At 40.1% G+C, this 136,988-nt stretch overlaps 6 protein-coding genes across 13 annotated transcripts in view; 3 read left to right on the top strand and 3 right to left on the bottom strand.

Moving 5' to 3' along the window:
- Nucleotides 1-17,793: 17,793 nt before the first annotated feature.
- dctn4 (dynactin 4) lies at nucleotides 17,794-36,028 on the bottom strand. 3 transcript variants are annotated; one of them, XM_088343477.1, is made up of 15 exons: nucleotides 35,861-36,028; nucleotides 35,184-35,254; nucleotides 34,876-35,054; nucleotides 34,753-34,796; nucleotides 33,380-33,487; nucleotides 32,149-32,169; nucleotides 31,631-31,704; nucleotides 31,213-31,325; nucleotides 28,557-28,666; nucleotides 28,389-28,462; nucleotides 28,248-28,302; nucleotides 26,771-26,878; nucleotides 19,412-19,509; nucleotides 19,105-19,339; nucleotides 17,794-18,287 (listed from the first exon to the last, which is right to left on the bottom strand). In XM_088343477.1, the coding sequence occupies exons 1-14, from the start codon at nucleotides 35,993-35,995 to the stop codon at nucleotides 19,120-19,122; spliced, it is 1,410 nt and encodes a 469-aa protein (XP_088199603.1). In that variant the 5' UTR covers nucleotides 35,996-36,028; the 3' UTR covers nucleotides 17,794-18,287; nucleotides 19,105-19,119. The 3 variants fall into 3 exon arrangements, with proteins under 3 accessions (XP_088199603.1, XP_088199602.1, XP_088199604.1); XM_088343476.1 differs by having other exon boundaries at nucleotides 17,794-19,339; XM_088343478.1 differs by lacking the exon at nucleotides 32,149-32,169 and having other exon boundaries at nucleotides 17,794-19,339.
- Nucleotides 36,029-41,409: 5,381 nt separating this feature from the next.
- On the top strand, nucleotides 41,410-47,110 carry gpx3 (glutathione peroxidase 3). Its single transcript, XM_088344116.1, has 5 exons — nucleotides 41,410-41,590; nucleotides 44,791-44,941; nucleotides 45,017-45,134; nucleotides 46,470-46,569; nucleotides 46,645-47,110. Exons 1-5 carry the CDS (start codon nucleotides 41,504-41,506, stop codon nucleotides 46,864-46,866), a joined length of 678 nt encoding a protein of 225 aa, XP_088200242.1. The 5' UTR covers nucleotides 41,410-41,503; the 3' UTR covers nucleotides 46,867-47,110.
- Nucleotides 47,111-49,827: 2,717 nt separating this feature from the next.
- tnip1 (TNFAIP3 interacting protein 1) lies at nucleotides 49,828-79,212 on the bottom strand. 4 transcript variants are annotated; one of them, XM_088343464.1, is made up of 18 exons: nucleotides 77,562-79,212; nucleotides 67,823-68,003; nucleotides 66,203-66,346; nucleotides 66,022-66,107; nucleotides 65,888-65,947; nucleotides 63,685-63,894; nucleotides 62,404-62,498; nucleotides 60,023-60,221; nucleotides 59,297-59,389; nucleotides 59,138-59,203; nucleotides 56,761-56,892; nucleotides 56,555-56,683; nucleotides 55,495-55,617; nucleotides 55,309-55,434; nucleotides 55,149-55,232; nucleotides 53,900-54,100; nucleotides 53,607-53,694; nucleotides 49,828-51,112 (listed from the first exon to the last, which is right to left on the bottom strand). In XM_088343464.1, exons 1-18 carry the CDS (start codon nucleotides 77,589-77,591, stop codon nucleotides 50,958-50,960), a joined length of 2,202 nt encoding a protein of 733 aa, XP_088199590.1. In that variant the 5' UTR covers nucleotides 77,592-79,212; the 3' UTR covers nucleotides 49,828-50,957. The 4 variants fall into 4 exon arrangements, with proteins under 4 accessions (XP_088199590.1, XP_088199592.1, XP_088199591.1 ...); XM_088343466.1 differs by having other exon boundaries at nucleotides 53,900-54,010; XM_088343465.1 differs by lacking the exon at nucleotides 77,562-79,212 and adding an exon at nucleotides 70,130-70,249.
- Nucleotides 79,213-79,375: 163 nt separating this feature from the next.
- anxa6 (annexin A6) lies at nucleotides 79,376-106,455 on the bottom strand. Of its 2 annotated transcripts, none has more exons than XM_088343468.1 (25): nucleotides 106,293-106,455; nucleotides 105,685-105,740; nucleotides 101,619-101,703; nucleotides 101,448-101,542; nucleotides 101,170-101,283; nucleotides 101,008-101,098; nucleotides 100,841-100,920; nucleotides 99,417-99,473; nucleotides 99,234-99,327; nucleotides 96,760-96,855; nucleotides 95,574-95,632; nucleotides 95,386-95,508; nucleotides 95,256-95,314; nucleotides 95,088-95,166; nucleotides 94,897-94,978; nucleotides 94,713-94,807; nucleotides 94,527-94,640; nucleotides 92,298-92,388; nucleotides 92,150-92,229; nucleotides 90,131-90,184; nucleotides 89,962-90,055; nucleotides 89,789-89,884; nucleotides 87,550-87,608; nucleotides 82,275-82,412; nucleotides 79,376-79,528 (listed from the first exon to the last, which is right to left on the bottom strand). In XM_088343468.1, the coding sequence occupies exons 2-25, from the start codon at nucleotides 105,685-105,687 to the stop codon at nucleotides 79,469-79,471; spliced, it is 1,998 nt and encodes a 665-aa protein (XP_088199594.1). In that variant the 5' UTR covers nucleotides 105,688-105,740; nucleotides 106,293-106,455; the 3' UTR covers nucleotides 79,376-79,468. The 2 variants fall into 2 exon arrangements, with proteins under 2 accessions (XP_088199594.1, XP_088199595.1); XM_088343469.1 differs by having other exon boundaries at nucleotides 82,290-82,412.
- Nucleotides 106,456-111,610: 5,155 nt separating this feature from the next.
- LOC148360015 (cationic amino acid transporter 2-like) lies at nucleotides 111,611-128,118 on the top strand. Its single transcript, XM_088343473.1, has 12 exons — nucleotides 111,611-111,724; nucleotides 115,190-115,615; nucleotides 117,021-117,176; nucleotides 118,522-118,687; nucleotides 118,778-118,914; nucleotides 120,707-120,929; nucleotides 121,007-121,143; nucleotides 121,230-121,332; nucleotides 122,977-123,110; nucleotides 124,387-124,553; nucleotides 124,631-124,739; nucleotides 126,791-128,118. Exons 2-12 carry the CDS (start codon nucleotides 115,246-115,248, stop codon nucleotides 126,919-126,921), a joined length of 1,833 nt encoding a protein of 610 aa, XP_088199599.1. The 5' UTR covers nucleotides 111,611-111,724; nucleotides 115,190-115,245; the 3' UTR covers nucleotides 126,922-128,118.
- Nucleotides 128,119-131,870: 3,752 nt separating this feature from the next.
- The window catches only part of LOC148360014 (platelet-derived growth factor receptor-like protein), a 14,374-nt gene continuing 9,256 nt past the window's right edge, over nucleotides 131,871-136,988 (top strand). Inside the window, exons 1-3 of one of the 2 annotated variants that reach the window (XM_088343475.1) lie at nucleotides 131,871-132,096; nucleotides 135,788-135,933; nucleotides 136,003-136,145. In XM_088343475.1, coding sequence (XP_088199601.1) covers nucleotides 132,015-132,096; nucleotides 135,788-135,933; nucleotides 136,003-136,145 — 371 coding nt within the window. In that variant the 5' untranslated portion in view covers nucleotides 131,871-132,014. Of the gene's footprint in view, nucleotides 132,097-135,772; nucleotides 135,934-136,002; nucleotides 136,146-136,988 lie in introns of both variants that reach the window. The other variant, XM_088343474.1, reaches the window with a different exon arrangement.

The raw sequence follows: 136,988 nt of genomic DNA, 5'->3' as shown, positions 1-136,988 counted from the left end.
GCCAAAGGCCCCCAGTTTGGTGTGCCTTTCTATAATAACAACTAATTATGTTATTACTATGTTGTTACTATGTTATTACCAAGGTACTTTTTGGAAGTCGGGTTAAAAAACTCAGCCCACCACAGTGATTCAGCACTGGTGATCGATTTGCAGAACAGGTCTGCAGGCACCTCAACTGTCCTTAGGGGACACCCTGGTGCACCACTTTGAGACCCCTGCAAATTGGGAGCTACTTTTTTATACGGATAAGCACAAAGGGCTACCAATTCTATATGCATTCCTAAAATAACTTATGTTATTAGAATGTTGTTAGCATGTTAGTATAATGTTATTAAGAGGCTGTAATTATTAGAAGTATAGTTAAAATAGGCTCAGTCAGCCACTAAAACATGATGCCAGTTTGAAGTTAAATTACCTAGAAAATCTCAATAACCCATCACTATTTTCAGAACCAGTCCGAGGACTCAAGTCAAGTCCTGAGATGCTCCGCAAGCACAAAGTTGGTGATCCCTGCACTAGTTACATTTTCTGTCAATATGAGATACGAGAAATAAACTGGCATTTTGATTTTATATTTTGATATTAGATCATTGAAATAGCTCAAAAATGACCCATGCTCAGGTAGTTTCCTATTGAATGCCTCAAATGTTCTTTTTCATGAACAGACAAAATAATCTTGTTTCATCTGCAGACAATTTAACTCATGGATTATTTTCCACTCTACCAGCTCATGTCACGTCACTCAATAGTTAAATTGAATGTAATTTTCCCTTTACATGTACAGAGACCCCTCCTAACGTCGCGCTTCGGTTATCACCAGTTCACTACTTGTTGTCATTGAGATCAAAGTATTGTGCATTGTGTTCTAAGCAGACAGCACACAGCAAATGCTATCACAGGGCTAGCTTGTGTTTATGTGTGTTTTGGGTGGGTGCGACCGTCTGTGGGACTTTGATAGGCTGGTGTATGCTGTCAGTCAAACAGATGGGGTGGGCTGGTGCAAAAGTCAAGGTGTCCACACAAAAACTGTGAAGCACGGCTACAGCTCAAGCTTGTATTTCCACAGCTTGCTCAATTGAAAAGAAATTCAACAACTAAAAAAACTGAGGCCAAGTAAGGAGAGAATGCAATATTGGAGCTGCAAGTCCGGCTTACTGCCGCTAGGCTATATAACAACTCTCACAAGCCACCCCTGCCGAGCCTGTATCGCACTAACGCCAGATCCATTTCCGATGAAGCGGATGACCTGGAGCTACAACTCATGGAAAACTGTTAAAAATACCATAATACCATGTCACCCAGGCAACAGCCAATCAGCGCTGTCTCCCGAAGCACAACGTCCTCCCTCTCTCTCTCACACACACACACACACACACACACACACACACACACACACACACACACACACACACAGTATGTACAGAGTGCAGAGTGTATGTAGTGAATACATCAAACGTGGAAAGACAGGAGATGTTTGACTAAAAATGAAAAATAATTTAGCGATATAATAGTAGCACATGGAGATAGATCGGCGACGGACAAATATATGTTTTTAAAAAAGTTTTGGGGTTTTTTGGAAGGCATTAGGGACTAGTTTATATCCCCCGCTATACCAGTGTCTGAAACAATGTCTGCCCGGACGGCCGGACCGTGCATCTTTTACGTCGGGCGTACAACTTACAAAACGTCTCTGCCCGGGTGGCCGACAACTTTTTATTCTTTTTATTTTTTTCAAATCAAACGTTTGCTTTATTTTGATTTTGAAATCTTCGTTCGGTTTGGAAATTTCGGAATTTCGGTTTGTTTAGCAATTTGCATACTGGGCAGCTAATCAGGAGCCTGCATCGAATAACTTCGCGCTTTCGGACTTTCCCGAGCATATTATTTTCCAAAGTAGACGTGAACAGAACACAAGAAAAATGGATAAGTGTTTAGGAATCAAGCCAAAACCTCAGCCCTAGAAGAAATATTCAAAAGAAGCTAACAAAATTGATGACGCTACAAAATGTAAATGTAAATTAAAAGCATCGTGGAGAGAGGAGTTCACGTGGCTTGTAGCAGACGACGCAACGCAAACATTGCATGAATGAAGATGAGTAAATACAGGTACATACTGATGGCGGATGGCAAACAGCGATGTCATTTACAAGCAATGAATGTTATAAGTAGATTTATGATAAACTTAATTTTAAAGTGTTGTTCTGTTATATATTCTGATTATCAATCCTTAATACTTTGCAACAATGGTTTTTTTGCGATGGGTCATCTTATTGTGTTTCAAGTTGTGAAAAATGGGTCAGGCAACTTTATGGCTGGGCAGGCAACTTTTCAGAGTTGTCTGCCCTGGTGTCCGCTAACTTTTTGTCATGAGTTTTAGACACTGGCCATACGGCAATTTAAGTTTGCGATCCCTATGTCAGAATGGATTAATGTTGTATCCATGTAACGTAAAAAACAACAATAATAATAGTAAAAAGAAAAGGTGGTGTCCAATGAAAAAGCTATGTAAATAATAAATGGGTTCTTAGGCCAGCTCTTAAAACTCAAATAATTGAGGTAATTTATACCCTCCTTTCTAACCCTGAATTGTTCCAGAATAAATGGAAAAACCAAAATGACCCCTACAGAAACCCATAACTAAAAAAAAAAAAAAACTAACCGTCTTGACAGAGGTAATAAAACCGCCGCTGCATCTGAAAATGATGAATGCGGCCGGGCCAAGGTAGCCACGGCGGCCCCTCTTCCGTCATTAGCATAACACTTTGCCTTTGGAACGCGTTTCTCTTTTGCTAGGGGTGGGAAAATGTCAAGTGCTCAGAGGTCAATCTCATCCATCGTCTTTGGGACTGTAGCACTCGTGCTGCTGCGTGCCGGCGGGCTAATTTGGGCCCGCCGCTGAAAATCATTACGTTTTATGCCGACGATTGTTCGCAGGCGCGGTTTGGGCGCCCGCCGCCGTTTATTGAGGAGCTGGCTATGGAAAAATAATGACGGAGAAATTGCTTCCAGCCCCGGGTTGTTCTTCTTTGAAGACGTGTGCTTCTCTTCTTTATTTTTTTTTCTTTGTTAAACTTTTTCACTGACAGCACTCAATTATCATTATATTATTAGTATACTGTGGTGGGCCGTGTATTTCTGTAATGCTACGTCTGAATCAATCCAACCCTCAATAACTATTTTATGGCTATAAAACATTTACTGTCATGATTACCGATGTGAATCACCCTTGCCCGCTCATTTGGCGGCAACCGCTGCGGGTTCTGATTGGCTCGCTGTCCATATTTGAACCCAGTCCTGTCAATCCCCTGTTGTCAGTCCATCTGCGAACCTCTGTTTATACAAGACAAGCCTTTTTCGACCCTGACTCCCGCCTGTCCTGTTTTTGCTCCCGTTTGTCTCCGGTTACGACCTGTTTTGATCCCCACCATGTCTGCTCTCCCGTCCCGGCTTATGACCCATTTTTGATCCCGACTACGTCTGCTCTCCCGTCCTGGCTTACGACTCGTTTCCGGCTCCGACCACGTTTTGCTCTCCCAGTCCCGGCTACCGATCAGTTTTTCCGTCCCTGCTCGCGACGTAAGTTCCACTTCCATGTTCGGATCACAATCCGAATACGAGAGCGACTTGCTTTCCGCGCCCAGCGAACACCGGATCATGGGCGCAGTCCTTCCACCTTCTTTCAATAAAACTTGTGGTGAACGTTACGCAATTGGGTCCTGTTTCCGTTCTGGTCCTGACATTTACTGCAGCTGAAGCTGTGACACCTAAACAAAAGCGTCAATAATATCCCTTACCCTAACCTCATGAAATTGCAATATTATTTAGAAATATAACCACTTTTAACTCACCAAATTTCAGGGGGCAGTTATGGGGGGTTCTAGATTTGACCAAACCCCACAATTTCAACCCCTAATGCTTAACGCCAAGCAAGGAGGCAATGGGTACCAATGTTGTAAGTCTTAAGTATGACTCAGCCATGGCTCGAACCTGTGACCTCCCAGGGGTGGGCAAGCTGTTTCTTTTGAAATGAAAGTGGAATAAGAAAGCTTGATGCGGTTGAGAAAATGGTTGGATCGCTTTTTTTCGTCCTCTTTTTACCACGTAGGAGGAAGTCACCTAACTCTTCCAAAAGTCACTCTTTATAGACAAGTTAAATAATGCTTATTTGTAACGCCCTTTATCACAAGGAGTCTCAAAGGGCTTCACAGACCACAGAATGTCAACGCCTAATGAGTAGCTTTGTTTTTCAGTACTGTGCTTTATCATTCAGCCTGCTTTGTAACGTTATAGAGCATACTACTTTATTAAACATTTATTTTTCAGTTTCAAAACAATACAGGTTGCTTATACAAGCCTTAAACATACTCATATAAACCTTAAACATACAAAACATGGCACTGAAGCAACTTACTAACGAATTCCACTTATTCAAAGTAGACAGATGGATAGATAGATAGATAGATAGATAGATAGATAGATAGATAGATAGATAGATAGATAGATAGATAGATAGATAGATAGATAGATAGATAGATAGATAGATAGATAGATAGATAGATAGATAGATAGATAGATAGATAGATAGATAGATAGATAGATAGATAGATAGATAGATAGATAGATAGATAGATAGATAGATAGATAGATAGATAGATAGATAGATAGATAGATAGATAGATAGATAGATAGATAGATAGATAGATAGATAGATAGATAGATAGGCGTTGTACGTGTCCCACCAAAGATCCACATTCACGCTGGACTGGATGATGAGGTTTTTATTATTACAGTTCTGCAAATGGATGAGTCACAACATTAGCTTTTTCTGCTGGGTCTGATCTCTTTGATCTCTTTGTAGTACTCTGGTTAAACTGACAACAAAGCATATCAAAGAGCTGTCTTTTCACTTTACAGAAAATACATTTTAGAATATCACAATACATTTATAAATCTTTGCATTTTAACAAGATACTTTTAACAAGAGATCGTATAGTGGATTTTTAACGTTTACAATGAATTCAACATGTTTTTCTTTACTCTGAATTTTAACCAACATCATCCTTTTTTTTAATGTATATGAAAAATAGGAATAAAAACAGGAAATTATTATTATTATTATTATTATTATAGATAGATAGATAGATAGATAGATAGATAGATAGATAGATAGATAGATAGATAGATAGATAGATAGATAGATAGATAGATAGATAGATAGATACTTTATTCATCCCAGTAGGGAAATTCACACTTCCAGCAGTATCCTTGTGTTGAAAAATAAAATAACAAAATAAAAGATATAGAATACAAAAATACCTGATATAACGTGTTGATATCGAGTATTTAAATAGTGCTACGGAAAATACACACTGTAATAATGGGATAATATGCAAATGTTGGGGTGGGGTTTAATGTGGGCTTTTTACTCCCCTGGGTGGAGTTAAAGAGCCTCGTGGCATGAGGAAGATAAATATGCTTTCATATTTATTTTAGCATTCTTTTCTTACATGTTCATCCTGGAGTGCCACGTCTAATCGTGTTCTTTACATTTTTGAGAACGTTGTTATCGATGACAATTAAGGACAATTCTAATTCTGTGACCTCTCCCAGAGCGGTGCCGTTCCACCACCCTGCCTTGCGAAATCATCAGACCTAACCCGATTCTATAATCGTATTTTTAACACACAGGATTTAGGAAACGTTCAGTCACTGTATTTGGCACCCAAAACATCATTTCCAACGTAAGCAGGAAAGCAAATCTTGAGCCCCATCAACGGGAAATTAAACGGAACGTCCCTGTTTACAAACTGGAAGGAAGCCACGGCCGATCCGATTCCTTGGGCGGCAAAAATCAACAGTGACACAACCCGCGAGATATTTGAGGTCATCCCGACAACCGAACGCTCATGGCTAGTCGTTTTCGCGGATAAACAAGCCGCGTTTGTTTTAAAGGGGAACGCGGAAGGACGTTTTTAACGATTCTCGTGTCATCGGCTGTCGTCGGATCGTTAACACCTTTCTATTAAAGTTGACTCCTCGTCATTGCCTTCGCAAGGACGGTCGCTTTGTCAAATTCCTTGAAGGTGACTCAACTTTGTCCCACGTGTCGGCATCGCGTTTTGTGCTCATGAATTTTGGTTTTCAATCGTTGCGTCACTCCGTCGGCGGCCGCTGCGGGTTCGAGATGAATCATTATGCAAATAAAAAAGGAAAATGAAACATCCGATTGAGGATGAGACGGACGACGCGCACGGAATCTTAGTCCGGGTGACGTGCGGTGAAAATCAACAGGCTACGATATCATCACTTGGGCAGGCGCTGAAAAGACGACTTCATTATATTTTGACAAGTGGTTGCATGATAAAAAATGATTAAGATACTGTTAGATTTTTTTATATATATGCTTTACTGCCACTTAATATTATTAACATTCTTTGGGGATTCTTTGTGTGTACCTGTACTTGAAAAACTCATGTTGAATAAATTCAACATGAGTTTTTTTCTGTGAAGATGAAATTTTCTGATTCTGCACGGGAAAATTGCCAGTGTTGATTTAAAACTTTGTAGATAGTAAAACATGTTTACTCTTATCATACTCATCTTATCATAGGTATAGGACCAGTGTACAGGGTGTTAAATTGACACTGGTAAATTTAATGTGGGGGGTCAATTTTTTTTAATAGAAATGAAGTCCAAATACAAATTATTTTGTGCATTAATGACCATATACAGAAAAAAGATGTTTCATATTTTTCATTATAATAATTTACTAAGAAAACCAAACTGCATGTGTTTCGCGGGGTTGCAGAAACCCGAATAGCTTTTTCTGAGGTTGATTTAAAATTTGACCAAAACGATCCACTTAATAAGAAACACAATAAAAAACATAATTTTGAAACGGTATAAACAGTTAAATACTATGCTTGCACTAGAATACATTGTCATCTCAGAAGATTTACAGTATAATTTTATGTTGTTTCTTGATAAAACATTGAATAAGCATCCTTAAAATAAGCTATATTATCTTATCAAGCAGATACTGTTGCTCATTTTTAGAAATATGTTGTACAGTCAAGAACCGGAATAGGATCAGGACCCAAATGTGTGATGTTTCTCACACAAGCCTTTTACTTTACGTGAATGGGGAATCATGCACGTTAGGCAGCAGTCTGGCGTGGAATGATAGGAAACCAGAGGCTGACGAGATCGATAACATTTGCCCAAGCAGATATCGGACGGATGGGGTCGATACCGGACAGGACGGGAAAGACAGGATTGATATCAAAACAGGATATCGAAAATAAACAGGACAAACTATAAGGGAAAGAAACTGGAACCCGATATTAAACAGGACAAAATAAATGGGAACAATACCAGACTGGAAATACCAACACGGAACAGGACCAAGTTAAAACCCACGTCTTGCGGGGCAGAGGTTCGTTGACGGACTGACAAAAGATGAGTGAGAGCACTGAGCTCAAATAGACAGAAAGCCAATCTGTCCAATTGGGCGCCATGGCAACTTTGACATTAACAAAAGTTATAAAAAAATACTTAGAATGAGAAAAACAATCTACCATCTGATCTATCATTTTGCTCATTTTGACTGTAAATATTTTTGGTTTTTATTTTCGGAAAAAAAGCAAAAGGGTATGATTATATTTATGATGATATATTGATATATATAATCCTGTGTGGCTTCTGACAAGATACCCTTTGTTCCTGTGAGGTAAACCAAGAAAACTTTTTTACAACAACTATTTTTGGTAGAGGGGTAAATAATATGTCATTTCTGACATGCTCCGAAAGAATTCCCAATCCTCTAAATAAGGTGATTGTTTAACACCGCAGGTTCCTGTGTTTGTCCCCGAACCTTTTTCCTTTGGACTGATCAATCGATATTTTCATGGACTGCAAAATCAATAATTTAATATGTTTTGGAGTTATAGCCTTCCATATTAATGGTAGCAGCCAAAATCAAAAATCCTGTCTTTCTGTCTCACGTTGTTCTCTTTGTTAGAGTGTTGGTAAAAAAACTCCATAAATGTGTCTTGATTATTCAAAAAAACAGTAAAAAGAATTCACTTAAAATTACAATGTAGCCGATCCTTCAAATTATGAGACTGAAAACATTTTTCATTCTGTTTGCGGTGCAACAAAGGCAAGACGGGTTTAAAAATAAATTAATTTGGGTCTTTAATTTAAATGGGTCGATAAAGTTTTGGTTAAAATAATTTATTTTTGCTGGATTATTTATTTGTACTTTTCATTTGCATGTACACTTTACGGTGTAGATTTTGATATTTGTGGCCAGTGCTTTACAGTTTGATATTATTTGAAGTTAAATACATGCTGCTCTGCTATTGGTTTGAGTCATGGCTTCATGAAAATGCTGATATGCTACCGGCTGAACTACCTCCCACAATGCCTTTCTCTTCTTTTAGTTCAGAATCTTGTGTACTTTGGAAAGACTTTGCCAGTTATTGGTGTAATTCTTGTACCGTATTTCTTCACTATAATTCCTAAGGCTTGCAGTGATGCTAAAGGAAGAAGCAAAAACAGAATAACCATGGAAAGAAAGTTTGTGATTATCAAGAAATACAAAGAGGGTTTACGAAGTACAGTAATCCCTGGGTTATCGCAGTTAATGGGGACCAAAACGTGAAAATCCGCGAAGTAGCGACGCCCCTTCAAAAATGCTTAGAAAAAAAAAAACTTTTAATTATTTTATTTTATTATTATTATTTTTTAGACCCGCGAAGCTCTGAACCCGCGAACGTGGAACTGCGGAGTAGCGAGGTCCTACTGTATACAGAAAGCACATGAAATACTACACTCTCTAAATTACATCACTTTAAACAATCGACAATCGAGACTTTTATTAAAAATAAGGAGGCGATTAAAGTAATGTTTTAAAATCTTCTTTTTTTTTTTAATCTGCAGTTTCTTCCCCAACTGCTTCTCAACTTGACCACCTTAAGTTACGTTAAACCAAAGGTAAAAAAATTTCATTTTTTTCTTTGATTGTATATTTATTTAGAATTTGATTTAACCATGTAACGTATAGTACACATGAGTAGTACTTATTTTAATATTTGTATTCTGGGCTACCAGGCGTTCGAAACGCATTAGCTATGCATAACCATAGTTTTCCATCCCCTGCTATACAGCAATCTCATGCGATCCCCAACTTGGAACAGATTAATCTCGTATCCCCTGGGGTCTACGGTAATCTTTCATGGTGAAGGCCAACATGTTCATGCCAACAACTGCCTCCAGTGCTTCATCCCATATTATTACATTGGACGCAAATCAACATTGATATTTTGGTTTTACTTTTCCGTGTGATACCGGCGTTTATTTGGCTCCCCCGCTTTCTTTTGGCTCGTTCTCATATCTGAAAGTCTTCTCCAATTAAAAACATGGTCTGACAACAATTCGAGCCTCTAATTGAAATCCTCTTGTATGTAACTTGTTTTATTGCCGGCCCGCGACGTAGTCTCACGCTCGGCGTGCAATTTAGTAACTTCGGTCAATCAGAAAGGCTGCGCTCAGCACGGATAAATGAACCTCTGTCGGTCCGCGATGGTCGCATGAATGCGCGACTCTCTTTTATAAATGTCACCCGAACTGGAATTTCACTCTACATGCTGATACAAATGAATGCGTGTCATTTGCGTGCCGGCGCCGGATGCCTTGCGACTCAAATGATATGTCAGCCCGCAGACAGCCAAAGCCTTCTGGGAAGACGGAGCTGAGGTGTGAGTGACTTAATACATGCGGCGCATAGTGAGAATTACTTCTAATCACGGGGGCCCAAATAGCTGACAGCACATAAATAAAATATTTGCTTAGAATGACTTGTTTTCGTGTGGAAAACTGTACATATATCAACAGCTCGTCCTCTGGATCAGGAGTCTCTAACGTGGTGCCTGCAGGCCACAGGTTGCCACCTGACCAAGAAGCCCATCCCAGCTATCTTCGGGCAGTGGGCAGGGGACACCCTGAACTGGTTGCCATCCAGTCGCAGGGCGCACAGGGACAGACAACTCACTCGCTCATTCGCAGCCAAGGGACAATTTGGACCGGCCAATTAACCTAACATGCAGGTTTTTGGAATTTGGGAGGAAACCGGAGTGCCCGGAGAAAACTGGAGTGCCCGGAGAACACCCACGCAAGCACGGGGAGAACATGCAAACTCCACACAGGCGGTTTGATCTCATGACCTCAGAACTGTACATATATTAGGGCGGCAGCACAGCGGCGCAGTGGTTAGCGCGTGTGCGGCACAGTTCTAAGGTCTTGGGTGGATTGGCCGGTCCAAATTGTCCCTAGGTGTGAATGAGCGAGCGAGTTGTCTGTCCCTGTGTGCCCTGCGATTGGCTGGCAACCAGTTCAGGGTGTCCCCTGCCCACTGCCCGATGATTGCTGGGATGGGCTCCAGCACCCCTGCGACCCTACTGAGGGTAAGCGGTGCAGGTAATGAGATGAGAGATATACTAGAGCTTAGAATCGAATAAAATAAATAAACAAAATTAGTCTGTTTTTAAATAAATTAATCACGATTAATTTATTAAATCTAGATTTTACAAATGGCGCTAAATATGAAAAAAATATGCATAGAAAATAAGTTTGCATTTATTATGCCAAATGGTATAGGCCTAAATTGGAGAATAAGGCTCATATATTGCAATTCAAAACTGAAAAATAACAGGTGGATGATCTTTTTCACTTTTGTTTTTTTCTTGTTCTTATTTTTGTCTTATCTTCATCCTGAATAATTTGGGGGTAAGGGTGCTGTGCGTTATACTGTTTTCCTAATGATCATTTGAGCTATGTTTCAATCGCTCTGGTACATTTGAACAAAAAAGCTAAATCATACAGTTTGTGACTTAAAGCACACCCCATCATGTGTCAGTTTGGCGGGGTTGCATGCTATGAATATAGGCCAGGCAAAATGAAAGAAAACACTATTTATATTCCGCAATGGCTCAAACCGTCCAATTCAAAATGTAACTAACGCCCCCTTCCCTGATTTCCTTCCTTGTTTGCATCTCAACGAAGGGGACCATTGCACAATTTTCTCCCACCGGTGACTCTAGTTAGGCTCCAATTCAAATTGGCGCCTCACGTAATTGTCCCCGTGATCAATTGAGCGAGAAAAAGAAAGCGCTCCACCGGTGCTCAGCTGGGTCGTGATCTTATTTGTACGTCGCTGAGTCCAAAGTCAACATTGCAAACAAGCCCCCCGACCTCGGGGATGCTCTGCAAGGGCGAAAGTGAGAGAAAATGGAGAAAATGAGCGCCGGGTTGAAGGTGTCGGCCACATACGAGTCTTTCCTCTAGGTGGCCACGTTCGCTAATGATGAACTCTAATGAACTTTAATGAGGCGAATGACGGTCCGCTGAGTAGAAACAGAGACGGTGATTAATCAGCGTTTGCTTATTTCTGAATTCTGATCCCTATGTGCAGACTTTACTAAGAGGATTTAAAGGTATTCACAAATTCTCAAACATGCAAAATGTGAGGAAATAGTAGTTTTTGCATAAGATCTATATACTATATTTTATCAGTATATTCCAATTATGTTTCTGTGGTCCAGTGGTAGGCACATTCGCGTAACACAAGAGAGGTCCCCGGTTCTCGGGTGGAAACGTTTGTTGGCCTGGAGAGGGATGGGAGCCACCAGGCTGTACTAGCCCAAGACACACCACAGGAAATGGTGCCCATACGATCCTAGTGGTTAAGGTATCCACTCATACTTACTATGTTCAAATTATTTTCAGAGATAATGCATTTTGAATACAGAATGTGTTGTTTTTGTCATCGTGAGTTGTGATGTTATCGGAGGAACTCCAGTACCCTAGCAAGCAAGTTGTCATATTGTTAGTTAAAGTGGTTATGAGTGTTTTAAGCCAAGTTTTAGTAGTTTTTGTGGAGGATACCTAAGGGTTCTGCTTCAGATGGATGCAGTAATGGTACAACAAGGGACAACAGCAACAAAGGGGAAAACAGGCAAGAAAACGTGGAGAGAGCTAACCGGGATCAAAGAAGGGCAGCAGCAGCATCTGCGGACAAATGTGAGGCTGGATGACTAAAACATGCAGTGAGCAGTCAGGTTAACCGGGAACTAACAACGAAAAGCGGTAACAGCTATGGCAACAAACACGAAGCCGGCCGGGAATAAACCAAGGCACACGGCTAATGCCAGGCTAGGTAGGCAGCCAACAGGAACAAAACCAAAATAGGAAAGCCTTCACTGGCCCTTAAGCTAATAGGGAGCTAGCCGGACAAAATCATACCAACCGTGACACATGCGTCGAAAAACACTAACAAAAAGCCACAATTGCCTACCTCCAAGCATAAATGAGCGGTATGCTATTGCTGTTCACCAAAATCGCTGTCTGGTTCAAAACTGGCCTCACATTTTGTGTTAATGGGATTTGCCATTTTGAAGGTGTTGTGTTCCTTCATTTACAGCTTAGCTCTACTGCAAACAAGCCAGATGGGTCGACTTTAAGACTTCATTTCTCGAAGTACCCCGGCACGTAGAATATTTTGCAATATATTTGCATAATTGAAGGGAGGAACACTACGCGTTCTGTCTACTAAAAAGAACTGTTTAGAATTACCTTTAATCAGCGCTTGCTTATTTCTGAATTCTGCTCCCTGTGTGAAAACTCAAAGAACTTAAAGGCCTGTCTTAGGTTATGTTTTTCCGCCCTCCCCTTCTTTTTCCAACCGGTGTCACTCTTCTTTTGTGGTTTCCGTCCTGGCAACATGGACCATGATGTCATTGTGGAACAGTCCCGCTTGAGATTCAAGGAGGAATTTTACATCTGGCTGAGGTTCGCGCCTTCTCCATTGCTAAATAAAGTCCAAGGAGCTCAAGGAGAGGTATATAATAAACATATTCCCAAGTAATATTACAGCTGCAATATTTATCTCTAATCCCTGTCAAATGTGTTAGATCGTTTGACTGCGCTGCGCCAACGTAAACAGGGTGAGTGTGAAGTACGTCTAGCGTTAGTGCAGGAATTTTTTATAGAGATTAAAGGATCACCAGATTCTTCTTCCAAACCAATTTTTACATAATGTTTTAGGGAGCTCTTTTCAAAGTTTGCCTGAGGTAGAGAAAAAGCAAATGTTTTCAAAATGGCCAGCACAACACAGGTACACTTAAAACCCGACAAAGAACCAACCACATTCACATATTGGATTCGATCGGCATTATTTAAAGGATACTACAGTAGAGCCCCGGGTTATGGCGGTCTTAGCCGACCCCAACCCTGGTTCCAACCAAAACCCTAATCGGAGCTCTTACAAAAAGCAAAGCTTTAGCTCCAACACTAATGCTAGAAATTCTACTGACTTGACTGGGAATTAAACTCCCAACATTGTGTGTGTAAGGCAAGTGTCTCGGCATTAAAGTACCAGTAATTTGTAATAACCAGACTCAAAAATTGGCTTCTATTGGTGGTCAATATGAAACCCAAAACGGCTTTAAAGCCCTAGTTTAAATCTGAAACCCTAACCCCAACCATAAGCCAAAACTAGGTGCAACCCTAACCCTAAAATTTCTACTTGACTGGAACATGAAGTCACAACAGTGTGTAAGGCAGGCGTCTAACCAGTTGAGTAACCGATAATGTGTATAAAATTAAAACTTGGCTCCAATTGGTGGTCAATCCGATACCCTGAACAGTTTTAAATCCCAGGTTAGAAGTGAAACTCTAACCCCAACCCTATTTCCAACCAAAACCCTAACCCCTGAAACCCTAAACCTAGGTCAAACTCTAATTTCAAACCAAAACCCTACTCAAGTCAAACCTGGCTTCAATTGTTGGGTAATATGACACACTATACATGTTTTAAGGACATCTGGGCCATTTCTCTAGCAGGGATTCGCTCTGTGACGATTTTATGACCTCATTTTGTGGGATGCCGTGTAGCCGTGCTTCTAAGCTGTTAATGTCATCTGAAGATAAAAGAAAATCATTGCTTTATTACCCAGATGGAGAGGGTATGTTTACAGAGCACACCCGCCTCGACTAACCGAACTGCCTTGGAGGCCAGAAGCTGTCCCCCGTGTGAAATTGCGTTTTGCATCTAACCCCGGTCTGGGCGATAATATGTTATCTCCAGATAATGTTCGGTCTTCCTTGGCTTCTTGTTAACATTGCGGGGCAGATGTGTGCTTTTCCTCTTCGGTAGAACATCATGATCACTGTTCAAGCAGATCTGCTTGATGATGAGCAAAGTGTCTGATGACTACCCAACCTGTTTGCCTTGAAATGTGGAGGTGGAAAACATGGCCTGCAGCGTCATCTAGTGGTCTGCCCATGAAAAAATGCATTATAAACCGTCTGAAGAATCCATTACAACATTTTTACCTGAGTAACTGAAATGTGTAGAAGTCAAGCTCAAAATCGTATTCCATCATTTTTTTTTCGTTTTGTTTAGGGATTTTAAAAATGAGTATTAAAATATTTACTGAAGAACATATTCCTGTTTAGTCAGCCAGTAGATCCCCTTATAATTGATTGCAATTCCTTGTATTAAGCAATGATAAACCTTAAAAACCCAACGAGGAATATTTGTACTCACAGCAAAAACAAAGATAGTTTGTGTAAACAGATTTATTGTTATTTACCAAGTAAACAACACAATTATTGCACAATTTGTCTATGTTCTTTCCCCACTTTAACTAAATTTAGTGTTTTTATTATACATAGCGGTATTTTTTTCATGCAAAAATTGTTACATGGCGTGCACGGTTTGAAATGATTAAAATTAACATAAAATGCAGGGAAACCATTTACTTTGACAGGTATGAGAACAGCACTTAAACCTAAGGGTGTTAAAAACTCGACTTGTTCCATTGTTGTGACGTTGCATTATTTTTGTCGAATATTCTTACAAGGACTACAAAGCGCTTGTCAAACGCTTTTGTACGAGTCACTTTATGGCTTAAGATACATTCCCTTTTTGGAAGACGTACTTCTAGTTGTGTTTCTGTTTAGCTACAGATTCTGCCTTGTTTCTACTTTTATTTTTCACACCACAAAACAATGGCATGGAAAATGATACAAGATTTGAGAGATTTTGTAAACAATGGTCGAATCCACCACTATCATTTGGTTCACCTTTCAGTGATTTCCATCATGTATATTCTGCATTTACAAAGAAAAAGAAAACAAAAAATTAAAACGCTAAGTTTAGTGAAAATCATATTCATGATCATATTGAAATGTTTCATAAAAGACTCATACAATAAACTTGCATAAGTTAAGAGGATGTACATTATAAGAAAACATAGAAGAATGAGTGTTTTGTGGTTTCTTACTTGTACGAGGTATAAATGAGAGATGTTGGTTTAACATCAGGGGATGGTGTAATTTTAGCCTCTGCAGTCCTTTTAGACATTATGTGATCAAGGGCTATTCAAATAAATGAGACTTGACTAGAAGGCCATAATAATTGAACACATAGATCAAATGTTTTACGATACGAAGTACAAAAGTACAGCCTAGAGATAGAATACAAAGTCTTGAATGACTAATAGATTTATGTGTTTATAATTTAAAAGTCCTAAAAATGTATTGGTAATACAGTGTCATAGAACAGTGCTTTTCAACCAGTGTGCCAGGGCACACAAGTGTGCCGTGAGACCTTGTCTAGTGTGACGCTGGAATTTGCCCAATTTTATATTTCCAAAAGGCGATTATTCAGTATTTTTGCTTTCTTCAGACGAGGAACTGTAATAGTCATCCATATCAGTAGGTGGCAGTAGATTTCTATATACTTTTTATATATTATTTGCTCAAGAGGTAGCACACTACATTTAAAAACTTAATTTGTTTAACAAAGCGGTTTAAGATTACTCTGTAAAAAAATAAAAACATAAAGCACATCATTCTTTTTTATTTCAAGTATTATTGTCTTCTTTTTATATACTAATTATCTGCTTATGAGGTAATACAGTGAAATATATGACATAGCTTCATTTTCAAACATTTTTGACGGACCGTGTGCCTAAGAACTTTTTTATAAATGAGTGTGCCTTGGTTCAAAAAGGGTTGAAAAACACTGTCATAGAATAATAGCATTAGTATGCCCATTTATACTGCCTGAAGTACAAAGTCTCATGTTTTAATTAATAGTAGTAGGTTTATGTTTACAATTTAAGTCCTCAACATTTATAGACAATATAATTCACTATTAGCCTCAGTAAACCTTTATTACTGCCAGAATACAAAGTGAAGTCTCATAAGACTCAAGTTATTATGAATAAGGGTTTTGTTTAATTGCTTAAAATGCATAGCTAATGTCATTAAATATTAAACTTGGCAAATCCATTATTAGTAGTTAAATAACTCCTTAATAGGTGACAGTTTTAAAAGAAAATGCCCATGATTATGTTCAATGAAGCACACTTGTGTAAACACAAAATCTCATTTATGAAGTGTAGTTTGAAACAAATGTGCCACTAAACTCACCTTTTCCACGTTAAAATCAGGGGTGACCATTTTGGCTCCTCGCGTAGAAAATGACATAATTGATGCTTGGAACTACGAACTACAACATGTTTTAACATAGTTGTGTGTAATTATTACAACTTATAACCAGTAGTAATTTGTTTTACCTTATTAACTGGCCATTAAAGAAACGATTTTAGTTATTTTTTGTCGACGGAGAGGTGTTTCTCTTGCTCTACATCATTGTGTTTACCAACAGAGTGGACGCCCTGTAAAGCCTTGCTGTCCCCTTCAGGTCAAACTGGGTACTACGACTCATACTGCGAACGCAGGGATTAAATTGTCTCGTCATTATTAACGTTGTGAAACATTGAATTCAACGAGATTAGACATGGCACTCTGGGGTAAACTTGTCATAAAGACTCTACAGAGAAATATAAAACGAAAGACTGTCGGGATAAATATTCAAAGTACTACAACTAATACAAACGTAGGACTGAATTCGCTTTAGCAAATACAAACTAAAATTTCCTAAATATTTGCGGGATTTTTCAAAATAACCTTCGTACCATAGTTAAGCAAACATTGTATGCACCGTTTGGCTAATTTATACTAGATTACAACCTTGAACTATAAAGGAATAGTCGAAATACAGTAGTACTTTTTTTTATTTACCGGGACAGGAATTCTGCCATCAGTTCATTACAGGATTTAAACACCTTTTTCATGGTCAAATTCAAGAACTTAAGCACTTTAAAATGACATTATCAAATTTTTCCAGGACTGGGCATTTTGGTCTCTTAACCCTTCCTGAGGGCGATGACGCTTCACATGACAACAGAATACAAACTAATGCCAACTGCCGTTAGTTACGAGGGAAGAAGACATGCAATGGCAAAGCGAAACCACCAGAGATGAAGTGTAGGCTTGATTTTTCCGTATTTAATGCCTCGTCTATCCATGGAACCCAGTACAATCCGTTTCATGGGGAGGAGTAAACCCCTACGCAAAACAACGTTCTGAAGAGAGACAGACACCGTTAGGTTGTACTTATCAAAGACACACCACAGAAAGTGGTGCCACTACGACCCTAGTGGTCAATGGATCCGTGAAATATCAAGTAAGACTGCCTGTAAATATTGCAACCATTTCAAGCATTGACAAAACACTTCACCAAAAATCTAAGCATTTTTTTAAATCATAGAAAACACATTGAAAATTTAAGCAACCGTACGAACACTGTAATTGGGACGCACTCATAACGCTTTATTTGCGCAACTTCTAACTCAGTCATGAATCAATACACATAAACAATTGGTTGCAGGATACTTTATTATGCAATACTCGCTTAGTTTCTCACTTCATTTCACCAAGGCTACAAATCGCAAGTGACAGAAGCTTACAAACACTCAGACGGCAAATCAGAGTGCTGAAAATAAAAAGACAAGTTGGACTGTCAAGTGCAGATCTTCTAGTAGTGTCATTGTTTCGCAATTTACCAAAAGAACAAAGCAGCGTGTGATGACAATGTAATACAGTATTTATCATTTGTGCTGGCGGCTATTGTCTGAGGTGTGTGCAGTGTTATGGATTTGTTCAGATTCAATCTTTTCCTGTGAGTAAATTCCTAGCCGCTGTTGATTTATGCATCATAAAGAGCTTCAGAAGAAAAATACATAAAATATAAACTTCTGGGGAAAATAGAGCTGTGGAAAGGGAAATGGTCGACTTAAGTCTCGCTTTTTGACGTTTTATAGCAAGGACTCCTCGTGAAGTCAAGTTGAATACGAGCCGCTCATCTTTTTGGTCTGTAAATGGAACGAAAGATAAAACTGGCAACATAATGCAAAACTGAGCTGACTGTTATTGTTTGCTCACAAAAACGTGTTCATGAGTTATAATAAACACAATCGACTTGAAGCGAATGGAGGTTGTGAGGACAATAGAGCAGCGAAAAGACAAACGGTCGACTTAGGAGTCTCGTTTTTGGACATTTCATCGCAAAGACTACTCGTGAAATCAGCTTGAATATGATGCTCTTGTCTTTTTTTTGTCTGTTAATGGAACAAAAGTGAAAACAGGCGACATAGTGCAAAACTGAGCTGACTTGTTAATGATTTTTCATAATAATTTGTTCATGATAGTTATAAGAAAATTGCGTTTAAAACAAGATAAGCTTGAGGTAATGGAGCTTGTGGAGAAAATAGGGCAGTAAAAAGGGAAACGTTGACTTAAGAGACTCGTTTTTCGACATTTTATGGCAAGGACTGCTTGTGAAGTCAAGTTGAATATGATGCTCTTTTGAATACGATGCAAAACTAAGCTAAACATGCTTTGTTTATAATAACTCGTTCATGATCGAGAATGTCGAAGCGAGGAGGGAAAATGTTCCCTTAAGAGTGTCCTTTTTCCATATTTTATAGCAAGGATATTTCATGAAGTGCTTCTTTTTTTTTTGTCTGTAAATGAAACAAAAGCAAGAACAGGTAACATAATGCAAAACTGAGCAGGCAGTTATTGTTTATAATAACTCGTTCGTAAGAGTTATGATAAAATGACGTTTATAACCCTCAATGTGTTCATAATTAGAAACAGTTTGAAGGTATATAATGTTAAGAAGCTGACCCTATTTTGGAGCATTCAGGGGACAAGCGGCCCGAGCTTCAGCTCCACATGGTGCGTGAGCCAAATGGTTTCAGCGGCGGTGTCCTGTCCATCCTCGCTAGGCCGGACCGGAGCAGTTAGATTCCGGAAATCGTGGCGGATCTTGAAGCAGATGCAGACATCGGCGTCCTCTTCTTTGCGGGGAGTCACTTTAATGAAGAACCCGATCTTGTTGGACTTTCTGAAAGCGACCACACTGGAGGGGAGGAGGTGAAGAGTCGGGCAGACTGAGTTTTCGGTCTGGCGAATGCGGGAGAGGGAAACTTACTCGGGGTCGTCTTGAAAGTCCTGCGGTTCGGCCAATTCGTCATACTCTGCGGCGGCGTCTTTGCCTGCCAAGACCAGCTCCTTGCGGGGAACGATGACCTACGAGGCAAACGGAAGCCAAACGCTCAATCATCGGCTCTCGCGCTAGGTCGTCCGGGCGCCTCGTCTTTGACCTTCCCCCGCTGTTTCCGTTTTGCAAGCAAACGAAAAGATATTTAGGCGTCCCAACTTCAGGAGCGAAATAGAAAAGAGGAGCTTTGTTGTACGTATTTTATAATCGAGACGATTCGCCTCGACGGACCTGGGCTGTATGCCTCACTTTCAGCCAGCATCTGAAGAATAATTTTGCATGTTTCTTCAGAATGTTACATCCGAAGTTAACGGCGAAGGGACTGAAGTCGACTAACTTTGGAAGCATACTTTATCTGCTGTATTGTTTTGGTACTGATAATAATAATAATAATAATAATTTCCTTGTATTGTCATTCTGTGTAACAATGTACACAGAACGAAATGTCGATTGCATCTGACCCGATGCAGCCGCAGCCAAGAGAGGGCGCCGCCGACCACTTTTTAAGTCTTAGGAATGACTCGGCCGGGGCGCGAACCCGAAGATGATCATTTCATGTTTAATTGTAGACTGACGAGCTGTGAGCCGAGTGGACCCAAGTGCAGATCTATTAGTGTTAAATTCGAGAACCACAAATTAATAATAATAAAGTGTAGCGGCCATAAAGAATAAAGATATTGATTTTGTTTTAAACAAGATTATCGTTGGTCGCTCATTAGGTCAAACTAACCAACAAGACGCCGCTAGTATTATTTGAAACACGTTGATTATGCTACAATACATCACATTTGTCGACATGTGTGTCCCATTCATTATCTGCACCGCTTATCCTCAGTAGGGTCGCAGGGGGTGCTGGAGCCCATCCCAGCTATCTACAGGCAGTGGGCAGGGGACACCCTGAACTGGTTGACACAGAGACAGACAACTCACTCGCTTATTCATACCCAGGGACAATTTGGACCGGTCAATTAACCCTGACATGCAAGTATTTGGAATGTGGGAGGAAACCGGAGTGCCTGAAGGAAACCCACGCAAGCACAGGGAAAACATGCAATCTCCACACAGGAAATTTCAATTTCATGATCTCAGAACTGTGCCGCACACGCGCTAACCACTGCACTGCCGTGCTACCAAGTGTGTTCCATTTGTTTTCATTTTGCCTGCTATGAATAATGCCTAAATACATCGGTAATTCTAGTTTGACCAATAAACACTTGCAAAGAATGCTTATAATGCCAAGGTAGTTCTATTTAGTTCGGTAGTTCGGTCACCCCTCGAGGGATATGACCAAGGTAGATAGATAGATAATTCTATTTGGACTAATAGACCCATGCTAAGAATAATGCGTAAAAGTCCAGGGTAGTTCTATTTCGAATATCAAAAATAAGGGGCCGCTTGATAATGCCGTGGTTGGTTTATTTTGACTTTTGAAATCTTGATTTTGACTAGTATTGAGCACTTGCAATAAATTATGCCAGGGTTGTTTGATTTGTGATCACTGTTGACCAATCGTGTTGCTGTTCTTTGAATACCACAATCTGCTATTCGTATCTCAGGAAATGTTATTTCCAAGGTTGTTCTTTTCGTAATCACTGTTTTTGATCATTGAATCCTTGCAATAAAGAAACACTTTGCTGTGATCATTGAAATGCTCGCAATGAAGAAATCCTTCACGTTCTCAGATGGTACTTATAATGCCATGGTTGTTCCATTTGTAATCTCAGCATAAACCTTTGCATATTTTTGTTCCACATTTAAATTTTTCTTAAGGTTGCAATTAACCAATCGTTACTTGAATAGTCACTTAATACAAAATATAATATACATGTATAATATAATATAAATTCATTAATTTGCCTTAGGTACCAGTTTGACTTGTAATGATCTGTAATTTAGCTCAATGATTTAGATTCAAGAATATTTTGGGATAAAAGACACTGGGTAAAAAACAGTTAAAGGATTTTTCATTTTAGTTTGATGACTTATTTCATTGAATTGATCTAACTTCCAAATTTGCTCCCTGTTTTAATTAGGTTTATTATGTGTGGTATTAAGTATATTTAAAGGGGTAGTTGAGTGGAGTAAATAAAATATATTGAGTAGTTATGCAACACTAAACTGCAATAATCATATGTCCTGCTTGTCTTCCCTCTATTGACAAACGTGATTTGAGGTATAAGATTGTTATCAGATTTCCACAGATTTTGTTGGTGAGCTGACCATTTAAATCCAGATTATTGGTATTTAACCCTACCCCCTCACAAATCCGCGGCACCTCTACAAAACCCTAATTCATGAAAAACATCTGTCCCCTGCACAACTGCAGTCGGTCGGCGAGGAGCTGACATGATGACTGATGTTGTCATGTCGCCTCCCAGCACAAATTCGCCAAAATGAACATCTCGCCCGTTGAGTCATGAGCAAACAAGAAGTTGCACGGGTCAACAACACCATGTCGCACCTAAAGGTGAGCCAAGGTCTCCCTGCCTCCTTCCTCTGCTTTATTTGTGGAAAAGCTGGTCCAAGTAGAGATGGCAGCACGAAGCCCTCCAGGTGCTTGAATCTCAAATGAAGCACAAATACGAGTGCACACTCCGTTTGGCCGCAATGCGACGCAAAATGGGTCAAGTTCTTGTTTTGGCCAGGAGCTCTGATTTATCTAGTTACTTCGTCGGTAAAAAAAGGCCAAGAAAAACAGGCGGTCGCGGTAGACTGGGGCCCCGGATCCGCCCCCGGCAACACACGGCTCAGTGGACCGTCCCCGGATGGAATCACAATGCTCAGCTTTTGAGTTTGTGACAGCTGACAAATGGAGCCCAAACGGGATCCGACTCCCTTGTGGAACCATTACTGCCTAGTCCAGATGGGTGAGGGAATTATAGCCGTGAGAGCCTCCTCGCTCAGAATCAATTCAGAATGTTTTTCTGTAAATAAAACATTGGATATGAAATGGACTGCTAAGCCCCGTGCACACCTGACGCCACCCGCGTGGGGAATTCGGTGTTGACGCCTTTGGCTGCAGAATGCCACAGTGCCCCTGCACACCGGACGCTCTTCAGCAGAGCAGTTTTCCTCTGTCCTCCAAAATGTCATGATACGTATTTTCGGATCACGTTACCATTCAAAAAAGCCACTAACATATAGTTGGATACCAGTTAGAAATCAAGTATTGGCTAATTCGCCGAAAGAAACGGCAAATGAATGCGGAATCCCGAAAAATCTAAGACCTACATTTGAAAGTGCTGATGTCAACAGACTGAAGTTGTCCGTGGACAAAATCAGCCGGCTTTTGGAAGTGGATGACAGGAGTCGGCATTCCACCAATCAATAGCCAGTTCCCATCGAAACGCCGTTTTTCTCTTAGGATTGGTCAAAATGATGTTAACTTTAAATGTGTTAAGTATAAACAAAGTCAATATTATTTTGTATTTGTAGATTTATAAATATTTAATAGAGGTTTCCTGCGTTTTTCCGCATTACCGTTAAAGTGTTAATTTTGCTTTATTTTAAGTCGTCAATTATACATAATAAATGGCAATACAGTGGAACCTCGGTTTTCGAACACCTCTCAGTTCGAACAAATCGGAGTCCGACTAAAAATTTCGAGAAATTCTTGCTACGTTGTTCGATCAAACAATCGGAGTTCGATTGCAGGGGTGGATGTTTCACATCACATTTTTTTACTCCTTTTAATTTTCTCAGGTGCAATTGCACCTCTATTACACTAGGGGACGTCCGAGATTAAACAAATGTGTAGCAAATACGCCGAGTTACAAAATTTCACCACACCGATTAAGCTGCAGCCAACAAAGTCATCATGACTTTAATGACACTGTCATGAACCACTTCCGAAAAGTGCTAAAAAGAAAGCAGAAGCAAGTGTCATTGGATAGATATTTTAAGAAAAAAGAACATTCTGTAGCCAGTCATCCGTAGCAAAGAGATTTGAACGTGTGAGCACCCCTCAGACAGAAGAGCTCCCCCAAGTTTTTATGGAAGGGGACTCTCCTTCCAAACAATAATTTTCCTTCCTCCTCCATCCCTCTCACCGTCCATCTGCGCCTTCTGCTGACCACCACAAAGGTAAAAAATCCTATTCATAATTCTTTTCTTTATACTTTTTTTTATTTATTTTTACACGTTCATGTTAGCGTAATCTTTCGTATAGAAGATTACGCTAACGCGAACGTACGATTAGCCTAGGTTACATTTATGTTATTTGTGTCTTAAAGGTAAACAAAGGTAAACATTCAGGGTGTTGGAACGGATTAAAACGATTTACATTATTTGTAAAGGGAAAAATGATTTCTGTGTTCGAACAAATCGCTTTTCGAACAGGGTTCTGGAACGGATTATGGTCGAGAACCGAGGTTCCACTGTATAAGGCTTAAACATCCTGAAGAGCCGTTTGGGAGGCGAAAGAGCCAGCTCTTTTTAGTGAGCTGAGCCGAAAAAGACTGTTTTCTAAAATGAATCAGATTCCCTAAGTCTTTAACAGACTATTCCCTTCGCCAGGGATAAAAGTAAACTCCGGTTTTATTATATTCTAAGTCGCTGTTTTCCCCGGTACCCTGCCCACTTAAAGAATTTGGCGACCGAGCTCCAAAATGATCATTTATGATTGATACTCTGCGCCACAGGCACTGCGGCATTTTCCTCCAAAAAGTGCCCTCGCACATCGACGCCGAAAGCAAAATGACCAAAATGAGGGAAAAAAAAAAGATCATGTGGGCAAACTACAGCTTACAGACCACCTAGCACCCCTCAGACTTTTTCATCCAGCCCACAAAACAAAAATGTTAAAAATATCATGAAAATAAAGTAATTCCTCGGTTATCGCGGCAGAACCCACAGCCCCGCCCCAACTTGTAAAAATGTGCTAAGTAGAAACCTTTATTTATTTCATTATTTGTTAATTACTCAAGAACAAACCCGATTTACAGGCTCAATAATTTGTTTAACAAAAAAAGTTTTATTTATTTTACAAATAACTTCTGTATTGTCAAATTTGAATTTATAATTTTTTAATTAATTTTGCTGAGTTGTTGCTCTTTATATAATAAGGAGCAGATCCACTTCACTTTACATGGTACTTTGCCGCCATCATGCGGCCGTTACAGAAAACTGCATTTGCAATCGGTTCTGTCCTACAAAAATCAAACATTTGTGGAAAAGCGCCAGGGAGCCACTAGGGAGCGCCAAAGACACGCATGTGGCTCCTGAGCAGGTTTAGCGGGTGGAGAGGTAAAACTTTCTTCTTTGAAATCAATTGTTTCAAAATAACTCTCCAGCGCTTGTCTGCTATGAGAGAAGAGAGGTAGGTGAACTGGAGCAGACGTGACACATAGGCCACTTTTCAGTCACAATGCCCCTCAAAAAAAAAAAAGAAATGAAAATCACTACTGTAATTCCATGTTTCTTTTTGCTGTCGTCTTGTTTGTTGTATCCTGTTTTTCCAGCAAAATAAAGTGGTAAAAAGCTTTTTGTTGACACTGAACCTCTTATGGCCCTGATATGCAGGTAGGTGCCTTGCATGGCTGCCTCTGGTGTGTGAGTATGTGAATGAATGGGTAAGTGTGAAGCAAACTGTAACGCACTTTGGGAAGTCTTCCATGACTTGAAAAGCGCAATATAAGTGCAGACCATTTACCAAACAAAGTAAATTCCTCTCTTTAGCCAATCAGAGACTATGCACGATGAAAATGGTAAATGGTCTGCATTTATATAGTGCTTTTCAAGTCAATGAAGACTCCCAAAGCGCTTTACAATGTGCTTCACACTTACCCATTCACACACACACACCCACCATCTGCGAAGCAGTGAACCAGCGATGACCGAAGCGCGTAGAAGCGAGGTATCTATGTATGTATAAAATGGTAAAAAGAAAACACAAGTAGCGTATGTATTCGCGTTGTACACGAGGTTTTACATTGCCCCCGCTAATGAATGTGGCTATTACCAATTGACGGTCGGAACTATGATTAAAACTAACGCGGCGATCAAAGCAAGGAAATCTTCTAAGGACATGATAATCCACCCAAGTGAAAGTTTTCCTTTTGATCTCATTACCTCTCTGCATCCACACATTACTCTGTACCAGCTCAAGTCACGGTACACTAAAGGTAAATAAGATTTAATTTCTCCTTTGCATGTATTGTTTATTATGTTTTTTTAATTATATTCTGAAAGGCAGCATGGTATTTTTCAATGATTTATTTTCTTTGTTACATAAAGAAAAACCATTCCGACTGGTACAGCACTTTAGTAAGAGTTACATATTTTTCCTGGACATCTTATGAATATTTAGCTGTTTGTAACTTCGACCAAAAGACCTTGTAAATAAATAAAATAGTCATTTTTTATTGATAACCGTTTTGGAGTATTTATCCTAAAGACATTTTCCAATAGTTTATTTTTTATATATATTGATCGCTTATCTCCGAAAATGAGTTTCCTTTGTTCATTATTCAAATCTTTCCTCGTTTTTATTAAAGCGTTGAAAGAGTAATCGTTTTCTAAATCTTTCTATATTAAATGTATTGTTCCCTTTATGTAAGAAAGAAGAAAATAAACCATTTTGGGATACATTTCTTTATCCTCCTGGGGAAAAAAAAAACGGGATTTTTTTTTTACATAACAAAGACTATTTCCTAAAAAAAAAAAAAAAAAAAAAAAAACAGTTCAACAGCAGTCACCTTTTTCCATTATTGCAGCAGAGTATTTCCTGCCCTGCACTGGGGACAAATTCCAACAGAAGCCATTGCACCACTATTACAGAAAGCTAGGTGTATATTTTCTACAGCAATGCCGAAGGGAGCAGAAACTGCTGTTATATTTAATCTCAATGGCACCGCTGGTCTGTTTGCCGAAGACAACACGCATGTCTCATAAACAAAGTTAGCAGTCGAGATCAGAAATCTCCCAGCACAAAGAAATGCCTGGATTAGTCCTGCAAATACGATCCCAAAGCGTCAATAGAAGCCAGATAACAATTTTTCTTCCCCACATTTGCCGGCGTGGCCAAGTCTCTCCATTGCGGTGTTTTCCAAAAGCATTGCTGGCTGTTGCTGTAAGTAATTCCCTTCAGCCTCAGGATAAATGAGGTATATTAACCGCAAAAACAAGTCGGTAATCACTCCTGGCTGTTGTATTTTTAGGCTTTATTCTTGCCTTAAGTAAGAATTCATGCTGACTCATGGTCTGCATAGTAGTCCTTTTACATTTTGGTGCGGTAACTGACGATACGTAAACTAGCAAGTTAATGCATGAAGGAAGAAGTTGTCATAATACCTCAGCAGTGCTGTTGAAGTTATCAGGGTCTTCCTCATCGCAAGCAACCAGCGTGACATGGGTGACATTCTCCACAGGGTTCGTCAAAGTCAGCAGCACTTGGCTCTCCTAGCCATAAGAAAGCCCAAAAAAAGTCATTAATCAAATGTATTATTATGTAAGAAGACATCATATTTCAATTGCTGTATTTTAGACTATAAATAACACTTTTGCATAGGTTGGCTGATCCTGTGTCAAATACATACAAAAATATGTACGTTTACCGATACATGTTCATGTGGGAAGCTATGGTGTTGCTTTCTTCACCATTGAAATAAAAAGTAATTGTCTTCAAAAAACTAGCATTGTGTTTTTCCATTTAAACAATTGTGGCCATTTTCTAAGCTGACAATTAGCATCGTCTTTAGCGCGGGAAGTCAGTTTCCTCTTCGCCACTGATAATCTGCACGGTCTTCTTTACGGAAAGCTGGTGTGATTTTCAACGCTAACACTTAGCGTTGTTTTTTTTTTTCAGAGTATGCTAGCATCGTTTTCTAAGCTGAAATGTGTGAGATCTCCTGCCTGCAAGGCTAGCACGGTGTCTTTCACTGAAAATTTAAAAAAAATTCATTTGCGGAAAGTTAGCATTGTTTTCTTAAGTGGTAAGTACAATTGTATTCTTTACAGGATGCTTGCAGCTTTTTCTGCACTGAAAATTAGTACAGTCTTCTACATTGAAATTTCTGTCTTCTTCTCCTGTAAATAAAAGGTAGCATTGTCCTGTATGCAGAAAATTTGCATTTTCTTCCTACCGGAAAGCTCGCATTCTTTTCTAGGGTGAAAATAAGTCAAGTCATGTTCATTTGCATAACCCTTAATCACAAGGAGTCTCAAAGGGATGCACAGTCACAGATTATTGCAAACCACAGACTATTATTACACCATCCCCTGATCTAAACCCTACATGAGCATCTTCTTATTTACTGAGTTCTAGCATGTGGTCTTTTCCTGAATGGAACGCTAGCATTGTATTTTAAACTGAAAATTTGCATTTTCGTCATTTATACTTGAAATATGCATCATCTTCTTTTAATGGTGAAAATTAGCGTCATTTATTATTTTCCTCCTCTGCCTTGAAAATAAGGGCCACTATCTTCTTTCACGCCAATAAATAGCATCGTCTTTTTTTAATAATTTAGCTGCATTGTTAGATGAGCTCCAAAAATGTGAGTTCTACGTCAGTGCCACATAATGGTGTTTTTTTTTAGGGGTTTACCAATGTATGTATTTTTGGCCTGGTGTGGTTTATCTCAAAATGAAGGGAACGTTTGTGCTTGTTTGAGAAATGTAAATATCAAGTTGAGATGGTTTGGTCCATTTCAATAAGTATATTTTGTCAACTGATCACGGCCTTTAAGAGCCTTTTTCGGAAACTTTTTGGCAGGGGGACTCCAACTGCTTTTGAAATAACAATAATGAAAAAACAAGATAGACTGACCTTCATGTAGCGTAGATTTGGAATTGACATAATTCTAACTTCAGGGATGTAACTCCTACAAGAAAAAGGCAATACTGCATTGCAAATATGTTCCGTGTGCAAAATTGGGGGGAAAAAAACTGAAAAAAACAATACACTCACACAGCCACGAGTTGAATTTTAAACTTGATCGAAGTCGGATTGAATTCTGGCTTGCTCAGGTTGTGCTCACATTTCTAAGAGGAAGAAAGACAAAGAAAAAAAAAACATTTGCGTCAAAGTCAAATATTCCTGAACGCATCGACGAGAAATGAGGTGTCACTGGCTGACCCTGCAGCGCAGCGATCGCTTCATGAGGAGGTGTTTATGGCGCGGGTGCAGCTGCGAAGCTCCCGCGGGTTGGAAGTCCGGCTGCAGAAGGCGCTGGCGCAGGCGGGTCACTGCAACAAGAAAATAAATCCGGCATCAACCAAATATTTGGGACACTATTATCACTTCTGCTTTCATTTTTTTTAAATAGTATGATAATATGAAGTACTGATAATATGAAGTACTGATGTTAGGATGGTATTGATATCAGTTAAAAATGTTGAAGGCTGAACATAATATAAATATTCACTACTGATACTTAAAGAGACACTGTGTCATTTTTGACCACTAGATTGTGTAGTGCAAAGGGTCTCCAAACGTTTTCAAGCGGAGAGATCCTTTGTTACCAATTACAGGGATGTGATTTGACCAAAGTGAAATTATCTGAAAATTAGCCGGGGGTCTGGGGGCCGCAAGCACCCAGCTAAGTCCAGGGCAGTGCCCTGGTGGGGGGACAAGTGGGGCGAAGCCCCCCGGAGCTCATGGGTTTTCCGTGTTTTTAAGTACTTTCAATGCACTCAGATGCCAAAGAAATAGACAAAACAACAGCATAAATTTTCAATGTATATTGAACTATCCCATATAAAATTACAGTTTAAGTCAACTCAAAATCAGTCACATTAAAAAACATTGGACTGCCTTTGCTTTTAAAAACTATCACTGAGAATATCATCATATCTAACTCATGTGATTACTAAGTTAACACATAAATCATGTTGAAGAGTTCAAATTTCATGAACAAATAATTGTATCATGACCAAATGAAAAGTAACTCATATTAGAACATACCACAAATGTCTTTGTTATAGCAGAAAATGTTATCTATAAATGAAAATACAATAATTATAGGCCCTACAGTAAAGTGTTGGTGTAATGTACACATGAAAATCTATTATTGTAATTGTTAAATATTTATGGCCATTTTTATTACGTTATAATATTTTCGAAAAAAAGGGGAAAACTGTCAAATAAATTTGAAAAGTTTACCACCTACCTCAAAATTCACGACTCTATCAGCAACTGGTACAGGTTGTTGGGGTGGATCACGTCTCTCTATTACCGCTTCCGATTGTGATGTCAATAAGGGATGGACGCCGTAAAGTTTTGGAGTTTTCGTTTGGGCACCGAAACTTCCAGCGATGGAATAATTTGTTGTTCTTGACTGGAGTTCTTTCACGTGTTTTTTGCTCTTTGCGTGACTTTCAAGAGCTTTGAAACCTCTCCCACCATAGTCAATGGTATCATGGCACCAAAGCAAAGCGCTTTCCCGGCACGATCGATCTTCCGAATAAAGTCACTGAACAAATTCGTCACAGTCGTCTTTCCAACATTTGTAGATAATTCCTTCTCTAACAAGTCCCATCAAAACTTGTTTTTTACGATCTTATCAATTTCTTTAACTCGCGGAGCATCTTTGCGTTCGATCACGGACATCTTTCTTTAAACACCCGGCAAAAACGTGTGAGAAATGAACAATGGCATACTCCTATGCCTTTATAACAAGCGCGTTTATTGGTCAACACGGAGACTTCAACCAATCGCAAGTACGTTTCATTTCAGTTACGGAAACACTAAAATGGAATGCTGTAGAGACGAAATCGGATTTTTTACCACTTAAAAAATCGGAAATTTTAAAATTTTATTTTTGGAGATAAAAAAAGCGGAATTCCGCGAATTAGCGGAAAAATCACATCCCTGCAATTACCATAAGGGGCAGGAGTGCGGGTAGCTTAGCAGCAGGATGATCCCCTTTAGGTGAGCCTAATGTTATGTAAAATAATAACAAATGTCTTGACTTACGAGTGTCGAGAAAAAAAAAAAGAAAAATCACTTTATATGACAGTGCATGTATTTTGCTTATTATTCATATTTGTTTACAGAGTGAAGTTTTTAATTTACAACTAGGAAGTGCTAAATAATACACACGCTCCCTTTACGGCAAAAATAATGTGAAATATTCATTAAATCAATATTTGTTTATAGTGAAAAAGTTCCTGGTACAATCACAGATAACTTTTCTCATTTTAATTTTTTTTTTTTTTTCCAGATTTTACAAACTCATATTTTCTGGTGCACTACTTCAGTGTACTGTATGTTTGTCATTCATTATCTTGCCATATCAAAAAATAAGCAAAATTATCTGATACAATGTACAAGTTTCATAAAAAATATTTAAAAAATATTTCATGAACAAATTTACCTGATTTTCTAACTGAATTTACCAAATTTATACAGCAAATAATCTTACTCAATTATTGTTTGAATAAATCATAACCATAAAGAAAAGAAAACCAGAGGGGAATCTAAAATCAGCACGTCATTTGCATGTAGAACCAAAAAAAGTCATGACATTTTTGTTGGGTAGGTCCGTTAAATGTGGGTAAAAATCCAGTATATCGTGTTGAATTTAATAGTTTGAATATACTGTACTTAGGATTTGCATAATATACTGGTTAAGTATTAATATGCAAAAGCTTAAAACTTATTTTCTTTATCGGTTAAATATCCAATTCCTTTGCAACGTAACGTCAAATGATTGTTTTTTTCAAAGATTTGTGAAACTATTCTTTGGCAAAGGACAAGTTTCAATTCAACTAATCGTAGTGGAAATCTTTACCTTCTGGCAAGCAGATGGGCCTTGTGTAGCAATCTTCAGGCAACGGCTCTACCTCGTCCAGTGCTTGGGCGGGCTCGATGGTGATCTCCCGCTGGTCCTCCCCCTCTTTAAGACTGCCGAACAAACGCATTTAGACATTCATATTACCATGAATCCATGTTTTCAAATACCTGACAGCGTCGTCCTAGAGCATTATAAGACTTAGTAAAAATAAATGTTTCTCAGCGATAATTATTCATGTTTAAAAGAACATAAATTGCTTTATACGACTGTATAAGATGGGCTGCAAAAATTCAACTCATCACAACTATCATTCGGTAAGTATATATTTGATGTAACAATGTCAACATCAGAGTCAGAGATTGCTCATTTTACATCACAACATGTAGTGAAGTGTATTAGGAAAAAAGCAACTCACGAAAGAGCCGCCAGAGCGGACATGGGCGCTCCGGCCCTCTGTCGTTGAAGGCGTGTTCCGAGGCCGTACTTTTCCTAGACGATTGAGGAAGAACAGAATCTTATATTTGCTAAATCCAACTCAACTAAGGCTACTTTATTTCTATCTACAATCTACAAGGTACTTTTAACTCAAGATGTGTATCAGAAGAGACACAGAGCAAGCTAAAAGGAAGATGTTACCATGCATTTAGATAGTGGACTTTTGTGGCAAGTACAGCAGGAGAGAAAAAAAGAGATAAAATCATTACCAACATCTTACTTCTTATCCGATTGTTTAATTTTGTCTTTTGAAGAATTTGTCGGTATTTTTTTTAAAACACCATTCAAGCAAATGTATTTCTCCTCCCCTGCTGTCCTGTATTGCCATCATTTCACCACAAGGGCATTCATGTGGTCTGTGATGTCAGACACCAACAAAAAAATAGACTACATAACAAATTCAACTGAAAAAATAAACAAAAGTTAAAAACAACTCACCACCACATGAATTGTGTGTTGCTGGAAGGGTTTCAATAGAAAAAAAAGCCGTGATGGATTAGCAAAGGAAAGGGAGGAGAACAAAGACGCATGAAGATCGGGCATACAATAGCTGACGTGCAACGGCAGTTGGAAAACACTCAAGACATCACAACTTTAGCATAAAAGCTCACAGATGTTTTAACATCTCAGCGTAAATCTATACTCTCACAAACAATAATTCAGGCAAATGTGACATCAATCTTGTTATCCAAACTTAAGCATGACAAACGCTTCCCTACTTACGAACGAGTTGGGTTCCAGACAATCGTTCGTAAGTTGCTTGTTTAAGGTTTATATGAGTGTGTTTAAGGCTTGTATAAGTAACCTGTATCGTTTTGTACTAAAAAATAAACATTTCAAAAAACATGCTCTATTAAAGATAAATAAAGTTACGTTTAACTAACTTATGAAGATGAGCTTCAAGAGTTAGACGACACTTTCCTCCGCGGTAGGGAGTGGATGACAAAAAAGCGATCCCACCACTTTCTCAACCGCATCAAGCTTTCTTATTCCACGTTCAAGAAACGGCTTGCCTCTCCTTTACACTTTATACCAACCATATCGAATGGATGCACGAAATATTAGACAATAAAAATGTCAAACTTCTTAGCGAGCTGGAGCTAGTGTAGGCGTAGAATGTGAGGTGCACATGAATGATGTCAATAGGGCGACGAATGTCGCGAGAGTTGGTGCGAGAGTATAGGGGAGCGCGAGAGTTTAGTTTAGGAGGAAGTTTGGGATGTTTACAATAAGCGGGTGCTGTCGGATGTCGCTCTTTAAAGAGATCGTAAATGTATTTTTTCATAATCTAGGAGCAATTCATTACCCACACAAAACGACATACGACATGCTACATTGGTGGTAGCGCTAGGATTACGAGCAGGTGAAGGAAAGATGTTTACACACAAATTAGGAAGAGGAAGCAGATTTTTTCTCTTTCGGGTGAGCTCTCACAGCGCCACACTCCGGTAGCGGCTGAAAGAAGCACTACAGTAATGTCCTGTACTCAAAAGGTGCAGACAATACAAGATCTAACTCACAGCAATGTTTGGATATTTTTCGACATCCCGAAAAAAATGTTCGTATCAATCGTTTTTCGTAAGCCGAATGGTCGTAAGTAGAGGAGCGTCTTTATTTCCATAAGTTAAATGCAAATGGCTCCATGTCTGTGACCGAGAGAAGGAAGTACCGAGAAAGCCAAAGGCATGCACTGTCGTCTCCGGGCCAGCTTCTTCCGGTCGCGCTCTTGCTTCTCTCTGTACGCCAACTGCTGGTAATACTCCATCAGCTTGTTGATCTGACATGAACACAAAGTTACATCGGGGAGTTTTTTTCCCTCTCAGTGAAAAACATAACGTGATGAAATGCTTTAGACACAGAGTAAAGCAGACTCCGGGTTACGCAACCCTGCCTTACCATGTTCTCGCTTAGTGTGGATGACATGTTTTTTAGAACCTCGTTACGGCATATAAGCCACTATACGACATTGATAACAAGTTATTTCGCCTCCGCAAAAACATTTAACATTTAAATTATGCAGTGTTTGTGTAGTCAGGTCTCCAAAATGCCTGTGTTCTAGTGCTCAAAGTCATATCGAAAGCTGCTCCGCAATTGGTTTGTGTCATGGCATCATTGAATTTGCGGATATGATATGATATTGGCTGAACTACCCACCATAATACCTTTTTTTTCATTCAGTTCAGAATCTTAAATGTTTCGTAAATACTTTCTTGAGTCTGCGACAAAACACTCTATTTCTTGGACTGTATTTGTTCTCTATAGATCCCAAGACTTTTGGAGGAACAAAAGTCAGAAGCAAAAACACAATTGAGAAGCAAAAACAAGATAACCACGAAAACTAAGCTTGCTATTATCAAGGAGTACGAAGAAGGCACATGCATTGTTATCCTCGCCAAGGAATATGACTGTAACCAATTGACAATTGAGACATTTATTGAGCATTAAGACTCTATCAAGGGGATGACAATCATCAGAAGTGGAAGTTTTAAAATCAGTTTTAATGCTAATGTGCCTTTTCTTCCTTCTCTGCATCCACCCGTTACTCGACTATACCATCTCAAGTCACGTCACACCAAAGGTAAATCAAATTTCGTTTTGCTCTTCCAAGTATATTGATTTAAATGGTTATTTAATCTTATTCATGTATATCACACGTGAGTAATATAACAATGTATTGTTATTGTAATGTTTAATCTGGGCTGACAGGGGTTTAGAAAGCATTAGCTGCACATTAACATAGGTTTCTATTCCCACTATAGGGCGGGTTCACTTTCTTTCACTTTGAAACACATAAATATTTTATACGAAGGGCTACTGTAGTACACTTTGATATAATGTGCATTAGTTCAATTTAATTGTTTTTTTCTCCCCAAAATTTCAATAGATCAGTTCAGTTGGTCTTTTGAGAGAGAATTGTGTTCAGTCACACGGTTCGTACAGTACAAAGCTATCGTTTCAGTTTCTATGAGAGACCTCTATTCAGTATATCAAAACATGTGATCAACCCAAGGAATGCAAATAACTACAAATGAGGACTCATACCCTCTGGTTGTGACAGTTCTCAGGTTCTTGCCACCCACCGCTAGCTGCATTGAACAAAAAATAATTTGGATGTTACTGATTTTTTTGAAAACGTGCAGTCACGCCTCAAATATCAGCACCTACCCACGGACTTGTCTGCCATTCCTACATCTCTGGACGTCCAGCGGCAGAAGCCACAGGCCAAGTAGTAGGCCTTTTTCATAGCAGTCTTGGTGGGGTCATCAGGCAGAGGAGCAGGGATGTTGGTGGCCCGTGTTGACAAAGTGTGCATGCAACATGGGCAGTCAAAACAGTTGGCACACCTGCAACAGTAATACAGGATATATCAGATATAAATCAATAAAAATGTAAAGTAATACAAGCACTATCTATTTGAAGTTGAGACTTAGGAGAGTTTTTGCATATGACCGTCAAGTTCAAGTTAACCTCACCTGTTCTTCTTCAGTTTTGCCTCTGCAGATGGCATGTTTTCCAAGCAGCTCGGACAGTAATGGGAGTCCACCTGATTATTGTGGAGTAAAAATTCAAATTAAGTTATGTATTTTGTTTTTTTATAAAAATGACCGTTTTTATGCAGTACATACATAGTACAAGTAATCACTACATAAAACACGTAACTATGTGTATATGACTTTCATCAAGACTGCTAAGAAAATACCCACTTTGATATAAAGGTCTTCATTGATACATATTTGGTTACCAAAAAATGAAATTAGCCTCTTGGGTGTGGTGTTCGTATTTCGAGATTATGTAGACAAGCTTCGTGGGCAATGTAAATAGAACCTCAATGTAAGAATACAGATTTAGAGTTCAATTGAAATTGCTTTTTTATTTTATGATTAAAACTAAATCATCAGTGGTTAATAGTTACTAAGCGCTAAGCTAGTTAGCCAAAACGCCTACTGATGCTATGAAGATAAACGGAAGTTAAAGCGCATGCAAGCCAATGAAATGAAGTGACTCTTTGACGGACAGTGTGCACAGCCAATCCATAAACAAGGAGCTTTCCTTGACCCCGCCTACGTGGCATATCAGTTAGCAGCCAGCTAACATAGTAGGCTAGCCACAAATGAAGGAAAAGCGACAAGCTAGTGCTTTAATATCATACCTCGTGAGAAACACATTCCAGGGATCGTAGCTCGCTGCAGTAACGACAGAAATACAACTGCGACAGAGGAGCACGAATCCTTTTCTCTCCACGAACTAGATAGATGACTTTATCCGGTTGGAGAAGCGACGCCATCTCTGGTGAGCGTGCACAGCTACTGCGGGCTGATGGGCTCTTCTGGGCAGATGTCTAGAAGGGCTCAATGTCGCCCTCCCGCGGTGAACGATGGAAATGAATCCACGTTGACAAGCGCCAAGTTTGATATTACTGTAATTTCAAAAATAGCTAATTATTTCGATGGCCTGCTAAATAGCTAAAATAGCTTGATATTTAGCTATAAAATTAAACAAAAACAACAACAAAAAAGCTAGATAGCTAGCTAAAAGAGTAAAAAACCAACTAAATAGCCAGAAAAGAAGGTGAAAAACTAGATAGCTAGCTAGAAAGGAAGCCAACAGTTAGCTTCAAAACTGGCAAAATGTAAAATGTTAGCAAGATACCATGCAAAAAATTACAAAATCCTAGTTAGGTAACATGCTTAACAGCTAAAAAGGTAGCCAGTTGGCGTGCAAAATTTTTTACACACAAATTGGAAATAAGGATGTCATATTTCCTGTAAAACAAATCAATATAAAGATAAATATACTTTCATTCTATTCTCTTAATTAATTTAACAACAATAATTATCAATACTTGGAAAAAAATTGTCTATGAAGCCCATGAACTGGAATTCATTTATTTGAATTTCTGAAATAACAATGTATCATGTTATTATGATATTTTACAGTGTTCATTATTTAAAAAAAAAACTGTTAAATAGACTCAGTCAACTAATAAAATAATTTTACTGGAAAATCTCAATGACTCAGCACTGGTGAGCTATTTTCAGAACAGTCCTTAGGGCAGGGGTGTCAAACTCATTTTAACCCGGGGGCCACACAAGAGAACAAACATTCTTTCGGGGGCCGAACTAGTAGATTAGAGAGAACGAAAAAAAAAAAAGAAAAGGAAATAAGAAAAAAGAGGGAGAGAAAAGTAGAAAGGGTAGGACAAAGAAGGAGGAAGGGAGAAAGAGAGAGGGAGAGATAAAAGAAAGAGAGAGAGAGAGCATGAGAAAAAAATAGATAAAAAGAGAAATAGTGAGAGAGGGAAAGAGAGAGAATGAAATCCAGAGAGAAATAGAAAGAGAGAAAGAGACAAGGAAAGAAAAGAGAATGAGAGAAAGAGAAAAGGGGAAAGCAATAGAGAGAGAGAGAAAGGGAAGAGAGAGTGAAATAAGGTAAAAATACAGAGAAAAAGAGGAACAAAGAAAGAGAAAAAGAGAGACAGAGAAAGTGAAAGAGAGAGAGATAAAGAGTGGAAAGAAGACAGAGAGAGAGAGAGAGAGAGAGAGAGAGAGAAATACAAGTACAGCGTTTGTGAGAGGCACCTGGCTTTGGCAACATCAAGTGGATATATTTCAACCTGCAGCTCATTTTTCTCTTGTTCTTCTCTGAGCGTTGACTCGCGGGCCGGATTTAATCCCTTAGCGGGCCTGATCTGGCCCGCAGGGCGCCCGTTTGACACCCCTGCCTTAGGGGGTACCCTGTTGCCCGCGGGAACCATGTTGGAGACTTCTGGTTTAGAACTATTTAGAGTCAGGCCCAGGATTGGGTTGAAAAAAATGGCCAATCGGAGACAGATCCAATGTTTTCATCCATCCATTCATCCATTATCTGCACCGCTTATCCTCAGTAGGGTCGCGGGGGTGCTGGAGCCCATCCCAGTTGCAGAGCACACAGCTCATTCACACCTAGGGACAATTTAGACCAGCCAATTAACTTGACATATATTTTTTTGGAATGTGGGGGGAAACCGGAGTGCCCAGAAGAAACCCACGCAAGTACGGGGAAAACATGCAAACTCCACACAAGAGGTTCGATCTCATGACCTCACCGTACACATGCTAACCACTGCGCCGCCGTGCTGCCTCATGAATAAATTCAAATGTAGATATTTAGATGTTATATTTCTTTTGAAATAGACTCGTGTCATCAAATTGTTTTTTAAACAATCACAGTCGAAGCAAAATAACATGTTCGGTTCCTGTTTTAGGCACTTCTTTTAATATTTAGTTTTGACGTATTGCTGTACTTGTGTTTTTGTTTTGTTTTATTAAGCTGCAGCAAAGCTTTTAACTTTGATCACAATACCCCAATTTTAGCTAACCCGCATTGGCTCCCTGTTAGCTAAAGATGTGATTTTAAGGTTCTATTGGTAGTATAGAAAATCATGCATGGACTTGCTCTCTCATATGTTTAAAATGTATTTCCCCCCAATGTTCCTGCTTGGAGACTTCGCTCAGAAAATGCTGGTCTACTAGTGATCCCAAGAGCCAAGAAGAAATCGTCAGGTTCGGGATCCTTCTCCATTCGGGCCCCGGTGCCCTCTGGCCTCTGAAATTTGTCCTGCAACCTCAGTGGAAGTGTTTAGATCTAGGCTTAAAACAAAGTTGTATTCAATAGTTTATGAATGATGTTGACCAGACATTCTGTTATTACTTATATTTAAAGTTGATGATGTCTGTGTACTGTCTGTCCGTGCCCTTGCATCATCCATTGCAGGCTGGTCATCCTGGAAGGGAGATTACCCTTATAAGCGGCCCCCTCTCAAGGTTTCTTCATTTGCCTCATGTTGAGGTTTTTGAGTTTTTCCTTGCCTTCGTGTAGGTTTAATATCAGGGGATGGTGTCATAATAGTTTATACTGTTTCTAACTGTTTCTAATGCCAAACCTAACTACATCTTTAGCTTTTCCTCTCAAATGCATAACGGACGGACAGACAGATAAAAGTTTTTGAACTTTTTATAAACTGAGTATCAATGAAATAATCCCTTATCGAATTTTGTTATTTTTAAAATGTTGGAAACGGTGAATGTAGTTGTATTTCTTTCTTTCTCTCTCTCTCTCTCTCTCTCTCTCTCTCTCTCTCTCTCTCTCTCTCTCTCTCCCTGTCTTCATCCCCTTTTCTCTCACTCTTTATCTCTCTTTTTCTCTTTCTTTGTTCTTCTTTGCGTCTTGCTCTCTGTGTGTCTTTTTACCTTATTTTGCTCTACCTTCCTTTTTAAATTTTCTCTCTCTTTTCTATCTTCCTCTCTCTCTCTTGCTTTCTCCTTCTCTTTTTCTAACCTTCTCTCTTTCTATCCTCTTTTCTCTCCTTCTCTCTTTCAATTTGTCTTTCTTTCCCATCTCTCACTATTTCTCATTTTATCTCTTTTGCTTTTCACGTTTCTTTCTCTCTTTTTTTTCTTTCTCCTCAATCTACTATTTCGGCCCCCGAGTGAATGTTTGTTCTGTCGTGTGGCACCCGAGTTAATATGAGTTTGACAACCCTGATACAAACAAACACATCAACATATCACGCAATACCTACTTATTTGACAGAAATACAACCTATTTATTTATTTTTGCATTTTTCATAATAGTCTGTGGTTTGCAATCATTTGTGGCCTTTGCAGCCCTTTGAGACTCCTTGTGATTAATGGCTATACAAATAAACTTGACTTGACTTAAAGTGATGGATATTTGAGTCGTTTGAAGGTCACGTTAATATTCAAATGTGTCAAAGATATGAGAATTGTACCCATTTAAATTTGTACAAGATATTCAAGTCAAGTCACATTTATTTGTTTAGCCCTTAATCACAAAAGGTTTCAAAGGACTGCACAGGCCACAATTACACCATCCCATGATTTGAAACCGTCATGCGGGCAAGGGAAAATACAAAACTCTCAACATGAGGAAAATGAGAAACCTTCAGAAGGGGCTTCACAATTGGTAATCCCCTTCCAGGATGACCAGGGTGCAATAGATTTAGCATTGGGTAACAATACACGAAACATAAATAACACCAATAAGAAGCTATTTGTGTCTTCATTACCGATGAGATTCACCTGTGCCCGCTCATTTGGCCCCAACCGTTGCGGGCTCTGATTGGCTCCCTGTCACTATTTGAACCCTGTCCTGTCAATCCCCTGTTGTCAGTCCGTCTGCGAACCCCAGTGAATATTAGGCAAGCCTTTTTCGACCCTGACTCCCACCTGTCCCGTTTTTTGCTCCCGTCCGTCTCCATTTTGCTCCTGACCACGTCTGTTCTCTCGTCCCGGCTTACGACCTTTTTTTGTCCCCGGCTACGTCTACTCTCCCGTTCCGGCTCATGACTCGCTTCTGACCACGTTTTTGCTCTCCTGTCCCGGCTATCAACCTTTTTTTCCATCCCTGACACCGCTATCGCTCGCTACAGAAGATTCACTATCGCGTTCGGAGCACAATCCGAGTACGAGAACGACTTGCTTCCCGCATCCAGCGAACACCGGATCGTGGGCGCAGCCCTTCCTCTTCCCTTCAATAAAACTTGTGAGAAACGTAACACGACTGCATACCTGTCAACCTCCACGGCTCTATGCCCGTACAAACTGTTATATTTACCTGTACAAAATACAAAATAATCGTACACCATATTTTTTTTTTTCGGAATGATGCATGATGGGAAATCCCCAGGCGTCAGACGCATGCGGTTGACAAAGTTGCGTTTTTCCGTACAGATTTCCTTGTAAGTTGTACTCGTCTTAAAATGCATAAAAAACGTACTTTGTACGGCAAAACCGTACAGGTTGACAGGTATGCAACTGGGTCCTGTTTCCGTTCTGGTCCTGACACATTGGTAATATGTAAGAAATATACAGGGTTGGGTAGGGTTACTTTACCTGGATTACTTTCAATTACTTTCGGATTACTCCAATACCATATATGCTAATAAAAGACAAAAGAAACTAAATATGAATGAAATGATCTGCATTTATATAGCACTTTTCAAGTCAAGACTTCCCAAAGCGCTTTACAATATGCTCCACATTTCCCAATAGCGGCCTTGCAGCCATTTAAGGCGCTAACCTGCTTATTGGGGGTATTAAGGGTTCAGTGTCTTACCCAAGGACACTTCAACATGTAACACGGACGAGCCGGGATTCAAACTGGGATCCCTTGATCCCAGGACGAGCGCTCTACCTCCTGAGCTACTGCTGCCCCTAAAAATGAATAAAATGATGGCTCACAACACGTGGTAAGCTTTCTCTCCTGGCTTTGATCTCCGGCAAAACTCGCATAAAATGCAACAGAAACAAAATGAAAATAAATCCAAACAGCTTGCCGTTCCATGTATTCCGTTACTCCCCAAACCTGCACAAAATTTTGTCATTTTATTCATGTTTAGTTTCTTTTGTCTTTTATTAGCATATTTGGTATTGGAGTAATCCAAAAGTAATTGAAAGTAATCCAGTTAAAGTAACCCTACCCAACCCTGGCAATGTATAATAACCAATCACGATGAAAAAGGATACAAATGTAATATTTTGCCACTAGATAGATAATTACATAATAAAATATTCAAGAAACTTAAACTGAATTACAAAAGAGTATTATTTTTATGAAATAATTGTACTTTTATTTTTAACCCGATACAAACTTGCTCCGCCCTGCGGCCAATGACGTCACGAGTGGGCGTTCCATCCTCATGACAACCTGCTGCAGTATTCAAACGTCCACGCAAAGGAAACACGAACATTTCTTTTCCACGGAGGCAAGAAAGAAAAATTAGGTGGCCGAGATGTGGAAGTGGAAGCCGCTCCCTCCTTTGATTCTTTTTCTTGGCCTGTTGCAGCCTTGCCACGCCGAGGGAATCCCTCTCACGCAGGTAAACAATTGCGAAAATTTGTGAGTTAAGTTTCCGGTAATAAATAAAAAGGCATGTCATTACTATTAGTATATGTGTCCTTTTTTTGCAAAACGTAATCCATTATTTAGAAAAGATGAATTCACCTATTTTTTTTTACAATAATGTCTATGTTCCCGCATTAATCTAAACTCCAAAAGTAGATAAGCCGCAAAATCCACCTGTTTTTATCCATTTCAGGGCGCATCCATTTTCCACTTTCTGACAAGTGAAAATAACATCCCAGTTGCACAAGCTAATGATGAATATCAGTTCAGGTTCAGAAAGAAATTGCGCTGTGATTCCTGAAATCTTGAGTAATTAACCATTGAAACTCAACGTCTTTTATTAAAATATGAAATTAAACTAATTGTTTTTTGCCAAATTGTTGCATGTGCATACCTGTCAATCTCCAGGGCTCCATGCCCTTACAAACTGTCGTATTTTCCCTTACAAAATACAAAAAAGTCTTACACCAAACGTGTTTATTTATGTAGTTTAACATGTTATATTGTACATGTGTTTCGATATATCATGTATATTGTAACATTATATACAAAAAATGCTCGACATGAATGCGGTTTATTATTAAAAAAAGTTCAAAAATGAAGTCGCTCGGACGTTCACTGTAGAGGGAAAAAATACATGCAAATATAATTAAGTAGAATAATTTTTTTATTTAAATTATCAATTCATTTTCTCCATTAAATTATTGTTGGTAATATACTGATTAAAGGGATCACCACAAACCTTTTTTTTTTCATTTTCTCCTTTAATACTTCCTTTTTTTCTTAACTTCTTTATACAACATAATAATTCTTAATATAATGTATCAAAGCAAGTGAGCCGTTTGAGAGCCGGCTCTCTTTAATGACGTGAGCCGAAAAAGCCGGTTCGCTAAAAAGAGACGGACTTCCTTTCACTACACAACTACGAAATGAAGTCCGAGGCGGCAGACGCATGCGCGCAGTAGCATCAAACCGCTCGCTTCGTTTGCAACGGGAAAAAAAACGATACCGAGATAGAGGCTACCGCGGCGAACTCGTTTGACTTGATTGATTTGCCGTTTTTGATTGTCGGTTTATACCAGATGGTACTCATAATTGACGAATATGCGCTTTTTCGTACAGATTTTCTTGTACGTCGTACACGTCTTAAAATGCATTATAAACGTACTTTGTACGGCAAAAACGTACAGGTTGACAGGTATGCATATGTTATAACTAACTGGATGCGAACGCCTCCACCACCACCACCTTTTTTTAGCACCCGACCCTTTCACATGAAGCTTTGTCTGACCCAAAGACAGGCAAAAAGGGATTTCACAACAAACTGTTTTGGTGCTGGGTATAAATATATTCCTGACACGCTATGAAAATAATTCTTGATCATTGAAATGAGTAATTATCTTAAAATTGGGTTTATTGTTAAATACTTTTATTATTGCTACTAAATTTTTCCCCACAGCCCCTTCACGAGAGTGTTTGTGTTAACAATGTGCTTATTCTTTCGTTTACATTTTATTTGTCATGTAAATAAAACGTAGTTTGTTAGAACCCACTCAATCATTATCCATATCAATGAACTGAAATATCGATAATTTGGTTAAAAATACTATATGTCTAGAGTATTGTTTCCTTCATGGTATATGCTAGACAATATGAGGTTATTACGAATAAATTCGGGTGGGAAACCGTGACCACTACCTGCCTGCCGGACCGGTAACCACCAAATTAGATTCTGAATTATCCATCCATCGTCTTCTGCTTATCCGGGGTCGGGTCACGGAGGCAGCAGCCTCAGCAAGGAAGCCCAAACCTCCCTATCCCCAGCCACTTCATCCAGCTCATCCGGCGGGATCCCAAGGCTTTCCCAAGCCAGCCGAGAGACATAGTCTCTCCAGTGTGTCCTGGGTCGCCCACGGGGCCTCCTGCCAGTGGGACCAGTGTTCCCTCTAAGCTGCGCGCGTGCGCAATTGCGCACTGCTCGCACATTCTCGGCGCACAAGAAAATCTAGCCAGCGCACAAAAATGAGGGCTCAAAATGACTAATTAAGAAGCGACTTAAGTCAAAGTTACAGTGCATGAAGGAAAAGATACGCGGGTTCCCCTGACGTTGTGTCCTAAATGCCGTATTTTGAAGTCGAGTCGAAGGAGAACGAAGTTGAGTAAAGTTAGTAGAGTTTGTCAGGGAACCGGCTTCTTCGGCTCGGCTCACTAAAAGGAACCGGCTCTTCCGGGTCCTAAACGGCTCTTCGGGTTGTTTTTGCCTCTTTAATCCCAACGTGACCAAATATTACGCAAAACTATGCACAAATTGACTTAAAGGAAGGGTGGAATAGAACAAAAAAAAAAAAAATGAAAAAGTAGTGAAAAGCTGAGAAAAAAAAGAAACAAAAGGAAGAGAAAAAAGAAGGAAAAATTGAGAAAAAAGACAGAAAAAAAGAAAAGAAAGAAATGTAGAAAAAAATTAAATAGAGAACAAAACGAAAAAAGTAACAGCTCGGAAAAATAAACACAATGAGATTTTTTTTAAAGGAATTTTTAAAAAAAGTAGAAAAAAACCACGGAAAAAAGAAAAAAAGGTTTGTGTTGCATTCAAATAATTACCAATTATATCGAGTGAATCTTGTTGCCAACATTGTACTTCCACTAAAAATGTGATTAAGGACAGTTCTGTATCTTACAACCGACTAAATAAGCCCCCAAAAATGTTAATATTATGCAACAAAATATGTCAGGAAATAAAAAGAAATGGATATCTTGTGAAAGAGTTGTAAGAACAAACGGCGTTTGTAGGCCGTACAACCTTTGCAATAGTACATGAGTCAATTCATTCAAAAGAGAAAAATAATTTTGCAAAATGTTACTTGATGTCAAGTTTTGGACATGTTTGATAATGGATTAGTTGCCACACTTGGGATTATGGTTGCTCACTGTTGTTTCAAGCGCTGCTCACCGACTTTGTGTGAATGCTCAGACCCGTGGAAAATTACAGGGAACATTGAGTGGGACATGCCCAGAACACCTCCCGAGGGAGGCGTGCAGGAGGCATCCTTATCAGATGCCCCAGCCACCTCAACTGGCTTCTCTCAATGCGGATTCCGAATTAAACAAATATAAATGAAAGCAGTTTCCTCTCCATATGAAACCTATAAAATGACACCGCTCCAAATTTTGCAGTGGTGCAACCCACCCCCTGATGCAAACATCTACAAGTATCAGGCCAAGCCCCTTAATGGCAGCGGCGCAGTTAGCTTGAGGCAATTTGCCGGGAGGACCGTCCTCTTCGTCAACGTGGCCACGTACTGAGGTCTCACCTTCCAGTACGTGGGTAAGTGAATGCACCGAACATAAAATGGACCTCAGATTTTCTCCGGTCATAACATAATTCTGCTTATCTGTGTAGAACTGAATGCACTTCAGGAGGAGTTGGAGGTTCTCGGGCTCACCGTTCTTGGCTTCCCTTCTAATCAGTTCGGGAAACAGGAACCAGGGCGGAACAGTGAGATCTTGCCAGGTTTAAAGTAAGGAAATGGTTAAATGGTTTACTGTAATCCCTTGCTACTTAGCGCTTCAAATTTCGCAAAAAAATATTCCACGGTCCATTATCCTCGATTACAAATCGCTGAAGATGGGCGGATCTATGTGAGGCTTGGCGACTATCTGTCCACCAAAAACTGAACCGCACTCGTTCATCCAAGATCCATTATCTCCTTTGGCATTTTGCAGCGAGCAGGGACTGACAGAGGGCAAATTTGTCGGCCCTGGCAGCTCTTTTTGCTGTTCTGTTCACCAAAAAGGGAATTGTCCTGGTACGGCCGCAACACATTATCCCTCATTGCATATTGCTGCTAGTGGGAATGACAGACTACATTTTTTGCCGGGCTCGGCAGCTATATTTTTGCTATTCTTTCCATAAAAAACTGAACTATATGCAGCCACGGTCCATTATCCCCGATTGCCTATAACAGGACAGGCAGAGTGCTCTTTTGTCGGGCCTGGCAGCTCTTTTTTGCTGTTCTGTTTACCGAAAACTAAACAACACTCATATATACATTAGCCCCGATTGCATATAGTTGTTAGTTTGGGTAGGCAGAGTGCATTTTTGTCTTACTTAGTGACTCTTTTTTGCTGTTCTGTCCACCAAAAAGTGAACTGCACTCACCCATTATCCTCGATTGCTGTAAGTGGGGATTGGCAGAGCATATTTATGTCAGGCTTGGCGGCTCTTTTTTGTCGTTCATTCCACAAAAACAGAATTTAATTCGTGAGTTCACCATCTATTATCCCTAATCACATATTTCTGCAAGGGGGGACCGACAAAACGCATTATTGTCTGGCCTCGCAGCTTTTTGTAGTTTTTGTGTCCACCAAAAACTGGACAGCACTGGTGCGTCCGTGATCTATTATGCCTGATCGCATATTGCTGTGAGCAGCAGCTGGTAGAGCTTATTTTCGTCAGGCCCGGCAGCTCTTTGTGCCGTTCTATGCACATAAAAAGTGGACAGCACTAGATCCATTATCCCCAGTTGCATATAGTAGCTGATGGTTATTATGCCCTTGATGACTTTAGACATGAAAATCTACTTTTACTGGACTGCAATTGAAGGTTATGGACGTCAATAATTCATTTTTCTAGCCATGCAAGAATGAATTACTATGTTTTTCTGAGGAGTAATTTGATAGATGTGAAGAGGAGTTTTCTGTGTTTATTCGACTTTGTACAATCAGTCCTTGTTTTAGTCCCCATCTCAGGTTCCCTCCTCCGATCCGGACTGTATCGAGAATGGAATTCAGACCAACCTCAAGGTCGAAGCTCCCTAAGTGTTGAAAGGTTCTGATAAGCTTTTGAATTCCAGGCACGTCAGACCCGGCAACGACTTTGTTCCTAACTTCTTGCTGTTCGAGAAAGGGGACGTGAACGGGAAGGATGAGCAAGAGCTTTTTACCTTCCTCAAAGTGAGTTTTTTTCCCATCGTCACTCATCAGAGACAAATTTCCTTGACGTCACCCGTCCACCTTTCGTCCCACCAGAATTCCTGTCCCCCGGTCGGAGACAGTTTCGGCGACCGCACCGACAGGCTATTCTGGGATCCATTAAAAACAAGCGACATCAAGTGGAATTTTGAAAAGTTCCTGGTGGGACCCGACGGAAAAGCCGTGATGCGGTGGCACCCGTCCGTCCTAGTTTCCGAAGTGCGGGCCGATATCCGAAGATATCTTCTTCAGCGCTACACGCGGGAAGTTTTCAAATGAGGTTGTAGTCAAGTGGCTGTGAATTGAGCAGTTTCTTCAACAAGGTAGCACGGTGAATGAAGGAGAGGTTCCAAAACGGAAACATCCGTCGAGCCTCTCCGGAATCTTAGATCAGAGGTCGGCTTTTTCAGTGCATTCGAGCCGTCTTGCTATCCCACGGAGTCGTGTTATTTTGGCAAATAAGGAGCCGCTGGTATTTACAGCCTCCATTTCAACGACCTTTAATAAAGCAATGTCAACACTCGTCTGCTGTTTCTTATTGGAATGGAGATGATGTGAGGTGGGTGTGACGCCTCAAAATTAATAGTGCTCAAACAAGAGTCATGGCTCAGTTCAGGGTTGGGTAGGGTTACTTTAACTGGATTACTTTCAATTACTTTTGGATGACTCCAATACCAAATATGCTAATAAAAGACAAAAGAAACTAAATATGAATACAGTGATGACTCACAACACGTGGTAAGCTTTCTCTCCTGGCTTTGATCTCTTTGATCTCCGGCAAAACTAACATTAAATGCAACAGAAACAAAATGAAAATAAATCCAAACAGCTTGCCAACATCATTTTTGCCGTTCCATGTATTCCGTTACTCCCCAAGCCTGCACAAAATTTAGTAATTTATTTTCATATTTAGTTTCTTTTGTCTTTTATTAGCATATTCGGTATTGGAGTAATCTAAAAGTAATTGAAAGTAATCAAGTTAAAGTAACCCTACCCAACCCTGGCTCAGTTTTTCCACGTCATGAGCTTTTACAATCTAGTTACAGCCATATCTTGGTATTCGAATGACTGTAGTCGACCCAAAAGTTTGATTTTTGTTTTGATTAGATAAAAAAAAAAAGGATCGCGAACACGGCCTAGCACAGCAGAGTGAGATGGCCATCTACCTTGGCTACTCTTGCCTGGTCAGGTAGCATCATTTCGAGGGAATCGTAAGTCTGACAACACGTTTTGAGAGTTTATTGTGATTTAGTGTTTTCTTACCTTTTACGACAAAAATAAGTCCCAAGAAATTTAATAAGGGGACGAAAAAGAGGAATAAACGGTAGATATGGCATCAAAACCGTTGCTCAAAGAAACAGTGAGTGGTTTAAAATAATTTTATATTTTTATCTTTATTATGTATAAATTAAAATAATTATTGATGTTCAGGTTAACATTTTATTACTATTTTGTAATGCGTAGAAATGTATACAAATAAATACCAATAGGTTTTATGGGGAAAAGTGTTGGGTATTAGATTTGATTTATTGGTCCTCTTAGGGAAATTCACTCCCACCGACTGTAGCGGGGAAAAACAACAAGCATTACATTATAAACAACAGCGGAATGACAAACATACATGACAGACTGGATGAGTCAGCTGGGCCTGTTTAGAAGGGTGTTGGTAGCAGGGATCAGGCTTTTCCCAAGGCTGGGCCTCCTGAATCTTATTGTCCTGTATCTTTGATACTGTGGACCATATTACCTTACTAGAACGGTTGGAAAAATGATTGGTCTCTCAGGAACCGTCCTCTCGTGGTTCAGATCCTACCTCTCAGATAGGGCGCACTGTATTAAATATGGTGAAATGACATCATCTGAGCCCTTTAGTGCAACCTGTGGTGTTCTGCAGGGTTCAGTACTTGGCCTCCTTCTTTTCAGCATTTACATGCTTTCATTGGGTGATATTATTCGCAAGTATAAAATCAGCTTTCATTGCTACGCAGATGACACTCAACTATATCTTCCGATGGATAAATCTGCCACACTAAACTGCTAATTTGGAGACCTGCCTCACTGAGATAAAAGAATGGATGTTACTTAACTTCTTGCGCCTTAACTCTGAAAAGACCGAAATGTTAGTTATTGGTGCATCTAAATGTCGTGACTTGTTCTAAAAAAACTGCTATGAACATTGACAAATGTAATATCACCCAGAGTGACTGGGTCAAAAATGTAGGTGTCATATTTGACCCCGATCTGTCCCTTCAAACACATGTGAAGAATATTACTAGAACATCTTTCTTCCATCTTCGCAACATAGCTAAAATTTGCCCTGTGCTGTCTCAGTCGGATGCCGAGATTACAATTCATGCGTTTGTTACCTCCCGTCTCAATTACTGTAATGCTTTTAACCAAGACAAGAAAGTTCGATCACATTACCCCGATTTTAGCTAATCTGCATTGGCTCCCTGTTAGTTTAAGATGTGATTTTAAGGTTCTGTTAGTGGTATACGAAATCATGCATGGACTCATAGCTTTCAGATTTAATTTCCCCCTATGTTCTGGTCCGGAGCCTTCGCTCTAAAAATGCTGGTCTACTAGTGATCCCAAGAGCCAAGAAGGGATCCGCAGGTTCGAGAGCGTTCTCAATCCGGGCCCCTGTGCTGTGGAATGCTCTTCCCCCCGAGATTCGATCTGCAACCTCAGTGGAAATGTTTAAATCTAAGCTTAAAACACACTTCTATTCTAGAGCACATGAATAACCTATATTTTGTCAACAATATCTGTGTGTCTGTGTATTATTTGCCCTCATGTGGGTTTTAGATCAGGTGATGGTGTTTTAATAGTCTGTGGTTTGCAATAATCTGTGGTCTGTGCAGCCTTTTGAGACTTCTTGTTATTAAGAGCTATTAAAATAAACATTTATGGACCTGTTTTGTCTGAGAGGTCGGGTTTGGGCAGGCCGATGATTTGGAGTACATAAGGTCTTCCCCCGGTTTATTTTTTTCTCAACGTAGTTTGCCTTTTTCCATGTACGTTTCTTCCTTGTTTAGTACTTTTAGATGTTTTTTTTTCTTTTGCATTTTTTCAGTTGATTTGTAATGAATCCAGTATATATTAGTTTTTATAGCATTAGAGATAATAAAGATCTTGATCCAAATATTGACATTCTCTGAGACATTCCTGTATTAGTCCAAAACTGTCAACCAGGTAATGTTTATCGCTATAGCTGATAAATACAGGGAAAAAAACATGAACATTCAGAATAGATTTATTAAGCCAGTCAAATACAAAAGGTCTCACATGTGCTTTTGCCTACAGCAAAACAGGAAACAGGTTGCAAACCAAATACAAAGAATACCTTTACAAAAGTTCACAACGTCTCTTTTCGCTTCCCACCAATTCGGTTCTCGGTTAAAAACGAAGCTTTTATTTCAGGTGCTGCGTAATTATTCAAGCCCTTCATCAAACTCAACCTCAAAAGACCTGATCCGCAAAAAAAAAAAAAAATCCTAGTGAAAATTTTGGCCTTGGTGTAAATTTGAGACTTCAAGCATAAAGTGTTTGAAATCGGGTATCTTGTGTTGCAAGGCAGGTTCTTTCTAATAACTTAATCGCGATTCAAAGAGGGCAACAAAGGAATATGTCACAAGATTACAAGATAGTGGTCCAAAAAAAAAAAAAAAAAAAAAAAGTCGGCAAAGTGTTTAATGAGATTAGGTCCGTTATCATGGCGTAAAGAAAGGCCTGTGGTGTTAATGCGTTGCGTCCGACAAGAATAGCTACAATTTATCGGGAATACACTTACAACATTGAGCAGCGTTACTAAAAGACGATGATTCACGCGGATCCGATGCGACTATCAAAACAGCGGGTTATGAATAAATAAACAATCACAAATGGTTTTGGGATGATACGTCAAAATCAATATCCCCCCGCCCTCCCTCAAAAAGAGAAAAAACACATTTTTGACCAGGTACACATCAGGGACGTTTCTATCACATCGATGTACTGCAGACGTCTTCTGGAGTCGGTTAACATTTGCTTTGGAGATTGAGCCGTTGACCTCGTGTTGGAATGGACACCGTGTGGCCCGTGTGAATTGCTAAGTCAAGTTCTTGCAGTTTCAAACGTGAACAAATGGCGATCATTGAGAATCCAAAAGGATTAAACCAAAGAGTTTGGAATTATGATATAGATATATAAAAAAAAACAGAAAAGGTTCATGTTTGTATTCAGAATAGCCGAGTGTTGCACAAATAGCTTTATAAAACGCAAGTATAAACAACATTACAATAGGATATCTACAGTTTCAGTAGGAAAATGATAGATCAAAACACACCTTTCCAAATGAAAACAAACTGGTTCCATGCTACGACCCGACTTCAGTGCTTCCCCGGGTCGATATTCTGTCGCTCCCTTTTCCCAAATCCTACTCCTGGTGGTGGCGCTGTTGCTCCCCCTCCTCCTCCTCCTGGTGCTCCTCCACCACCTGCACCACCTCCTGTTGCTCCTCCTCCCGTCGCCGCAGAAGACTGATCTGCGGGTTCACAAAAAGGCCGACTGTAAATTTATGGATATGGCCCAGATGTGAGTTACATTTACTCAGTTCCAATAACTTGAGTAAGGTTTGGGACATTTTGTACTTCTGGGAGTATTTTTGAATCACTATACTTTTAACTTTTATTTAAGTAGATTTGTGAAAAAAAAACTGTACTCTTACTCCGCTACATTAGGCTACATTGAACCAGTTATTTAAATCCCCTCCTCGTAAGTACATGTCTGTCTCTGCTCAGGCGCATTTATTTGGTCAGACACCTCGTTTCTTTTATTTAGATTTGACCAGTGACCCAAACCTCTACCAGGTGACACCTGTGAGGAGGGTTACTTTTTTTTTACTGTACTGTATGTGCCAGTGATTTTCAACCGCTGTGCCGCGACACACTGGTGTGCTGTGAGAAATGAACTAATGTCGCTTTTTAAAATTTTAAATCTTATAAAACATTTATGAATCATTTTCTGCAAATATGTCATTGTCATGTGTCTGTGCTGTAAAAACTGGGGGTCATATAAATTACATTGTAATTAAGCATACTGTTCAGTGTCATTTTATACCTTTTTTGGTTAGTAGTGTGCTGCAAAACTTTTCCAATGTGAAAAACATGCCCTGGCTCAAAAAAGGTTGAAAAACACTGGTATGTACAGTGCATATAGCTGTAGCCTCACACACACATTATATATGCATACTGTGATGTGTGTATATATATATATATATATATATATATATATATATATATATATATATTTATATATATATTGTATATACACACACACACATTTTTTTCCCTTCACTCCACAAAGGGTTCACACAAATAAATTGAGTCCAATGACTTACAAGAGTCCCACAGAAAGCGCAAGTACTCCTTTATAAGGGGTACTATGAAAAAATGCCAAAATCACAGCCTTTGGTGCTCCTGGGCGGGTAACACAAGCAACACTTGACAAGCTGGTGCTGAATTATGTGTGTGAGGCCAACTAACCGTTTTCTGTGGTTGGGGCACCATCTTTGATTGAAACCTTGCAACCTCACCCACTAATGATGAGAAAAACATTGTGCACAAGAATACAGTACTTGAATTTACCTTGATTATTTTAAATTAAGAGTGATTTATGGAAGAACTTTGATGATCTGATTGAATGGTTGTTTAAAAAGAACAACAACCAAAAACAATAAATGAGATGCTGCTACAGTTACTCAGTACTTGAGAAGCTTTTTTCACCTAGTACTCTTTGGCTTAAACTCAAGTAATTACTTGTTTGACTACTTATTACTTCTACTTGAGTCACATTATTCTGAAGTAACAGTACTTTGCTACTCTACTCACCTATGATAAGACCAACTAAGACATCGGCTGGCACCGTCAACAAGGAAGAACCGCTAATGGCCCCGTGACTCATGCAAGCTAATTACACTGCTGAAAGCATTTGAAAAGTATTTTAATGAGCTTCAGAGTGCAGAGGAAGGTCTGCAACGTGCAAGGACCAGACAGAATGCTAATGTGATGAGTCACTTTAAATGTCAAATATTACAGAATCGTCCTGCCTTTAACAATACAAAATAGTGTTTATTGAAATATGTATTGATGAAATAGAAAAGCATGTCTGTGGCATAAGTCATGTTATAAAGTGAGATACAAATAAATGAACAAATGAAAGGATAATTCAAAGTTTACATGCAATATTATGGTATTATAGATTGCTGGGATGGGCTCCAGCACCCTCACGACCCTACTGAGGATAAGCGGTGCAGCTAATGAGGTGAGAGATATTTGTTTTGTTTTTTTCAATATTTTTACCAGGGATAAGGAAAGCGTTATCCACAGACTACCATATGCTTTTTTCCACACAAATATTTTACACGGCTGGATTCACTACACTCACGGATGTAAGGGGACCATGGTTGCGTAGTATCATCAAACGTGATGGCTGCAAGACAATGTCTTTGGTAAGCTACCCCGGCTTTATATTTTTCAGGTATCTTGTTTCAAACTGATCGTGATATTTCTGTGACGAGTACTTTTAAATGGTCAGCATATCTTGAATCCCAAGAGTGGAATGACATATTTCAGTGACTGGTGACATTACATCTGTTTGAGTCTGAGACACGCAGTCGCTTCTCAAGAGTCTGACAGCGGCCTGTCAGATCGTTAAGGGGTTAACCAAATTTGACTGACCTATCTTACTGTTTTGTGTGTTTATCAAGGGGATGGTGTCATTGTATCCTGTGCAGGACATTGTGATTAAGAACGATACAAGCCAATGTGACATGACATTTCTACTGTAGCACCTTATAATCTGGTGCGCCTTATGTATGGAAAACATATGACAAAAGACTATTTTTGGGTGTGCGCCTTACAGTAAATGATTATTGAAATGAAGGTTGGGAGGTAATGCATCAAAGTGATGGTTGTCAACCGCCGCTAAACTAAAGAAAAAGAAATGAAGGTTCTTGTCAAACTTATTCCCCAGCCTACCTGAATTATCTGGTGCCGGTCGTGAACTTTCCCCCACTGCTCGACCTCCTCTGGGCTGTAGAAATGACGATGACTGCCATGGAAAACCCTGAGAACAGACGACAAACTTCATCAGTCTAAGTAATATTCAAATGTAATTCAAAGCCATCAAAAAGCACCTCAGCCCCAATCTAGCCTTTTCACTAAGTATAGATTAGACCTCATTCACCGTTTCCTCCAAAGAATTAAAAAGGCAGGAAAGAGAGCCTAGTTCTGTCACGGAGACAACCATAGGGACCTTTGAGGACCCTTACCGGGTTAACAGGCTGGAAGTCTCGTAGAGGGGGCGGAGCTGCGGCGCCTGCTGCATTGGGCATCCTGGGGTGGAAGTGCACGGGCCAGCCCTCCAGGCCCGGCGGTCCCACCTGCACAAAGGGACCACAGTAGGGGGGGCTCAGCGGGCCGTTCACTGAGCCTGATGTGGGGTCTGAGGGACGTCTTTCCCGATGCCGCCCCTACGAGGGATCGCAAGATCAAATGATATCCCTAGCCTAAAATCGGAGGGATTTCTTCCCCGATGCTGCCCTTGCGAGGGATCGCAAGCTCACATGTCATCCCTGGCCTATACAGGCTCGCAGCTGAACCCCAAATGCCCTGGCAAGCATGGCAAGTAAACTCAGGCTCTATTGACTGCACGCAATACACCCCATTGGTCACAAGAGGGCGCTATTCGTGAGCTTTGAATCATGCACTTGGGGCTTTGGCACATGAAATGGGCTATTATGGGAGAACACGCCTGTCAAAGTTTTCCCTATATTCTATACATTTTTTGATCATTTATAGACGTGTACGCCATACAACAATTTCATATATGATAATGATATAAATGAAGAAAACAATATATTTTTTTGTTAGACCGATCTCGTCTTGCCCATTTTGGCTCATAGACAAGTTAAAGGATGAATGGGAAGATTACCAGCTGCCACCTGATGCTCTCATCCCTCAGAAAAGCCAAGATAGAAGACAAAAGAGTATTTTTGGCCACACATATTTAAATGACAATTTTTTAATCAAGATCTCTTTCCATTTCCATGAATTCCTTACTCTTACGCCAACATTGAGTTTTCGGCGATGTGAAGAAAGTACATACAGAGTTATAGGAAGACAATGGGTACTGATACTCTGACATCTTTGTTGCAAATTTGACTAAATTGTGACAATTTCTGTTACAGAGTAAAAACATCTAGACTGGATGAAGGCTGTGAAATCCTGCACTGCTACATACAAAATGCAACCCTAAATATACTGAAAGTGTAGAAAGATGCTGAAAGAACTGTTTTGTTTATTTGAAAAATAAACTTGAGTGCACTAATCATCTTTATTTTAATTTTACATAGCTTGTCTAGCTGTGAGTAAATAGGTGTCGTGTTGTGTTTGTCAGGTTGAATATTGCTTAATAACAGGGAATAGTAATCATTAATGAAGGGAGTAATTGGCAGAAGTTGACAGGTATGTGAGAACCTTTATCCCACTAGGTTTTGTCAGTGATTTTTACACACTCACCTGCTTGTGATGCTGCATCTGCAGTCTTTCTAGTTTGCAGCGCTCGGTGTGTTCCCGCTGACATTCGCTCTGCGCCTGATGCAGCTGCAGGACAACACACATTGAGTAAACTTAATTATTTAAGTACGTAAGATTATATTCAATTTTTTAGCCTGCTCACTTGATTAGTTAAATTGGTAATCTGAATCTGCAGTCGCTCGACCTGCCGCCTGAGGTCTTCTTTTTCTTCGTTCATGCGTTCCCTGTCGCTGCGTTCTTTCCGGAAATCTTCTTCGAAGATCTTTACCTGGTTTGCACCGAAATATTAAAAAAAGGATTCCGGATAGATGTTTTATTTCATCCTTACCTGCTCTTTTAGGACAGCAATTTGGGTGAGCAGTTCTTGCTTTTTCAAGTTACTGACAGCATCCTGGCCAGGTTGTTGTTGAGAGGATGAAGGGGCGTGCAAGTTTAAGGCATCTTCTAAAGCCTGGAAAAAGAGAAAAACGTGCAGTTTTTTTTTTTAGCCGAGAGAAATTATTTTATTTTTTGAATGGCAGGGGTCATCTTATTTTATGTAGTATAGTTAGCCCCTTGATACTGATTCAAGTAAATGGCGATTCATTCTATCTGCACATCTGAGAATACATTTGCAGCAATTATTGAATTTAATGACATTATGAGAAGGTAAAATGTTTCTAAACCTTTAAAATAAAAACGTTCACTTCAAATAGTTGTTAAAAGAACTGGCCTGCAGCATAGTCGCTAACTAAATATATTCCACGTGTCTCACTATAACCTTCACTGCGTGGGCATGAATTAACCGCATCATTGCATGAGCCACAGGGTTTAACTTTATGGTAGTAAAAGTAATATTTTTTATTGAATTCACCTTGACTTTCATGCAAGACTCACATTAAAACAAAAACATTTGAAATATGATTCATATATTAAATTTTAATGGTCGCGAGGCCGTTTGTGGCTACCCAACTATTTTCAGCGGCCCATTGCTTGAACTAAAAGTAATACTTGTTCCTAGAAATTTTACCTTACACATTACAATTTTTCTTTACTAACAAACAAATAAAACTATTATTGCAGCACGTAACACTTAATTATTTAAATATTCAATAGTTCAATACAGTTTTGCAATATAATGTTTTGTTTTATCATTAATCATATTTTTTAAATTGCAAACTAGTCTTTTTGAAAGCTAGACTGGTCTCTTTAAAAACAAAGCACAATGATTTGGTTGTTCTTGATAAATTCAAGTTAAATGAATAAAATGAAAGGTGTCGTTATATCCTTCCATTTTTCGTGTGTGGCTATCAAAAGTAAAATGTTTGGACACCAATGGTGTTAAGGAATGATTTGCTTTTTTTCCCGAAATAAAAGTTTAGAATCTTATGGTTTTTCTTTCCACTGACCCTGTTGAGGCGTTGGATTTCCTTCTCCTGGTACTCTCGCTGTTTGCTAAGAGGCAACAGCTGGTCTTGCAGGTAGAGGACTTTCTGCTTCAGTTCATTCGTCTCCGTGTTCAGACACTCCTTTTCGCCCTGATAAGCACACCCGGCGTTTTTAAAAACAGGCATTGCCATCAATCTCGCTTTTTGTTTGGATCTGATCTGCTCACTTGCACATTTTCAATCTTGGACTTTGCCAGTAGCAGCTTCTTGTCGTAGTCTCGTTGCCTTTGCTCTCGCTCGGCCTCCAGTTCGAGAACCGTTTTCTGAGAATCTGCCAGCCTTTGTCGAAGATCTGTGATCTGTGTCGCACAATTAAAAACGTTGATTTAAATACTGTAATGTATAAGAGGTATTACAAATTATATTCTTAGTTCTTGATGCCCCCAGCGTGTAATATTTGACCATAAAATGGCAACTTATTGTCTAATGCGAACGAAAACCAGTACAGCAAAGGTTAGCGTAGAAGCAAGTTGCAGATAAACATGGTGGTGATCTAAGGACGGATTCCTCTATGAAAAAGGAAAAACAAATTTCTTGACCTTTGACTTTTTATAAAAATTAACATTGGAATGACAGTTCAGGTTTTTTGCCTAGTATTCAGATCAATGATAGATTTTTTTTACTGAATGAAAGTTTTGTTGTACTACTAGGATGAAAAATTAACTTTCACATCTGCATTTCTATTTAGGCATGATTCGTGGTGGAAATAACACTGTTATAAATAACGCCGTTACGTAACGAAATTACTGACTTAAAATTACAAAGCAAATTAACTCATTCGCTATTTATCTCTCGGTTACCCCGTTACCGTAACAGCTGGTGTTCTCAGAGATGCCTTTTTTCGTTTATGTTTGGGTCAAAATGCATTTTGGGGGGATTCTGAGTTATTGACTTGAATTTGTTGAGCATAAAAAATGTTGAGATTGTTTTCTATAGGTATAGATATTTCACTTTTATTTCCTGTGTTTTTCATTGAGAATGTGTTCATATAAAAATGTAAACTTTATTTTGTTTTAATCTCTTTTTCTTTTGTCATTATACATCTATTTTTATAATTTTTCCATTTAGCTTATTAAACGAAATTTAAAAACATTATTTTTCCAAAGTTTTTGGACCTAAGCGGGGTTTTCTTTGCAGGAAATTATACCAGATTTTTAAAAAATAAAAATCTTCCAAAAGGCAACGATTCAGATTCAGATTCAGATCTACTTTATTGTCATTCTAGTACACGTGTATACAGAACGAAATGTCGATGCATCTGACCCCCACAGTTTCCTTGAATGTACAGATATAAATAATGTTGTATTGTATTTTGGCTACGTATAGTATTTTACCATAGTGCCGATAGTGCAAGAAGAGTAGCTAACCAGATGCGCAAAATGGGCAGTCAGGTTAACAAGTCAGGTACACAGTAACATTAACACTGTAACAATAACGCTGTAATTACAATAGTGCAGAGAGCAATGTGCAAGGAGTGGCAAGCAGGGGTGGCACATGTGTGAGACAGCAAGTTTGTAAAGAATTGGAAGTGCATATTTCTGTGATTCCCAGTACTGAAGGGGACTTAAATGCCCTCTATAAGCTGGTAGGCGCCTTCCATGGCTGACGCCGCTAACCGTGTGTGTGAGTGTGTGTGTCAATGGGTAAATGTGAATTACATTGTAAAGTGCTTCGGGAGGTCTGCACTGACTTGAAAAGAACTATATAAATGCAGTACCATTAACTGTTGATTTGTTTTACTGCCGATTATATAGTGTACAGTTATATTTTTTGCACTTCAAGTGTAGGAAAAATCTGTTGCTGGTGAGGTGCAATAAATATTACAGGGTTCTATAACACAACCACCTGTCTGTTTAACTGACTCAGATAATGCAAAAAAAAAAAAAAAAAAAAAAAAAAAATCAAATTTTTTAAAATGCAATAGCTTCTTTTTAAAGTACCGAAATGTTTACTCTCCCTGGTAACTAGTTACTTTTACTATAGACCATTTTAGTTACCAACTCGGTTACTGTTTTGAACACCTCGTGCGTAACTTATTACTTTTTAAAGTAACGTGCCAAACACTGTGCAATAAAATAGCAGCAAGCGCACTGACGCAAGTGGCAATAGACAGGCGGATAAGATTTAGCCAAATTTAACACAGTGTGCCCCGCTTTTTTTGATAGAGGGTGTAATCACGTTTTTTCCGTCTCTGCTTCCCTCCTCGAATCCACCACAGCAGAAGGTCAGCAGATACAACAGCGGTTAAGGGGAGTTCTCACTGACAGCGCGTGTGGTTAAGTCTCGGATATCTTAACTGTTGCAAGAGTGTCGGCGCAAACATCCGCTTCTGTCACATAGATTCTATCATTGAATTGCGATTATTACGTAAACATGAACACTTTAAATCATTGTAAAAGTATTAGATCTACTTCTAGACAGCTTAATGTAACTGTCAAAATAAAAAAGTTCAAAAATGAACATCAGCGTCACTTAGTTACTATTTTGTGATGTATCAGGCTAACAACACAACAGTGTGTCCTTTCACCGTAGCCATGACTGTACCTTCTGTTCAAACTGTGACTTCATTGAATTCCACTGAACGTCCCACTGCTTGTTTACCTCCAGCACCTGCACAGCACATTACGCAAAACAAACACAAAGTAAATGCAGTCAGACAAATGAATTCATATTAGGACCAAAGCCGAAAAGTAAGAGACTTACATCTTTTCTTTGCTTCTCTAAGAGCTTGATCTTCTTTTCGTAAGCCTCGACGTCAAAAGGTTTGTTTGGGCTTTTTTCGGAAGCTTTACCTCCCTGGGGAAACAGAACATTCTTAAATTTTGTATGGATAACCATGGCATGTTAATGACAATTTAATCTCAGAGTTTGGAGAATTGTCAAGTATTAAACCATGGAAAGGTCATTTGTCGGGCCACCACAAGGTTCTAGTTTTTCCATTATGTTACAAATCATTTGGACTTTGTAAAAAGTAAAAACAGTATAGGTCAGTTCATACAAAAGGATTTCATTGGATTCAAGCTCGATATTAATACATTGATCAGCGGAAAATAAATGAGAATGACAAATATTAGAAGCTCCGTTTTTCACATTGAAAACAGCTGGACCATTCATTTCTCCCCGATTGAGACAATAGTGTATTAGGAATCAAGATAACAATAGGACCAGACTTTACTTCACTTTCCTGTAACAGTTTTTAATAATTTGTCCTCACTGCTACATCCTTTTTTAGGGATCAACTATAACAACGTAGATGGATACCATCTTTATCTAGGTTAGACGTAAAGTTATGAATATATATATACTAGACCTTCTGAGGATTAGTTGGTAAATTATGGCATATTGAAGTGACAAAGCTACTAGAGTATAACATTCTTGCACCTCTTTTGATGAAATTATCTGGTATTGTTATGCTGTCATCCTAATTACCTTCTGAGGAGTGGATGCTTCCACCTTCGGTCTCCCCGTGGCGCATTCCTCTTTAGACGGTTCATCTTTGGTGTCGAGAGCTTCGGCGTCAGACGCTCCCGTGGATGATGATGAGGAAGATGATGCTGCGGCTGCTGCTGATGTTGAGGCCACTGCTGATCCACCTGTCACGAGTTCCTTCAGTTTCTGATTTTCCTGCCTGAAAACACAAGTTTATCGGACTAAAATTTTAAAACACGTTTTATTTGGTCCAGATTTTGGGATGTATTTTGAGCCAACAATAACCAATTGGCCTTACAACACATGCAAAAGGTGCCCGGACTAAAGTGATAGGATGCAAAACACGCACACAGCACACTATAAGGGCTGCAACTCAGATGTATAACCTTATTTGAGAATTGTGGCTTTGTTTATTTAACAGGGATGTGATTTGACCAAAGTGAAATTATCTGAAAATTAGCGGGGGGGGGGGGGGGGGGGGGTGTGATTGCTAGCTGGGGGGGGGGGGGGGAAACCAGGTAGGACCAGGGCAGTGCCCTGGTGGGGGGAAAAGTGGGGCGAAGCCCCCCCCCCGGAGCTCATGGGTTTTTTTAAGTACTTTCAATGCACTCAGATGACAAAGAAATAGACAAGACAACAGCATAAATTTTCAATGTATATTGAACTATCCCATATAAAATTACAGTTTAAGTCAACTCAAAATCAGTCACATTAAAAAACATTTCCCCAACGCCACTATCTTAATTGTAAAGAAGATGGTTCCAGTGGCAAGGGAGACCCTAAACCTAAAAAGTGCAAACATGCAGCATTCATTTGAGTTTGTGTCAATGATTAACCATGTTATTAATATTAAGTAAATTATGTACCATAATAATATCGTGGCCATTAAGAAAATCAATGGTAGAATATCATACAAGTACTTAATTTAAAAAATATAAATACTGACAATAGTTTTGATTACTATTAGGCTTAATAATATTTTTAAATTTCCTAAATCATATTTTAAATGTAATAATTTATTTCTTTAATAGCAGCGTATCCAAGTATTTGATAAATGAAAGTACAATAAGTATAGGCCCTACAGTAAAGTGTTGGTGTAATGTACACATGAAAATCTATTATTGTAATTGTTAAATATTTATGGCCATTTTTATTACGTTATAATATTTTCGAAAAAAATGGGAAAACTGTCAAATAAATTTGAAAAGTTTACCACCTACCTCAAAATTCACGACTCTATCAGCAACTGGTACAGGTTGTTGGGGTGGATCACGTCTCTTTATTACCGCTTCCGATTGTGATGTCAATAAGGGATGGAGGCCGTAAAGTTTTGGAGTTTTCGTTTGGGCACCGAAACTTCCAGCGATGGAATAATTTGTCGTTCTTGACTGGAGTTCTTTCACGTGTTTTTTGCTCTTTGCGTGACTTTCAAGAGCTTTGAAACCTCTCCCACCATAGTCGATGGTATCATGACACCAAATGCAAAGTGCTTTCCCGGCACGATCGATCTTCCGAATAAAGTCATTGAACAAATTCGTCACAGTCTTCTTTCCAACATTCGTAGATAATTCCTTCTCCAACCAGTCCCATCGAAACTTGTTTTTTACAATCTTATCAATTTCTTTAGCTCGCGGAGCATCTTTGCGTTCGATCACGGACATCTTTCTTTAAACACCCGGCAAAAACGTGTGAGAAATGAACAATGGCACACTCCTATAACAAGCGCGTTTATTGGTCAACACGAGACTTCAACCAATCGCAAGTACGTTTCATTTCAGTTACGGAAACACTCAAATGGCATGCTGTCGAGACGAAATCGTTTTTTTTTACCAATTAAAACACCGGAAATTTTAAAATTTTATTTTTGGAGATAAAAAAAGCGGAATTCCGCGAATTAGCGGAAAAATCACATCCCTGATTTAACTACGATTCAAAGTGTAATATTTGTTCAAGAAGCCCAGGAAAGTAAAATTGTTATGAAGGCCTGTACTGTAGATCTTTTGTTATTGTCAATTACCACTGGAACAAAACGCAATTGGAAAGTAATTTTCAAAATTCCCAAGACCTGTTACCCACATCCTTCTTATTAATCATGATCAAGTCTTTAAACGCGAGACGTTCTGTGTATCTAACCCATTGCAGAGTAACAGATAGTGTTCATGTTTTAACTCTTTCATTAAAAGGTCCAAAGCTGATAAAAGCTGCAAAAAAACAAACAAAGAAAAAAAAAGTCCTAGAGAATAATTATTTAAAAAAAAAAAATGCTGTATAATAAACATTGTACAATTCCACAGGAAGAGGAGTTGTCAAACTGCCCACACGTCACCAAGTGTGGCCTGTGTAAAAGACACAAGGGTAAAAATATTTAATAAAAAATTCACCTCAGCTGTTCCAAGTCTCGATTCCTTATGTGATGATCCTCTTCCATTTTCTTACGGAGCTCATTGTTCTCTTCTCTGAGCTGTTCGCAAAGAGTCTGCCAAAAAAAAGAAAAATAACGCTACGGTTCATTGCGCCATGTTCTGCATACTTGACCTGCCAACATGTAAAGAGATTGTTAAGTAAAGGAATGAATAAAGATAAATGTCAGCTACAGTTATGAAATACACACAACTCACGTGTGCACAAGGCTTCCTATATGACGTTTAACTTTTTTTGCATACATAAACCTTGTACAAAGAACAAGAAAATAAGTTATTTTATCACCTGTTACTTTTCAGCACTTTTGAAATTCTGTGTTACAGTACAAGCATAAAATCTGCAGTATGGATTTGACACAACATGGACCAAAAAGTGAAAAAAATCAACCTCAAGAAATTAAAATTAACGGATATCACAATGTGGCAGGGAAATTTTCTAGTCCTGGGTGCTGATATGTGAATAATTCTATACTATTTTATAAAGTACTTATTTTTATTAAGTAAAAATTCATGGTAAACTTTATTGAATATTAATTCATAGGGTATTTAGATTATTTTTAGGACAAAAGTGTACAAGTATTAAAATGTAAAATAGTCATAATAGTCTGTAATAATAGTTTGCAAAAGTCTTTGATCTGTGCAGCCCTTTGAGACTCTTTGTGATTAAGGGCGTCACAAATAAACATGACTTGACTTAAAATTACAAAACAAATTAACTCATTCGCTATTTACATACAAGGATATTTGAAGTATTTGCCGTGGCAATAGGAAAATCTCATTTTGAATTCGAATGGTCTTTACTGTTATCGTTTATTGCGTGGGTAACGTTTCAAAAAAACGTGTAATAGGCAAAATCTGTTAAGTAGAAACCAATTATTGTAAAATGAAATGCTCTATTACACACTAAAACCATAAGAAAAAAATAACGTTTTACAGGCTCAAACATTGGTTTAACAAATAAAAGTACGGTATGAATATTTATTTTTATAACTACTGTACCTTTAAATAAGTAGGGAGACTATAGAGCCATTAAAAATGCAGAACACAATGGCAGTACAAATTGTTGAAGATGAATAGGCAAAAATATTTGCAAAGTAGTGCCTGGAGACTAAGTTGCAAGTGCATCAAGGAAAACGGGTAAAAAAAAAACATGTAGCAGCAACAAAATTCCAAAATATAAGCGATATTAACAGCTTATTTGGCTCTCCGGAGTTCAAAAGTTTTTCTGAACGTCACTCATACCTGTAGGAGGGACGTCCTCATTTCATTCTTTTGAACTTTGGAGGAAAGATGGTGAAACTCCACCGCCATGCGCCCCAGGTGAGCCAACAGCTGGTTGGGATTCGATTCCTCTGCGAATATGCTGAAGGAGCTCTCCAACTTCTTCAGCTGGCTTGCCAGCTCCACGTTCTCCTGCGGCAGGAGGGGGATGACTCCGACTGCAGACCGGGCCTAGAGTTAAACATCTACGCGTTAAAAGTTCATCATTTTTTCCTTTCAAGATGAATCAGTACACACCATATACATTTCAAGACTGGCTAAGTCAAAGTGCTACTACTTTTGTCAAACCAGCTGAGCTGGTAGGAAAAACAACATGATGATGGAAGCGCAGAGCATGACTAATCAAATTACATTGGTCACATGTGTTACAGGGAGTCATTTTAAAATATGACTACTTTCACATTTTATATGATACATGACTAAGGCATTACAGTGGAGTATCCGATGACCAAATTCCTTTAGATACAACATGTGACTGAATCATGTGCGTTTCCAGTCAGTAATGATTGTGGAGTTTCCCCTGGTTGACTAAGGTTGGAAATGACAGTATTGAATGAGTTACTGGGTTACTTCATCGGGATAAGTTTTCTATTAGCGAGAACATGGTTACTTAAGTTTAGAGGTAAGACAGGGCCTAAAAAAAGCCAGCCTGACCCACTGGTATAAAAGCCCGAACCAGCATGAACCTGCCCGACTAATTTGATTTGAGTGACCGGGCCCCGAAGTTAACCCGAATTTTCACATTTTACTTGTGAAAAAGAACGGTGATTTTTGCTAGCTCTGAAAAAACTCCCCACCCTCTTCCTCGTCGCACCGATTTGTCTGTGTGAGGGGAAGGGTTTTGGCCATCTCTGACAGGAACCCCACCACCAGTTCCCTGCCGCGCGCATGTCTAACGTGTCCCACAGTGCTGTTGAACATGGGCGGCACTGATCGGCCGTCGTGGAACACGCGCAGAGCAGTGTGCTGCCCTGATCTTCCACAAAAAACGAACAAGATACTGTAATACACATGACAAGCTGATAATTAAAAAAATATATTCAAAAGACAAGTGCAAGAGGAGTCAGCATTGAAATTTTATGTTATGTTTATGGCCATAGCCCAAGATCTTACTTCTACTTGAGACAGGGACAGACACACACCTACAGACACACCCACGCACACATACACCCACACAGCCGAGTAGACAAAATATGTTTCCAGGCATGTCAAGCATATGGCCTGCAGGCTGGATCCCGCCACAAATGTCTGAGTATGTCAAAAAAAGAAGTGATTCTCGAGGTAATTTCTAACTAAATTTATGATTTTATTTTTTAGATAAATTAAAACCAAATGCTCTCTCTGGCCACTAAAGGCCAGGAAAGGATATACTCGTAGGTTTAATAAGCCCAGCCCAGTTTCATCCATCCATCCATTATCTGCACCGCTTATCCTCAGTAGGGTCGCGGGGGTACTGGAGCCCATCCCAGCTGTCTTCGGGCAGGGGACACCCTGAATTGGTTGCCAGCCAGTCGCAGGGCACACAAAGACGTACAACTCGTTATTCACACCTAGGGACAATTTGGACCGGCCAATTAACCTGACATGAATGTTTTTGGAATGTGGAAGGAAACTGGAGTGCCTGGAGAAAACCCACGCAAGCATGGGGAGAACATGCAAACTCCACACCGGAGGTTCGTTCTAATGACCTCAGAACTGTGCCGCACACGCGCTTACCACTGCGCCGCCGTGCTCCCAGCCCAGTTTGATCTGATGTATTATTATCTCGTTCCCCAAGCAGGAAAAATGTTAAGGCAAAAATTATGTTTTTTCATAGCGCTCACTTGAGTTTTTAGAGCGTGGTGAGTTGGTTCAGATGTACAACTGCATTCACTCAACTGTTAAATAAACTATTTAATGCATTTCACGCCCATTGTTTGTGAATAAATGTGTAATGCCTAGAAAACCTTCTTTGTGACCCAAGATTAATATATGTAGGGTAGGCTACTTGAGTAGTACGAATGCTGATAAAGCATAGAACTGCACTTATCCTTTCTCCCGAGAAGTCTGGGTCTGGCCCCACAGCCAAACTGACATAAACCATTGCCACGCTTGTGTTGTTCTTTTAAAGTTTAAGAAAAAGTAAAAAATGTGAGTGCCCCAAAAAAGACAAATTTATACATACTGTCAAGACATCAGAGGTTCTCATGTCCATATTGACCACTTCAAACTCAGATAAGGCCTCCTAAAAAGATCTTAAAGTTAGAATAGGCGGATAAAAGTTGAACATTTGCAATCCTTCCAAAAGTTAACACTCACATGGAGTCTGTTGGCCTGTATGGCCCTTGCTGGACAGCTTGGATCTGCTTCTTTTGGCTCAATGGCAGGATGCAAACAAGATTTACCTTATGGTGAAGTGTGGAGAAAGACCATCAGAATAACAAGTGTGTAAAAATAGTATTTCGCAATCCACAAATGCAAAAAAATGAAGCAGGCGTACCTTGGGTTTCGATCTGAGCGTGTCCACCTACGCACAGACTGGCAGCGAAGCTAGAGGACTTGAGCGCCTCGTTGTCTCTCACGAGCTCCTCTACACGCTGGCGGAGCCTCGATGCTTCTAATTGAGACTCCTCCAGCAAGTCACCTGCACGAGGATTGCATTTTAGATACACTAAACGCCGTTTCAATTTCTGGGTGTCACCTAGAACTGGAATTGAACAGGATACTTTGAAGAGCAAGCAACACTCCTTATATGAGTCACAGGTATCCAAAAACTACCTATGCGCAGGTTGTGCTACATTTTTGTTTCTATTTGCTGCATGCTTGTCACTCCTATTTGGAGTTGAGAAAAGCTTTATTGGCAGAAGACAAAAAAAAAGGAAGAGTGTCTTATTTGGTGGATATGAGAGCATGGGATTCCTCACTTTAGTTGGAATTCCATTGGTTATGAATGTAGTTTGTTTATTCTTACAGTGAAAGATTTGGTACTACTTTGACAATTGAAAATATGCAAAGAAGATTGCTTATATTGCTATGGTTGGGTTATTTTGACTAGTATTGCACACTGTTGTTCTTTTTTTTTTATTGCGCACTGTATTATTAGCACCATTTGCTAAACATGTGGCCTTTATTTTATTTCCACACCCTTTAGGGTTAATCTGTTTTTGTAACCTAGAAAATTCAATGAAAGAGGGCTCAGGGGATTATAAAATGTGGAGGATTTTGTCTGGTCTTCTTCTGTTCTCCTTACGAGCTCAAAATGCATTGATCGCCCTCCCTCCTCTTTTTTGATTGTCTATTAAACTATAACCTTATTAATGAGTATAATACGTCAAATGACAATTCACAAAAGAACTAGCATGCCTTTTTTAGTCTTGATACACATTGAAACATGATAAAATATTTTGTGAAAACATGTTAACAACGAGGGAAAAAACTGTTGGTTATTACTTTAAATGTGTGTAAATGTGTTGTCAGCCTCTCATTTTATGGTGTAATTCTTTTTCAACTGTAACATCCTTGTTGCCTAACAAAGCCTTTAATAAAAAAAACAAAAAACAAAGTTAATTTACATCCCATGTGTCAAAATCACGGCCCAAGGGCCAAATTTGGCCCGCTACATTATTTTATGTGGCCCGCAAGAGCTTAAATTTCAGCCTCTACAAATAAATGGGTTGAAAGAGTGCTTGGGCCAAAAACAACATTTCCCACAATGCCCTTCAACTTTTATACATGCAAAGTGACTACCCGGTGTCTTTACAAGGCAGTGTTTCCAAATCAATGCCAAGGAGTACGATAGAGAAATACATTTTCCCAAAAATATCAAACTAACCCAACAATTGTGGTCAAAATAAATTCAGTAAACACATTGCTAAGGAAAGGCAAAAGCGGTTCAAGGTAAATTAGAATACAGCGAAGACGGGCTTTTAAACAAACGAGAAAAAAAACTTTAAATTGTTTCTGAGAAGGCTCTTATTAACCTAATTATACACCTTAAATCACTGACTGTCAACTGACGTGACATTTGCCAGTTGCAATGTCAAGTCTGTGATGAATGTGAACACCCAATTGTAGAATCAAAGACATGCATACACGACAGTACACGTTCATAGATGCTCACCGAGGCTCTTGAGACCTTTCATCCTTTCTCTTAGCATGCTGTTCTCCTCCAGGAGCTGTCGGTAGGTGCTTCCTCCTGTAGCTTCATCCCGGGGTTTGCCATCGCTCCCACCCGGGTCGTAGATGCGATACGGTCCTTTACCTTCCATCTTTTGCTCACTTGCTAAGCATGATGCTTGGAACTGAGAAGAGCAGATTCAAATTTGTTGTTGTTGTAAACAAATTCATAACAAAACAAACTCAGTCGTTTGGATCACTTTGGTGTTCTCACCGATTGACAAGGTTATTTTCAAAAGCATTATTCTTATTTATTTTGCTCTGATTAGAATTATACCACAGTTTAAATACTGTATTTCCGCCCCAAAAAGTCTTGTCATATATAAAGGTGCAATGGACTATAAAGAATATGGAATTAAAACCACAGTAAGAGCTATGAATTTGAATCAGAGGTGCGCTAGTGAGCATGAAAATCGAACCAATAAAGATACATTGGGCATTTAAAAAGGCATTAGATCTTATATCATTATAACAATAGTTTTTACTCACAGTTAGAAAATGGAAAAAAAAAAAGTCGTCCACAGAGAAATAAATAAACGCCCAAAAAAAAAAAAAAAAAAAAAAAAAAAAAACAAGACGAGAGAATTAACTCTTTGGTTTATCAAATGATGAATCGGACTTCCGGTCCAAATTGTATCTAGGAGTGATTGAGCGAGTGAGTTGTCCGTCTCTGTTTGGCCTGTGACTGGCTGGCAACCAGTTAAGGGTGTCCCCTGCCCAAAGATAAATGGGATGGGCTCCAGCACCACCGCGACCCTACTCAGGATAAGCGGTGCAGATAATGAATGGATGAATCAGACTTTCATCTTTCAGGATGACTTTCGGTTTTCTCAATTCTCTAACATTTGTATCTGGCACCATAGATATAATTTAATCAAGAGATCAAATCTGATGCTTGTTTCACAAGTCGCGTGTATCAATAGTGGTCTGGGGGTTAAGTCTCAGCACTCTTACTGCCCTTCCCGAGTTCAATTCCCGTTGCAAACAATGATTTACGATTTTGGTCAGGGATGTTTTAAACAAGTGTTGCACAAACACAGTAGTATACCGTTAGAGTTTGAGTTTTTCCTTGCCCTCATGTTGGTTTCAGATCAGGGGATGGTGTTATAATAGTCTCTGCTAGCCTCTGGGAAGAGGTACTGCAGTGTGCGGTGCAGGACCACCAGGTTCCACAATAGTCTTGTCCCCCTGGCCATTAGACTGTTAAATGGTCAATCAAACACAAAGTAAATCTAAACTGCTGCTAATCTGTACATCTGTTGGTTTTGTTGGACTTTTTTGCACTACTGGCAGTTCTTTATAGCTAGCCACTCCTTGCACATCTGTTTATCTGCACTATTGTACTTACAGTGTTATTGTTACAATGTTATTGTTTACCTGACTTGTTTACCTGACTGCCCATTTTGCACATCTGGTTAGCTGCCCCTCTTGCACTATTGTAAAATACTATACATAGCCATAATTATTTAGTATATTATTAGTACTCAATACTCCAACTCAATACAACATTTTATTTATATCTGTACATTCAAAGAAACTGTGCGGGTCCGATGTATCGACATTTCGTTCTGTATACACGTGTACTAGAATGACAATAAAGTAGATCTGAATCAGAAATAATAGTCTGTGCAATAACCTTTGCAGCCCTTTGAGACTCTTGGTGATAAAGGGCTATACAAATAAAAATGACTTGACTTAAACGTCGGGTAGTGATACTGTATGTATTTACAATTGTATCCACTGCATTTAGAGTATAAACTGTGCACCAGGTTATAAGACGCGCTATCAATTTATGGCCAATTTTAGTTAGCAAATATACCTTTAATAAGATAAGTAGCATCGTGTCCTCTATGCATTTGTGTATTTTCTTCCTTAACACAAAGGACCACTATAGCATTCACTTGAAAGCATCTCGAGCACAAAAAGCGCAACATAGAATCACACAAATGCTCGAAAATACAATACCTAAGAATTACGTCATAAACCGGAAAACTCATTTCTCTACCCTGACAGTTGTAGCATGCTGTCATTAGTTGAAAGCTGTTGTCATGCAAATGACTAGTAGCATTTAGCTAGCAGCTAGCTAATGCTAGTAGATAACAATGGAAGCCAGGAAGCAGCTAGCTTCGCTTTTCTTTTTCAACGCTTTACGGAAACACTTTTTGAAAGAGTTCTTTTCTCCAAAAAGCGTAGACGCATCTAAATAAGGCAAAAAGACAAAGAAGCGTCCTTTGACAAGGCTAGGAAATACCTTCCCGCTAGCGGCGGCCTCTCGTCTCTTTGCCCAGACATTTACTGCGGAAGTAGTCTTGCTGCCGTAACATGGGAAATTCCACCTTGCAACGTTTGATGTAAACAGCGATGACTGGCAGTCAAAGTGGCCAATCAGCGCTTAGAAGGGAGGAGTCAAAAAGTCTCCTTCAGTTCTCAACCCTATGCATTTAGATCGGGGGCAATGTTCCCTGTAATTTTCCACGGGTCTGAGCGTTCACACAAAGTCGGTGAGCAACGCTTGAAACAACAGTGAGCCACCATAATCCCAAGTGTGGCAAGATAATTAATTAACAAACAGGCAAAATGATTTTTCTCTTTTGAATGAATTGACTCATGTACTATTGCAAAGGTTGTACGGCCGACAAACGTCGTTTGTTCTTACAATTCTTTCACAAGATATCCATTTCTTTTTATTTCCTGATATATTTTGTCGCATAATATTAACATTTTTGGGGGCTTATTTGGTCGTTTGTAAGATACAGAACTGTACTTAATCACATTTTTTAGTGGAAATAAAATGTTGTCAACAAGATTCACTTGATAGACAGTAATTGGAAATGATTTGAATGCAACACAAACTTTTTTTTCTTTTTTCGGTGTTTTTTTTCTAGTTTTTTTTTTTTTTAATTCCTTTAAAAAAAAAAATCTCATTGTGTTTATTTTTTCCGAGCTGTTACTTTTTTGTTTTTGTTCTCTATTTACGTTTTTCCTACATTTCTTTCTTTTCTTTTTTTCTGGCTTTTTTCTACATTTTTCCTTCTTTTTTTCTCAGCTTTTCGCTGCTTTTTCATTTTGGTATTTTTTTCTTTTTTGTTCTATTCCCCCCTTCCTTTAAGTCAATTTGTGCATAATTTTACTTAATATTTGGTCATGTTGGGATTAAAGAAGCAAAAACAACCTGAAGAGCCGTTTAGGACCTGAAAGAGCCGGTTCCTTTTTAGTGAGCCGAGCCGAAGAAGCCGGTTTTCGACATACTCTACTAACTTTACTCAACTTCGTTCTCCTTCGACTCGACTTCAAAATACCGCTTTTAGGACACAACGTCAGGGTAACCCGTGTATTTTTATCTTCATGCACTGTAACTTTGACTTAAGTCGCTTCTTAATAAGTAATTTTGAGCCCTCATTTTTGTGCGCTGGCTAGATTTTCTTGTGCGTTGAGAATGTGCGAGCAGTGCGCAATTGCGCACGCGCGCAGCTTAGAGGAAACACTAATCGGGGGTCTCAAAATTGCGGCCCGGAGGTTGAATTCGGCCTCCACGATGATAGTTTGAGGCTCCTGCCTTAAAATGAGAGACTCATACCTGTAAACCTGTACGGTTTTGCTGTACAAAGTACGTTTTTTATGCATTTTAAGACGAGTACGACATACAAGGAAATCTGTACGGAAAAACGCAAATTTGTCAATCGCATGCGTCTTCCCATCATGCATCATTCAGGAAAAAAAAAGGAAATAGTGTGCGATTATTTTGTATTTTGTACGGGAACATCCTACATGCTGACATTTCTTGTGTAAATATTGTGTAAATTATAACTATAACCGTATCCTCCTTGTTTTATAACCTTATCTTCTCTGTTCCTTTATCTTCTTGTTTTTTTTTACCTCACAGTGAATGTGTGAAACTGGAGTGTCATGCCCAATTTCATTGTCACAATATGTTAACCCATTTTGTAACAATGACAATAAAGGTATATTCTATTCTATTCTATTCTAAAATATGACAGTTTGTACGGGCATGGAGCCCTGGAGCTTGACAGGTATGGAGAATGGGTAAAGTGTGTGTGGTTTGCCCACTAGATGTCGCTGAATTGTGTCTTGCTACCCAGAATGAGCGCTCAAAGTGACTAAAATGCACCTTGGTACTTCTGAAAAGAGGAGAAATAAGAATATACAAAAAGAAAAGAAAAATAAATTTAAAAAATTAAGAAACGAGGAAAAAAGGATTTCTTTTTAAGAGAGAAAATTAAAAGAAAATAAGACAGGAGATACAACTCAATTAAAAAGGAAAATAAAAAGAAAAAATGAAAAAGAAAAAAAGAGAAAATATGTTCTTTTTTTGTTTTTTCCCCTTTTCTCTCTTTCATTTTTTTCTCCATATTCCGTTGTTTTTACTTTCTTTTTCTCTACTTTTATTTCTATTGCCGTTTTCCATTTTTTGCCTTTTTTTCATATTTCTTCGTCCTTATTTCTTCTTCATTTTAGAAAAAAAAAACACTTTTCCCCTTCTTTTTGTCTTTCTTTAGTAAGGCCAGGGGAAAACCCAAAGAAAAAGGCTGCTTTTTGATCACTATCAGTTCCTACAGTTTGTAATCTTCCTTGGACCTGTTTTGGTTGCACTACACATTACAGCGACATCTAGTGGACAAATGTAAAACACTGTCCCCCTAAGAACAGCAGAACGTTTTTTATCAGCGCTGTTTTAGTGGAAATTTAGGAGGCCATTTGGTCCAACCTAACCCAGACCCTTGCTTCAGCAGCCCCCGACTCAATTGAGTTTGGGACCCCTGATTTAGATGTTTTGTAATCAAGATATAATGACAGTATAATAGTAAAGTAAGTACTACTAATGAAAAACATATTTTTTGAGTGGTTACTTTGTCCCCGTTGTCCCTTTGTGTGTCTACAACAAAAATACTACAACAAAAATACTACAAGATGACTACAAAACTAAATATAAAATTAAGTGTTTAAAAACAGGGACCTTGTATATTATTTTGCCTTTATTCTGAAAAGAAAAAATACTATAGAAATACTGTAAAAATACTACTACACCAATATTAGAATACAAAGAAAATGCTGTGACAGAAACATTTCAACAGACATACCATACAAATTCAAACTACAGTAATATTACAAAAATAATAAAGATGTACAAACACAACACAACAAAAATACTATGATGGAAAAACTACAAAAATACTACAGAAATACAACATTGAAAATACTTCTACAGAAATACTAAAAATGCACTATTACAGAAATAATACGACAAATACTAAAAAATAAATATAACGACGGGAATACTACAAAAATACAACTGCAGTAATACTACCAAAAAAATCGAAATAAGTGCAACAAAAATTCAACGGAAATACTAAAAAAATATGACACATATACTAAAAAGACTTTACTATAGAAACACTAGAAAAATACTAAAGAAATGCTACAAAAATACCACAGTAGTCATGCTACAAAAATACTATAGCAGAAATACTACAAAAATAAAACTACAGTAAAATTACAAAAATACTGCACAAATACTACAGAAACACTACAAAAATCTGACAGCAGAAATACAAATACATATATATACTATTACAGAAATACTATGATAAACACTAAAAAAAAAAATACTACCACAGAAATATAATGACAGTAATACTACAAAAATACAACTGCAGTAATGCTACAAAAAATTTAAACAAGTACAACAAAAAGTCTATGGAAATACTACAAAATATTACGGATATACTTCAAAAATTCAACGATAGAAACATTACAAAAATATGAAAGAAATGCTACAAAAATACTATAATAGCAATAAACTCAATTGAGTTGGGGGCTGCTGAAGCTAATATCAGGGTGGGGTCGGGTTTAATGAGGGTTTCCACAAACACAGAGCTGTTCTTAAAGGGACAGTGTTATATATTTGTCCACGAGATGTCACTATAATGTGTAGTGCAGCCCAAAATGAGTCAGAGGAAGACTACAAACTATGGAGACTGAAAGTGAGCAAAAAAAAACCTTTTTCTTCCATTTTTTTACCCAGCCTTTTTAGAGAAAGACAAAAAGAAGGGGAAATGAGTTTTTTAAGGAATAAAAAATAGGGAAGAAATAAAAAAAGACTAAAAAAAATGGGAGCGTGAATATTTGTTTTAAATGAATAAAAATTAGGGACGAAGAAATGAGGCAAAGCGGCATATAAAAAAAGAAAATGAGAATGAAAGAAAAGTAGGGAAAAGAAAGCAAAAAAAGGAAAATGGAGATGAAGAAGAAACATGGGAAAGAAAAGAAAGGAATTAAAAAGACAGAAGTGGGAAAAAAATTTTTTTTTCAATTTCTTTAGTTTCACTTTCCGTCTTATTCGTTTTTAAATATTTATCATTTTGTATTTTTTTTTCCTTTTCTTTTTCTCCTTTTAATTTTTCCTTTCCTTTCCTTTTTATTTTCTATTTCTTTTTCCTTTCCTTATTTCTCTCCTTTCAAACGTAATGAAGTACGTTTTAGTCACTTTGAGTCTCCATATTTTGTCTCCTTCCATTGTGCTCTTAAAACCCGTTTTCGGTGGCACGACAGAACACAGTGACATCTAGTGGGAATTAATACACTCTGTCCCTTTAACTTTCATATTAAGGCTGGGACCTCAAACTATCATCCTGGGGACAACAATTGCCCCTCGAACCGTGACTTTGACTTTGGTTTATTTCCAACTCCATATTATGTAATATCGTAAACCCCTAATTAAATCGCATTTCAAAATTATTACAATTTTATTTGCGTGTGGGTAGGTGGATGGGTTGTTTCCCCATTAGGATCGTGGGGGTACCATTTCCTGTGTTGTCTCTTGAGCACGTACAGCCTGGTGGCGCCCATCCCTCTCTAGGCCAACAAATGTTGCCACTCGGTCTCGAACCGGGGATCTTTCGCGTGTTGGGCGAATGTGCTTATTGTCAAGTATACTACTACTCCCCACTTTAATGTAACAGTGACATCTTGTGGGAATTAGCAATACTGTATATCTCATCTCATTCTCATAATAATAATAATAATAATAATTTCCTTGTATTGTCATTCTGTGTAACAATGTACACAGAACGAAATGTCGATTGCACCTGACCCGTTGTAGCGAGCCGATGCAGCCGCAGCCAACAGAGGGCGCCGCCGACCACTTTTTAAGTCTTAGGAATGACTCGGCCGGGGCGCGAACCACCGACCTCCCAGTCTCAAAGCGGGCGCCTTACCATCTAGGCTACTGAGCTGGTCATCTCATTAGCCGTACCGCTTATCCTCATTAGGGTCGCGGGGGGCTGGAGCCCATCCCAGCCATCTCCGGGCAGTGGGCAGGGGACACCCTGAACTGGTTGCCAGCCAATCGCAGGGCACACAGGGACAGACAACTCATGCGCTCATTCACACCTAGGGACAATTTGGACCGCCCAATTCACCTGAAATGCATGTTTTTGGAATGTGGGAGGAAACCGGAGTGCCCGGAGAAAACCCACGCAAGCATGGGGAGAACATACAAACTCCGCACAGTAAGTCCGGAGCTGGATTTGAACCCACGACAGGTTCCCATGACATGAACTGTGCCGCACAAGCGCTAACCACTGCCCCGCCGTGCTGCCCCAATACTGTATATCTCATCTCATCTCATCAGCCGTACCGCTTATCCTCATTAGGGTCGCGGGGGGGCTGGAGCCCATCCCAGCCATCTCCGGGCAGTGGGCAGGGGACACCCTGAACTGGTTGCCAGCCAATCGCAGGGCACACGGGGACAGACAACTCACTCGCTCATTCACACCTAGGGACAATTTGGACCGACCAATTCACCTGAAATGCATGTTTTTGGAACGTGGGAGGAATACTGTATATCGATATCAATAAATCATGATAATAATAATCGGAAATGTAGTCATTCAGTACTGGATATCTGGAACGTTATATACTACTTAAAAACCCCTTAGAAATTAATAACAGATACATTAATATGACACTAACAATAAATTATACAAACCTAAATTGAAATGGAGTAATCTTTGTGACGCAAAAAAATTCTAAGAAAACAACAACTGATACTGTTGATTCCTCTTTAAAAAGGAAACAGATAAAATGAAGACCATTTTTACTATTTGTTACCCATTTCATTGCATTTTTAATCTGTAAACTAATTCGTTGTATTTTAAAAAGTGACAGTATCGCGTGTCAAAAAATCGACAAGGTAAAAATTTGTGCCACTTACAAAATTAAGACACAAGTGAATGAAAGAATACATCAATTCAAATGACTATTTTTCCAATATTAGACACATTTGTAATTGTCCTGATTACCGATGTGAATCACCTGTGCCCGCTCCTTGGGCGCCAACTGCCTCGGACTCTTTTTGGTTCCCTGTTCCTATTCAAACCCACTCCTATCTGTCCCCTGTTGTCAGTCCATCTGCGAACCTCAGTTAACACTAGGCAAGCCTTTTTCGACCCTGACTCCCACCTGTTTTTTGCTTCGACCCGTTTTTGATCCTGACCCTGTCTACTCTCCCGTCCCGGCTTTCGACCTCTTTTGTCCCCGGCCACGTCTACTCTCCTTTTCTGGCTTACAATTCGCTTCCGACCCCGACCACGTTTTTGCTCTCCTGTCCCAGCTACTGACCCGTTTTTCCGTTCCAGACACCGCCGTTGCTCGCCACGGAAGGTCCACTTCCGCGTTCAGAGCGACCTGCTTCCCGCGTCCAGCAATCATCGGATCGTAGGCGCAACCCTTTCTCTTTCTTCCAATAAAACTTGGGAGAAACACAACGCAAGTGGGTCCTATTTCCGTTCTGGTCCTGACAGTAATTTAATATATACAATTCTTGGTTTGAAATAATCAATATATATTCAAGTTCTAAAAATACTGTGTAAACTCTTATTTATTTATATTTCAAATATGAAATAGTCAAACAAATAATATAGGCAAAAGCATATTCGGTAAGAACATTCTTGTACTATTCTACCTCAAGTAGAAAAGTATAGTTCTTATGGTAACACTCTTATTATAATTATTAGATAGTAACTATGGAAGGTTATTGGATTAACTTGTAAAAATAAAGCTGGAATTTTAAAGCAAATACTTCAAAATGTTTACAAAAAATACCTAGAAACAAGTCAACAAAATAAAAAAGCGTAAAATTTAATTTTGTTACCAAGAGTAGTTTTTCTTTTCTATTTTTTCCCTTAAATGGTTGCAAATACACTTCTGTCACAAATTTTTTTTTAAAAGAAATATTTAGTGATGTAAAACTGGCGAATTGTTGATAAGTGAAGCAGTAAAAACATTACCTTTTTTTTTCTTTTCAAAATAAAAGAAACGTCTGTTAAACAATAACAAAAAAGGCTTGCCTTTTGGTTGCCTGCATCTGTTTTATCAGAACATCTCCTTTTAACAAATCCTCAAAAATACATCACTTTAGTTCCTGACTTTAAATTTTCACCGAATGTGATTTCAAATGTTTAATTTCACATACCCGATTGAAACTGCGTTCTTAACCTTAAAAAGCATAAACCTGAGTACAAACTACGTCAGGGAATAGAGCAAATTCAAAGCGAACTTCCCGTCGACCTTCGGAAATCACAGCAAAGTTCTCCGACACGAACCGAAGAAAATATTTCAATATCACATCCCAAAACGTTATAATAGTGTAAATAAGAACTCACCCACTCATTTGGCTTGTGACTGAGAGGCATGCACTTTTGAAGGAAACTGGTGAATAGAGGGGGGAAGCAATTTCACTGCGAGAAAGGGGGAATTCCCATAAGTGAGAAAAATGGCCTCAGCTCTGTGTGAACACAACCTGCTGCCTCGTCCAACTTTGTGTTCTTCCTTTAGGGAATAACTCAACACTGACCGGAATAATCAACAAATACGTTTGAAAGGATGAAAAACAGGTAGTCGGGAGTAAAGACTACTTTATGTTTAGGTCTAGCATGATTAAAGGCCGGATTTCGCCCGATGGGACTTCATTACAGCAACTCATTCTTTGTTTACGAAATGTGTCAATGCATCTTCTGCAGCCTTTCTTTGTGCGAAACAGAAAAAAGGGAAAGAAATCAAAGACATAGCGAGGAAACCCCCAGCAGAAAGCCAAAATCCATAAATTAAAAAAAAAAATCTGCAGCTAGCTGCAAGTCCTAGCCTGTTTGATCGGCAACCTCAGTGGAACTGTTTACATCTAGGCTTAAAACACACATCTTTTTTTTTATAGCTTACGAATGACCTATATTTCCTGTTGACGATATCTGTGTATTTTTTGTTATCGCAACATCTGGTGCAGCCTGGTCATCCTGGAAGGGGGATGACCTCCTGTGCAGTCCCTTCTCAATGTCACGGTTGCCATGGCGCTCAATTGGACCCGCCCATGTGGCGCCAGCTGCAACTTGTTGACAGATTGGCTCCCTGTCAGTATTTAAACTCTGTCTTGTCAGTTACCTTTTGTCAGGCCGTCTGCGAATATCTGTTTTTACACGGCAAGCCCTTTTTTGCCTGTCCTGTTTTTGCTCTTGTTTGTCTCCCGCTGCGATCTGTTTTGATCTCGACCACGTCTGTTCTCCCGCCCCGAATAACGATCCGTATTTGATCTCGACCACGTCTACTTTCCTCTCCTTAGCTTTCGACTTTTTTCAGATCCCAGACCATGTTTTTGCTCTTTTACTGACCTGTTTTTTTGTTCTCGACACTGCCATCGCTCGCCACAGATGTCCCACTTCCGCGTTCAGAGCGACCTGCTTCCTGCGTCCAGCAATCCCCGGATCGTGGGCGCAACCCTTTCCCTTTCTTCTGATAAAACTTGTGAGAAACGCTACGCGAGTGGGTCCTGTTTCCGTTCTGGTCCTGACACTCAAGGTTTCTTAATTTTCCTCATGTTGAGGTTTTTGAGTTTTTTCATGCCCTCATGTAGGTTTTAGATCAGGGGATGGTGTACTAATAGTCTGTCGTTTGCAATAGTCTGTGCAGCCCTTTGAGACTCTTTTTGATTGAGGGCTAGACAAATAGACATGTCTTGAGTTAACTTGACTTATGGGTGGTCCCTTGTCAAGGTTTTTTCATTTTCCTCATGATGAGGTTTTTGGGTTTTTCCTTTCCCTCGTGTAGGTTTTAGATCAGGGGATGCTGTCATAATAATCTGTAGTTTGCAATAGTGTGTGGTCTGTAATTAAGGACAATACAAATAAACATGACCCTGCTAAATTCTGATAGGATTACAAAAGATTTCCTCCAAATGTTTGTGAACCTGCGTAATTTTTCATCACAGCCTTTTCCGTCTGTGCGCTTTGAAGCATTGTCTTCATACTTCCAAACAAACATTTGGCAGAACGGCGCGAACAACTCGAGGGAGTTTCCTGTCGGTCGAAATAGTTCCCATTTTGTTTGTGCCAGTATTGATTTAATGAAGTTCCAGCTAACATGCAAATGAGCTTGTTCAAAGAGGATGTGGTGGGAAAGAAACGCTTCGACCTGGTTTGTCCATCGATCATGTAAGACACCGTGTAACAGGGTTTTTATTTTGCGTTTTATGGTGACCTGTGAAACGGGTGGTTGAAAATGGGGTGCTGTGCTCCATTTTTTAATCTTCTCCTCCACACAACACCAGTAGGGTTTTGCGATAATCTCCTGAAGTGTCACCCTGAGCACACAAGGACAAAATATTACAAAATGTGATACACTGTGCAGGTTTTCATGAACCCATGCACAGAGACACAAACACAATTGCATGCAGAGTAAAGGTGAAATATAGAACAGAAGACACATAGTTGCAACGAAGATTTAGGGGGAAAAATATTTCAAAAATTTCATCGGTTTTCTGCGACACTTATCCTCAATAGTGTCACGGTTGCCATGGCGCCCAATTGGCCCTGCCCGTGTGGCACCAGCTGCGGCTCGTTGACGGATTGGCTCTCTGTGTATTTAAGCTCAGTGGTCTCACTCTTCCATTGGCATTCCGTCAACGAACCTCTGCCCCGCAAGACATGGGTTTCGACTCAGTCCTGTTTCCTGTTGGTATTTCCTGTCCGGTATTGTTCCCGTTTATTTTGTCCTGTTTAATATCGGTTTCCAGTTTTGTTCCCGTCTAGTTGGTTCTGTTTTATTTCGATATCCTGTTTTGAAAGTAATCCTTTCTGTGCCGTCCTGTCCGATATCTGATCAGGCAATTGGTATCGATCCTGTCAGCCTCTGGCTTCTTATGATTCCACACCAGACTGCTGCCTAACATGCATGACTCCCCATTTCCCGTAAAAGAAAAGGCTTGTGTGAGAAACGTCACGCATTTGGGTCCTGATCCTGTTCCTGACAAAAAGTCCTGTTATGCATTGTAAACATTTTTCCGCCATGAGAAAAACTGAATGTAAAAAATCTATACATGTCTACCATGAAGAAAATAAATATTTGAACACCCCGCTATTTTGCTATTTCTCCTATATAGAAATCATGAAGGGATCTGAAATTTTCATCATAGGTGCACGTCCACTGCGAGAGAGATAAACCAAAAAGAAAAATCCAGGAATCACAATGCACGATTTTTTAACAAATTATTTCTAATGGGCAAACTAACAGGTCAGAATTCTAGATTATATACATGTGTTCTAATACTTTTTTTGCAGCTATATCACACCAATAGATCGTTAAAAAATCATGCATTTTGATTTCTGGATTTTTCTTTATAGTTCATCTCTCTCACAGTGGACATGCACCTTCGATGAAAATTTCAGACCTCCCATGATTTCTAAGTGGGAGAATTAACAAAATAGCAGGGTGTTCAAATACTTATTTTCTTCACTGTAATTGAAATTGTCGCTGCTAACCCAAAATACTTTTTTTCCTATATTTGTCTTTTTTTGCATGAAATGAATATTTACAGTAGAAAAAGTGCAGACACGTATATAATTTTAAAAAATCCCCAAAAAGGGATCCGTTATTTGGGGGGAAAACGACAGTGACGATATATAGAAAATTATTACATCTTTGATAAAATCTTAGTATTTTAAATAAAAAAATCGTTGCTGCCATGCTAAAAAATATTCCACTATTTTTGTCATGTGTTTCTTTATTTTTGCCTTTATAGAATATTAACAATATAAATTGGGTCGTGTTATAAAAAGCAATCCCCAAAACTGTTTTGTTTTACTAGATAAAATACATTTTTGGGAATTCGAATACTATACTATACTATACAATTCTATACTCCAAAGCCATATCCACCTAGTGGGGGGTGGCTACTCTACTCTACTCTACTCTACTCTACTCTACTCTACTCTACTATAAACTCCGAAGCAATATCCTTCAGTGGGAGCTGGCTAGTATACTATTCTATACTATGAAACCATATCCCCCTAGTGGGAGGTGGCTACTATACTATACTATACTATACTATACTATACTATACTATACTATACTCCAAAGCCATATACCCCTAGTGGGGGGTGGCTACTATACTATACTCCAAAGCCATATCCCCCAAGTGGGAGGTGGCTAATATACTGAACTATAGTATAGTATAGTATAGTATAGTATAGTCCAAAGCCATATTCCCCCTTGTGGGGGGTGGCTACTATACTGTACTATACTATAATATACTATAATATACTATATTATACTCTGAAGCCAAATCCCCCAAGTGGGAGGTGTTTAATATACAATACTTACTTTACTGTGAATAAAACATTTTACCCACATCTGCCCTTTTGTTTTAATCACATCGAAAACTAAAACATTAAAGAGTCAAATTAAAAAATCAAAAACATTTTATTTAGGGTTGGAATGTTCACACCCTCTAATGACTGGGAACAGGGCTGTGTTGTGTCACCTACAATTCTATTTTCCAGTACTTATGATTAACCCTAATACTCTTTTAGGTTTTATAAACAGGAGAGGATTACTCAATAGAGCTAAAATAACTTTCATACTTCGAGTAACATAAATAATAATAGTCATACACTAGCCAAAATAATATGCGTCTATATAACCCATCATACAAGAACCTTTATACGTAACAGAATCTGCACATGCCATAGTCTTTAGAATGTATTTTTTCATAGACGATATGAAGAAAGGTGTTTTATTTATTTGTATTAATGTCACGGTTATTCAATGTGGAAGTTATTATATCAATGTTCCTGAGTACTTCCTATCTACATAGTCGTCAGCCAATCACGCGACAGAAATAGAAAGGAAGTTAAGCAATGAGCATACAAGGGAAATTCCTTGACAGAAGCCACAGACTCGCAAAGCACTGCAAAGAAGCTGCTATGAGTTACCGCGGTTCCATCGCCTGAGCACTCAAACTCTCAATGCGATGCATCGGAACCAAAGAAGGCAAAGGCGACAACAAAAAAAGCAGGGGAAGGGGTTAGTGGACATGGAGGCAGACTTACGATCATGGTTTCTACCTTGATGAATTCGTGCAACGAGGTGTCGTGCGTTTCTTTAAACTCTTTGCGAATGTTGAAAAGATCCACCTCGCTACGTGAAACCATGATGCGGATCAGCGCCCGGTCGTCTGTGCCGAGACCCTGCGAGCACAATGTTACAATAACAAAACATAGCGACTGATCTTTAAGTTGTAAAAAAGCAGAAAGAAAAAAGAAATTCCCTTATTTTTGGATTAAAGTGAACCCTCCCTGGATTGTTTTTGTCATGAAACGGAACGGGACTGTCTTGAAACGGGTCGGGAAGCGGGAAGTTGGAACTCATTTGCGTAGACGATCTGTCACTTTAATTGAGAAAGAAAAGTTGTCCAACACACGAACGGACCAAAAACAAAACAAAGCAGGCTCAAATGCAGGCAAAACTACAGACTAGGCATATAACGGGATTAAACAGAACTTGCAGGAATCTCTCAGAATGTTACACCGAAGTGCAACAAAGTCCAACAAGCACGACAAGAATAAACAGGTATCAAACAGGCATGAACAGGTTTTCAACAAGGGTAAACAATGATCTGGCAAAGGGCAGTTCCAAAGGTCACGTTTAAGTACCCATAGGAGTAATCAGGAAAATGCAGGTCAGGCGGTGTCAAGGGGCGGGGCCAGCTTGCCACCATGACAACCACGCAGGACATGACAGTTTTAACGTTTAACTTCTTGCGAATTTTGAAATAAATTGAATTGTCTTTATTGCCATTGATATCGACGTATCATGCATTGTGTTCTGCAGCAGACAGCACACAGGAAATGCTATCACTGGGGCAGTGTGGGCATGATTGTCTGTGTGTACGACTGTGATAAGCTAGTGTATTATTTGGGCGGGTGCACGAGTTAATGTCTCTACCAAAGCAAACTGCGAGGCACGCCAACAGCTAGCACTTTAGCGGCTTGAAACATTAAAAATAAATTCATCAATTAAATTTGACTCTGATGAAAGTCAGAAGAGCGCATAGGAACGGTGATCCTTAGCAGGTGCTCTGTTGATTTTGTTCCGGTCCGGGAAGGGACTGAGGTGACATTGGGAGAGAACGCAATAGTGTGCTGCAAGTCTAGCCTATTGCTACAGCTACATAACAGTCCACCTCTGCTGAGCCTGTATCTCACCAACACCAGCTCCATTACCCATAAAACGAATGACCTTATGGGGTATTTACCGTACTCAAGCAACGATAAATCATTTGATAAATACCACCTACCATATTTATGACTCATATCACTCAGAAATGGATGCAACAGGAATCAAATTCGGATTGCAGTGGGGAGAGCAGCTAATTTGACCCAATACAGTCGACTCTTATGGATGAAGAGAACATAAGAAAAGGCATTATGTTTTATCTCATCATCATTTTTACCAACAGCCTCACGTTGTACAACGTTGTAATGTCATGATTGCTAATTCAGGGCACCTGTGATGGCCCAATTGGCGCCAACAGCCCTGAGCGCTGATTGGTTCAAAGACTCTTTTTAAACCCCCGGCTTCCAAGAGGAAGCCGTCAGACCGTTTACAAACCTATGCTCCCAGCTAAGCAAGCTCCATACCTTCCGACATTTTTCTGCCCTGTTTTCTCCTGCCTGATACCTGTTGCCGATCTGTTTCTGGACTCGTTTCTGCTCTGCTCTTCCATCCCGACCATTGACCTGTTTTGCCCTGTTTCCTGCCTGATATCTGTTGCCGACCTCTTTTCTGGACTCGATACCGCCCTTGCTCTCCCGTCCCAGCTAGTGACCAGTATACCTGCTGCTTACGATTATCCTCACTCGACACGGAAGTGCCACTTCCGCGTTCCAGCCACCTGCTACCTGTGTCCGTCGATCATCGGATCATGGAAGCAAGCACCACTCTCTCTCTTTATCAATAAAACTGAGTAAACGAACGCTACTGGGTCCTGTCTCCGTTTCTGGCTTGCGACATGTAATGGATCATTATGGGAAATAATTCAGCCAAAACGATGTTGTACAACTTGGTACTGTGAGTAAAAATAGAGTGATGATGAGATAAAATTGAATGCTTTTTTTTGGTGTCATCTATATCCATAGTAGCCCAGTGATGGTTGGGCTGGTTTTTCCTAAAGTCGACAATGATCTCTTTAGTCTTGTCAACATTCAGGACCAGGCTGTTGTCCTTGCACCAGCCCACCAACTGCTCCACTTCCTCTCTGTAGGCCAGGTCGTTGTCATCCCTGATGAGGCCCACCACCGTTGTGTCGTCAGCATACTTCACGATGTGGTTTGTGGCGGACCTAGGGACGCAGTCGTGTGTCATCAAGGTGAACAGCAAGGGGCTTAGGACGCAGCCTTGGGGGGAGCCCGTGCTGAGGTAGATGACATCTGAACTGTTCTGACCTATCCGCACAGATTGGGGTCTGTCACAGAGGAAGTCCAGCAGCCAGTTCCGCAGGGGGGTGTTGAAACCCAGAAGCCCCATTTTGTCTACCAGATGTTGTGGGATGATGGTGTTGAATGCTGAACTGAAGTCCAGGAACAGCATCCGCACATGGGTGTTCTTCTCCTCTAGGTGTGTCAGGCTCAGGTGAAGCGCAGAGGAGATGGCATCCCTGGTGGAGCGGTTTGTCCTGTAGGCAAACTGAAAGGGGTCGAATGAAGAGGGGAGACTGGAGGTGATGTGCTCTTTAACCAGTCTCTCGAAGCACTTCATTATGATAGGAGTCAGTGCAACGGGCCGGTAATCGTTGAGTGATAAGATCTGGGTTTTCTTTGGCACTGGGATGATGTTGGCAAATTTGAAGCATGATGGTACTTTGGCTTGGTCTAGCGAGGTGTTGAAAATGTCTGTTAGTACACAAGCCAGCTGATCGGCGCACTCCCTAAGTACCCGCCCCGGAATGTTGTCCGGGCCTGGAGCCTTCCTTGTGTTGACCCTTCTCAGGGTCTTCCTCACGTCAGATGAGTCCAGGTGGAGTGCTCTTTCGTCCTGATTTGGAGCCGCTTTCACTGCAGGGGTGCTGTTTTGTGCCTCGAACCTACCAAAGAAATTGTTGAGGTCATTCAGAAAGTCCATGCTAGTGTTCTGCACTGGGGTGGTGTTTGGCTTGTAACTGGTGATGGCCTGGATGCCTTTCCACATATCCCTGGTGTTGGTTGTGCTGAGGAAACGTTCCTGAATCTTTTGACTGTACGTTCGCTTTGCTAGTCTGATGGCACGGTTCAGGTTAGCCCTCGCTGATAACAGCGCCTCCTTGTCACCAGATCTAAAGGCAAGGTTACGTACTTTTAGTTGATTGCGTATTTCAGCAGTCATCCAGGGCTTCTGATTGGCACGGGTGCATATAGTTTTGTTATTGCTGACGTCTTCTGCGCATTTACTGATGTAGGCTGACACAGAAATGGCGTACTCATCTATATTTATTTTGTTGTTGTAAGTGGCAGCCGATTTAAACATGTCCCAATCAGTGCACTCAAAGCAGTCCTGTAGTGCCTCCATAACATGGCGGCGCCCTGCTCGGCGGCGGCCGGATTTGCTCCCGACAGTTTCTCACATTTTGGTCAAAAACCCCAATCTTCGACTCAGTCTATGAGGGCGAACAAAGACAACTCTAACTGCAGATTAATATACGATCGCAGTTTTTTGCGCCCCACTTTGCATCAACAACAAGGCTGTGGAGGTTGTCAGCAGTATCAAGTTCCTAGGGGTGCACATCACAAACAAACTCACCTGGTCCGTGAACACTGCATCTCTGGTTAAGAGGGCACAGCAGCGCCTGTACTTCCTGCGGAGGATGAGGAGAGCCCACCTGCCCCCACCATCCCTCATCACATTCTACAGAGGCACCATAGAGAGTATCCTGACCAGCTGTATCTCTGTGTGGTGTGGAGGCTGCAGCGCTACCGACTGGGGTAGTGTGAGGAGGGTAACGAGGACAGCGGAGAAAATAATCGGGACTACACTTCCCTCCATTCAGGACATTGGCCAGAAGCGCTGCTTATCCCATGCTAAGAACATTACCGGGGACCCCTCTCACCCCCATCATGGACTATTCACTCTGCTAGCCTCTGGGAAGAGGTACTGCAGTGTGCGGTGCAGGACCACCAGGCTCCGCAATAGTCTAGTCCCCCTGGCCATTAGACTGTTAAATGGTCAATCTAACATATAGTTAACTTAAATCTAAACGGCTGCTAATTTGACTTTTGCACTAGTGGCAGTTTTTTTTTATAGCTTGCCACTCCTTGCACATCTGATCTCTGCACTATTGTTACTTACAGTGTTATTACTTACAGTGTTATTGTTTACAATATAATGGTACTGTGTACCTGACTTGTTAACCTGACTGCCCATCTTGCACATCTGGTTAGCGTCTCTTCTTGCACTATCGGCACTATGGTAAATAACACAATACAGCTTTATTTATATCTGTACACTGAAGGACACTGAGGGAAACTGTGGGAGTCAGATCCATCGACATTTCGTTCTGTATACACGTGTACTAGAATGACAATAAAGTAGATCTGAATCTGAATCTGAATCTGAATCTGATTACAAGGTGGATTGAGGCTTATTATTATTGCTAATATTATTCAAATTGTTACTAATGTTCTTAGTCCGCCGGGCCACAAGATTATTGTTAGACATTGAACCGTGGTACAGAAAAGATTGCGGACTGACACGGTTGCAATGGTGCCCAATTGGCCCCGCCTGTATGGCGCCAGCTGCGGCTCGTTGACCGATTGGCTTTCTGTCTATTTTAAGCTCAGGGCTCTCACACTTTCTTTGTTAGCCCGTCAACGAACTTCTGCCCCGCAAGATGTGGATTTTGACTCAGTCCTGTTACTGTAGGTATTTTCCTGTCCGGTATTGTTCCCGTTTAATTTCGGTTTCCAGTTTTCGTTCCCGTCTAGTTTCTCCTGTTTATTTTCAATATCCTGATTCATTAACTATCCTGTCTGTCCCGTCCTGTCTGGTATCGACCCCATCTGTCCGATATCAACCCGCGCAACTGGAATCGATTTAGTCGGTCTCTGGCTTCCAGTCTTTCCACGCCAGACCGCTGCCTAACGTGCATGACTCCCCGTTTCCCGTAAAATAAGGGTCTTGATCCTGTTCTGGTTCCTGACACGGACGACTGGTGTAATGGATATTCTTCGATTCTGGTTTTCAATCACGACATTGGTCTGGATTTGTAGTACTTTTGCTCATGCCTGACTAACATCAAACACGCACGGGACTTAGTTCATCGTAATTTCCTTATAATATTTGCAAGGTGCTTACCTTCATGGCTTTGTACAAGCGATCTGCGAAATAAGAAGGCTGGTTCTTCACGCTGCGGACTGCAACAGAAAAATAGATGGTTGAGTTGAAATATTGAAAAATAATCATCAGTTTTGCCATTTTTCAAAAGTCATAGATTACCTATGGCAGCGGTTGTTAACCCCTTTTAGTGAAGTGCCCTGAGGAAATATTTTTCTACCCAGGTTGATCCACCCAGCATGAAATTGTCAGCAAATAAGACAAAACAATTTTTAGGATTGTAATCACAATTAAAACTAATGTTCTGATACATCAAATGTTTAAGCTTCATATGTTAGGTCAGCCTTTCTTAATTATTAAATAAAAGGTGTGGCGCCAGCTGCGGCTTGTTGACAATTGGCTTTCCTTCTATTTAGGTTCTGTGTTCTCACTCTCCGTTTGTCAGTCCGTCAACGAACCTCTGCCCCGCAAGACGTAGGTTCTAACTCGGTCTTGTTGCCTGTTGGTATTTCCTGTCCGGTATTGTTCCCTTTTATTTTCTCCTGTTTAATATCGGTTTCCAGTTTTGGTTCCCGTCTATTTTTGCCCTGTTTATTATTCTCTCCAGTTTTTCTTCCCGTCCAGTTTGTCCTATTTAATTTCGATATCCTGTTCCTATATCAATCCTGTCCGTCCCGTCCTGTCCGGTATCGACCCCATCTGTCCGATATCTGCTCAAGTAATTGGTGTCGATCTCGTCAGTCTCTGGCCTCCTGTCTTTCCACGCCAGGCCGCGGCCTAACGTGCATGACTTCCCATTACCCGTAAAATAAAATAAAAGCTTGTGTGAGAAACGTTACGCATTTGGGTCCTGATCTTTCTCCAGTTTAAGACAAAAACGAATACACTGCAATATGTCCAGATATAACAGAGAAAAAAGAACCGGTAGTAAATAAGGAAACCATCATATTTTTATTAAAATTGTTGGTTGGCAGATAATACAGTATTGCTAATTTTAATGCTATTTTCTAATAATATAAAAAATACTGTTTATATAATTAAAAAGATATGGCATTCTGAATATGTATGTATTATTTATAATTATATATAATTATATATATTTAATTATAATTATATATATATATATATATATATATATATATATATATATATATATATATATATATATATATATATATATATATATATATATATATATATATATATATATATATATTCTCGTTTTACATACCTATTTAGAACAAAACAATGAAAACAAGGCCAAAACGTTACAGTTTACATATAGAGTAATCCCTCGCTATAATGCGGTTTACCTATCACTGTTTTGCTACTTTACTGATTTGCATCATGCATTGTGTTATGAATTCTGATTGGCTAAACAGTCTCCCCACTTATTATTATTTGAAATACAGTAGTTATTTGTAAGAAATAAAACAAAAAATAAAGATGTCTATACTACTTTATCTCTCGAGCAAATACTTGAGCCTATAAAAAAGGATTTGTTCTTGGTTTTCAGTGTTTCATAGAGTATTTATTTGAATAGTAATCGTAAAAAATAAATAAAGGTTTCTAATTCAGACTTCACCTATCATAGGTTGTTTTTGGAATGTAACCCAATAACAATGGAATACTGTACATAAACATCTCGAAAAATATATTGGAGAAAAATGTTATCTGCAATGTGAACCAGAAATCATAGTGAATCTCAAATCTCAAATTTTCTGCACCGCTTATCCTCAGTAGGGTCACGGGGGTGCTGGAGCCCATCCCAGCCTTCCTAGCCAGTCGCAGGGCACACAGGGACAGACAACTCACTCGCTCATTCACACCTAGGGACAATTTGAACCAGGCAATTAACCTGACATGCATGTTTTTGGAATGTGGGAGGAAACCGAAGTGCCTGTAGAAAATCCACGCATGCACTGGGAGAACATGCAAACTCCGCACAGGAGGATTCGATCCCATGACCCCAGAACTGTGCCGCACACGCGCTCGCCACTGCGTTGCCGTGCTGGTCTGTTCAAAATATATCAAATGTATTTAAACATGACTCGCAATATAAATAAGTTTTATACTATACATAACATTAATTTTAGTACTTACGGGTAATTTATTCTTTTTGTTATTAAGGGCTATACAAATAAATATGACTTGACTAGTCCTAAAACTTGAAATTTGGCGTCATTTAATAAATACTTTTTGATGATTTTAATGATCTTTTTTATACGTTTTTTCAAAATCACACAAGTGCACCACTGACCTATGGCATAAAAGGCATTTTTCACATCCCCTGACATTTCTTTCTTGATGATCTGTTCAATGTCCTTATTGGAGAACCGGACGAACTCTTGGAAAACTAAAAAAAGGAACAGGAAGGGATGATAATCAGGTTTGGTTTTCATTGAAAATGTAAACAAGGCGCTTGAAGTGTACCTTTCCTGAGATGAGGAAAGCTCCTGGTGCACAAAATACTCATAAACTTCATTACCCTGTCATCCGAATCGGCATTACAAGCATCAGCAAGTTCCTGTTGATTGGAAACAGATACAAATAATCATATTTTATCCTTTCTAGATGTAACTTGTATTATATTTGTATTCACCTGTGCATCTGCATTAGCTCTTTCTGAATCTGCGGGGCCATCTTCTCTTGCTCCCTAAGCAAGGTCAAAACAAATACATGTCACGGTTGCCATGGCGCCCATTTGGCCCCGCCTGTGTGGTGCCAGGTGCAGCTTGTTGACAGATTGGCTTTCCGTCTATTTAAGCTCAGTGCTCTCACTCACCCTTTGTCGGCCCGTCAACGAACCTCTGCCTCGCAAGACGTGGGTTTTGACTCTATCCGGTTCCCTGCCTGTGTTTCCTGTCCGGTATTGTTCCCGTCTATTTTGTCCTGTTTAATATCTATCTCCAGTTTCGTTTCCGACTAGTTTTTCCTCTTTAATTTCGATATCCAGTTTTGATATCAATCCTGTCTGTCCCGTCCTGTCCGGTATCGATCCATCTGTCCGATATCTGCTCGAGCAATTAGTATCGATCTCGTCGGCCTCTAGCTTCCTGTCATTCCACGCCAGACTGCTGTCTTACGTCTTCCACCCAACGATCGCCGAATCACTTGCGTTTGGGTTAACGTGCATGACTGCCCCATTTCCCGTAAAATAAAGGCTTGTGTGAGAAACGTCACGCATTTGGGTTCTCCTCCTGTTCCGGTTCATGACAGTCTGATATCATTGGATACAATGTTTCACTATCTTTTTATCAATTACAATCACGACAATTCATATTTAAATCAGTTTTTATACAGAAGAGATTGTTCCCGTCATTCAGGATGGGTGACCTTTTATTCCTAATTTTTTTTTTCAACGTTTGAAAAATGTAGGTAAAATGAAAATGTCACGGTTGCCATGGCGCCCAATTGGCCCCACCTGTGCGGCGCCAGCTGTGGCTCATTGACAGATTGGCTTTCCGTCTATTTAAGCTCAGTACTCTTACTCTTCCTTTGTCAGTCCGTCAATGAACCTCTGCCCCGCAAGATGTGGGTTTTGACTTGGTCCTGTTTCCTGTCTGGTATTGTTCCCGTTTATTTTGTCCTGTTTAATATCGGTTTCCAGTTTCTTTCCCGTCTAGTATGTCCTGTTTATTTTCGATCTCGTCGGCTTCTGGCTTCCTGTCATTCCACCCCAGACTGCTGCCTAACGTGCATGACTCCCCATTTCCCGTAAAATAAAAGGCTTGTGTGAGAAACATTACGCGATTGGGTCCTGATCCTCTTCCGGTTCGTGACAGAAAATCATGGAAATAATGCCATGAGAACAATTAGACTGTGGTTGTGTTTTTCCGAGATTTCTCGCACGCTCAATTTGCTCCGTGCCACTGTTATCGGGTATCTTGGACTTTTTAATACTGTATAGTGAAATCCCATTTTTGAATGAGGATATCCATAGCAAACCTGATAGTTTACCGATAAGTACGCTTATTTCAAACCAATGTTCGGAAAAGGACATTTTTAGTTACTTCTGTCATGATTACCGATTGGAATCACCTGCGCCCGCTCATTTGGCGCCAGCTGCTGCGGGCTATCTGGTTCCCTGTCCCTATTTAAACCCTGTCCTGTCGCTCTGCTGTTGTCAGTCCGTCTGCGAACCTCTGTTGATACAAGGCAAGCCTTTTTGACACTGACTCCTGCCTGTCCCTTTTTTTGGTCCAGTTTTTCCACCTGTCCGTTCCTGATCCCCCTGTTTTTATCTGTCTACCACCTGTTTTTTGATTCCGACCACGTCTGCTCTCCTGTAACGGTTTACGACCTGTTTCTGACCCCGACCACGTTTTTGCTCTCCTGTCCTGGCTATTGACCTGTTTTTTCGTCCCTGACACCGCCATTGCTCGCGACGGAAGTTCCACTTCCGTGTTCGGATTACAATCCGATTGCGAGAGCGACTTGCTTCCCGCATCCAGCGTGCACCGGATCGTGGGCGCAGCCCTTCCTCTTTCTTTCAATAAAACTTGTTGTAAACGGTACGCAATTGGGTCCTGATTCTGTTCTGCTCGTGACAACTTCAAATCTGAAATTTAACTTGCGAGTGTCTCGTGATTATAACGTGTCTCCGATCCAGATAACGTACCTGCACAAGGGAAACCAAAATGCGGCAGAAGTGACCTGATGTGTCGGATTGAATATCCGCCTCTAAAGATTGCTTGTACGCTGTGAAAGTTCACGTGATTAGATTAATGTGAGATAAAAGAAAATCCTTGTCACTCTTGCACGCTCACCTTCCTGATATGCAACCTTCATAGCTTGTATTTCCTCATTGTTCCTGGTGACCAGGATCTCAATCAGCGCGTGTTCATCCGTGCCAGCGCCCTGTGGAAAAGCCCAGAGACACGCTCACAATAGAGAATGTGTATTTTGTAACTTGTAAGGTATGACAACATTCTGGCTGAGTTTCACGTTAACAATCTTCGGTTCTTGTGTAACGAAACACACGGTTGTGGCATGTCACTGTGACTACTGTGAAAGGTAATCTATTTATTCTAACTATGTAGTTTTTCATTGCCCGTCAAGGCCTGCAAGGCCTTCTCTACTGGCCTAAAAATATCTGTATCATGTGATTTTAATTATAGTTTGTCCATGAATACTGATTACCGTAAATTCCGGACTATAAGCCGCTACTTTTTTCCCAAATGTTCAGCCCTGCGGCTTATTTAGTGAAGCGGGCAATTTATGGAATTTTTCTAACGGCCACCAGCGGCGCTGGAGTATAAAAGGTAAGATTAAGACCAGTAAAATATGTGCGCCTACAAAAGACAGCAACCTCTAAGTTTAAGCATACATTTTCTTGTAAATTTAAGGTACGTTCCGATGATAAGGAAAACTCCCTTGATGGCGATAGTTATGAGGAGGAAGTTGAGGACGATCTTCCGTGAATTTCAAAATTACGGGGTGCTTTTTTTTTTAACAGGTACGTTTGATACATTGCGAGAGTGATCCTACTAGCGTGTTGGTACCTTTCAATGGCATGGTTTGGGATGAAAGTTATATTATTATTATTAAAGCTTTGAAAACTCTCTCGGTGTACCGTCTTTCTTCGTGAATATGTGCAACCATGTATAATATGTATTTGCAACTGTATATTTTTGTAATGTATTTATTTTAGAGATTTATTCCGTTATGTGTTCTACGGACGAATCAAAAAGAAGGGGGGAGCAAACGCGGGCTGATGGGAATTGGGGTAAAGCTGAGTTACCGATAGATCTGTCTGTTGTCGCAGCGGACAATAGTGGATATATATTTTTTCCACCCTTAACTTTGGAAATATACATTTTGTTTCCTTGAATTACTTTCAACGGGACCCGAACTTTACAAGTCTGCGTCATACGTTAATTATGGGTATCATTTTCCATTTACCATGCCAACTGTGGTTCTAAAATTGTGTACTATCTATGCAGTTATAGTTGTGAAACTTACTGCCTAGTTAGGGCTAAACTTGTGATTGTGTCACACATTTTAATGCGGGCGCACGCGTCTTATACATGGATGCAGCTTGTGTAAGAGCAAAGTGGCAAATCACCTAAAACGTGGTGGGTGCGGCTAATAATCAGGTGCGCTCTATACTCCGTAATTTACGGTAAATTATTCCAAATGAACTTTCAGCTTTCTTTCATTGCTTCTCCCTGTTTGTGTCATGATTGGAATCTGCTGTGCCCGCTCATTTGGCGCCAACCGCCACGGGTTCTGATTGGCTCCCTGTCACTATTTGAACCCAGTCCTGTCTATCCCCTGTTGTCAGTCCGTCTGCGAACCTCAGTTAACACTAGGCAAGCCTTTTCGACCATGACTCCCACCTGTTTTTGCTCCTATCTGTCCCCCGGCTTCGACCTGTTTTTTGATACTGACCACTTCTACTCTCCCGTCCCGGTTTTCGACCTCTTTTGTCCCCGACCACGTCTACTCTCCATTCCTGGCTTATGACTCGCTTCCGACCACGTTTTTGCTCGCCTGTCCCTGCTACTGACCCGTTTTTCCGTTCCCGACACCGCCATTGCTCCCACTTCCGCCTTCAGAGCGACCTGCTTCCCGTGTCCAGCAATCCCCGGATTGTGGGCGCATCTCTTTCCCTTTCTTCCAATAAAACTTGTGAGAAACGCAACGCAAGTGGGTCCTGTCTCTGTTCCGGTCTTGACAGTTTGTGCTGCTTTTAGATGTGTGGTTTCATATTTAATCAATCAATCACATTTCAGCCATTACTTGTTGCCAGGTTCAGAAATCTACCTGAAGGTGTTCACAATCAGTTCTACAGACCCTGAAGCATAGAATAAGTGTCAATAAAACTGTTGCTTTTACCGATCAGATTTTGAGTTGACAGAACCTGGGCCTGGATGTGTTAAGTATTATTAAGTTTTGTGTTAAAACAGCAATCATAGAACAACTTCAATTTAAATATAAGAATGATTTCTATACAAAAATAAGCTATTGAGCTGTCGATAGAAATTCAAAATTACCTCTATGGCTTTCTTCATCATTTTAGCATCAAACTCAGCTGGTGTTAACATAAGAGCAATGATCAGTCTCTCCAAGTTCTTAGACAATTCAGACTTGAGGTCCTTCATTAGATCCTGCAACCAGTGAAGAGACATTTGGTCTTTGTACACATTTATTAATACAAATCATGATCAATTATCTCTTACCCTCCCCAGTAACGATTTGAAGGTCTGTCTTATCTCCTGTCTCTGTGCATTGCTTCTATGTGCAACTATATTGATAATTGCGTCTTCATCAGTTCCTGTAGCAAACAATGACGTCACAGTTATGTTATTTTTTTCGACAAGAATATTTCAAAAAATGTTTTGCTGAAGAAACTAGGTTGCATACCAAACCCTTTCATGGCCTTCCTTAGAGCTTGTGCGTCAGCAGCAGGGTCAAAGCTGGATACTGGCACTATTGTTGGCCTTAGCTATTATTGGAATTGTAAAAAACACAAATAATACTTGGATTGATGAAAAAATTCTTCATTTTGACCAAACTGTAAAAAGACAACCATTGTCTCACAATATGTAACCAACCTTGACATTGGTCATGGAACTAATTTCCCACATCTTGTAAGCTATCTGGGCAGCTTCAGGGAAGAACTCTCCAGCTAAACTGCAACAATCAGTTTGTCATAACACACTGAGCAAATCTGGGAAATTATTGAAAACCACACCACCTTCTGGTTGTTAATCATGACTTACTCATCGTCGCCTCCACACAAATTGAGCAGAGTTCTCTTGTAATCTCCGGATGTGTCGTCCTGTTTCAAACAAACACATTCGTTTAGTCCTCATCCACGATCCACGAGAGGCTCTTTTGTTTTTGAATGACCTTGATCATATTGTAAAGTGACTTTTCGTAAAGGAGCCTGAAACACTCCCGGATATCCAACATGTCTATTTGAGAGCGGCAAATCATGATTCGTATCAGCGTGTTGTCATCCGTGCCGAGACCCTGAAAATAAAGCACAACGGTTGATGTGAAATTTAAGATTAAGGAAATCCTGCATTTGTATTTACCTTCATTGACTTGTAAAGGCGTTTGGCAAAGAACATGGGAACACTGCGGATGCACTGGACTGCAAGACAGGAAGAGATTTTGTTCCTGAAAGTAATAATGTATGTAACATATTGCATATACATTTTGTCATGATTACCGATGTGATTCACCTGTGCCCGCTCCTTTGGCGCCAACTGCCTCGGACTTTAAACCGACTCCTATCTGTCCCCTTTTGTCAGTCCGCCTGTGATCCTCAGTTAACACTAGGCAAGCCTTTTTCGACCCTGACTCCCACCTGTTTTTGCTCCTGTCTGTCCCCCGGCTTCGGCCCGTTTTTGATCCTGACCACGTCTACTCTCCCGTTCCGGCTTTCGACCTCTTTTTGTCCCCGACCACTCTCCTTTCTTGACTTACGACTCGCTTCTGACCCCGACCAAGTTTCTGCTCTCCTGTCCCGACTACTGACCTGTTTTTCCGTTCCCGACACCGCCATTGCTCACCACGGAAGATCCACTTCCGCGTTCAGAGCGACCTGCTTCCCGCGTCCAGCAATCACTGGATCGTGTGGGTGCAACCCTTTCTCTTTCTTCCAATAAAACTTGTGAGAAACGCAACGTAAGTGGGTCCTGTCTCCGTTCTGGTCCTGATATATTTAACTGCTTTTAGAAAGTATTTATTTACTTATTTATCAAATGAAATACGGTTTGAAACAATCACAGAAATCTGGATGTGACATATAATACAAAAATAACTTGTGACAAGGACCAAAGGCCAAAAAGAAAGATAAGAATAAAATGAACTAAACCTGGCATTTGATTAATATCGTATTTGTAGCATATAAGCAAAATTCCCCATAGTAAAATAACTTCATGCAATAAAACACATTTCAAAGGTTTTTTTTTTTAATTTTAGACATATATAGTAATTCCTGGCTATGAGACGGTTTACTTTTCACGGTTTTGATTTTTCACGGATTTGACATCATGCATTGTGTTTGCATTCTGATTGGCTAAACTGCCTGTAAAAAAGGGTTTCTGTTTTGGTTTAGTGTATAATAGTATTTTCTTGTATAACTATTGTAAGAAAAAAATGAATAAAGGACTCTACTTAACGAATGTTTTCGGAACCTAACCCTTGCAATAAAGGGGGGATTACTGTATTAGTAAGTCTATTTTTGAGCTACCTTCAATTAGTTGGATGCCTTACCAACAGCAAGCATGAGTCTCTCAAAGTCTCCGGACAGCTCGTTTTTGATGCTTTGCTCGATGGTTTTCTCTGCAATCTTTTCGTAGGCGTCGAAAACTACAAAGACAAGAAAGTTACATTATGGAGGTTGGTTAAGTTTGAAGAAATGCAAACAAGATACCAGGAAGTTAACCTTTCACTACTGATGAGGTATACACTCACTGCCCACTTTATTAGGTACACTATTAAACAAGAACTGGAAGCATTCCTAGGAGAGTTTGGCCCATATTTACATGATGGCATCACACAGTCAGATGCACATCTATGATGCGAAACTCTCGTTCCAGTACGTCCCAAAGGTGCTCTATTGGAATGAGATCTGGTGACTGTGGAGGCCCTTTGAGTACAGCGAACTCATTGTCATGTTCAAGAAACCAGTCTGAGATGATTCCAGTCCTGCTGAAAGTAGCCATCAGAAGTTGGGTACACTGTGGTCATAAAGGGATGGACATGGTCAGAAAGAATACTAAGGTAGGCTGTGGCGTTGCAACGATGCTCAATTGGTACCAATGGGCCCAAAGTGTGTCAAAAAAATATCCCCCACACCATTACACCACCACCACCACCACCAGCCTGAACGAAAGCAGGATGGATCCATGCATTCAAGTTGTTGACGCCAAATTCGGACACTATCGTCTGAATGACGCAGCAGAAATCGAGACTCGTCAGACCAGGCAACGTCTTTCCAATCTTCCATTGTCTCTATTTCAATGAGCTTCTCCAAATTGTAGCCTCAGATTCCTGTTGTTAGCTGAAAGGATTGGCACCAGCCGTGGTCTTCTGCTGCTGTAGCCCATCTGCCTCAAAGTCCAACGTACTGTGCATACAGAAATGCTCTTCTGCCTACCTTGGTTGCAACAGGTTATTTGAGTCACTGTTGCCTTCCTATCTGTTCAAACCAGTCTGGCCATTCTCCTCTAACCTCTAGCATCAACAAGGCATTTCTACCCACAGAACTGTCACTCACTGGATATTCTTTCTTTTTCAGACCATTCTCTGTGAACCCTTAAGAAGGTTGTTCGTGACAATCCCAGTAGATCAGCTGTTACTAAGCTACTCAGACCAGCCCTTCTGGTATCAACAACCATACTACGTTCAAAGTGACTCAAATCATCTTTCTTCCCCATACCGATGCTTTGTTTGAACTGCAGGAGATTTTCATGATTGCCGATGTGAATCACCTCATTTGAATCACCTCATTTGGCACCAACCCCTGCAGGCTCTGATTGGCTCCCTGTCACTATTTGAACCCTGACCTGTCAGTCCCCTGTTGTCAGTCCATCTGCGAACCTCTGTTACAAAGCAAGCATTTTTCGACCCTGACTCTCGCCTGTCCTGTTCTTGCTCCCGTTTGTCTCCGGCTGCAACCTGTTTTGATCCCGACCATGTCTGCTCTAAAGTCCCGGCTTACGGCCTATTTTTGATCCCAACTACGTCTTCTCTCCCGTTCTGGCTTACGACTCGTTTCCGACCCTGACCACGCTCTGCTCTCCCTGTCCCGGCTACTGACCAGTTTTTCCGTTCCTGACACCGCCATCGCTTGCTACGCAAAGATACACTTCCGTGTTGGGATCAAAATTCGAGTGTGAGAGCGACTTGCTTCCCGCTGTTAAAGTTAAAACTTATATCAACTCTATGTTGGCAGAATTAAACAAATAAAAACAAGCATTAAGGTAAATTAAATTTATTAGCATTGGTGATGGCCCAAACGCCACTCGCCCTGGCTGGGCTACCGGCCACACACGCTGCGCGCCCCCGCGTGTCTAGTTAACTTTAGTCACACAGGAAACAGATATACACCGGAAATGCAACTTCAAAATAAGAGTACAAAACTGATAAACGTACAAGACACGCAATTAGACGGATTATTGAACCTTTACTTCATGTGTGTGTGTGAAAGATTGTTTTTATATTTAGGAATATAAAAACAAGTTATATTCACACAGTGAATACTGAGAAATGTTACAACCCAAACGACCACCCTATCACCCGCGTGCAGCGAACACAGGATCGTGGGCACAGCCATTCCTCTTTCTTTCAATAAAACTTGTGGTAAACGTTACGCAATTGGGTCCTGTTTCCGTTCTGGTCCTGACAGAGATTGTCTTAACCATGTCTACATGCCTGAGTGCACGGAGTTGCCGCCTTGTGATTGGCTGTTTAGACATTAAGTAGTTGGACAGGTGTACCTAAAAAAGTGGGCAGTGAGTGTATGCTGAAATCGAGTAAAGTCACATTTATTTGCCCTTAATCACTATGTATCAAAGGGCTGAAGAGGCCACTATTCTATTCTATTTACTAGGACATCCCCTGATCTGAAACCTATAAGAAAAACAGAAATGCACATTCTTCACGAGAATCACACCTCATAGTGGTCAGACAAAAACTGCCGAAATGCCACACGTGCTTGATAATACCCCTCGGCGTGCACTCACCCATGCGGAGGTGGGTCACGCTGCGGTTTCCCAGGATCATGATGAATTTGGCCTCGTCCGTCCCCCACTGCTCTTCGCCGGCAGCAAAAAGGTCCTTTTGTGGAGAAGGGTCGGACAACACAAGGCAGGATTACAGGTTTCAATATTGCAAAGGTGCAGCATTTCAGAAGTTCATGTTCTCACTTGAGCATCTTGCTCCACCAGATCTGCGTTCACGACTCCTGACTCGTCTCGGGTCCCCTGAGAGGTAGAAAATCATAATGCTTACCATCAGGCGGGGTTCCATAAAGGTTATTGCAACCTTTTTTCAGAATAATAATAGTAATAATAAGAGAGCCTGAGAGAGAAGAAAATTAATTCTGTTCTTAAATTTGATGTAATGTATGAAGCCTTGGTGAGGTTCAATTGTATGGTGGTGTTCATAAAAATCAACATAAGACTGACCCGTTTTTGATCCCGACCACGTCTGCTCTCCAGTCCCGGCTTACGACCCATTTCTGCCCCCGGCCATGTTTTTGCTCTCCTGTCCTGGCTATCAACCTGTTTTTCTGTCCCTGACACCGCCATCGCCCGCTACGGAAGATCCATTTTCGTGTTTGGGTCACAATCCGATTTGCTCCCTATCACTATTTGAACTCAGTCCTGTCAATCCCCTTTTGTCAGTCCGTCTGCGCATCTCCATGATACAAGGCAAGTCTTTTTTGACCCTGACTCTCGCCTGCCCCCTTTTCGCTCCCGTTTATCTCCGTCTACGACCCTTTTGATACCGACCACGTCTGCGCTCCCGTCCCAACTGACAAGTCGTTTTTGATCCCGACCACGTCTCCCCTTCCATTCTGGCTTACGCCTCGCCTACGAACCCGACCACGTTTGTGCTCTCCTGTCCCGGCTACCGACCCATTTTTTCCGTCCCCCGACACGATGTGTTCGGATCACAAGCCGAGTACGAGAGCGAACACCGGATCGTGGGCGCAGCCCTTCCTCGTTCCTTCAATAAATTTTGTGGTAAACGTTACGCAAGTGGGTCCCGTTTCCGTTCTGATCCTGACAATAGCGACATCTAGTGGTCAAATATTACACAGTGACCCTTTAACGAATTTTAAAGTATTTCAATATAATACTTATTTTTATATCTTCCAAATATCTCACTTTATAACAGCATTGTCACGACTGCCATGGCGCCCAGTTGGTCCCAACCGGGTGGCGCCGGATTCTGTCGCAGTTGCCACGGCGCCCAGTTGGCCCCGCCCATGGACACCGGCTGAGACGCGTTGACTGATTGCTCCTCGGCAGTACTTAAACGCGCTCCTTTGAGCTGTTAGGTGTCTGAGCGTTTGTTAAACTTCTGCGATACTTCTGTGAAACTCTGTGTTAAATGCCTAGTTCTGTGAATCTGCCTGTGTTTGATCCTGTTTTATTTTTGGCCTGATCCGTTTGTTTTTGACAACTTCTTTTGTTTGGATTTATAGCCACTTCCGCGACCATCGATCCCAGGATCCAGTGTGCGCGCCCTACTCCTCTCCCCAATAATTTGTGAGTACGCAATTGGGTTCTTTTTCCTGTTTCCTGACAAGCATTGCTTGCTTCCAACCAAGCAGATCACTGACCTGAAGTAAAACAACCAGCATCTTCTTAAAGTGACCTGAAGTGTCGCCAATCACATCGTCCTCCATACTTCTGCCATAGGCTGGAAAAGTATGCAGATATCAGAGTAAAATTCTCTTTTTAACTCTTAACGTTAGATTTTGGTGATTTATGGAAAAAAAGATCTCACCATCCTTGTAAGCCTGAACCATGTCATGTATTTGACGGTTGTTTCTCGATGCCAGAATCTCGATCAGGCTCTTCTCGTTGGTTCCAGCTCCCTTCGTGATAAAGTCAACACGTTTTAATGTAAATACAGTGCTCCTTCGTCAACGTAAGTTAAGTGTCTTACTTTGAGCGCATCTTTGACTTCTTTGGCATCGTGGTAGGGTGGCGTCCTCATCAGACTTACGATGAGACGCTCAAATTTACCCGTCAGCTCATATTTTAGGTCCTCGATGAGATCCTGTGAAATTACTGCTTTAGTTGGACATTAACATTATTCATAGTTTTGATGAACATTATTCTGCTTCCAAATGAAAGTTCTGGATGCATTTATCACCTCATTGACCCAAATTTCCAGATACAAAATGTTAAAGCTCCTCAATGTGAGAACAGGATGTAACATACCTTCCCGAAAGTATTCTTGTAAGCCGCAATGATCTCCTGTCTCTGAGCATTGCTACGAGATGTGATCAAATCCAAGATGGCTTCCTTATCGCTACCTATGGAGCGTGTTGTACACATGCGAGTCAAAGAACCTGCTATATGCTAAATATTTTCAAGTTTTTGGACACTCACCCATGCCTTTCATGGCATTGTAGAGCGCCTCGGCATCTGCGCCGGGGTTGAAGTTGGGAGCGTCTGTTATTGTGCCTCTGAACACCTAAAATGCAAACAAGCAGATCATATTATTTTGGGGGATTAAATTACACAACTACATCTCAAATTGAATTACCGTAAATTCCGGACTATAAACCGCTACTCTTTTCCCTAACTTTCAACCCTGCGGCTTATTCAGTGATGCGGCCGATTTATGTAATTTTTCTAACGTCCGCCAGCGGCGCTCGAGTACAAAAGGTCTATATGACAAAGTTTCTTTCCGACACTGAGGAAGACGACTTTGATGGCTTCAGTTCTAAGGAGGAAGATGAGGACGGTTTACCGTGATTTTTACAAGTACGGTATGTTTTTTTACCAGACCCGTTTACTGTGTTGCGAGCGTGTTGCTAGTGTGTTGCTACCATTACCTGCCCTGTCACAGGCACCGTTTGGGATAAAAGTTATATTATTATAATTAAAGCTTTGAAAACTCTCTCGGTGTACCGTCTTTCTTTGTAAATATGTGTAACCCATGTATAATATGTATTTGCAACTGTATATTTTTGTAATGTATTTATTTGTATTTATTTTAGACACTTATTCTGATATGTTTTGCACGGGCGAATGGAAAAGGAGGGGCAGAACAAACGCGGGGTGACGGGAAGTGGGGAGCGGTAAAGGTGAGGAACAGACAGACCTGTTTGTGGACGCGGCAGACAATAGTGGATATATATTTTTCCCACCCTTAACTTTGGAAATATACACTTTTTTTCCTTGGATTACTTTCAACACAACCCGGACTCTGCAGGTCTGCATCAAACCTTAAGTACCGGTATCATTTTTCGTTCATTTTGCCGGCTGTGATTTTTGGACTGTGTACTTTAATGAAGGACATTTAGTTTCAATCGTGGGAGTCGGGTTTGGGTTAATTTTGTGTTTGTGTTACATTTTTTAATGTGGGCGCATGCAGCCTATATACAGGTGCGGCTTGTGTAAGTACAAAATCGTTTTTCCTCTTAAAATGTGGTGGGTGCGGCTTATATTCAGGTGCGCTCTATAGTCCGGAATTTACGGTATTTATCTTGTGTTGCTAGAATAAAAAGGTAGACAATAATAAATAATCAGATTTTGACAAAAAGTAAAGTATACTATAGCAGTGGGCCATGAGACCTTGTCTAGTGTGCTAAATATTGCCCAAGTTTCATCTCTGTAAAAAAAAAAAAAAAAAAAGCCAGCATTAAGTATTTTTGCTAAGTAGGCTCTCTTCAGGTGGCACGGCAGCTGTGCGGCACAGTTCTGAGGTCATGGGTTCAAAATCAGCTACCAGCCTTCCTGTGCGGAGTTTGCATGTTCTCCCCGTGCTTGAGTGGGTTTCCTTCAGGCACTCCGGTTTCCTCCCACATACCAAAAACGTGCATGTCAGGTTAATTTGTCTGGTCGAAATTGAGTTGTCTGTCTCTGTGTGCCCTGCGATTGGCTGGCAACCAATTCAGGGTGTCCCCTGCCCACTGGGATGGGCTCCAGCACCCCCGTGACCCTACTGAGGGATAAGTGGTGCAGATAATGGTTGGATGGACGGATGCTTTCTTCAAGTGGTCAGCCAAGTAACTGCAACATTCATCGACATCTTTGAGTGGCAGCAGATGATTTATTTTTCCCGTACACTGTACTATACTGTACTGAACTATTCACTCATGAGGTAGTGGTAGGGTTGGGTAGGGTAGATCCCTTATCCTCTAGGGTTGTAGGGGCACCATTTCCTGTGGTGTGTCCTGTGGGCTCATCCCTCTCCACCCAGTCTGCATATTTAATTACTTATTCTGTTTCACGTTACACTGCAAAAGCAATACACTAAATAAAGTACAAATTTTGCAAAGAATTTTGCATATTTCAACAATTATTTTCCTATCATCCTACAAAAAACTGAAAAAAAGTCAGAACATGGGTTCTTTGTTCTACCGGCAGGTGATTTTTTCTCTCATTTTAAGTGTTGTTTTTGTCATCCATTATCTGCACCGCTTATCCTCAGTAGGGTCGCAGGGGTGCCGGAGCCCATCCCAGCCATCCTCGGGCAGTGGGCAGGGAACACCCTGAACTGGTTGTCTGCCAGTCACTGGGCACACAGAGAGAGACAACTCACTCCCTCATTCACACCTAGGGACAATTTGGACCAGCCAATTAACCTGACATGCATGTTTTTGGAATGTGGGAGGAAACCAGAGTGCCGGAAGAAAACCATGCAAGCACGGGGAGAACATGCAAACTCCACACAGCAGGTTCGATCTCATGACCTCAGAACTGTGCCGCACACGCGCTAATCACTGCGCCGCTGTGCTGCCCTGTTTTTGTCATCCCCCCCAAAAACAAGATATATATTAGAGTGTCACTTGAAAAAAAATATTGAAGACATAGAAAATCAAAAGATTAAATCAAAATTATTAACTAAAATAAAAAGCCTATGGAGTAATTCCTTGCAGTATCACAGTTTACTTTTCGTGGTTTAGCTGCTTTGCGGATTTTCATTGCGCATTGTATTCTGCATTCTGACTGGCTAAACAGTCGCTCCACCCCTTTTCTGCCTGTGTCTGCCTGTGCCTCAATAACGTTCCAGTCTTAGTTGTACACGTTCGTAAAACAGCTGTGGAAGGCAGAGGAAGTTGCTTTCTATCACAGACAAAACTGGACTATTAGACAAAGTAAAGAAAGGTAAAAGCATTTTTGATACCACATATTCGTTTTCCCTGTAACGTCCACAAGTTCGCGACAAAATATCATCTGAGGTAAGGAGTGTCCTGAAATCATTTTCCACGCTATAGTTTGATACAGCATAGCTTCAAGATTAATACTTTGTCAGTGCAGAAGTTATTGGGAAAAATCTTTTATGGAGAACAGTATTAATTTTGTTTGTTGAACAAATGCTTTAGCCTGTGAATAAGGTTTGCCTTTTGGTTTTAATGTATTGTAGATTATTTGTTCAATAAATAAATAAATAAATAAATAAATAAAGAAAGAAAGAAAGACAGAAAGAAAGAAAGACAGAAAGAAAGAAAGACAGAAAGAAAGAAAGACAGAAAGAAAGAAAGACAGAAAGAAAGAAAGACAGAAAGAAAGAAAGAAAGAAAGAAAGAAAGAAAGAAAGAAAGAAAGAAAGAAAGAAAGAAAGAAATGTTTCTACTTCTCGGGTTTTGCCTATCGAAAGTCCTTTTTGGAACGCAACCCCCACTAAAAACAAGAGCTTCCTGAAAAAAATATTCTGTCAATTAATGCAACATACTATTTAAGCTTGAAACATGACACCGGTGCCGGAAGTTGATTTTTGACAATTTAAACGGACGGTGTCAGAAATACCGGAATCAAATTATTTTCCAAACAAAAATTTTCATTTCCCCAAAACAGAAGCAATCGTTCATGTGTTTTTTGCAATAATCTGAGCAGAAGCCGTGAACAGTTGCCATCTTGCAGCCAGTTGCCTGACCTCCCCCGTGCACGGGGAGAACTTTTAGTGCGTGTATGTGTGGCCCGTGCAAGGACGAGTGGGCGGGATAATGTGTGTGCAGCAAGGAGTCAGATTACATACAAAGGAGCTTCCCCTTTTTAAAATAAATAAGAGATATGATCCAAAAGCCATTGTTTGCCCCTATTTGACCCTCAGTGTCATCCATTGTAAGTCAACTGAGCCTTGCAGATACAGTATTCCGTTTTAGGGAAGTCTGCCAAAAGGCCCTGAATTCACTCAGCTCGACAGCTGGAAAGCTTCACTGTCATAGCAACTGGACCACTAAACAGGAACCTAGCAACCCATTTTCCCACAAATCGTCCAAGAGGACCTCACGTGAAAGAGTTCTTTAACACACACTCAGCACTTTATTTGGTACTTCCACACATTATTGTGAGTGAGACAACAGTCCTCTTACCATAAGGAGCAGTTTTAGCATGGACGGAGGGGACGTGCCCCCACCAATTTCACCAATATTATGCGTTCCCATCAATAAAATATGTTCTGTCCCCATCAACCCCAAAGCTAAACCTACACCCTCGCTCTTACCATTTCTGAATTTGGTCGTCTGTGTCTGCACAGTGCAGGGGTCTCACTTTAGGGACCTGAAAAAGAAGTGACACAGCAATAAGTTAAACGGTGTCATCCCCTGCCACTTAACTGCAGTTGGAGTGAGCAAGACTGCACAGTCACTGTCTTCTCAGGAAATCCAATCTCATTTCCTTGGGATACCTTTCTGAATGTTAGAGTAGCACAGGAGGAGTATTGCAAAAACAACAGTACAATTTTACACTATAGATCAAAAGACACTAAAACCCTTGTGGCATCTGCGATTGTGAATCCTGGAAGCTTGTAATGAATAACGGTTGGACGTCCCTATTAGTTATTAAGCGCAGCACTGTTTGTTTAAGACATGGCTTTCCAAAAATAGCAGTAGAATGCAGTTGGGGGTCGGTGCCTCCACAGTACAGTCACAGCCACGCCCTTCCATGTACCCCAATTTTCAAGTACAAAGTCACCTCCGAACATGACTGAGAAGTTGTTTCAAATCTTTGCAACACATACAAGTATATAAATGCAGTTTTGTCACTAATACTTTAAGAAAAAACATGTCGTTGTAAGTATTCATTCGAGAGAAGACAATTAAAATGAATTACCTGTTCCAATGAACGAAGTTTCTAGTTTTAAAAGGAAGCAGAGTGGCTGTATCTTTGCGGACCGTTACGTGTCCTCCCTCTTGGTTTGACGCAAAGACTGCAGCGCTGGCACGCACGGCCTCCCCGTTACGTGCGCGCACCCGAAGGGAAAGCGCACGGGAGACGTGAATCGGCGCACGCGCGCTTTACGCACGTATTTTGGCGTAACTTTACGCACGTTGTTTTTCTATTTTTTTTCAACGAAATGTCGATGCTGGAAGAAAAGTCAAGAGTTGATATTGAAGCAGAAAACGATACAAGAGTAAAATGGGTGGAGGAAAAAGGAGAAAATGACGATATTTAGCACTTTTTCAATGTGAACTTTTTTTTCGATAAAATGCAATACTTAAAAATGCCACTGAGTGTCACTATTGAAGAGCAAGTGCCTTCTTTTCTCATTATCAGTCAAATGCATATGATTTTTTAATTTTGACTGGTTTGTTGGATGCCTTTACAAGGATTTTAGCTAACTTGCATTGGCTCCCTGTCAGCTTAAGATTTGATTTTAGGGCACTGTTGGTATTTCACAAAATCATGCATGGACTTGTTCCCTCATATCTTACAGATTTCATTTCCACCTATGTTCCGGTCCGGAGCCTTCACTCTGAAAATGCTGGTCTACTAGTGATCCCAAGAGCCAAGAAGAGATCGGCACGTTCGAGAGCGTTTTCCATTCGGGCCCCAGTACCCACTGAGATTCTGCAACCTCAGTGGAAATGTTTAAATCTAGGCTTAAAACACACTTATTTTCTATATGCTATGGATGACCTATATCATATGATGACAAAAACTATGTATTATTTGTTAATAATTATGTATTATTTGTTATTGCAACATCATCCTTTAATTTAAAATTTATTGTATACTTTAGTTTTTTTTTTTCCATTTTTATTGTTTGTTAATGCAACATCCATTCCAACCAGGTCATCATTGGGGCGGCAGTAGCTCAGGAGGTAGAGCGATCGTTTTAGGATTAAGGGATCCCAGTTCGAATCCCGGCTTGTCCGTGTTACTTGTCGAAGAGTCCTTGGGTAAGACACTGAACCCCCAATTACCCCCAATAAGCAGGTTAGCGCCTTACATGGCTGCACAGATCACGGCCGCTATTGGGAAATGTGAAGCACAATGTAAAGCGCTTTGGGAAGTCATTGACTTGAAAAGCGCTATATAAATGCAGATCATTTCATCGTGGAAGGGGGACTACCTGATTTCATTATTTTGAGGTTTTGAGTTTTTTCTTGCCCTCATGCAGGTTTTAGATCAGGGGGTAGTGTCATAATAGTGTGTAGTTTGCAATAATCTGTGGTCTGTGCAGCCCTTTGAAACTCCTTGTGATTAACAGCTATACAAATAAAGATGACTTGACTTGAATTGATTTGACTACTAAGGGGAAATGTGCTAACCATTGCACTATATTTAATAATAATAATAATGATAATAATACAGCCCCTTCCATGACAGTAAAGGTCACTGAACAAAGGATAAAAGAAAGTAATGTTATACCTTTAATACTTTATATTATCTTAAATATAGGCCTACCTATTATTCATACTTCACCACTAGGGATCCCTCAACCGCCAGGGTTGTTTGGGTACCACCTACTGTGTGTCTGGGGCAAGTAGAGCCTGGCGGCGCCCATCCTTCTCCAGGCCATTTTCTGGGTAGGGGGTTTGCTGCCAAACATAAAACAGTACTGGTTTCCATGGTTCAAAGTAGAAGGAGAAGCCTCATAATCCAACTCAGATGCAGGAACTTCATCATCTGGTCGCCGTTGTTTTTTGGTGTAAAGCAGCATCCTGTTCTTCAGAGACGAGCCGGACCTCGACATTCACGGGCAGCATCGTGCGGCAATGTTGATACTAGATCCTAAATGACTGGGGAGAAACAATTTTTTACCGTGATTGTATCACTTTTTTTGATAAAAAACAAACTTTGTAGCGATGATGTTACATCCTTTGCTATTATGACATATTAAAGCCTCAAAGGCTCTTTGTTTGGTGAAAATGAAATGAAATGAAATGAAGGACGTTGCGTTTCTTGTATTTTTGTAACCACAGTATATTCAAAGTATTTCATCTCATCTCATTAGCTACACCGCTTATCCTCAGTCGGGTCGCGGGGGTGCTGGAGCATTTATGAATTTAAATATATATACTGGAGCATTTATGAATTTAAATATATATAAATAACAAGATGAATAAAGAAGAAAATAAAAAATAAATAATAAATAAAAAAGATTTTAAGTACATACATACATAATTCAATAAAATGGTTCCATAAAAATATAAATAAATACATAAATATCTAAATAAATAGATGTGAAATGAAGTCGAACTCACAGAGCGACTGTCTGGACTGACTTTAAGAGGTTGACTGTTGCTTTCCTGCTTGTTCCCTCATATCTTTCAGATTTAATTTTACCCTATGTTCCGGTCCGAAGCTTTCACTCTGAGAATACTGGTCTAGTGATCCCAAGAGCCAAGAAGAGAGCCGCAGGTTCAAGAGGGTTATCCATTGAAGCCCCGGTGTTGTGGAATGCTCTGCCCCCTGAGATTTGATCTGCAACCTCAGTGGAACTGTTCAAATCTAGCCTTAAAACACACTTCTATTCCATAGCTATATTTCATGTTGGCAATATCTGTGTATTATTTGTTATTGCAACATCCATTGCAGCTTGGTCATCATGGAAGAGGGATTACCTCATGTGCGGTCCCTTCTCAAGGTTTCTTCATTGTCCTCATGTTGAGGTTTTTGAGTTTTTCCTTGCCCTCGTGTAGGTTTTAGATCAGGGGATGGTGTACTAATCGTCTGTAGTTTGCAATAATCTGTGGTCTGTGCAGCCCTTTGAGTGTCAGGACCAGAACAAAAGGTAGACCCAATTGCGTAATGTTTCTCACAAGTTTATTGAGATCTAGAGGAAAAAGTCAGCGCCAACGATCCGGTGCTCGCTGAACGCGGGAAGCAAGCCGCTCACAGGATCGGAGCGTGTTCTGAATGCAGAAGTGGATCTTCCGGAAAGGGAGTTTGTAGCGTAGTTAGACGGAAAAACAGGTCGTTAGCCGGGACGGGAGATCAGAACGTGGTCGGGGTCAAAAAACGTGTCGTTTGCTGGGACGGGAGATCAAAACGTGGTCCGGGTAAAAAAAAAAAAAGGTCGGAGCAGGAGACAAACGGGGAAATCAGGAACGGACGAGTGTAAAACGGGTGACGAAACGGGACAGATGGGAGTCAGAGTCAAAATTTTTTGCCTTGTTCGCTGATGGACTGACAACAGGCGAGTGAAAGGACTGAGCTTAAGTAGGACGGGGAACCAATCAGGTAAGCAGCAGCAGCTGGCGCCAAACGAGCGGGCACAGGTAAGTGTAATGAGTAATCGTAACATTAAGACTCGTTGTGATTAAGGGCTATAACAAATAAACATAACTTGACTTGACTTCAAATCGATCAAGTGGTCGCTTGTGGTCTTTACCAGTCTAAATTTCCACAAACCCAAGTTTGTTTACTTGTATCAATTGTAAAACAGTTTGATATCTAAATATATCATGATGGAAACAGTTTGCAAAAAAGAAGTTTCTTCACAGTGTGTTCGAGCGGCAACTATTATCTTGATTATCAAATACAAAGTCGAGGCGCGGTGAGTTCACTATAGGTTAAATGCAGGAAATCTTCTCAGGGTTTTGCTTCCTTTGATTTTGCTTGTTAGCAATATAGATATATAATAAAACACTGTAAACTGTTTTCAGGATCTAGGTTTTTTAGGGTTTATAAATTCAATAGTGTGCATTTCTGTTTACATTTATACTGTAGAACAGAAATGAGAAACTGAGGGCCAGAGAAGACAGATGCTCGCAAACTTTCTTTTGCGTAAAACTTTTGCAATCTTTTAATGAATAAAAGAAAAAAGTTTCATCAAACTTACATTTATTAATGCTACATCCATTGCAACCTGGTCATCCTTTTTATTTTATTTTTTTAATTTTATTATACTTTCCTTATTTTGGATTTTATTTTTATTTTTATTGTTTGTTAAACAACATCCATTGCAGCCTGGTCATCCTGGAGGGGCGATGACCTCATGTGCAGCACCTTCTCAAGGTTTTTTCATTTTCTTTATGCTGTAGTTTTTGAGTTTTTCCTTGCCCTCATGTAGGTTTTAGATCAGGGGATGGTTTAATAATAGTCTGTATATTGCAATAATCTGCAGTCTGTGCAGCCCTTTGAGACTCTTTGTGATAAACATGACTTGACTTGAACACTAGGTTTGTAGGTGCACCATTTCCTGTGGTGTGTTTTGGGCAAGTACAGCATGGTGGCACCCATCCCTCTCCATCCTTGTTAATGCAACAACCATTGCAACCTAGTCATCCTTTCGATTTTTAAAAAAATATATATATTATACTTTAATTGTCTTATATTTTATTTTTATTTTTACTGTTTGTCAATGCAACATCTATTTTGGCATGGTCTTCCTGGAAAGGGGATTACCTCATGTGCGGTCCCTTCAAGGTTTCTTTATTTTCCTCATGCTGAGGTTATTGAGTTTTTCCTTGCCCTTGCCCTCATGTCGGGTTTAGCTGTAATGTATAAAAGAAAAAAGTATCATCATGCATTTGTTAACGCCACAATCATTGCAACCTTGTCATCTTTTTTATGTATTTTTTATTTTATAATACTTTAATTATTTTGGATTTTATTTTTATTTTTTATTGATTGTCAATGCTACATCTATTTTGGCCTGGTCCTCCTGGAAAGGGGATTACCTCATGTGTGGTCCCTTCTCAAGGTTTCTTCATTTTCCTCTTGCTGAGGTTATTGAGTTTGTCCTTGCCCTCATGTCGATGTTAGATCAGGGGATGGTGTAATATTAGTCTGTAGTTTTCAATAGCATGTGGTTTGTGGAGCCCTTTGAGACCCCTTGTGATGAAGGGCTATACAATTAAACATGACTTGACAATAGTAACCTCTTGGACTTCGATTATGCCCTTTCACTTATTGTGAAGAGGCCAGGAATCAAAATGAACAAAGAAACCTGTCAACTTTCCTTTGACCAATATGGAAATATGAATTCATCAATTCATTTAAAAATAAGTCACTTAGTGGAACCTGGGTGTATTGCACTTCACTGATTTACCAAACAAAACACTGCAAACAAAAGCATTTTTGAGATTCCCACCGGGATATTTGGCACCCGTTCGCAGCTGTGTTTTTGCAATAATGAACACATTATGACCGAAAACAGGGCGCAAGAAAGGCTACATTGTGAGTAATTCCACAGAGTGGGAGGGTCTCCAAGGCCACCCTTGTATATATTGCAGTAAAAAAAAAAAAACATGTTTCCTTCATCCAAGTCGGCAGCACTGATACTGGACAATCACCGCTGGACAACATACAAGGTACAGTAATACAACAACATCCTTTGTATATAATTGTAATTGAATCCGGTACAGAATTAAGTCTGATTTCACATGCTAAAGCGACAAAAGATCTCCGAGCGAGGTGATGAGGTATCATTGCAGTGACAAAGCAGCACATCACATGTGCCGTTGTTGTTAATAAAAATGTGTTATCTGTCTTGTGGAATAGATAGCTCAGCAGATAGCAAGTCCAAGTGTTAAGTTTGGTCAAAGGTACACTGAAAAGTACACACAGGTTGCCTGCCTACTCGACTCAAGCCTGCTGAGGTGGATGCCGGGGGGATTAAGGGGCAATAAAATCCCCCTCTGTAAATTTAAAAGGAGGGGAGTGTTTATTACACTGTTTATAATCCCTGGGAAGCATAGTAACAGTTTTTGAACAAGTGTTTTTATAATAAAATTAACTGCGCTTAAGCAAACTATCGATCACTGTACGCAGAAAGTCACGTCTTTGTTTGTTTTTATAGCTATGATTAATCACAAACAGGCCTGACCAAAAAAAGAAAAGAAAACGTCAACTCAAGGTTAAGTTATATTTATTTGTATAGCCCTTTATCACAAAAAGTATCAAAGGGCTGTACAGAGCACAACAACAACAACAAAATAACTAGGAAAATATAACATCAGCTATAAAAAATATTTTTGGAGGAATGGAAATATCCATCCATCCATCCATTATATGCACCGCTTATCCTCGGTAGGGTCGCGGGAGTGCTGGAGCCCATCCCAGCTATCTTCGGGCAGTGGGCAGGGGACACCCTGAAATGGTTGCCAGCCAGTCACAGGGCACATAGGGACAGACAACTCACTCGCTCATTCACACCTAGGGACAATTTGAACCAGCCAATTAACCTGAGATTCATGTTTTGGGAATGTGGGAGGAAACCGGAGTGCCCGGAGTAAACCCACGCAAGCCCGGGGAGAACATGCAAAATCCACACAGGAAAGTTCGATCTCATGGCCTCAGAACTGTGCCGCACACGCGCTAACCACTGCGCAATACAATGGAAAATAAATACAGTTTTATGTATTTCTGTTATGGACCAGGACAGGATCCAAATGCGTGACGTTTCTCACACAAGCCTTTTATTTTACGGGAAATGGGGAGTCATGCACGTTAAGCAGCAGTCTGGCGTGGAATGACAGGAAGTCAGAGGCGGACGAGATCGATACCAATTGCCCGAGTAGATATTGGACAGATGGGGTCGATACCGGACAGGACGGGACAGACATGATTGATAAAAAAACTGGATACCGAAATAAAAAAGGACAAAAATAGACGGGAACGAAACTAGAAACCGATATTAAACAGGACGAAAATAAACATGAACAATACCGGACAGAAAATGCCTACAGGCAACAAGACCGAGTCAAAACCCACGTCTTGCAGGGCAGAGGTTTGTTGACGGACTGACAAACGAAGAGCGAGAGCACTGAGCTTAAATAGACAGAAAGGCGCCACACGGTCGGGGCCAATTGGGCGCCATGGCAACAGAGACAATTTCATTCAATTTATTTATTTAAAAATAACCTTTTAAGAATGTATTTGAACTTCTATTCAAAATTTTAATCAATGTATTTTTTTTAGCGCTTTGGGGGATGAAAAAAAGATAATCTTGTCAGTGACTATCATCCTAATTGTTGACTCAATACTGTCATAAAAGACTGGAGGAAGTGGAGTAAAAGGTGTGGTTGTATTTATGTGGGCGGCAATTATATAACCAAACATTGGCATTATAAAGCAATAACTGGATTAAGGTGAATTAAAGATGGTTATAATAGGTTATCTCTGGGTTCTTGTGGGTATGTGATGGAGATGTCCCAAGCCTTATGGTTAAGGTAGTTTAAATAGGTTCGCCATATCTTTAGAACCAATATAATATAGTAAATAAATGTTACGTAACAGTAGAGTCACACAACAACATGTATTTTAGAATTAAAATAAATAAAATATATATATATCCTTTTTTAATTGTTGGGTTTCATCCATTGTGTTGAAGGGTAAATTATGAAGAAACCTACTTAAAAGGACAGTGTGTATTATTGTATGGATGTCGCTGTATTGCTTTGTGCAACCAAGAACGGGTGCCAAAAAGCACTAAGACGAATACAAACTACAGCAAGGGTTTCCAAGTTGGTAACCGCGGGCAACAGGTGGCTTCTTAAGAGCACTTGAGTAGCCCTGGTGTCATGATTACTGATTAGCATCAAATGTGCCCGGTCATTTGGCGCCAGCCGCTGCGGGCTACCTGATTGGTTCGCTGTCTCTTTTTAAGCCCAGTCTTTTCACTCTCCGATTGTCAGTCCGTCAGTGAACCTCTGTTGTTACAAGGCAAGCCTTTTGACTCCCGCCTGTCCCATTTTTGCACCCGTTTTTCCACCCGTCCGTTCCTGATCTCCCCGTTTGTCTCCGGCTACAACCTGTAGCTAAACCCGACCACGTCTGCTCTCCTGTCCCGGCTATCGAGCTGTTTTCCGTTCTTGACACCGCCATCTCTCGCTACGGAACATCCACTTCCGTACTCGGACCACGATCCGATTGCATGAGCGGCTTGTTTCCCGCATCTAGCGGGCACCGGATCGCTGGCGCTTCCCTTCCTCTTTATATTAATAAAACTTGGAGTTAACGTTACGCATTTGGGTCCAGATCTCGTTCCTGTCGTGACACCTGGTTCTGAAGATATATCATGAGTTGATGTGATCTTTTAGGAAATTTGAGTTCTAACTGGCATGAAGTTTAGTGGTTGACAGTCTTTTCTTTCTTTTTGATAAACAAAATTCGTAACTGGCAAACGTGTTTTTCTCCCCATTGCAAAGAAAAGAAACTTATGATATTCAATATTCTCAATTGTACAATATACTCAATATTCATAAACAAAGACTATTTAAACAGCTAATAACCACGGCGGGGTAATAACAAAATAATAACAAAGTAATAACATAGTAACAGCATGTTATTTTAGAAATACATAACAAACTGGTTGCCCTTTGCGCTGAACACTAACCAAAATGTAGCCCCATCCTCAAAAAGATTGGCAAACCTTGAACTATGCCAAATAAAGTGACCAAACTGCACCATTTTCCTTGTCATCAGTCATACAAGCTTTTTTTGGGGTACCCGTAGCAGCAAGATGGCAGACAAATACGTCCGCTCCCTCTATTTGAGTCTCAAGTTATGTAAAATAAATGCAAATATTCCAACTTAAGTATCATACAATGCACGTTTGTTTGATGGTTCATGTGTTTTTGCTTATTCATTTAGTCAATATTTTTTTTGTCCTTTGAGCTTTTTTTTTTTTTTACCTCAAGGAGGCGCTAAGTAATACCCACGGTCCTTTAAAAGGGCTGCCCTGAGGATTATTCATTGACATGTTGATGACCCGCCCTTCCTGCTTTTATCCACTGTCTTCTTCTTGGTCCCTCATTCTCTTCCCTTCTCCCAAGACATCCACCTAGGCTTCCCTCTCGAATTGCAGCGTCGTCTCATCTCGCCCCTCATCATGGCATATAGAGTGGTGAAGTCCTTTTTCCTGAGCATCTCCAGGACCAAACCTCTGGAGCCCGATGGTGAGAAGTCCACCTTCAACCGATGCTTGACCACTTTGGACCTCGTAGCGCTCGGCGTGGGCAGCACGCTGGGGGCCGGCGTTTACGTCCTATCCGGAGAAGTGGCCCGGGAATCGGCCGGGCCCAGCATCATCATCGCTTTCTTCATCGCCGCGCTGGCGTCCATATTCGCCGGGTTGTGCTACGCGGAGTTCGGCTCCAGGGTTCCCAAAACGGGCTCGGCGTACCTCTACAGTTACGTGACGGTCGGGGAGCTGCTGGCTTTCATCACCGGCTGGAATCTGCTTCTCTCTTATGTGATAGGTCAGTTCTTATCCGTGATTTCATAGGAATTTGATTGGTTTTCCTTGTTTTTAACTTACGTAAATAATCAACAGTCTGCTTCGGTAGTGTATAACTCGTTTTAGCTCAGGGGACACATCGTAGAAAAACAGTTTTCATGGGGGCTGGACTAGTAGATTAGAGAGAAAGAGAGAGAGAGAGAGAGTGAGCAAAAAAGAGAGAAAAGTAAGAAAAAGAAAATAAAAAGATTAGAAGAGAGAGAGAAAGAATGAGAGGGAGAAGGACACAGAGAGAGAGAGAGAAGACAGATAGAGAAAATAAGAGAGAGTGGGAGAGAACAAAGGAAAAGAATAAAGAGATAAAAATAAAGTAAGTAAGAAGAAAGAAAAGGAAGGACAGAAGGGGAGTGATGAAGAAAGAGTAAAAGAAAAGCAAAGGAAAGAATGAAAGAGAAACAAAAGTAATACATGAAAATGAAAGAAATAAAGCAAGCAAGATAGCGAGACAGAAAAACAGAAGAAAGAAAGACAAACAAAAGAGAGAAAGAAGGCAAGAAATAATGCAAGAAGGCAAGAAAGAAAGAAAGCAATAAAGAAAGAAAGAAGGCAAGAAAGTAAGCAGGAAAGAAGGCAAGAAAGACAAAAACAAAGAGCGAAAGAAAGACGGAAACAAAGAAAGAAAAAAGACAAACAGAGAAAATAAGAGAGAGCGGAAGAACAACGGAAAGGACTAGAGAGAGAAAAAGAAAAAGGAAGTAAGAACAAAAGAAAAAGGAAGGACAAGAGAGGAGTGATAAAAAAGAGAAAAAGAAAGAAAAATAATGAAGGAGACACAAAAGTAATAAAGAAAAACGAAAGAAAGCAAGCAAGAAAGCTAGACAAAAAACAGGAGAAAGACAGACAAACAAAAGAAAGAAAAAAGACAGGAAAGAAAGCAAGAAGGCAAGAAAGAAAGAAAGAAGGCAAGAAAGAAAGAAAGAAACAAAGAAAGAAGAAAAAAAGAACAAAAGAGAAAGAGAGAAATTGAGAGAAAAAAAGAGAGAAAGGAATCCAGCTATATTTGCTTTACGGGTGGCACCTCGCGTTGCCGATATTCAGCGGACACATTTAAAACTGCAAGTCATTTTTCTCTTTTGCTTCTCATCACATTGTCTCAAATGACGTGGCGAGCCACTTTCGGGCCGCAGGCCGCGAGTTTGACAAAACACACACTCCACACGATACATCATGTGACCTTCCACCTGCTGCAGAAGCAGATTCTTCGAAGATGATTCCCATAGGCATAATCTTGTCTTACTGCTACGTAAATAAGACCATAAACCAGCAAAGTCTAAAGTTGAATGGGAAACATCCACATGCATATTTTTTGACTTTACGACCGAAGTTACGTGTTTTATTGCCATTTTTCCTACTCACTTTCCGTTCAGGAACCTCCAGCGTCGCGCTAGCGTGGAGCGGCACCTTCGATGACCTCATCGGGGGTCTCATGTCCGACTACTTGAAGGAGAACGCGGCGATGGGGCTTCCGGGGCTGGCACCCTATCCAGACCTTTTTGCCGCTTTTCTCATTATGCTGCTATCTGGTAATTTGGTTTTACCACAGAATACATCAAAAAAAGAGGAAAGGGGGACTCGTTATGTTTACAAAAAAGTGAAACACAGGAAAATGAAACAGTCTTTATGTAATCATTTACCACCAAAAAGTAAAAATGCTTCAATTATAAACACATATAGTCAGTGTCTGAAACTGCCCCATTTTTCCCTACTTGGAACACAATAAGACGACTCGTTGCAAAAAAAGTGTTAAGCTTTGATAATAAGAATATATAACAGAACAACACTTTTAAATTAAGTTTATTATGAATCTACTTATAACATTCATTGCATGTATATGACATCGCTGTTTTCCATCTGCCATCAGTATGTACCTGTATTTGTATATGCAATGTTTACGTTGCGTCGTCTGCTACAAGCCACGTGAACTCCTCTTTCCACCATACCTTTATTGTACATTTACGTTTTGTAGCGTCATAAATTTTGTTAGCTTCTTTTGAATATTTCTTCTGGGGCTGAGGTTTTGGCTTGGTTCCTTGCCACCCATCCATTTTTTTGTGTTCTCTGTGCGTCTACTTTGGAATATGATATGCAAATGCACGACTTTATAACGCTTGGGAAAGTCCAGAACTACAAAGTCATTGGATGCGGGCTTCTGATTGACTGCCGAGTATGCAAATTGCCAAACTAACTGAAATTCCGAAATTTCCAAATTGAACGAAGATTTAGAAATCGGAATAAAGAAAACGTTTGATTTTAAAAAGATGGAATGGTAGGAAGCCATCGGACAGATGGGGTCGATACCGGACAGGACGAGAGAGACAGGATTGATATCAAAACAGGATATCGAAATTAAACAGGACGAACTAGACGGGAACAAAACTGGAAACCGATGTCAAACAACAGGACATACAGGATTGATATCAAGACAGAATATCGAAATTAAACAGGACAAACTAGACGGCAACGAAACTGGAAACCGATATTAAACAGGGTAAAAATAAACAGGAACAATACCGGACAGGAAATAGCAACAGGAAACAGGACCGAGTCAAAACCCACGTTTGCGGGGCAGAGGTTCGTTGACGGACTGACAAAGGAAGAGTGAGTGCACTGAGCTTAAATAGACGGAAAGCGAATCTGTCAACGAGCCGCAGCTGGCGCCACACGGGCGGGGCCAATTGGGCGCCATGGCAACCGTCACAGAAATACAACTATAAATTACAACTATTGTACTGAAATCTATTTTTTTTTTAAAGTACTTTAAATTTACAATCATATGTAATTTACATAATCTTAACTATTTTTTAAACTTTTTTTAAAGAAACATCAAATGCTTAGACACTAATCCATTTATATCATTTTATTTTGAAGGCTTGCTCTCCTTTGGCGTGAAAGAGTCCACCTCAATCAACAAGGTTTTCACTGGAGTCAACATCGTGGTTCTGCTCTTTGTCGCCATCGCGGGTTTCATCAAAGGCGATATCGCAAACTGGAAAATCAGCGTCGACGACTTGCTCAACGCCACGGCACAAGCCAAGTAAATACAAAAAAAAATCAGCATCCTCTCGTGAAACTATTCCGATTTCATTCGTCCATTTGACGATATAATGTCCTTTCTATCACGCAGTAACCTAAGCACTACAGCCAATATCACCAGCGAGTTTGGGGAGGGGGGATTTTTCCCCTATGGATTCGGAGGAACTTTGGCAGGGGCAGCGACATGTTTCTACGCCTTTGTGGGCTTCGACTGCATTGCCACCACAGGTGAGAAAGTCGCCGTGAAGCCATTTGTTAGATCTGTCACGACCGGTACGAGCAGTGGACCCGAATGAGTAACGTTTCACACAATGCTTTATTAAGAGATCGGGGAAGTCAGGGCGAGAGGAAAAAACAAGAGCGATCTGGTGCAGGAGGAGCAGGAAGCCCTTGTGAACAAAGCGTTGTCGGGGATCAAAAGCAAGTCGGGCAGCCGGGACGGGAGAACGGAGCGTGGTCGGAGATCGGAAGCAAGTCGGGCAGTCGGTCGGGAGAACGGAGCGTAGTTGGGTAGCCGGGGACGATCAGGTAGCCAGGGACAGGGGTCGATATAGGATACAGGAACAGGTCGAGAAAGACGGGAGCCAAAAAGTGCTTGCCTTGCGTGTGCGGGGGTTCGCTGACGGACTGACAAGGAATGAACGAGAATGACGTACTTAAATGGGAGGAGGACGAGTGGCAGCTGGGGCTGAACGAGTGAGCGCAGGCGAGGGCAATTGGCAAATCATGACAAGATCAGGCCTCTCGGATTTTAGATGGAAGCCTTGAGCTCATCCGCTAAGTTGCTGTGACTTGTCTTTAGTGTTTCTTAGTTTAGTTTTGTTTGTTTTCCAGAACATATTCTATTTAGGTTCAGTGTCATAGCAATTTTTAGTTACAAACAATGTTCCCTCTAATTTTCCACGGGGCTGAGCGTTCACACAAAGTCGGTGAGCAACGCTTGAAACAACAGTGAGCAACCATAATCCCAAGTGTGGCAAGATCATTAATTATCAAACATGTCCAAAACTTGACATCAAGTTACATTTTGCTGAGTTTCCGGCAATGCAAAATTATTTTTCTCTTTTGAAAAAATTGACTCATGTACGATTGCCAAGGTTATACGGCCTACAAACGTTGTTTGTTCTTACAATTCTTTCACAAGAAATCCATTTCTTTTTATTTCCTGACATATTTTGTCGCATAATATTAACATTTTTGGGGGCTTATTTAGTTGTAAGATACAGAACTGTACTTAATCACATTTTTTAGTGGAAATACAATGTTGTCAACAAGATTCACTTGATATAATTGGAAATTACTTGAATGCAACACAAACTTTTTATTCTTTTTTGGTGTTTTTTTCTACTTTTTAAAAAAAATTCCTTTTAAAAAAACCTCATTGTGTTTATTTTTTCCGAGCTGTTACTTTTTTCTTTTTGTTCTCTATTTACTTTTTTCCTACATTTCTTTCTTTTCTTTTTTTCTGGCTTTTTTCTAAATTTTTCCTTCTTTTTTCCTCTTCCTTTTTTTCTCAGCTTTTCACTACTTTTTCATTTTGGTATTTTTTCCTTTTTTGTTCTATTCCCCCCTTCCTTTAAGTCATTTTGTGCATAATTTTACTTAATATTTGGTCATGTTGGGAATAAAGAAGCATAAACAACCTGAAGAGCCGTTTAGGACCCGAAAGAGCCGGTTCCTTTTAGTGAGCCGAGCCGAAGAAGCCGGTTCACGACATACTCTACTAACTTTACTCAACTTCGTTCGACTTCAAAATACCGCATTTAGGACACAACGTCAGGGGAACCCATGTATTTTTACCTTCATGCACTGTAACTTTGACTTAAGTCCCTTCTTAATTAGTAGTTTTGAGCCCTCATTTTTGTGCGCTGGCTAGATTTTCTTGTGCGCTGAGAATGTGCGAGCAGTGCACAATTGCGCACGCGCGCAGCTTAGAGGGAACACTGGTTACAAATAACATTCACTTGTGAGTAATTGGAACACGACTAATGTCTTCCCCTTATTTGTGTGTTCTCCTCAGGCGAGGAGGTGAAGAACCCTCAAAAGTCGGTGCCAATCGGCATTGTGGCCTCTCTACTAATTTGCTTCCTGGCCTACTTTGCCGTTTCCGCTGCGCTCACCCTAATGATGCCGTACTACATGCTCAGCCAAAAAAGCCCTCTACCCGTAGCTTTTGAATACATCGGCTGGGGTCCTGCCAAATATGTTGTGGCCGTTGGGTCTTTATGTGCTCTCTCCACTAGGTATAAGCATAAATGTTTGTTTTGAAGCCATTTATGTTGGATTGATGCCTGAGTTTGTTTTTGATGGGTCTACACAGCCTACTGGGGTCCATGTTCCCCATGCCAAGGGTGATGTTTGCAATGGCAAGGGATGGTCTTCTTTTTCAACCCTTGACCAAAGTCACATCCAGGGGAAGTCCTGCTGTAGCGACGATATCTTCTGGAACTGTAGCAGGTGAGTGCGGGAACTCAACACCTATGCACGCATCTACGCATGAGCTCTATCTCCTTACTGCAGTTTTGTTATTCTACCATTTTCAGCCATCATGGCTCTTCTGTTTGACCTGGACGCCTTGGTGGAGATGATGTCCATCGGAACACTGTTTGCTTACACGCTTGTGGCTATTTGCATCCTAATACTAAGGTAGTAATATTCAGTCAATGTTTAAGAGTAACTGTTTACAGAGTAATACCGATACCCAAATTTTGAGTAGTCATCAAACCGATATCCTAAGGATGTAAAATCCCTTGACAAAAATGAATGATATGATGGAAGAGGTGGCGGCACGGCAGCACAGTGGTTCGCATGAGCGCGGAACAGTTCTAAGGACATGGGATCGAATCCTCCTGTGTGTAGTTTGCATGTTCTCCCTGTGCTTGCGTGGGTTTCCTCCGGGCACTCCGGTTTCCTCCCACACTTCAAAATCATGCATGTCAGGTTAATTGGCTGGTCCAAATTGTCCCTAGGTGTGAATGTGCGAGCGAATTGTCTGTCTCTATGTCCCTTGCCCACCGCCAGAAGATAGCTAGGATGGGCTCCAGCACCCCCGGGACCCTACTGAGTATAAGCGGTTCAGACAAATAGATGAATGGATGGATTATGGAAGAAATGCCTTAAAGGAGCTTAAGGGAATTTGGAACTTTTTAACTCTATCTTGGCTTAAAGTCATGATTGCAGCCTTAGACACCTCAGTCGTGCATTTCTTAGATGCTCTCGAATAAACTGTTCTTATGTTAATCTATCTGTCATGAACCGGAACAGGATCAGGACCCAAATGCGTGATGTTTCTCACACAAGCCTTTTATTTTATGGGAAATGGGGAGTCATGCATGTTAGGTAGCAGTCTGGCGTGGAATGACAGGAAGCCAGAGGCGGACGAGATCGATACCAATTGCCCGAGCAGATATCGGACAGATGGGGTCGATACCAGACAGGACGGGACAGACAGATTGATATCTGCAGGAAATTAAATAGGACAAACTAGACGGGAACAAAAACTGGAGATAATAATAAACAGGACAAAAATAGACAGGAACGATAACTGGAATTAATAATAAACAGGAAAAACATGGACGGGAACGATACCGGACAGGAAACGCAGGCAGGAATCCGGACAGAGTCAAAACCCCCTTTGACCTAATGTGTTCCACAGCTGGAACAGCGTTGCTAAAAGTAAGATAAAAGCAAGCTGCCCCATTGGGAAAAAGTATAAGGGCTCTTTGAACTCAATTGATCGTTGTTAACAGACACGTAACTTTTTACGGACACAACACACCAAACCTTTACTATCCCAACATAATATTTTCCATAATACAGTTATGCATTAATTCAATAGAACTTTTCCATTCATTTAATTTTGAGTTCCTGATTGTTAAATGGTCACAAAAAGGTAGACAATACTGGTATCAGACACTATTGCGAGTGGGCTGATAAATGCTCCAATACCGATAGCTGGTATCTGTACTCCCTTTTATTTTTCTATAACATCCTTAAATCAGAGTACCGGCAATTTTTTTCAGCAGTCCACAGCTTAGACTTAGACTTAGACTCTTAAAAAATATGTTTTAAAACACTGAAAACTGCAAAATGAGTATTTACTGAGTTAAATGGGTCTAATTTTCTGATAAATTCTAAAACTGTAATTCAAGTCTAGAGTAAACAGATTAGGTATGATAACAGTAAAAAACTGAAAAAATCCTCTAGAAAGCTTAGTTTTTTCCATGCTCACTTTTGCCTTAAAAGCTTTGAAAATCATTCACTCATGTTGTTTATTTACTGTGATTCAAGGTATCAAGTGATGCCATCTGAGGACGGAGGACTGCAAATCATGGAGTCTAATGCTAAGTTTGGGTTTCTGAAGCCACCTTCGATTCCAAATTCCGATACTTCAAAAAGAGTCACTGTTTTGATTTTAGTTTCCGGTAAGGACTCTAAACTCTTTTTTTCCTGATCTAATATAAATAACTGTATTAACAGTGAATAAAATAAGTATTTGACCACCCTGCTATTTTGCTATTTCTCCCACCTAAAAATCATGGAGGGGTCTGAAATTTCCATCGTAGGTGCATGTCCATTGTGAGAGAGATAAACTAAAAAGAAAAATCCAGAAATCACAATGCATGATTTTTCTTAACAATTTATTTGTGTGATACAGCTGTATGTAAGTATTTGAACAACCTGTGTATCATCTAGAATTCTGACCCTGAAAGACCTGTTAGTCCACCTATTAGAAGTCCACCTGCACTCCATGTATCATCCCGAATCAGATGCAACAGTTTGAGGTCATTAGCTGCATAAAGACACTAACTTTAAATTGTAACATGCCGAAGACTAAAGAGCTGTCCAAAGACACCAGAGACAAAATTGTAATTGTATATGGCCATTTGGATGGTACAGAAAAGTCATGGGAGAAAGTTCTGTGGTCAGATGAGACTAAAATACTTTTTTGTCGTAATTCCACTAAGCGTGTTTGGAGGAAGAAGAATGAAGAGTACAATCCGAAGAACACTGTGATGCATGGGTTGGTAGCATCACGCCTTGGGGGTGTTTTTCTGCACATAGGACAGGACAAGTGCACTGTATTAAAGAAAGGATGACTGCGGCCGTGTGTTGTGAGATTTTGGGGAACAACCTTCCTCCCTCAGTCAGAGCATTGAAGATGGGCTGTGGCCAGGTCTTCCAACACGACAACGATCCAAAGCACACAGGCAGGAAAACCAAGGAGTGGCTCCGTAGGAAGCATATCAATGTTCTAGCATGGCCCAGACAGTCTCCAGACCTAAAACCCAATCGAAAACCTTTGGAGGGAGCTCAAATTCCGTGTTTCTCAGCAACAGCCCAGAAACCTAGAGAAGATCTTTGTGGAGGAGTGGGTCAAGATCCTGCAGCGTGCGCAAACCTGGTGAAAGACTATAGGAAATGTTTGACCTCTGTAATGGCAAACAAAGGCTGATGTATTAAACATTAACATTCATTTTCTCAGGTGTTCAAATACTTATTTGCAGCTGTATCACATTGATAAGTCGATAAAAAATCATGCATTGTGATTTTTGGATTTTTATTTTTAGTTTATCTCTCTCACAGTGGACATGCAATTTCAGACCCCTCCACGATTTCTAAGTAGGATACATCAAAATACTGTAGCAGGGTGTTCAAGTACTTCTTTTCTTCGTTATAAATTATTATAATGTGTTACAGTTGCCTGTGTGACCGCTCTGTGCATCACTTTGAGTCTGGCAATCGATTCCTTATACAACATGGAGGCATGGAGTGTGGCGCTCATCTGCATCATCTCCATTACCCTGCTAATTACTGTTTTCTTAATCTGGAGGCACCCACAGAACACCAAGAAGGCAACCTTTATGGTGAGGTTACTTTAGATTTCACGAACAATGGGCGTGATCTGAATGTAAACACGTTATTTCTTGCATGTTCTCAACAGGTTCCCTTACTCCCAGCGCTGCCAATTGTGAGCGCGCTGATAAACGTCTACCTTATGTTCCAGTTAGAAGGTGCCACGTGGTTGCGCTATGCTATATGGATGGCAGTAGGTGAGGTTATATTTGATAAGAAAATCGGAAATTCCTGTAAAGTGAAATGTCGGAAGGGAAAGTATGATGTTAATGTGAAAAAAATACAGAAAGATGAGGATCAAAAGTATGAAACACTAGGATGGACAAGCCAGAAACGGAGACAGGACCCACTAGCGTTCGTTTACTCAGATTTATTAATAAAGAGAGAGGGCAGTGCTTGCTTCCACGATCCGATGATCGACGGACACGGGTAGCAGGTGGCAGGAACGCGGAAGTGGCACAATAATCGTAGGCAGCAGAGATACTGCTTGCTAGCCGGGACGGGAGAGCAAGGGCGGTATCGAGTCCAGAAAAGAGGTCGGCAACAGGTATCAGGCAGGAAACAGGGCAGAACCGGTTGATGGCCGGGATGGAAGAGCAGGGCAGAAACGGGTCCAGAAACAGGTTGGCAACAGGTATCAGGCAGGAGAAAACAGGGCAGGAAAATGTCGGAAGGTATGGAGCTTGCCTAGCTGGGAGCATAGGTTCGCAAACGGTCTGACAGCTTCCCCTTGGAAGCCGGGGTTTAAAAAGAGTCTTTGAACCAATCAGCGCTTGGGGCTGTTGGCACCAACAGGGCATTCGCAGGTATCCCGAATCAGCAATCATGACATATACGGAATCAGACTTTTGACCTTGAATTTTGACCTTTTGAAGTATATTGAAATACAAACCAAATCCTCTTTGACAGTAAAAACAGCTTACAAGATAGTAGAACATATAAAGTATTGACAAGTTTCTATACAAACATATGTGGTACGTATACAGTTTAGTAGACATTCAAAAGTGGGATCTTCCGTAGCGGGAGAAGGCGGTGTCAAGGACGGAAAAACAGGTCAATAGCTGGGACAGGAGAGCAAGAACATGTTCGGGATCAAAAACAGGTCGTAAGCCGAGACAGGAGAGCAGACGTGGTCGAGATCAAAAACAAGTCGATGCCAGAGACAAACGGGGAGATCTGGAATGGACAGGTGGAAAAACAAGTGCAAAAACGGGGCAAGCGGGAGTTAGGGTGAAAATGCCTGCTTTGTAACAACAGAGGTTCGCTGACGTACTGACAAAAGGAGAGTGACAGGACCGGGCTTAAAAAGGGACAAGGAGCCAATCAGATAGCCCGCAGCGGCTGGCACCAAATGAGCGGGCACAGGCGATTCAAATTGGTAATCATGACGGACCCCGTTCTCATTCCATCTTGAATTTATTATTTGTAAATGTGAATAATTTATTGCTAAACATACCGTATTACCATGTCAAGAATAGACAACCATCTGGCATTGTTTTATTTTGTAAAGTAAATGTTCGGTAACAAAAATACTTAAGGTGTGTGAGTAATACTCTAAAATTGGTACTGGTATTAATAAAAAAATGGTATCAAAACCATAAAAGAGTATTTGTCACGTCCAGAACAAAGGGTAGACCCAATCGCCTCACGTTTCTCACAAGTTTATCTAGATATAGAGAGGAGTGGTCGCGCCCGCGATCCGGTGCTTGCTAGACGCGGGAAGCAAGTCGCTCTCGTGATCCGAATACGGAAGGGATCTTCTGTAGCGGGCGATGGCAGTGTCAGGGACGGAAACACAGGTCGATTGCCGGGACAGGAGAGCAAAGACGTGGTTGGGGACAGAAACTGGTCATAAGCCAGGACGGGAGAGCAGAGCGTGGTTGGGAACAAAACGCCAAACAGGGGCAAAACGTGACAGGTGGGAGTCAGGGTCGAAATAAGGCTTGCCCTGTATAAAAAGAGGTTCGTAGACGGACTGACAACAGGGGATAGACAGGGCTGAATTCAAATAGTGACAGGGAGCCAATCAGAATCCGAGGCAGTTGGCGCCAAATGAGCGGGCACAGGTGATTCACATCATTAATCATGACAGTATTATTCATTGTACTTTGTTTCCATTGTAATGTATTTTAGTTTTGGTAATCCCAGCAAATAAAACATGATGGTTTTATGATGCTATTCTGAACATAAGCACTTCCAGTCATTTGCCATTGTCCAAATACGAGCTGTAATGGTTTTCTCCCTGCAGGCCTGCTCATCTATTTTGGCTACGGCTTGCATCACAGCGTTCTGAACCAGCGCTTCAAAACAAACCTTACAGTTTTGGAGCCCGTCAGTGAAAAACCCAACAAAGACATCTTTAATGAGTGCAAATTGTGAGCGCTAGCTAGTCCGTGGAGACGACTGGAGATGTTACTGTGAGTGGCTGTTTTGTAAATAAGAGTAAATATACGCAGGTCTGCTGTCCCTGCCTGCTTCTGTGACTCAAAGGGACAGTGTGTAATATTTGACTATTAGATGTATGGCGTAGGGCAACCGAAAACGAGTGCTACAAGGCTCAAGAAAGAATACGAACTACGGAGACTCAAAGTGATCAGTGTCTTCATTTTTTCGGCTCAGCCTCTTTCCCTTTGTTATCCTTTTTCATTTTTGCTTTTCAGCTTATTTTACTCGGCTTCTTTTTCTTTATCCTTTTTTCTCTCCTTAGTACCCTTTCCTCTTTTTTTCATTTTTTTTTTTTTGCCCCAATTTTCCTTTTTCTTTGATTATTGATTTCATTCCTTCTTTCCATTTTATTTTTTCGCTCGTTCCCCCATTCACCCTTTTTCCCATTTTTCCCTTTTCATTTCTTTTTTTCTATATTTGCTCTTTCTTTTCCCCTAGCTTTTTCTTTCTCTTTTTCTTCTCTTCCTCCTTTTTTCTCTCTCTTTTTCTCCTCCTTTTCCCCATTTTAAACCCCCTTTTTGCTCTATTTTTCCCCTCTTTTTTTCTTTGCTTCCATTTACCTGGTTTTCTGTGGAAGCAAGATGGCCGACAAACATGTCAGCTCCCTTTAGCTGAGCCTCGTCTTATGTAAAATAAATGCTATTTTTTTTGGCCTACGGCTATTTTTCAAAAACACGTGTTTATATGTGACTTCATGTATCTTGTTGTATAAATCAATATTGTTTGTTTTTAAGCAAATGATGTTTACCTATCACTAGGAGGCACCTAATAATACAGACGGTCCCTTTAAGCACATGTTCATGCAGTTCTTTACGTCATTCCTTTGAGGAATGTCAATCTTATTAATAATTTTTGAGAAACAGTGCCGATTTCTTGCCAAGTATTCCAACACCCATGTACTTTCTAAACTGTAGAAAATGTAAGTAGTAAAAACAAATCAGCTGCTAATATTTGTACTTTTGAAGTGTCTGAAATTGTGATTGTGATTTATATATTTTGTTTTATCGCACGACAGATGTTAAGAGTTTTTCAGATTTTCTTGTATCTAAGTGTTTGTATAAAGAGTTTACATGTTTTGTAATAAGGAATTGTGAATGTATATTTCGATTAAAAAGAAACTACTATTTTCAAGACCTGTTGTTTTTGTTGTAGATCATGAGAAATAAAGGTAAAAGGGGTAGAATTTACTTCCCCTACATTGGGATTTATAGCGTAACAATAGAACCTTTCAAGATAGATTACCTACAGTATACCCTGATCACATTTGTGACCTTATTAACAAAAACACAAACAGTAAAAGAAATGTTGTTAGAGCCAGATCAGATGGTGGACCCAAACGTGCAACGTTTCACACAAAAGTTTATTGGGATATCGAAGAAGTCAGGGGTGAGGAAACAAACGCCAGCGATCATGTGCTCGCTGGACAGGAGGAGCAAGAAGCTCTCGGGATCGGAGCGTGATCGGAATACGGAAGTGAGTGGATTTGCCGGGGCAGGAGATCAGAGCCTGGTCGGTGGGTGAAAACGGGTCAATAGACGTAGCAGAAGATGATCGGGAAATCAGGAGCAGATGAGCAGGATATGGATGAAGTCGGGGCAGACGGGAGCCAGAGTCAAAGTGCTTGCCTGGCATATGTGGAGTTTTGCTGACGGACGGACAAGGAGTGACTGGAGTACTGGGTATAAATAGGAGGGGAATCAATCAGGCAACTAGCAGCAGCTGGCGCCAAATAAACGGGCACAGGTGAGGGCAATGAGTAATCATGACAACTGTTGAAAATAACTTATCTCATCAAAGCGAATAGTTTTTTTATTTTATTTTGAGACATGCTAACTTCTCGTTACAGTAAAATAATATAAAAATAATACCTAAGATTGAAAATTAACTGCATCGTTTTGCATATTTCAATTCAGTGTTTATTGTCATATACACAATGTCACGGTTGCCCATGGCACCAGATTGGCCCCACTCGTTTGACGCCAGTTGCGGCTTGTTGACTGATTGGCCTCCCTCCTATTTAAGCTCAGTGCTCTAACTCACCTTTTGTCAGTCCGTCAACGAACCTCTGCACCTGCAAGACGTTGGTTTTGACTCTGTCCGGTTTCCTGCTTGTGTTTCCTGTCCGGTATCGCTCCCGTCTATTTTGTCCTGTTTAATATCGATCTCCAGTTTCGTTCCCGGCGATTTTTGTTCTGTTTGATATCGATGTCTGGTAGCGTTCCCGTCTAGTTTGTCCTGCTTAATTTCGATCTCCAGTGTCTGGTATCGTTTCCGTCTATCTCGTCCTGCTTGTTATCAGACTCCAGTCTCCAGTGCCTGATAACAATCCTGTCTGTCCCGTCCTGTCTGGTATCGACCCCAACTGTCCGATATCTGCTCGTGCAATTGGTATCGATCTCGTCGGCCTCTGGCTTCCTGTCAATCCACGCCAGACTGCTGCCTTACGTCTTCCGCCCAATGATCGCCGAATCACTGGCGTTTTGGGTTAACGTGCATGACTGCCCCATTTCCCGTAAAATAAAACTTGTGTGAGAAACGTCACGCATCTGGGTCCTCCTCCTGTTCTGGTTCTTGACATACAGTAAAGAACAGTAAAGAACTTTGCTGTCCACACAGTTGCCAGCATAATAGAACCAAGAAACTATATATGAATACATAAGAATATTACAAATATTAAAAAGATAAAAATACAAGGTCTACTCAAGATGAGTTAAAGATGCAAGATTAACTCAAGATGAGTTAAGTTGATTTCAAGACTTTTCTAATCGTTCACGTAATTCTTATCATGACAAATTTTTAAAAAGATAATTGCGGATAAAGATAACTGTGCCAGTTTCAAAGGTGTTTTTTCCTATTTTATAACAGAAACAAGTTAAATATACAAATTTAAATAAGAGAGAAAATGCTTAAAATTATTTTTATAAAGTGCAAAAACATATGGGCATCACAACCTACAAATCATGCTAGTATCAGCAGGCGTTACTTTTACAATATCATGTAATTGTGCTTGATTTAAATATGATTTTTCTCATTTTACAAGAGAAACAAGTTAAGAAATACTTTAAAATAATCGAATGGATGCTTGAAATTGTTCTTAGGAAGTGTAAAACCCTAGGGGTGTCACAATGTACAAAGGAGGCTAACATTAGCAGGCGCTACTTTTACAATATCAGATGATTATGTGCATTTTAAAGGCAATTTGATTATTTTATTTCTTATCTTTTGAACAAGAGAAACAAGTTAAACAAGCGTCAAGTAAGATAACGAACGCTTGAATGTTTTTTTTTGTTAAGTGTTAAGTGTGATAAAGTACAAAGACAGGCTAGCATTAGCATGTGCAACTTTTACAATACCAGGTAATTGTCCTCTTTTTAAAAGTTATTTTCTTATTTTACAATTGACACAAGTAAAAAATATATCCTAGGAGAAACAATGCTTAATTTTTTTTTATGAAGTGGAAAACACTAAAGGTGTCAAAACATAAAACCCTAACTTGTCATGATTACGCATTACATTCACCTGTGCCCGCTCGTTTGCCGCCAGCTGCTGCTGGTTACCTGATTGGTTCCCTGTCCTACTTAAGCCCAGTCCTTTCACTCACCTGTTGTCAGTCTGTCAGCGAACCTTTGTTTTCACAAGCATTTTTTTGACTCTGACTCCTGGCGGTCCCCTTTTGTCACCCGTTTTCCACTCATCCGTATCCCCGTTGGGTCTACGACCCGTTATTTTGACCCGACCACGTTTTGATCTCCCGTCCCGACTAACTACCTGTTTTTTTCCGTCTAACTACGCTATGATCTCCCGCTCCGGAAGATCCACTTCCAGATGCGGAACACGCTCCGATCCCGTGAGCGGCTTGCTTCCTGCCTCCAGCGAGCACCGGAACGCTGGCGCTGCCTTTCCTCTATATTTCATTCAACTTGTGAGTAACGTTGCGCATCTGGGTCCTACTTCTGTTCTGGTCGTGATATAGCTAGCATTAGCAGGCGTTGCATTTACGCTATCAGATATTTGACGAGAGAAACACGTGAAATTATATATATTAAGATAAGAAAACCAATGATTAGAATTATTTTTTCAAAGTGCAAAAGCACAGGAGTGTCGCTACGTTGGATTAGAATTAGCAGGCTTTACTTTTACGATATCAGATAATTGTGCTTAAAGGTGTTTTTTCTTTTTTACACGATGAGTTTCAAAATGAAGTTTAAAAGAAAAGAAAATGAAGCATAACATTTACATTTGCTTTTGAAATACGTCACTTTTACTTAAATACAAAAAAAATATTAATACATAAGACTATAATATAAAAAAAACTACTGGAGAAATGTCACTACAGAAATACTACTACAAGAAGTTGACGACAGAAATACTGCAAATTACACCTAAAGCGATACTACAAAAAATCTCCCATGGAAATATCACAAAAGTACTACAAAATGCAAAACACTACGGATGTCTCAATGTAGAAACAAGGCTTGCATTACTGGGCCTTGCTTTTGCAATATCAGATGATTGCGCTCTCTTCAAAAGTTACTTTTCTGATTTCGCAAGAGAATCAAGTCAAAGAAAATCAGTGTTTATAACTATTCTGATGATTTGATGATTATTTTTTCAAAGTGCAAAACCCTGAAGGTGTCACAATGTACAAACCAGGCTAGCGTCAGCAGGGGTTACTGTTACAACACGGCAAATTCTTTAACAACTTTTCCGAGGGTCCCGTTTGGAAATGTTCTCTCACAGATTTCCCTCCAACAGCTAGGCAAACAACCTCAGCGATTCCACGTGGACACACTTCTGCTTTGACGCTCTCGTTGGCCCAGATACCTTTGAAAGCCTCCATTGACCCGGTCGGCAGGAATTTGAGGTGCGAATGCCACTCTCGGAAGGCGGAATTTGCCTGATTCCGGAAAGCGGTTTGCAAGTTCTTCCCACCTCCTCCTGTAACTTCCCTCGTTCACACCGGGCTTTTTCTTTCGATCGTTTTTGTGTCAAACTGAGTAAACCACAGGGCTCGGTAATCCGGCATCATGACTTTGGTCACCTCATTTGGGTCTAAGTGGAGACTGGTGCTGAGCGCTCTCGTTGTTTGTATCGTAATCTCCGAGTTAGGTAAGTGTGTCGGTTCCGTTGCTAAGCATTCCTGTGAATGTGCGAGTAGATGCAGGGTTGGGTAGGGTTACTTTAACTTGATTACTTTCAATTACTTTTGGATTACTCCAAAACCAAATATGCTAATAAAAGACAAAAGAAACTAAATATGAATAATATTATGACTCACAACACGTGGTAAGCTTTCTCTCCTGTCTTTGATCTCTTTGATCTCCGGCAAAACTAACACAAAATGCGACAGAAACAAAATGAAAATAAATCTAAACAGCTTGCCAACATCAATTTTGCCCTTCCATGTATTACGTTACTCCCCAAGCCTGCACAAAATTTAGTAATTTTATTCTTATTTAGTTTCTTTTGTCTTTTATTAGCATATTTGGTATTGGAGTAATCCAAAATTAATTGAAAGTAATCAAGTTAAAGTAACCCTACCCAACCCTGAGTAGATGTTGTTTTAGGAACACTGCAATGACTGCTATCAGGAATGATCGTCAGCAGAAAGAAAGCCGATTCATCTTAGGTTATATTACATTTTTACCAAATTGTTTAACAAAACAAATTGAACATGAAAGGTCTCCATTATAAATTATCCCAAAAATAACAAAATGGTTGCCTATTTTACCATGCCTGATGAAAATTTATATCCTTAAAAAAACATTATTTTTTTGTGTTTTACAATAGCACCCAAACTTGAAGTCAAGTAATACATCCAGGCAATAATTCCATGAGAAACAGAATATTGGAGTTTATACCTTCAATGGCCAGGTTCAAGCACTTTTTAAGGACTTTCAAAGCGAATTTTTCCAGTATCATAAAATGAACAAAACATGTGAATCATGTATGTAGCCACAAATATACGTATCTGGGATTTACATATGGAATTTTTCTTCTTGCGTGTGCATTTTTCAAGACATATGATCTTTAGATCTTGAGTAAATCGTGAATGGTTGGTTGGTTGGTGGGTTTGTTGGTTGGTTGGATCGCTTAACCACCAGGGTCTTAGGGGCACAATTTCCTTGTTGTCTTATGCAAGTACAGCCTGGTGGTGTCATGATTACCGATATGCTTCACCTGTGCTCGCTCCTTTGGTGCCAACTGCCTCGGACTCTGATTGGCTCTCTGTCCCTATTTAAAGCCCCTCATATCTGTCTCCTTTTGTCAGTGCGTCTGCAAACCTCAGTTAAAACTAGGCAGGCAAGCCTTTTTTCGACCCTGACTCCCACCTGTTTTTTGCTGCCGTCTGTCCCTTGGCTTCGACCCGTTTTTGATCCTGACCACGTCTACTCTCCCGTCCCGGCTTTCGACCTCTTTTTGTCCCCGACCACGACTACGCTCCTTTCCTGGCTTACGACTCGTTTCCGACCCCGACCATGTTTTTGCTCTCCTGTCCCGGCTAAAATAATTCTCAAACCATTGATTATGTAATTTATAAATATTATCATTTTAAATGAACAGCATCCCTTGCGGACACGATCCAGATGTTAAAATTGGGGTGGTCACCCTTGCAGATTTTTACGTATTGCAGGTGTTTCTGGCCCCCATTACCAAAATGAATGAGAAACAACATTGCTACCAAATTTGGAAAACAATTTTAAGACAACAAGGAATAGGTTTGATCTAAAAAAACAATTGATATATTCTGAAAAATATTGATTTTTTTCACTGGCCAATAATTTTCCTACTTTGCTATAGGCTTTGCTCATATGAATAAGAAAGATGTTATTAAATATTACATAAATGTGATTATGGAAATGTAATAAAAATATTAAATATTAAAATGTAATTGTCTTTCTTCACATTGATTTTTCTATGCTTGTAATATTTTTGGAAATAAAAATAGAAAATAATCCTGCCTTAAAAGAAGCAAAAATATTTAATAAGGTAGATGGAGGCTGTACCTTAATTTTTTTGCATGGCCCATAGTATATTTCCATAATTGATTCAAAATTGTAGCACTAATACACATTTCATAGTGCCCTGTTAAGGTTTAGCATGCACCTGTCCTCATGGGCGTGACCCGTATGGGGCTATAACGCTTCATAGGATAGTGCCATACAAACTAATGCCAGCTGCCGTTAATCAGGAGGAAAGAATAAATGCAATGGCACAGCAAAGCCACCAGAGAGCAGTGTCAGCGTAATTTTCAAGCAGACTTGTTGATAAAAAATGGCAACAGTTTCGAGCATTTACAACCACTTCACCTACAATTCAAGCACCTCTCAATCCTTGAAAACACAACATTAAAATTCAAGCATTTTCATGGATTTCAAGCACCAACACGAACACTGACTGGATTTCTGAAGCAATCAGAATGAATTGTTTACAAGACAAAAACAAACGAGTACCCCTTATTTATGGCGTTTGCGGGTTTTCCGATTACAAGGGAAAAGTGGGAAATGTACCATCCATGTTTCTTTTGCACTCCAATAGTGAGCTCCTTTGCGACATCTATTGTGTTTACACTATGTCCTCGTGCGACGCAAAAGCATTGACTTACACTATGTATGGATGGATACAACTGTGGCATCTACTAAGTATAGATTGATACACGTGTGGCATTTTCGCTTATAGGGCAGGAAATTAAATAGAAATATCCCAGAGAAATATTTAATGTCAAGGTTGCCATGGTGCTCAATTGGCCCCACCTGTGTGGCGCCAGCTGCGGCTCGTTGACAGATTGGCTTTCCGTCTTTTTAAGCTCAGTGCTCTCACTCTTCCTTTGTCAGTCCGTCAACGAGCCTCTGCCCCGCAAGACTCGGTCCTGCTTCCTGTTTGTACTTCCGGTCCGGTATTGTTCCTGTTTATTTTGTCCTGTTTAATATCGGTTTCCAGTTTCGTTCCCGTCTATTTTTGTCCTGTTTATTATTCTCTCTAGTTTTTGTTCCTATCTAGTTTGTCCTGTTTAATTTCTATATCCTGTTTCAATATCAATCCTGTCCGTCCCCTCCTGTCCGGTATCGATCTCGTTGGTCTCTGGCTTCCTGTCGTCCCACGCCAGACCGCTGCCTAACTTGCACGACTCCCCATTTCCCGTAATATAAAAGCTTGTGTGAGAAATGTCACGCATTTGGGTCCTGATCCAGTTTCAGTTCATGACATTTAATTTCCAATCGGATTGTTGCCTGCATGTAAAAATACTTATCAAAGCAAAATTTGTTTATTTTTTAATTTTTTTTATTGTATATTTGGCTTGCCAGTCACAGTTCTTTTGTGGGCAAAAAAATGAATAATGGCAATGTTGTTATAGCTTATATTTCGGATAAAGATAAATGCTAATTAAATACATTCAATAAAACTCTCTACCCCAAATCACGTACAACTCAATACGAGAAACAGTGGTAGAGCACCTAGTGGCTCAATTACTCGATCTACACATTCAATCTTCGACAAAACGGCAAGCGATCTTTGGTCGTTTACCTTTCAACGACCTACCTAATTTCAAGAAAGTCGGCCATTTTGCGTAACACTGTTTACTAGATCTTCCCTCCCTTTTCTATCTGCTTTATTATGTCAAAATGTTCTGGGAAAAGATCATTTCAAAACGATGTTTATCTGATTCTCAAATCTTTTGATGATAAGAGTTATTGAGGCGGAAAACGCTGAAGATAGGCATGGATATCACTGAGCACCAGTCTGTCAATGGGATGTTTTACGTAATGTTCTGATTGCTATCTAGCATATTGTCATAAAGGAGCTCAGGAACAAAGGAGAAGTCCGGGGAAGAAGGCCAAGCCTGGAAAACCCAAACAGGCCAAAGCAGTAAAGAAAGGACCCGTGGCTGTAAAGACTCAACCAAAAATTAAAGCACCAACACAAGCCCAGAATTTACTGACGCAGGTATGTCTTTCAAATAACGTGACCCGTATTTCTGACTTACTAAATCTGGTTTGTTTCTAAATCCCGAAGGTGATCAACAAAAGAAAATTTATCAAGGTGGGGAACACGATAAGTGTGCCGGCTGGACAAAGTCTGGAGTTGAGGTGCAGGGGTAAACCAGTCCAGTGGGGCCTACCATCATACCTGGAAGAGGAGGATGAAGGAAGACTCAGGTAGGACCAGGACCGGCCCAAGCCTTCATAAGCAAAATTAAATTTGGGGCCCTCATTACTTGATCATTTGCATCCATATTAGAAGTCATTCCATGTTCTACTCCAGGGGTGGGCAACTATTTGGAGTCGGGGGCCGCATGTGACATGTTATACTTCTTTTTAAATAGTTTCATCAAATTGGCTTTGAAATGACCACAATTAGTCCAAAATGGTAAATTAGGTCCCTGTTTTAAGCACTTCATTTGTTAGTTTTGAAGTATTTTTATTGAGGTTCCGTAGTTTTTTGGAGTGTTACTGTAGTTTTGTTTTTGTACTATTTCTTAAGTAATTTTATGTAGTATTTACATAGTAGTATTTCTGTAGTACTTTTGTTGTATATTGAAAGTAGTTTTTTGTTGTATATCTGTAGTATTTTTGTAATATAATAGTAGTTTTGTGATTATAGTATTTTTGTAGTATTACTGTAGTATTATTTTTTTGGTATTTCTGTACTAGCTCTGTTGTATTCTGTAGTATTTCCATATAAGAATGTTTTTGTATATCTGTAGTATTTTTGTTGTACAGTGTCACTGTAAATTTATTTTTGTAGTATTTCTAAAGTAATATTTATGTAGTATTTCTATAGTAATATTTTTAGTATTTCTGTCGTACTTTTGTTGTATTTTGAAAGTAAGTTTTTGTTGTATATCTCTAGTAATTTTCGTAGTATTTTTGTATTATAACAGTAGTTTTATGATGACAGTATTTTTGTAGTATTAGGGTAGGACTATTTTTTTGTATTTTTGGACTAGCTCTGTTGTATGTTTTAGTATTTCCATCTAAGAATGTTTGTTGTATATCTGT

Source organism: Urocampus carinirostris, chromosome 9 (genome assembly GCF_059441175.1).
Source record: "Urocampus carinirostris isolate Australia breed hairy pipefish chromosome 9, RoL_Ucar_1.0, whole genome shotgun sequence".
NCBI lineage: Eukaryota > Metazoa > Chordata > Actinopteri > Syngnathiformes > Syngnathidae > Urocampus > Urocampus carinirostris.
The sequence above is the reverse complement of the archived record's forward strand: the minus strand, read 5'-3'. Positions and strand labels throughout refer to the sequence as shown.

Bases quoted from the DNA above. Each gene is read 5' to 3' on its own strand.
- LOC148360015 (XM_088343473.1), top strand. From the start codon at position 115,246: ATGGCATATAGAGTGGTGAAGTCCTTTTTCCTGAGCATCTCCAGGACC. The intron at 117,177-118,521 runs GTAATTTGGTTT...TTTATTTTGAAG, and splicing joins TCTCATTATGCTGCTATCTG to GCTTGCTCTCCTTTGGCGTG. The intron at 123,111-124,386 runs GTAAGGACTCTA...AATGTGTTACAG, and splicing joins TGTTTTGATTTTAGTTTCCG to TTGCCTGTGTGACCGCTCTG.
- tnip1 (XM_088343464.1), bottom strand. From the start codon at position 77,591: ATGCCTCTCAGTCACAAGCCAAATGAGTGG. The intron at 62,499-63,684 runs GTATGAGTGACG...TTTTTTTGGCAG, and splicing joins TGAGGACGTCCCTCCTACAG to ACTCTTTGCGAACAGCTCAG. The intron at 55,435-55,494 runs GTAAGGATGAAA...GGTGCAAACCAG, and splicing joins TTGCTGTCCTAAAAGAGCAG to GTAAAGATCTTCGAAGAAGA.
- dctn4 (XM_088343476.1), bottom strand. From the start codon at position 35,995: ATGGCGTCGCTTCTCCAACCGGATAAAGTCATCTATCTAGTTCGTGGA. The intron at 34,797-34,875 runs GTAGGTGCTGAT...TGTTCAATGCAG, and splicing joins AATGGCAGACAAGTCCGTGG to CTAGCGGTGGGTGGCAAGAA. The intron at 33,488-34,752 runs GTATGAGTCCTC...TGTTCATGTCAG, and splicing joins AGAACTGTCACAACCAGAGG to ATCAACAAGCTGATGGAGTA.
- anxa6 (XM_088343468.1), bottom strand. The intron at 94,808-94,896 runs GTATGCAACCTA...TGTTTGCTACAG, and splicing joins GAAGGCCATGAAAGGGTTTG to GAACTGATGAAGACGCAATT. The intron at 90,185-92,149 runs GTACGTTATCTG...GACCTTGCTTAG, and splicing joins TTTTGGTTTCCCTTGTGCAG to GGAGCAAGAGAAGATGGCCC.